This window comes from Cucurbita pepo, chromosome LG02, assembly GCF_002806865.2.
Source record: "Cucurbita pepo subsp. pepo cultivar mu-cu-16 chromosome LG02, ASM280686v2, whole genome shotgun sequence".
NCBI lineage: Eukaryota > Viridiplantae > Streptophyta > Magnoliopsida > Cucurbitales > Cucurbitaceae > Cucurbita > Cucurbita pepo.
The window spans coordinates 10,718,595-10,858,139 of record NC_036639.1 but is presented as its reverse complement, the minus strand read 5'-3'; the positions used below and the strand labels follow the sequence as shown (position 1 = coordinate 10,858,139).

The window sequence follows — 139,545 nt, the reverse complement described above, 5'->3', positions numbered from 1 at the left end:
ATTTATATATATATATATATATGAAAAGAGGTTTTTGGCGATGGTGTTTTGGATCGGTCCCTCGTTTGTCGCCACTTGCCGGCTTGGAAAAAGGAAAAAAAAAAAAAAGGAAAAATCAATTAATATCTCTCCCCATCTTGGCCTAAAATTTTAGTGCATCATTTTTGTATAAACCATAGTGCTTGTGGATTATATCATTTGAAGTCTTTAATTAATCACCCCTTTTGTTAATTAGGTAAATATCATTTTAGAAGCTTTTTACTCCGTTAATATATTGTATTTTATCTACATACAGGTTATCTAATACTACCCTTATTAGATATTGATTCAGATTGTTGGGATTATTTTGGATTCTTATTAGATAAGGATTCGGATTGTTGGAGTCATTTTGAATATGCAACTCAATTTTAGTATATATTTTGAAAAACCCATGAATCCATCGAACTTATGGGTTAGGTTGATCAGGTTCTTCAGGTTATCGAGTCATTTTAACACCTCAACGAGTGTTTTATTTATATAGTATTAACGATTTTCCTCGTAGATTTAGAATTTAAGTTGTTTATAATTGAGAGATTTATGAATGAGGGAGAAGTCCCTTTCTTCCATTTGTTTGTATATATGAACATGGGTGTGAGGCATTAGGTGGTCCTCTCTCTGCCTCTTTCTCCCTCCTTTTATACACAATAAAATTAGATTCGAAAATGAAAGTGAAGCCCACTAAAACCCCCCATGCCCATAGCTTTCTTTCTTTCTTCTTATATTTATATATAATTTTGTGGTAAATGTCGATACAATATATAATCCTCTTTGTAGGGCTTTTAGAGCGTGCACATATCTTTTGATTTTAAAGCGCATGTGACAAACAAGTCTCATAGAATCCATTATGTTCTAATCAAACTTCAAAACCCCATTATTTATATTCATTTTCATACGTGGATCTCCATTAACATCGTTCCAAAACTTTCACTTAAATTATATGGGTAACCTGTATGTTCAAGTTGTGATGATTTTGTATCGGTGAAACTTTGCTCGAATTAAAGTTTTTAGAGTATGATTGTGACAACCCAGTTCTTTATGTGGGTAAATCTTTCGAACTATAAAAATTATTACAAATAATTAACCCGTAAGTTTGAGTTGTTGTGATGATTCAACCCTGTTCTTTATACGGGTAACTCTCTCGAATCATAAGAATTATTACAAATAATTAACCCATAAGTTTGAGTTGTGATGATTTTGTATCCATCTAATTTTGCTCAAATAAAAAAATTTAGAGTATGATTGTGACAACCCAGTTCTTTATATTTTTTTTGGCTTTTCGGTATATTTTCAAGGGGATATTTTTAATTCGAATTCGATTTATATACTTAGATTTTGTAAGATTGGTAGGGCTAATAATTTTTGTTCTAAAAATCTCTCATGGATGCTAAGAAAATGTTATATATTGGTTGGAGCAAAAAGATGTATTGAATTGTCTCATTCTTACTATGAACGTATAGCTGCCTTACCATTATTCCTGAAGGTCAACTAATGAGTTGTAATATATCAAAATAATTTGTGTACCTCTTTGGTTGGATCATTTACAATAAGATCAGCTTTGGCCTATCCATTCGTTTTATCGTTTGATATCTACTCTTATCCACAAATGTAAGTCAGTTGGTTTTATTCAACTTTTAAGAAAACGATGAGTTCATGTCAATCTAAACACGACCCAACTAGTTAAGACATATACACTTGACTAAAAAGTTAAAAGTTCGATTTATTTTTAAAAAAAATGGTTGGGTTTGGACAACGCACTTTGATGGCAGCGGACTTGCGATTGTGCGGCACTCACTTCCCAGCAACAAGTGAGTTAAGCTTATTCGTTCTTGCGTCGCATACGGCCCAGCGAAGCATGCTCGAGCCTTTGTCCCTAGTTCAAGAAAAAAGTTTTAGAAAACAGGGGTCGACAGGTTTCAAAATAGAGTTTTGAAAGCAGAATTTGAGAAATTGAAATTTGTATTATATGGGAATGTAAGCAAAAGGCAACAACAACATTACTGCATATAACTATTGGGTAGGGAGAAGTTGACAACTAGTCATATCCCCTATAATACATTTTGGCATATAACTATTGGGTAGGGAGAAGTTGACAACTAGTCATATCCCCTATAATACATTTTGGGGTATTTTTGTCCCAGCGGGTGTAGACGTGATTCTGGTGAACGGTCATACACCCCCGTATTAACCCGATATGAAATGGTAAAAGCCTATCTAAGATGAAAGCATGAAACCACAGATAACGCGCCTTGGACAAGCATAACCGTGACATCCTCCCCACTCAATTGGTTGACATCTCTGTTAACCAACTCGAACAAGCAAGACTGGGACATCTGTCATGTGGCCATAAGCAACATGCTTTGGACAAGCATGACTGTAACATCCGACTTTTTTTTATGCATCAAAATTAGATTTGGGTTTAGGTCGTTATTATATAATTTTTGGTTAATAGGTTTTAATTAAACCTATTAATAGATGTTAATTATTTAGGGCACAAAATGAAAATTTCCACATTGACTTTAGATAAGTGTGTAACAAAAGGTTAACCTCTTAAGGCTTAATTACCTCTTTTACCCCAAGTGGTTGACAAAATGTTAATTAAACCCTCAAGACTTCAATATCAAAGTCTCATTCTTATTATGACCTTGTCCCTCAAATTTATCTTTCTAAGTTGACTCCTTCCGATAATGACATGTTTTTAGGATAAACTCTAATCCAACTAAATCTTCGGTAGGATAACAAATTATCTTTATGATCCCACACATATATTTATACACACGTCATATTAAATCACAAAGATGTACTCCATTTTAATAGTGTCAACATGAATATAGCTCAACTGATACAAAAATACATCTCCACTCATCAAGGATGAAATCAATTGATTATATCTAACATACCCTGTTTTTTCTAAATTTTTAAAATGAAAATTCTGTATCGAATTTAAGAATACGTTTAAGGTAGCGAAATTCCTTGTCGGGTAAGTTCCGACTTGCACGAAAGGCGTAACGATCTGGGCACTGTCTTGGAGAGGGGCTTGGTGAAATAGACATGTCTGTGAAGATGCGAACTACCTGCACTAAGACAGAAAGACCCTATGATTGGCTTTGGGCCTTTCCTTCACAGCTTAAGTGGAGGGCAAAGAAGGCTCTCTTCTGGGGCCGAGCCATTAGTGAAATACCACTCTAGAAGAGCTAGAATTCTAACTTTGTGTCGGACTGATAAAATATATCAAATTTTAAATAATTATAATTCTTGTACAACAACCAACTCTATGTGTATTATTTTAATAGCTAAAATTAAAAAGTTATTTTAGTGGGGCTTGCATATCAAATATGTATGATTGGTACATTATCTAAAAAATAAAAATAAAAATAAATAAAACTATAGTAACAAACACTAAAATAAGAAAGGTATATCACTGAATTAATGAATTTAAAATTAATCATTTCACTTTAAATAAATATAAATAAATATATAAATATATAAATAAATAAATAAATAAATAAAAAAGACACACTTAAGAAGCAGCCACTCACTAACCCATCACAATCAATCCTTTTCCCAACTTTTTCCACTTTTTTTTTTTTTCTTTTTCCAATTGTCGGCCAAAATATTTTATTTTATTATTATTATTTTTTTTTTGTAATAAATAAATAAAAAATTAATAGTTTAAGTCTTTTAAAATTAAAAATTAAAAATTAAAAATCTCACACTGGACCAGTGGAAATCTAACATTGATCACTTTCCAATGAACCATCCTTTTTTTTGGTTTTTTATTTTTATTTTTTATTTTTTATTTTTTTCTTTTTCAAGTTCCACAAACTCCATTCATCAATCTTCTCATAATTACTTGGAAAGAGGCACGAACCCCAATATCGCGCCCTATTCACCAATTACAAACTCTACACGTGGAAAAGAGTCTCTCTCTCTCTCCATCCCCACGAGTCGGTTCGATGGCTCAACTCTACCTCCACCACCAAAAAGTGTCGAGAGTTTCATTTTCCTCTTCCTTTCTTCCCTATCAAAATAATATTAAAAGATTACCTTATTCGTGACTTTCTCTTTACAAAAGAAAAGGAAAGTATACGCGTATGGTCCCCGAGAATTGAACTTAGCTTTTAGAGTCTCAAAACTAACCTGTCTTTTGTCGTCGGCAGGTTTTGAGAGGTTTCAAATGTGACATTCTCAACACGGTTTCAATTTGATTTCTAAGTAGTTCCTAAAATTTGAAATCAACTACTAAATTAGTTTATAAACCCTAAACCCTAAATTAGTCCAAAAACTCTAAACCCTANTTAAATTAGTCCGTAAACCCTAAATCAGTCCGTAAACCCTAAACTTTAAACTCTAAATTAGTTCGTAAATCCTAAGCCCTAAACCCTAAACTCTACCTCCACTACGAAAGAGCGTCGAGAGATTCATCTTCCTCTTTCTTTTTTCCCTATTAGAATAATACTAAACAGACACGTTATTCTGACCCATTAGACTTCGAAATTCAAATTTTAGAGATAAAACATGGAAAGTAAAGAAAAATAAGTTTTAAAAAAGTAAAATAAAAAAGAAATTGTGTGTTAGGAAAAAATTCATTGCATGCATTATGGTGTGTCCCATATGCGATGGGAAGAGNTAAAACTCTAAATTAGTCCATAAATCTTAAACTCTAAACCCTAAATTAGTCTATAAACTCTAAACTCTAAATTATTTGATAAATTCTAAATCTTAAATTAGTCGGTAAACCCAAAAGCCTAAATTATTCCATAAACTCTAAACCCTAAATTAGTCGGTAAACCATAAACTTTAAATTATTCCATAAACCATAAACTTTAAATTATTCCATCAACTCTAAATCCTAAATTAGTCTGTATACCCTAAATTATTCTGTAAACCCTAAACTCTAAATTAGTCTGTAAACTCTAAACCCTAATTATTCCATAAACTCTAAACCCTAAACCTTAAACTCTAAATTAGTCCCTAAATTAGTCGGTAAACCCTAAACCCTAAATTAGTCTCTAAACCCTCAACCTTAAACTCTAAATTAGCCTGTAAATCCTAAATTCTAAATTCTAAATCCTAAACCCTAAATTAGTCTCTAAACCCTAAATCAGTTTGTAAATCCTAAACTTTAAAACTCTAAATTAGTCCATAAATCTTAAACCCTAAACCCTAAATTAGTCGGTAAACTCTAAACTCTAAATTATTCGATAAATTCTAAATCTTAGATTAGTCTGTAAACCCAAAAGCCTAAATTATTCCATAAACTCTAAACCCTAAATTAGTCGGTAAACCATAAACTTTAAATTATTCCATCAACTCTAAATCCTAAATTAGTCTGTATACCCTAAATTATTCGGTAAACCCTAAACCTTAAACTCTAAATTAGTCTGTAAACCCTAAACCTTAAACTCTAAATTAGTCCCTAAATTAGTCGGTAAACCCTAAACCCTAAATTAGTCTCTAAACCCTCAACCTTAAACTCTAAATTAGCCTGTAAATCCTAAATCCTAAATCCTAAACCCTAAACCCTAAATTAGTCTCTAAACCCTAAACCCTAAATTATTCCATAAACTCTAAACCTTAAATTAGTCCGTAAACCCTAAATCAGTCCGTAAACCCTAAACTTTAAACTCTAAATTAGTTCGTAAATCCTAAGCCCTAAACCCTAAACTCTACCTCCACTACGAAAGAGCGTCGAGAGATTCATCTTCCTCTTTCTTTTTTCCCTATTAGAATAATACTAAACAGACACGTTATTCTGACCCATTAGACTTCGAAATTCAAATTTTAGAGATAAAACATGGAAAGTAAAGAAAAATAAGTTTTAAAAAAGTAAAATAAAAAAGAAATTGTGTGTTAGGAAAAAATTCATTGCATGCATTATGGTGTGTCCCATATGCGATGGGAAGAGTTTATGGTTTTTGGGGAACGCACTTAGAATTGTTTTTGGAATGAGTTGGTTGTTTGGGGCCCATTTACAAATCCCACATTTGTGAAGGGCTTCATTGCAAATATAAATAAATAAATAAATAAATAAATAAAAAAGGATCTTTCTCTCTGTTACCAAACAAAGGTCTTATGATTTTGTTTGGACCAATTTTAATTTGAGAGATCACTTTCATAATCATTTGATGTGTTGTCTAATTCCTATCCCAAACCCTCCGTGGATGCCACCATCTNATTTGATAAATTCTAAATCTTAAATTAGTCGGTAAACCCAAAAGCCTAAATTATTCCATAAACTCTAAACCCTAAATTAGTCGGTAAACCATAAACTTTAAATTATTCCATAAACCATAAACTTTAAATTATTCCATCAACTCTAAATCCTAAATTAGTCTGTATACCCTAAATTATTCGGTAAACCCTAAACCTTAAACTCTAAATTAGTCTGTAAACCCTAAACCTTAAACTCTAAATTAGTCCCTAAATTAGTCGGTAAACCCTAAACCCTAAATTAGTCTCTAAACCCTCAACCTTAAACTCTAAATTAGCCTGTAAATCCTAAATCCTAAATCCTAAACCCTAAACCCTAAATTAGTCTCTAAACCCTAAACCCTAAATTATTCCATAAACTCTAAACCTTAAATTAGTCCGTAAACCCTAAATCAGTCCGTAAACCCTAAACTTTAAACTCTAAATTAGTTCGTAAATCCTAAGCCCTAAACCCTAAACTCTACCTCCACTACGAAAGAGCGTCGAGAGATTCATCTTCCTCTTTCTTTTTTCCCTATTAGAATAATACTAAACAGACACGTTATTCTGACCCATTAGACTTCGAAATTCAAATTTTAGAGATAAAACATGGAAAGTAAAGAAAAATAAGTTTTAAAAAAGTAAAATAAAAAAGAAATTGTGTGTTAGGAAAAAATTCATTGCATGCATTATGGTGTGTCCCATATGCGATGGGAAGAGTTTATGGTTTTTGGGGAACGCACTTAGAATTGTTTTTGGAATGAGTTGGTTGTTTGGGGCCCATTTACAAATCCCACATTTGTGAAGGGCTTCATTGCAAATATAAATAAATAAATAAATAAATAAATAAAAAAGGATCTTTCTCTCTGTTACCAAACAAAGGTCTTATGATTTTGTTTGGACCAATTTTAATTTGAGAGATCACTTTCATAATCATTTGATGTGTTGTCTAATTCCTATCCCAAACCCTCCGTGGATGCCACCATCTCCCCCTTTTATGCTTTTCTTTAATCCCGTTTCCCGATACGAACACTCCAAATCTACTGCTAGCAGATATTCTCCACTTCGACCCGTTACGTATTGTCGTCAGCTTCATGGTTTTAAAACGTGTNCTCTAAATTAGTCTGTAAACTCTAAACCCTAATTATTCCATAAACTCTAAACCCTAAACCTTAAACTCTAAATTAGTCCCTAAATTAGTCGGTAAACCCTAAACCCTAAATTAGTCTCTAAACCCTCAACCTTAAACTCTAAATTAGCCTGTAAATCCTAAATTCTAAATTCTAAATCCTAAACCCTAAATTAGTCTCTAAACCCTAAATCAGTTTGTAAATCCTAAACTTTAAAACTCTAAATTAGTCCATAAATCTTAAACCCTAAACCCTAAATTAGTCGGTAAACTCTAAACTCTAAATTATTCGATAAATTCTAAATCTTAGATTAGTCTGTAAACCCAAAAGCCTAAATTATTCCATAAACTCTAAACCCTAAATTAGTCCGTAAACCCTAAATCAGTCCGTAAACCCTAAACTTTAAACTCTAAATTAGTTCGTAAATCCTAAGCCCTAAACCCTAAACTCTACCTCCACTACGAAAGAGCGTCGAGAGATTCATCTTCCTCTTTCTTTTTTCCCTATTAGAATAATACTAAACAGACACGTTATTCTGACCCATTAGACTTCGAAATTCAAATTTTAGAGATAAAACATGGAAAGTAAAGAAAAATAAGTTTTAAAAAAGTAAAATAAAAAAGAAATTGTGTGTTAGGAAAAAATTCATTGCATGCATTATGGTGTGTCCCATATGCGATGGGAAGAGTTTATGGTTTTTGGGGAACGCACTTAGAATTGTTTTTGGAATGAGTTGGTTGTTTGGGGCCCATTTACAAATCCCACATTTGTGAAGGGCTTCATTGCAAATATAAATAAATAAATAAATAAATAAATAAAAAAGGATCTTTCTCTCTGTTACCAAACAAAGGTCTTATGATTTTGTTTGGACCAATTTTAATTTGAGAGATCACTTTCATAATCATTTGATGTGTTGTCTAATTCCTATCCCAAACCCTCCGTGGATGCCACCATCTCCCCCTTTTATGCTTTTCTTTAATCCCGTTTCCCGATACGAACACTCCAAATCTACTGCTAGCAGATATTCTCCACTTCGACCCGTTACGTATTGTCGTCAGCTTCATGGTTTTAAAACGTGTCTACTAGGGAAAAGTTTCCACAACCTTATAAGAGAATGTTTGCTGAAACCACCACACCTAAATGGTGCGTGAAAGTTCACTGTTTATAATCAAATAAATTACAAGGATATGGAAATAGTCCTATAGGGAAAGATGCTTATGGTAAGGAGGCAAATATCTAGATATTTTCCTATAATAAAATATCAAATATGATAAACTATAATGTTTCGTTCCCACTCCAACTGATGTTGAATCTCACAATAATTGAGGTTACTTACGGAGTATTTCTTAAAATACATGCTCCAGTCATGTACTATTTTTTTATATTTCAAGTATGGGTAAAGCGCCCCTGCACGGATGACGGTTAATGCTGGAATGACCACAAAAGTTAAAATAAGATAGTAGTATGCATTGTTTTCAATTTATGGCTTCGTTTGTAACGTTTTATTTAGATTTCAGCATGTATTGACGTCTCTGATTGAGACAAGAAAATTAGAGGCGTTATAGTTGTCCATATCTTGAACTTCCGTCGAGGTTTGGATCTTCATCCCGACATTTGTTGCATTTTGATCTCTAAACTTTCATATTTGTTCCATTTAGCATCTAAACTTCGTAAATGTCTATTTTAATCTCTAAATTATTTTTAAAAAATAATTCTCTTCTATCAGACTTCGTAATGCTTTAGCCTTCTAACACTGCTTGCAACTACCAGATCAGATGAAGCAGGGGGAATAGTCGGGAATCGGAGCGGGAAGCAGGCATTCAGGCTGTGAGGCAATGAAATTGTTAGCTTTCATTCAGTCAGCTTGGTTCTTGGCTTTGCCATTTCCTCTCTCAAGCACTACTTGAAATGAAAGTTTAATTTTTACCCTTAATTATAACAAATTAATAACATAATTGTGAGTATGCAAAATAATATTAAAATAATTAATGTTTAAAGATTAATTTAAACATTATAAAAATTCGGAGGCTAAAATGGTCATTTTCAAAACTTAAGAACTACAATAGAATGATCCAAAACAAAATAATCTTAAAAAGTTCCAAATTTGAAAAAGAATTTAAATTAATAATTAATTAATTTGACTTTTAAATGGATTATTATATCTAAATACTTTTTTTTTCTGGTTCGATTCTAATAAGATAATTTTTTAAAGAAAAAAAATTATAGAATAATTAAAATTATCTTTGCCACAAATCATGAACTTAAAAATATTTAAAAAAAAATAATAATAATAATATCACATCTAATCTATAAAGAGGCAATATTTGTTAGATATATATTTAGATCCACAGTTCATAATTAATTATTTCAATAATATATTATTCTTATTTTTCAAAAAATAATATATTAATTTCCTTTTCACCTCATTATTATTATTTTTTTTTAACTTAATTTATATCCCAACTAATAATATTATTTTCATACGCGCGCAAATTAATTTAGATTTTAAAAAATATATATATATACACACGTGTAAGAATTAATGTATAATAATTTTTAAATAGAAGACCCGAGTCGCTTAATTTAATTAAAAAATAATAATATAAAGAGTATCCGATACAGACAATAATTGTGGGTCTTTATTAAAAATAAATAAATAATGGGCTAGGTGTCATTTGAGGGAATTAAGGCAAAAAAGAAAAGACCAAAGTTTTTATGTTTTTTTAAGGAACAAAACACTGTGTGTCTGTGGTCCAAAAATATTAAAAATTAAAAAATATAATTATAGAAAAAAAAATATATAATAATAATAATAAAGAAAATATTGAATGGATGATACATAGATTGTGTCTGCCACTTATACTAAGTTAAATGGACAGAAGGCTTAGAATTTTATAAAGTAATTTTGGAAAGCTGCAAATATGGAATAATATTTATTTATTAATATTAATTTTTATTTTTATTTTTATTTATTTATATTTATTTATATATTTATATTTATATGTGGATTGGGAGAAAGGAGGATGGGATAAGGTACCCTTGACATACTTTACAATATCAGAGGCTAAATGCCCTTAAATTTTATCCAAATTATTATTTTTTCACTTTTTTTTTTTTGTTTGTCACGTCGAACTAATCTCGACCATTCAATATTGAACAAAAATCATAGGACTTGTCTTTCATCGAGATCTTTGTCGGGCATTTCATTACTTCTAATTTTTTGTTTTTTTTCGGAACATTATCTATTATATTAAAAATTCAAGGTTATTAGGGTAATATTAAATAATACGTGGTCGACCTCCGAAAGAACTATGTTCAATAAAAAATCTAAATATATGAATAATATTGGATGTTTTTTTTATTGGTAATACTATTAATAAGATATTCTATTTAATGAGTTTGTATAAATATGTAATATCTCTTATAAATCTAGTGATTTAAAAGATTAATATTTTATTTGTTACTCGATTTTAATCTTAAATGGGTTATGAACTTATGATCTAAGGTAAAAGATTTCAAATTTAGATTTAAAATGTAAAAATATTAAAATTTTAATTTTAAAGAAGATATTCAAATTATTCTTTATATAAATAAAATTATTTTTTACATTTATCTATATTTAATTCAATTTACAACTGTTCAAAAATATTTATAATTTTTCTATTTTAAGAATTTATTGAAAACTTTTTATATTCATAAACTTGGTTTGTTTTATGATGGGCTATATTGAACGATCGGCTTTGCTTGCATGAATTGGGCTTCAAGCCCAGTAGCAATAATAAATAATAAATAATGCTCTCACTCAATACCTCTCCCATACTAGGGTGTTCTAACCAACTGAGCTATGAGAGCAAGATGAAAGAAATGACATCAAATAGAAACACGGCAAATGAACAAACACTCAAATCTTGATACCATAGTATAAGTCTTTTCGGTATCATTTTTCATCATTCACGTGGTTCTTAAAAAAATTTATAGAAAGTCATCCAACATAAAATTGTTTCAAACAACTCTAACGAGCTATCAAAAAGAGGTGCACCTTGTTGTTATAGGTATAAATTTTCAATTTTTATAATCCTAGACATCGCTCTCATTTAGATATAATCTCAGTTCATTCATATTCAGTTACTTTATTTGAAGTGTCACAATACTATTTTCGTTTTTTTTTTTTTCATTTTTAATTTAGAATAATGCGAAAAGATATTTCTTTCAAGTTGTTAAATGAGGCGAGAGACCGAGCTTACCTACTTATTTATTGAATAAATATGTAACGGCCCAAGCCCACGGCTAGCAATGGACTTTCCCTCAAGGTTTTTAAAGGTATATTTGGGAGTGAAACTATCTTTGATGAGAAGCACGTTGTTGCTACTCGGTCGTCAGAGCTTGGACGTTGTTCCCCACTGTCCCTTTTTGTTGCCTTGAAGTCGTTGAAGAACAAGGTGGATGAGAACATAAAAGACTGATATCAATTTTCAATCTTTTTCGGTATAGCTCTGCTCCCGAGATCAATAGATAAAAAGGGGAGGGCATGGTATAAAATGGAACTAAATGGATGCTTGCATTAGCGGCCAAGGTGATAGGGGAGAAAGTCGTAGCCACAATTTGGAACATGCATGAAGCAATCGATTTTTCTCGTGAGCGTTAAAAACTTTGAGAGAAAGCTTAAAGAAAACAATATTTATTAGCGGTGGACTCAGACCGTTACAAGTGTTAATACTATATTATAATATTAAAATTTGAATTTAAAAAAAAAAAAAAGTGATGTGGAATATTATATTATATATTTACTTAGGCAAGATATTTTAATTTTTTTTTAATAAAATTTATATTGACAATATCAGCTATATTTTTCTGTACGCGGTGGGCTTCGTCGCCTCATTTCATTGCAGGGTTTTACCAAGATTTTAACAATGTCCGCAGTGACGGCCAGGCTCACAGCTTCCAGTTCTCAGTAACCTCAACAATGGCTTCCGTCTTCTTCCCCATTCCAACCATTCATCGTAGCTTTGAATCCTCAACTCCCATTCCAATCAATCGCTTCTCCCTTTCCCAACCTCGCTCCCTCCTTCCTCTCGATTCCTGCCCCTTCCGTTCCCGCTTTCACTTCTCCCCCACTTCTTCACGTTTCATCCCCCTCGCCTCCACTTCCTCCGATGTCCCTCCAGACGACTCACTCCATTCTTTGGAAGAAGCTCGACTTGCTGTTTCCGAGTATCTTCAACGATTAGGGGTTTCCGAGGAGGAATCCGTGTCCATCGCCTCCAATTCACCTCGGTTCTTGAAGATGCTCGTTGATGGAGTTCGTGAATTGGACGAGACGTCCATGTGGATTTCTTGGAGTAGCGAAGGAGAACGGCCGGTTGGTGATGGCTTTGGGTTTAAGGAAAAGGTGGCGTTGATGGCCAGAGAAAAAGGTGATAATGGAAAGGTTGCTTTCTTGGAGAGCGCTGGTATGAATCTTTCTTCAGCTATGAATGTTGCTCGCTACCTCTCTGGAGAGATGCTTCCATCTCTAATTTACAAGGTAGTAGGACGCTATATTTGTTGTTTAGTAGTATTCTAGAACTAATGCCAGTTTTTCATCAAATAAACGGATTCAAACTGCCTGAGATCTTATTTTACTCGAGTTAGTATCTGATTGATAAGCTCGTGGACGTTGGTTTATTTTTAAATTTTCTCTTTAGGTAAAATATATGAAGGAACTCTTCTTTTCTGGCAGCGGTGATGGAAAATTCATAGGAAAAAGTGCTCGCCGAATGATGACTAACTTATCAATTCCTCCTGATGATGATGTGCAGCAGACTTTATCCTTCTTCGAGAAGGTCTTGTAACATTTTTCAGTTTCCAAGTTGTTAACTTATTTTGGATTTATACATTGTAAGACGTGTTTTTGAATATCATCACAGATTGAAGCCAGGCGTGGAGGCCTAGACATGTTGAGTTCGAATGAAGAATCCTTCCGCCTTTTACTTGAATCATTTCCCCGCATGCTTTTGTTGTCAATACAATCCCATGTGAAACCCATGGTGGAATTTCTTGAAGCCATTGGCATCCCTAAGGAGCGCATGAGAGGCATATTTCTGTCATTTCCACCCATAATTTTCTTCGGTACCGAAGTTCTTAAGTCAAGGATAATGACTTTTGAGAAGGTACTATTGATCAAAAGAAAGAGAAATTTCTTTAATTTTGTTTTGTTAGAGCCTTCTTTCTGTTACTATGGCTTAGAAGGAAGAATAGAATTCAACAACACAGAAAATTAATCCCAACATTTTTTTCGTTCTCTTACGTTTGTGGCACTTGGAATGAATTTTACAATCCTTTTAACTATTACAACATAAGTACTCTTTGTGCCACTGGGAACAGCTTCTTGTAGTCTTCCTTCCCTTCGAATCTTGGCATCCTCCCTTTTTGTAGTTTCATTTTTTTTTTTCATTGAATATAGTTTCTTATCGAAGAAAGAGAGATAACTGAACAGCATGTTGTTATGTTGATATTCTCTCATCACTGATCTTCAATTATCCTGTAGGTTGGCATAGTAGAGATGGAATTTGGTAAACTATTACCTAAATATCCATGGATTACGTCCAATTGCATCCAAGGCAACCTTAAACAAATTGTTTCTTTCTTTGAATTGGAGAAGGTACGCCTTCCGTCTAGTCATTCAATCTTGCTTGTACTAATTAGATTAATTGCATGTTTTAAAATCCTCTCTCAAAAGAATTTGATATACAACTATGCCCGTGAGCGCCATTGGTTAATATTTTGAATTTCATTGCAGCTTCAGCTGATGTGCTAACCATTCTACTTCTCATATGCTTATTTAAGAATTGACTAGTATATCTTTTGCAAGTTGAGTGAAAATAAGTAAAATTGTAAGGAAAAAGCAGAGATTGTAATTGGGCCAAACTGCAACTTTCCTCGGGAAGGCTTCATTTGAGAATCCGTTATTTGGAGACTTTTCTTTGGGAAGGAACTCAAGTGAAAGGTGGATTCCACTGGTAAAAATTGGGCCAACATTTAGTTTCCGATTGAGTTTGGGGTGGTTGGCATTGAAATATAAGGATAAGGAATCATTCTCGTCTTGCAAAACGGCCATGGAAATTTCAGTTTGAGAGAGAGGATTAGTGGAAATTCCACTTCGAGAAAGAAGCTTAATGGAGAAAAGCTACTGTGGCTAAATTTTGAACCACCACCCATGCTTCTTGGTTGGGCACTTCAAACTTCCTATGGTCTCGAACAGGATGGGAGTATTTGTGAGAAATCATAGTTCTCTTTCTGAATGATTTTTGTATTTGTAACGAATCCTTTCAAAGACTTTACCAAGAATATTCTATCTTTTCATTTGGAAAATCTCTTCTATCAAAGAAAGTTGCAATCCCCAGCTCAAAATTTGGGACCTCGATTATTGAAGTACTTTCTTGGACATGTAATCCAAGATGGGCCTCTATCTCTAAGTTGGTCGCCTGTTGCTCCATAAACTCTCTTCCCTTGTACAAATGGATGTATCTGACAATACAAGGGTCTTCTTACGGAAGTTTTTTCTTGAAGAACACTATGAGCAAGGGTGTCTCAAAGAAACGTTTTCAACCTCCTAGTTCAGTTGGCTCTTGATGGTAGCACTCACATTTCTTTGGTCTTCCTCTTCTCTTTGCCTTTGTTGTTTAAGCTATCCCCTCCTATCTTGTCTTCCTTCATTTTTGTGCTGTCCATCCATATCCTTCTTGTTTGCCTTCTATCTCCATCTCCTCTCCCTAGGATTTCATTTTTTTGCCTCCTAGGACTCAACTCCGAGATGAAGTTGTTTGGGAATATGATGAGGTACATTTGCGTGAAAAATCTTAGTGGAATATATGATGTTAGTTGGAACTGGTAGCGCTTGTATGTAATGTTTGATGTTAGTTTGGTCCTGTGTTAGATTTACTGCATATTTTGGGCATTTACCAAGGATTCTTATAGTTCTTCTTTTGGACTTTCACTTTTGGATGTAAATTGTTTGTAGTCTAGGTTTTGGTTGGCCTCTTCTTGCCGTGTAATTGTTTTTTAGTAGGCCTCTTGTTTTCTTTCACTCGGTGAAATCTCAGCCTTCCTGTCACAAAGAATCTATCAACCTTGTTCATTTTGATTCGGTTGGTGAACACCTTCGGTTGTCTTTTGAGGCATTTGTCCTCTGTGCTGAGTCTGCATTGGTGCATTTTTGTAAGAGGACAGTCTAAGACTTGAATCATGTTGTATGGAGCTGTTCTGTCTTTTGGGCTTGTTTGTTTTAGTTATTCAATTGCTTTGGCAAGGAACAAAGTTCGCAGCTCTATGGTAGAGGAAGTTCTTCATAATTTTCCTTTTGTGATAGGGACCAGATTTTATGGTAGGTTTGTAGGCAAAAGGAATAATAGAATTTTAAAGAACTTTTAAGAATTTTGATAGATCGTGAATGTCAAATGTGTTACTCTTGTTTGGAATTTGGCAACAACTTAAATATGTATTTTACATTTTTTTTAATGATTTTTTAATTATTATTATTTAAAATGATGCTTACGCCTCATATTGCTTCAAGGCCTCACCTCATTTTGAGAATATGCCTCAAGGTTCTCTTAAGCCTTTTAATTTAAAACATTGATTTCAGCCCACAACAAGGGCATTCTTTTTTACTTTTTAAGTTATAGTTTACCAGATAGATAGCCCCTGACCGGTACTTGTCTGAAGTTGGGAGACATAACCCGTGTAATCTTATGTTTTCACTTTTTAAAATTTAGAATCTAAAATGGTTGAAACTTGAAACATATTAATTTTACTTTCAAAGTTTCTACTTCTTAAATCAAAATATATAAACTATTTTAAATATGATCCCACAAAAACAGAAATTTACTAGATCAATTTTATTTCATATATTTGCGAACAGTACACATGATGATTTTTTGTTGTTTTTCCCCCCAATTAGCATGGTTTTGTATTAGGCGTCCTTAAGGCTGTTGAAAGTCTGTGTTAATGTAACGAATGTCACCTGTATATATGGGAATTCTTGTTTACGAGATGATATTTCATGACAGGTACCAAATGCAAGCATCACTGATGCAATCAGGAGTTGGCCACTGATTTTAGGAAGCTCCGCTAGTAAATTGGAATTGATGGTGGACAGCTTTGATGAGCTTGGTGTTCGAAGCAAGAAGTTGGGTCAGGTGATTGCCACAAGTCCTCAGTTATTACTCCAGAGACCTCAAGAATTTCTTCAGGTTGGTAACTTCTATTCTTTACGAGTCGTTGTTTCCTGTATTGCAATCAGAGATGATAGATTCATGAATACTTCTATGCTAGTGGCTTTTGTAATTTTTCTTTATTTTTAATTGCTTGGGAGCTTCTGAAATTTATAATTATAATTTGCAAATACAGGTCGTTTCATACTTGGAAGAGATAGGGTTCGATAAAGAAAGTGTTGGCAGGATACTTGCTCGTTGTCCAGAGATATTTGCAACTAGTGTTGAGAAAACACTGAGGAGGAAGCTTGAATTTCTAATCAGTATTGGTGTTTCCAAGACTCATCTACCTCGGGCAATTAGAAAATATCCCGAGCTTCTCGTGTCTGACCCTGACAGAACTTTATTCCCACGGTAATGCTGAGACTTTACTTCTATGTATATATATGTGTATGTGTGTTGATGTGGTTGAATTGGAGTGCATAGCTTCCATGGATGAGGCATCTTATACTAAAGTTAGTTAATTTTATGCAACAAACATGTACACAATGATCAAATTAAAAGATTCTCAAATTAATTTATGAAAACTATATAATTGAAAAGTTAAAATTGTAATTGACGATGATAAATATCAACTTCACCCTCAAATATATTTAGTGTACTTAAAACAGTCACAGGAAAGGAATTGACAATTTGATTAAATGCTACAATCAATAATTAGATCATATATTGTTTTCCTTTTACAAGAAGTAGCAATTATAAAATTCCATCTGGAAATGAGGGGCAAGATAAGAAAGTCATCAACAGAAAGGTGTCACTATATAGTTTGTCTCTAAACATGTATATGCTAAGGGGTAAAAAGGTATATCATTTATGAAAGATTATAAATTGAAGATATAAACTTCCATCTAAATTTACTGTGGTTATAGTTAAAATTGTCATGGATCTTTACACTTCATTATTCTGTTGTATGATGTTCTGGCTTAAATTTTAATAATGATCACAATATTTGCAGTATAAGGTACCTGAGGCAGAGAGGGCTCTCAAAGAGGGATATTGCCTTCATGGTTGGTAGATTCTCTCCTCTACTGGGGTATAGTATAGAGGAAGTATTGAAACCCAAGCTAGATTTCCTTGTAAACGTCATGGAGAAGCCAATAAAGGAAGTGGTTGAGTATCCAAGGTATTTTAGCTATTCATTGGAAAAGAAGATAACTCCAAGGTTCCGGGTGTTAAAGGAGAGGAATATAGAATGCAATCTAAAGGATATGTTGGGTAAAAATGATGAGGAGTTTGCTGTTATGTTTATGGGCGACAAAGGAACGTAATATTATTTAAGTTCTTCACCCACTGAAGTGTAAGAAATTTTGTCTCTAGTCATAAAGTTGTGTAAATAATCTCCTACCTTTTTAGGAAACTATTTGTAGATTATACAGTCAAATGGCCAAGCCAGTTTCAATTTTTGGGTTCTAATAGGGAGGGATCTAGGCTGGATCCATGTGGAACTTATATCGCGTTCGTGTTAATGTTTTCCTTTTCACTACATGCCATGATACCATTTGAAAGTTGAGGATGCGAAAGCTTATTAGCTAGCTCGGAGGTCATCGGTGCGCGCCAGCATACAAACAAAGCAATTCAAGCTTTAGGTATGTTTTAATTCATCACCAACACTATTTCCTCGTTGATTTCGTTTCTAGAACTTATATATATATATGATTTGAGATATCATATTTTCTTTGATGAAGTAAATTTTACAGAATCTATCTAGCCTAGCCCTCGAAAGCTTTATTAGTAGATGGTTAGATTGAGTTACGGCTAGAAAGGCCATGATGCCAGTTCTTTTGAACAAATGGGTACAAATATTTGACCTCTTGCCTTAAGAGGAGGGAGGAGTATATATCAACTATGGTAGCTCAACTTAAATGTTGTGTTATTAATAATTTATTGTTTGTGTTACATGATTCTTTATATATATAATTGCAGCAAGCTTTGGTGAACTACTGGTGAGTGGCATTGTCAGGTTAACGACACGAGAAGAAACAAATCAAGCTTTCGAGTTTTTAACAAGGTAAGTTTTGAGACGGGTCTGATCCATTTGGGTTCACGATTCTCATATTTTTTTCGTATGTCAATTTTGCGTCTAGTAAGTTCATGAGTTCATTAAAGGTCAGTTATGTCGAATAATAGGTCATAGTTTTTATTTTAAGCTTTTATAATTATGAAAATTGATGCATTAAACTTGAATAAGTATTCTTTCAATGGATTTTTGTTGGAAAAATTATTAACAATTACATAGTGTTGGATGATGAAAGATCACATCGGCTAATTAAGGGAATGATCATGAGTTTATAATCAAAGAATACTTTCTCCATTGGTATATAGGGCATTATGAGGAAGCACATAGCAAAGCCATGAGAGTTTTGCTCAAAGTGGACAATATCATACGATTATGGAGAGTCGTGTTCATCTTATGTTAAATGAATTATAAATTATATGCTGGATAAGAAATGGATAGAATAAGAACTAAACCATGGATTATGAGTCTTTTGTACATCTCATAATTATTTTTTCTTAATTTTAAATGGCAATTTAAATAACAATTTATTGAAAAGTTATAATATTAGCTCACATTGTCGTTTTTTACTCTACCTGCTCTAAAAACGACACTGCAAGAATCTGGAAACATTGACCCCAAAACATGGAGCTTTTTTGTTTTGATTTTGTAGTGCACTTTCTTTCTCTCTTCATTAATTAAAGCCTTTCACATTGTAGCCAATTATTGTATCTCGCACTTTATATTTCTTTGCTTCATCATTTTCGTTCTCAGTATTTGTATTGTCTTTTATCAAATCGAACACTTTGAGAAGATTTTGTTCATACGGTTTAACCTTGAGATTAAATCTTTGAAATTGGTAACAACTTCGGAAACGACGGATCTCCACAATGATATGATATTGTCTACTTTGAGCATAATCTCTCATGGCTTTGCTTTGGACTTGAGCTTCGGGCTTGGACTTCTTCAAAAGTCCTCGTACCAATAGAGATATATTCCTTTACTCCCCAAAATGTTACATTTTTAGATTCTCACCCTAATTTTAAACTTAATTTATTCTCACCCTAATTTTAAACTTAATTTTCATTTAGTTTTTAAATTTTAGAATTCTATAATTAATTTTATTAGGGATAAAAACAAGCTCCAATCAATTAATTTAGTTATAACTAAGGTAAAAGAATTAATTAATAGAAAATTAACAAAAATTTCCAAACAAAAAGCATTTGTGTAAATTAAAATTTAAGTACATAAAATCTTAAAAAACAGGGACTAAATGAAAACTAAAATAAATAATCAAACACTGAAAATTTAACTTAATTATATTGATTAAAATATTTTGACCCCAAATAAAAATATAAAAGATGTAAGATATTTTAAAATTTAATATTAATCTCGAAATTCTCTCCAGAAAAGACGAAACTACGTAAGTTAAAGAAAGGGAATTAACTAATTGTCCTTCCAAAACTTCTGTTTTTTTGGGGAAAAAAGAATTAAAATGATGATTTCACGAAGAACGATGGATTTACTATTACTAACCTAGCAGAGAAGTTTAATTTAATGAAATGTATGTAAAAAGTGAAGCAAAAAATCTGTACAAATGGCGGATCCAATGCTTCCTTCCTTATTCAAACATTTAATTCATCGCCATTGGAAGAGGGGAAAATCCTTCCATTCGATCTGTTTCTACTCAACATTCGCTTCAAAGATGCTCCAAGCGACATCAATGGCGGATCAGTCGAAGAACTTGAAGAGGAAGAAGAAGAATGAAACTGACCGTTTTGCTCCTCGTTTCTCTGAATCTCACAATTAGTCCGCTCCTCCGTTACAATCTCTTCTCCGATTTCACTCTCGCCGCTCAACCCGCCAGATTCCACCGCCTCTGCAACTACTGGCGCTCTACAAACAGGACAATTCGCGTGAGAATTCAACCACATATCGATGCATTCAAGGTGAAATCCATGGTTACATATCGGCAACCGCCGTCCGATTTCTCGTTCCTCAAATTCACTGAGGCAAATCACGCACTCCATCACCGTTGCACACTTCTTCTCCTCCGATTCATAAACGAACAGAGGAATCGCAGAGATTACAGACGAGTCAAGACCTTTCGACTGAGCGAAGCCTAAATCGAACGGAATCGATTCGAAACGCGAGAGGCGAGGCGGTCCAAGGACGTAGGAGACAGTGACGGAACTCCGCTGAGCATGACGGTGGCGAGGCCGAGGGAAGAAACAATTGGCGTAGGCATGGAGGAGAAGGACAAAGAGGACGACGAGGAGAAGAGAAATGAGAGCGGCGAGAATGACGTTGCTGTTGTAGGAGAAAATGCTCTGAGTGAAATCAGAGAGTGAAGTGGAATTGAACGCCATTGATGGAGGTGAAAGGAGTAGAAAAGTTGCAGAGGAAGTGTTGCCGTTACCGGCCGAAGAAGAAGAAGCAGAGTTTATGGCGTTGCATTTGAAAACGAACATATATATATATATATATATATATATATATATAAATAAAATTAAAATGTTGAAAAATATTTATATATTTTCGGTGAAATAAAATATTGAAAAATGGGGCCTCCGTTTTTAGGATTAAATTGCGGGTAACGCAACATTTATGTAATGCCAAATTTTCTTAATTTTTAAAAAATTAAAAAATATATCTTTTATTTCAAAATTTATATATCTTTCATCATTCATATCTGATCTCAATTCACTCTACCTCAATTCCCATCAATTCCCATTTCAGATAGAACACGTGCTCGAATCGAACACACATTTTAAAATTAAAGAGATAAAAAAATAAAATAAAAAACTCCAAAAATATAATTTCCCCTAATTTATTTACATTGAAAGGAGAGTAATTTTATAAAGTGGACGCATTAAATGAATACATTTATGAATAGAATCCATATTTTACAATTATTAGATGAATAATTTATTCACTATTGCGTGTACGACTCACCTATCTCTCTCTTTATTTACACTAAGAGAATCCCTAAATTTGATGAATAATTAAATATAAATATAGGGAGAGAGAAGTGGCTGAAATGGAGGGCTCGTGAAGGCGACGGCAACCGGCGGCGGGTGGCGGCGGCGGTGGAAGGGAAAATCCCAAGACCTTATTGGCTTTAAATTTGGGTTTTTATTTATTTATTGTTTATTTATTCCAATATTTGTAATTAATTAATATTAATATTATTATTATTATTATCATCGGGGTGTATATTTAATAATTGAGTTTGACTCTAATTTCAATTAAGGACCTAAATATAATGTCTCAGACATTATATTACCAATAATTTGTTGGTTACTACCAAACAATAATACAATAAAAACACTGTCCTATCACAACCATTTTTCGGTGACATCCAAGCTAAATTAATAAAAATATATCTAAATTTTATATTTAATTTTTAAAATATTTATAAACTTATAAAAGTTTTAATTCTTCGTTTTTTATTTTAAAAGTATTATTTAACTTTTAACTAGGTTTCAAAAATAGCTTTCAATTTAAAAAAGTTTTGTTATACTTTTTAATTAAAAAAAGAAAGAAAAAAAAAATTAAGACGTTTGAAAAGTAGCATTAACACTCTCTAAATTTTATTTTAAAAAATATTCAAAATAGTTGTTATCCGGTTCTATTTACATCCTAATCTTCAAAATTTTTAATATTATATTTATTTTTTTTAATATATTTGAAATGTGATATTAAATGGTATTTTTAAACTTTTAATTTTTTTTTAAAGGTATTAGTTAAACTTTTAAAAACTTAATATTTTTTAAATAGTTTTAAAAGTCAAAAGGGTGTTTTTTAGAAAAAGAAAAAAAATAAAAGTTTCCATCCAAACTAACCGTTAAAGCATTTTTTAATTTTAAGGGTACTTTTAAAACTTAATTTTTTTTTTTAAATCCAATGATAGACGTAGTTCTAATAGCTTTTAAGTTTTGGTTTTCTTTCGTGCTTAGAGCATTCTATAATCTCGTCTCGTTCTTGAATTGTATATCTTCTGTTCTCAATATTCATGAATTTAGTTATTAAGAAAGGTTTAGACGTGTTGGAAAAAAATTGGTATATTAATATACATGATTGTTACTGTATTAGATAAATTATTTGGTGAGACTGTCACAATGTGACTGACAGTTTTTCACCGTTAAATATAATGAAAAAATATCTCAAATTTATATCCTGTGGCTAATAAGAAAATGAAAATTATCGAATCTACATCCAACTGTTATATGAGTCAGTCATGTCATATCACGACCTATACATGTATAAATATATATTGCAAAATTGAAATATTCAATGAAATTCAAAAAAGAAGAAATGAAGTATGAACTACGACTTACAAAGGACTATTTAGTGCACGTTAATAGCTCGGGATTGAGTTTAACATCGTAAATAAAAATAAATAACTAATAACTTTATTATCCATAAACTAAAAGAAAAATTAATAATAAATTGAAGAGAGAATTAAATAATTTTGAAGGTTTAGAAATTAATTATTATTATTATTATTATTGATATTTGCTAATATTGCTTAGTGGACACTAAGGGATTCAATCCAACTCTTAATGGGCCGAGTTCTATTTGCTATTTTCGGCCCAGTTAGATTTAGGGTTTTGTATATAATTACTGCATCGTCGCAAATCGCTGGTTGATTCTCCGGTGTCCAACCTTCTTCCTTCAGCCGTTCGTTTGCATTTGGAGACGAGCCATTATTCACTGAGAGCAGTCGGACTTTTTTCGCCGCGTCGCCATGAGAGCTAAGGTAATTGATTTTAAGATCTATCAATGGATTCAACTTGTTTTGAACTTTTACATATTTTTCGAGATGCTTTATGGGATCTGATGTTTTCTATTTCGTTTTCTGGGCAGTGGAAGAAGAAGAGAATGAGGAGGTTGAAGAGAAAGCGCCGAAAGATGAGGCAGAGATCGAAGTAGTGGCCATTGTCTGAGGGATGGTTTCGACCTAGGGTTTTGGTTACTGTTTAGTTTTCTTTACGTTATCTTTAGTTTTTTATTTTATTGTTTGACCGTTTTGAATTGTTTTTAATTGCTATGTGATCGATACATTTAGTTGTTTTAATCGAGAACTGGATTTCCAGCTTTATAGTTTTTATCAATCGAGTTTTATAAGCTTTCTTGTGTTCTTCTGCGATAATAGGTTTATTATTTAGCTTTTGGCTGCTAGATTAGGATTCTTTGACATATATTATCTGTGTCTATTCTCTTTAAACATGAGCCGTTGCCAAACTTCTGAAGGTGTTTCAATTTGGAATTATTGGTGAATGAATTATGTAGCTGATAAAAAAGTTTCCAGGACTTCTAGATTCGATTACATTCCTTATAGATTCATTATTGCATTGCAATGCATTTTTGATCAAAACTAACCATTTGATTGTTTGGAGGAAGTTTTCCATAGCTCAATAAACCAGAATGTAGGAATTTAGGACGGTAAAAGGATTTAGGATATTTGTCCAAAGCTCAATGAACCAAAATGTAGGAATTTAGGATACCTGGATTCGTGGGGGAGTGGATACCAAAAAGGATCATCTGTTGAATATTTGACTCCTATTTTTGATAGAATCAATTGTTTGGTTCCTTGGGGTCAATTTAATCACTTTCTTTTGATAGCTAAGATTATTTAGGCTGTTATGCTATTTTCCTTAAACTGTGGTAGGAGTAGTAGTTAAGAAAAAAGGTTTGGTCTTCTACCTTTGGCTAGTCTCAGTCCATAGTGATAGGCTCTGCACCTGAGCCTCGTTAGACTTAGCGGAAGTGTAAGGTGCAAGTCAAGAGAATAGAAGAAGAGATTCGGTCTGTCCCTTGGCCTTTCCCATGTATAGTGTTTACTTGAATAAGTTGCAATAAGCATAGGATTGATTGTGTATAGAACTTCCCATTCAATCATTCATATTACATCCCTTTTCTGAATGGGTCTGCTGCAATGTTGATTCTTACAAGTGCTGTTAACTATAACTTATCACCAAAGAACCCTATTTTCTTTGATTAAGCTGCAGCCCAACTTGCTTCATTCCTTCGAAAGCCACTATAGCCTCCGAATCAAAACCTCCTGCATACTGAAAAGATACCGAGTGTTATTGTTGAGTATCATAAAATGTGATTAGATAGTATGTCTTTGTAGCTTACCTGGTGCACCCTGTAAGCAAAGCGAACCCCTTGAAGAAAAAGGTTTTCTGTTTGTGGGGTTTCGTTCAATTGTATCTCTTTTGTTATTCTCCTCATGCATTCCTTCACTAGCCTCAATGAGCTCAGCTTCATCTGCAACCAATTGTGTTTTACAGTTTTTCATTTTTATGTTCTCTAGTCTAGAAGGTGCAACATTGTGTGTGGTTACTTCCACAATGGTATGATATTGTCCACTTTGAGCCTAAGCTTATGATTTTGCTTTTGGTTTTACCCAAAATGCCTATACACCATAGAGCTTCCCTTGAGGCCTATGGAGTCCTCGAGCGACCTACCCTTAATCAAAGCTTGACTCCTATTGAGCATTCGAACAAAGTATACCTTTTGTTCTTTCACTTTGTCACTTTTGATTACACTTTCGAGGCTCACAACTTTTTTGTGTTGGACATTTGAGGATTCTATTGACATGACAAAATGAAGGGCATGCCTCGGATACTTGGTTAGAAACCATGAATCTTCATAATGGTATGATATTGTCTACATTGAGCATAAGTTTTTATGATTTTGCTTTTAGTTTATCTAAAAGGCCTCGTACCAACGAAGATAGTGTTTCTTAGTTATAAACCCATGACCAATCTTTTAGAGACTCCTCTCCTAACCATAATTAAGAGACTCCTCTCCTAACCATAATGTTCTAAATGAACGGAAGTGGTGTTCATGGTTTTTCGTTTAGAGCTAGCTTTGATTAAGAGTTAACCTGGGCTGGCAAGCCAGAGTCCAGCATCCACTGGCAAGGGATTTGAAACTTGTTGTACTTCTTACAGTTGAACTCCCTCGTCCTCTCCACATTGCTCACGCTCTGCTCCAACCTGCACAGTTCCAAGCATTTCTCTAGTTCATCAGTCACTTTCCAACTCTGCTTCACCTTATTAGAAACATGAAATACAACAGATTGTACATGCTCGCCTGTCTTGCAAGGCCTGAGCCCTCTTCAACATTGCATTCGTCTCCTCCTTTGGATTCTCTCTAAACGAACACACTTCAGCTTCCAAGCTCTTCAGATCCTTATAGCTGAATGCCGCCTCCCGCAGTGCGTCTGCCTTCCCCTCCGGCCACCGTGGGAAGTGCTTGAGCACCGCCCTCTCGTCCACGAGCGATCCCAGCTCCCCGTCTAGCCACTTCACGAACCTCTCCACCTCCGCTATGTCTCTTGGCGCTGCCGCCTCCACTTCTCTGATCAGCCGGTTCACAAACTCCCCATGTGTCTCCACCTCCGATTTTATCTGTGCCCATGCTTTCATTCACTTGCCTTTTTCGTCTCTCATCCACAAAACTTTCCATGTTCTTACAATTATATCTCTAATTTAACGATATAAACTTGCTACAAATTAAAATTGGGTACGGGTATTTTTACTTATTAAATACAAACATAGTTATTAGCTATGTGATGTGATTATTTCCTAATTAAAAATTTCAAAGCCAATAAAATAGTACATGATTTTATTATAATTTTTAATTTGATTAATTCTTAATTCTACTTTAAATTAATTAAAATTGGACAAAATTCTAAAAAGCCTATATACGTACCGCTGAGAGATAGGCTGATCGGTTTTCGATTTCACCGATCATGTTTTTGGTGAACGCCACCGCCGGAAATCCTCCGTTTGCGGCCTTATTTTCCTTCTGGGCATCCCTTTTCGTCACTAAACGGTACAGCTCCAACACTTCCGGGACTCGCCGCACTGCCTTTGATCCCCCGAGCAGCTTCGTCGGAAGTGGCGGCGGCGGTGGAGGAGCCGGGGTCGGTGCCGCCGCCGCCATTCTCTGATTCTCTTTCACAACAGCCCAATTACTCTGTTTCTGCGTTCTGGTAGTCTCCCATTTGTCAGTCGCCGGCGGACTCTGCGGTGACGAGTCAGTTCCGGCGACGANTTTCTGCGTTCTGGTAGTCTCCCATTTGTCAGTCGCCGGCGGATTCTGCGGTGACGAGTCAGTTCCGGCGACGGCGACATCCATGGAATTGTGAAATTTCTTCCAAAGAATGGATTTTCTGTCATTATTATGAGCTTTCAGAGACTGAATGTGGGATTTGAATCGAGCCAATTCTTGTTTGAGTTCTTGATTTTCTTTCTCAAGAAAATTCGATTTTTGCAGTGAAATTTCCAATTCCCTTTTCAATGCGTCGATCTCCATGGCCAATTCTTCATCTTCTTCCATTGGCATTCTCCTCTGATTTTGTGCTCTTTCTTAGAAATGGGCTGAAGGAGAAGCCAACCAACCAACAATAATTTGCTTCCCCTTTTGGCTTCATTTATATTTCAATCTCTTCTTCTTGCTTAAAATCAAAGAATGGTATATAATATTTGCTTCATTTCCCAAAGTTCCTGTGACAATTAACATATTCCATTGAATGCCCTTTTCTAAATTATTTTTCACTAACTGAACCGTGGGAAAACGAGGGTGTTTTTGACATTTCACATTCCTTTTCTTTTGTTTTAATTAGGAATTAATGGTTTAAAAAGAAAAAAAAAAAGGAACTCTGTAATTGAAGTTTGAATGCATGGGGCATTGTTGTAGGTGACTAGTTCCCTGCCCTCTCTGGCATGAGAATAATAGTGATGCTTGTCTTTAACAACACATGTTAGGTTAGGTGCAACATTTATAACATTTTTAGCTCAACACCACTACTCAACTTCATACCCTAATCTTTGTACGGTCGAGACTTTTTTGACGAACTAGAACCTTTCTTTTAATTGTATTCATATGACCTAATAATTTGACCGACTCGAACTATTCAATCAAAACCATAACAGTTAGGTTGGGTTAGTTTTTTTTCTTCCGTTTGTAACCGACTCGAACTATCCAAACCATAAGAATATTCAACATTTGTAACCGATGTTAGTGATGTATTATAACCTGTAAATACTTGATATTTTAACTTTATGAGATTTTAGTTATTAATGTAATAGACTTTTTAAAATATATATTTTTCTTAAAAAATAGCAAGTTAGGATGGCGCACACACTCAATGCAAAGAACAGGAGAGAGAAAATGCAAGGAGAATATTGACTAAAAGATTTGTATTGATGACTAAAAGTTAAAAGAAAATACATTTTCCGGCTCTCCCTATTCAGCGTATTATGTATAGCTATACCTATCTAAGTGACTCCATAACCTAACATTTGGACAACCCAACCAAAGATAGAGGATTAAATTGAGTTATAAATTTTATTTAGGTGGTTCAGATCACTAACCCAATCAACTCGAGATTTCGAGTTAATCTAAAAGATTTTTCTAACCTAACTCAACCCGGGTACAGTGCTATTTTTGTCTTAAAAAAGAACAATAAACTTCCTTGTCTTGTCTTCATTACAGTTTCTTTTGGGGACACAAGAGTCAAAAAGAGAATAGACTTTGGTCGGTTGTAGAGGTCATTTCTTAGGTACTTAATGTGGGTATGAAATTGCATTTTTTTCTAGCTTTATTAATTCTTAAGCAAACGAGAAAATTAAGAAAATTAAGAAAATTAAGAGAACAATGTTTGAATGTCATTGTGTGATTGTTGACAGTGAAATTTTAATGTAAAAGAAAATGATTTCGGATAATTACATATCACCAAAAATAATTGAATTCTTTCACCCATAAACTTATATAATTACACAACGTTATGATATGTAACGATTCGGCTTTCCAAAACTCTAGTTTTCAATGATTGTTAATGGTCTCCAAAACTCTAGTTCTCAATGACTCTTAATGGTCGTGACGATCATGACCCTCGTATGCTCTTGCCTTTACTTGAATAACATTTTAAGAAATATAATCTGGTTTGACCCGAAATAGAACGTTCTACGATCGATATATCTCTGAAGGAGGTAGATGTGCGAACATTATTATAGATAGGTTGCATTGCTTTATTGTAGGCCACATGGGTACGAACTAGGCCATTTTTTGGGGTATTGGTTTGATTTCCCCATCAATTAGGGAAAGCTCATAATCATTAAATGTTGAAGGTTATAAAGTATGAATAATCAAACCAAGAAAATTCACAATATTTCTAGGTGGATGGTGGGACATTTAATCCCATTTTCACCGTGTCTCAATAATCTCGATTGTCAAACAGTCATCCATATTCATTCTAGGGATAGACTAAAGGTCTCCCGACACTGAACTTCTTCTTGTTTACCTAATCCTCCCTCATCGTTCTTGCTCATACGTGTCATAGATATGTCCTCACTTAACGCATGCTCTTCTACAAGTGGTTCGAGGATATAAAGATGGAACCCTGTTTTTGCATTAAGACTGAGTAGTAGGGTATCCATGCATGCATGGAACATTTGAAGACAAATAAGAGGCATCACTTATCGTCGAGAATCGATATGTTAGATCATCGTTACGAATACGAGAATTTTAGTTCATCGTTACGAATAGTACAAAAACTTANATGTTAGATCATCGTTACGAATACGAGAATTTTAGTTCATCGTCACGAATAGTACAAAACTTCAAATTTGACTTATGTTCTAAACCCTTATTTCATTAGAGCTTGATCATTAGCTATAGCTTTGTCTACTGAGGATTTGGAGGGCGACTATTGGCAGAACAAACCCTTGAGCCCCACTCAAGCAGCTCCTTGCTCGTATCATCTTTATGAACAATCACTTCAATAAAACACAATGAATCACTCTTGTCTCCTGTCGCCTTCTTGATCGCCTCAATCAGCTCCTCCTCAGTACGCACCTAAAGAAAAAACATGAACAACATAAAATGAATCAAAATGTCTTCTTCACGACAAAAATGCTTCAAATCAGCTCAACCTTTGTCGTCCAACATTTCCCTTCACCGTTGTGGATTGCGTCTACGAGGGCCGTGTAGTTCCAATTCTTGATTACGTTGTACGGTCCGTCGTGGATCTCGACTTCAATTGTGTAACCTCCGTTATTGATTAAGAAGATTATAGTTTTTTGCTCACACCTAATCATCGTTGATATATCCTGTGCTGTTACCTGTGATCGTTTCATTTTAGTTTCTATACTTGTATAGTTTATTGGGAAGATGATGTAGTTATAAAACCTGAAAGCTTCCATCCCCGATGCATGCAATTACACGCTTACTCGGCACAGATTGAGCGTATCCCAATGTCGCGCCAACCGACCATCCGATCGAACCATATTGCATTTGAAATTCATACCTAAATAATCCACATTTTACATGGCCTCTTACACTATACAAGGTTTGAATTAGCCAATTAGGGTTAGTTTACTTACCCACAACCATTTGGGAGCTTGAGTTTCTGGCAGTTGAACCATGAGTCTCCGGTCTCGGAGATCACCGCCGTGTCGGCCGACAGCATCTTTTGAATATGTTGGAACATAATATTGACTCTAAGAGGCTCATTAGGTTTGCATTTTGGCGGCTGGCCATCAGTGACAAAGATCCGGCGGTAATTCTCGTACGCTGTTGTGTTCTTCTTCACTTTCTTTGCAAGTTCTTTAAGAAAATCCTTCATTAAAACACACCCAAATGTCGGGCCGTTAGCGATCTTGACACGGTCGGGCTCAACAATGATTGCTTTCTCCTTCTTCAAAAGAAGGGAGTAACCAACGGAGCTGTAGTCGTTGAAAATGGGGCCGGCGAAGAGATATGCGTCGGCCGATTCGACGATCTCCCCGCAGAAGGCAGTGCTGACAGCTCCCCAGTAAGTTCCGATGAAGTGAGGGTGGTGCTCCGGCACCAGGCCTTTCGCCGATGGCATTACAGCAAGTACATAGCCAGAGGCGTCGGCGAGCTCTACTAACGCGTCGGTGGCCTTCGCCACTCGGAGCTTCGGTCCACCGACCATCACTGGCTTTACTGCCTTGTTGAGGAAGGCTGCCGTGGCCTCGACCGCGGCTTCGAGCCCCATCTTGTTGCTTAACCTGGGAGATATAGAAAATGGAATGGGGTCTCTAGTGAAAGTTGGGTGAGGGATGCCGGGTAAGTTGCAGCTGATACTGATGTAGACAGGCTTGCTTTCAGCTAGGGCTGTAGAAATGGCTTTGTCAATTTGAGCATGAGCTTCTTCCATGTTGTTAATCACAGCCTATAATCATAATCATCGATAACAAATGTCATGAGTTATAAGTAAGGAATATAAAGTTAGAATTAAACAAAATGTTTAGAATTATAAAGTTAGGATCAAACAACTCAAAATCATGAGTTATAAGTAAGGAATATATCTACGTTGGTAATGAGACCTTTTAGGAAGCTCAAACCAAAGTCAGGAGAGCTTACGCCCGGGACAATATCATACCATGGTACCAGGTAGGGCGCCGTGACTCCGAACAAAGAAATTGTGAGCCTAAAAATAACTCGTTTTGAATAAAGGGTGTACTTTATTCAAAGACTAAAGTAGTCGAGTCTTGATTAAGGAGAGACTGTTCGAAGGCTCCATAGGCCTCAAGGGGAGACTTAATAGGTATACTATGTTCAAGTGGAAAATTGTTGGGAGGGAGTCCCTCGAATGTGTAGTCAAAAGTGACTCAATGATATACTTTGTACCTTTGTTCGAGGACTCCAAAGAAAGAGCCAAAGGCTCGTTTAAGGGGAGGCTATGGACAATATCATAACATCAAAATCTACCTGAAAACATGTCACGGTTTGAAAGCATCGGAGTTCTTGACTGAAATCAAACAATCCAATAGTATGATGAAGAATCCTATTAGTTCCAAAATCGTTGGTATTTGGGCCACCAACAATACAAATCACAGGAAGATTCTCACTATAAGCACCAGCAATGGCGTTCAAAACGCTTAGCCCTCCAACGGTGAATGTGACAACACAAGCACCAACACCACGGCTCCTCGCATACCCATCGGCTGCATACCCAGCATTGAGCTCATTGCAACAGCCAATGTTGGTGAGCCCTGGCTCAGCAATGAGATGGTCGAGAAGGGTCAGGTTGAAGTCACCGGGGACGGTGAATACATCGCTGACCCCTATTTGGACCAGGCGGCGTGCAAGGTGGCGGCCCAGGGTGGCATCTGGGGATACTGCGTCGTTGGTGGCAGACTTGCCGGAATCAAGATCTCCGGTGGCGGTGGCGGTGGCCATAACTGGTGTTGATATGGGGGAGAGAAGGATGGATCTATGAGAGGAAAGTGAAGGGGTTTGATATATATAAGGCCATTTTGGAGGGGAATTAGTGGCTATGGTTGCTCCCATAAGACCCTTTCTTTTTTCCATATTTATTGGGAATTGCTTTGGATCAAGTACTTTTTTGCATTTTATTATATATATTTTTTAATATAAAACATCTTAATAAATTTAACAATATTTTATAAATAAAAAAATATAATATAATGTTCCTGCACATAGACTTCTGACTTTCTTTTTCAAAATATATATATGAATGGAGAATATAATTTGTAAGATTACACGTTCGTTGGAGAAGGGAACCAATTCTTTACCCGTGTGTGAAAATGTTTTCCTAAATAGATTCATTTTAAAACCTTGAGAGAAAACTCGAAAGGAAAAGCTGAAAGAAGACAATTTCTACTAGCGATGGACTTGGGCTGTTACAAATGGGTCATATATTGAGCGGTATGTCAGCGAGGACGCTAGGCTCTCGAGAGGGTGGACTGTGAGATCTCACATTGATTGAAGAGGAGGCGCATTTCAAAGGTGTAAAAACCTCTCCCTAGTAGAGTGGATTTTTTACAAATGTGTGAAAACTTCTCCTTACTAGACGCGTTTCAAAACCTTGAGGGGAAGTCCGGAAGGGAAAACCCAAAGAGGACAATTTCCGCTAGTGGTGGGCTAGGGTTGTTACAAATGGTATCAAAGCCAGACATCAAGCGATGTGCCAACGAGGATACTAGGCCCCCAAGAGGGTGGATTGTGAGATCCCACATTGATTGGAGAGAGGAACGAAACATTCTGATAAGGGTGTGAAGTCCGATAGGAAAAACCCAAAGATGACAATATTTGCCAGCGGTGTCAGTTACATCATCTCTGTACACGACCTCGTTTAACCAACAAAGAGAAATCTCTCCTTATTCCCTCCCTCATTTACGCTAGTGGTGGGCTAGGGTTGTTACAAATAGTATAAGAGCTAGCACCAAGCGATGTGCTAACCAGACACTAGGCCCCCAAATGGATGGATTGTGAGATCTCACATTGATTGGAGAGAGGAACGAAACATTCGTATAAGGGTGTGGAAGTACGAAAGAAAAAGCCCAAAGAGAACAATATTTGTTAGCGATGGCTGTTACATAATCTTTATACACGACTTCGTTTAACTAACAAAGAGAAATCTCTCCTTATTCTCTCCCTCATTCCCCGCCCCCGTTCGATATACAAAAGTAGAAAAGAAAGCTACATGTTCATATCAAAACATGAAGAACAATGCCTTGAGATGAGGTTCTAAGCTTATGTTTATTGGTTGAAACTATACATAATAAACCATACCAACCTCCAACAGAGAAGTGTGAGGCACATTCAGTAAAGCCTCAGGCTCTCTACAATTCTGGTTCAAAAAAGCATACACAATATCAATACCCAACTTCTTTAGAATGGAGGACGATTTCTTGGCCTTGACCGAGCAATGCCCGAAAATGTACGTGACTCCCGACTCTTTCGCTCTCATTATCAGCATCGCTTCCTCGCTATGTGTCGTCTTCTCCCGATCGTCGACCGCAGTATCTGTCGCTTTATACTTGTAGGAAGACTGCTCCAATGGTTCATATTCACAAGGTGTCATTGGTTTCCAAAACTGATCTTCTGTGTCTACATATTGCATTAGAGAAAACACCAACCTGTTCTCGAAATCGTAGTTTTCTTGTAACAAATCCCTATAGCCATACCTCACGACGCACCGAAACATGTTGCATTCTTTCGGTCCCACCCTTGTGATGAGCAGTCGATGTTCTTCGTCGATATGGGGAACTTGAACGTACTTTATACAAACAAACACGAGCACTTGATGAAATGCAGGCAACGTGGTTACAAAGTGACCAAAAACAGCAGGAACACCAGAGACCAGATTAGTGTATATGAGGCCTATTCCGGGCACACGCACTATGCCAAGGCTAGGCCCGGAAGAAAGTATCCGATTCATCGACACTTTGTTCTCATCGTCGTATTCGTGTTTCTTCATTGTCCCGTAGTACCATGTATACATCGAACACATAAAGAGTATAGAAAGCACGATGGGTATCCACCCACCTTCGTGAACTTTGCTGATTGATGCCGAGATGTAAAGTAGTTCAATGGACCCGAAAAACATGAAAAACGCTATGGCGCCGATCAACCTCTGCTTCCAAACGATTAGTATCACGAGTGCCATCAAGCAAGTCGAGACGAACATAACAATGGTGACTGCCAGCCCTACAAACACATCAAAACAATCAGATTTCTATGTCATTTGATTGAATGTTTAAGCCCACAGACAATGCTAAATGCTAAGACTTGTGTACCATATGCATGGCCTAACATGTTCGTGTCTCTCAAGCCAATTGTCACAGCTAAACAAAGGCACATTAGCATCCAATTAACTTCTGGAATATAAATTTGCCCACATATCTGGTTTGAAGTGTGCATAGTTTTCACATGGGGGAAGCAATTCAGAGCACAGCACTGGTTTACGAGCGAGAACGTAGCCGAAATCACGGCCTGACTTCCTACAACAGAAGCAAAAGTGGCCACGACGAACACCGGCCAAAACACCGCTTCTACACCGACAAATAATGTGAATGCCATGGTAAGACAAGGACATATCAATATGTATAAACTCGATACTACGAACTTCCTACCGGGTATCGCTTTGTAGAAGCTTCTCTGAATATCTTCATGATGCTTAGAAAGGAATGCAGCCTCACCCAGATAAGCAAGAATCAATGAGGGATATACAAGAAATGTGAAGGCAATCTGTGGTTTAAATGAAGAGTTTACATTAAGCAAGTGACGGGTTTTGCTTATTATATTCGAACAACGCGAATAGAGTTACCTTGATCGAAAGCGTCGAGAAGTGGCCTAAATCAGCAAACATTGCCTCCACACCTATGATAATAGCCCATAAGAGACGATCGAAATCATGAAATTGTATGATTCGAGATGAACAAGTACCTGTTATCGAGAGAACGACTCCGCCTAATGAAATCCAACCTTCAACGCCCGTGCTATGAAGGAACTTCAGCATATAAACGGGAGAGAGAGCATGGTATATACGCGGATTCCACTTGATAATATTATACATTCCGATAACACTAATAGAGACGAGCCATGTCGTGATGATTGGAGCAAACATGAAAGCAACTTTGTGTGTTCCACAATGCTGAAGGGAGAACAATCCAACTAAGACGACGCACGAGATTAAAACAACATAATCTGAAAGTGAGAAACACAAATTTCGGTATGTTTTAATCGTTTCGCTATATTTGGAAACGCGACGATAGAGAGAATGAGACTTACTCTCATGGAGTCCAGTGATCTTATGTTTGACTCCCGAGACTGCTGAAAGAACTGAAAGCACCAGTAATAAGTGTTAGGATGATCTAAGTGTGAGATCCCACATCAGTTGGGGAGGAGAACGAAACACCCTTTATAAGGGTGTGGAAACCTTTCCCTAACAGACACGTTTTAAAAACCTTGAGGGTAAGCCGGAAAGGAAAAGCCCAAAAATGATAATATTTGCTAGCAGTGAGCTTGGGCTGTTACAAATGGTACTAGACACCAGGCAATGTGCCAGCAAGAAGGTTGTTCCCCGAATGGGGTTAGACATGAGGCGGTGTGCCAGTAAGGACGCTAGGCCCCGAAGGGGGTAGATTTGGTAGGGGTCCCACATCAATTAGAGAAAGAAACGAGTGCCAGCATGGACACTGAGCCCTGAAGGAGGGTCATTAGTTGGGGAGGAGAAGGAAACACCCGAAACACCCTTTACAAGGGTGTGGAAACCTTCCCCTAGCATACACATTTTAAAAACTTTGAGGGGGAAGCCCGAAAGGAAAAACTTAAAGAGGACGTTATCTGGTAGCGGTGGGCTTGGGTCGTTACACTAAGCTACAGAGTTGGTGCAATGCAGGGACCTGACCTGATATTGCAGGAGTGAGCACTCCATCACCAATAGCCATGGAGGTTCCGAAGAGCACGAACACCAAAAAACCTTTTCGAAAAGACGGGTGCAGCTGAAAAAAAGATTTTAGAGCAGCACTTGGTCTTGTCTCCAAGCTTTCCTTCATTTCATATGCAGATAACTTTTCATCAGCAGGCTCTTGATTTGGTAGAATGCATAATCTAGCATGCCTGCAGAGAAGAGAGTACAGAGCAAAGGTACCCCCTGCATCACAAGCAATGGTATGAACTAATCAACTTTGCTTTTCTTCCTATCTATCAAGCTATTAAATCGTTTACGATCACAGATTTCCAAGCTCTCGTTAGAAAATAAAACAATCATATCTCCACAATTCTAACAGCCATGCCCACCGCTAGCAGATATTGTCCTCTTTGGACTTTCCCTTTCGGACTTACCCTCAAGGTTTTTAAAACGCGTCTGCTAAAACGCGTCTGCTAGGGAAGATATTGTCCTCTTTAGGGAAGATATTGTCCTCTTTAGGCCCTCTTTAGGTTTTCCCTTTCAGGCTTACCCTTAAGGTTTTTAAAACGCATCTGCTAGGGAGAGGTTCCCACACCCTTATAAGAGGTGTTTCGTTATCCTCCCTAACCGATGTAGGATCTTTCCTTTCGGGCTTACCCTCAAGGTTTTTAAAACGCGTTTGCTAGGGAGAGGTTTCCCTACCCTTATAAGAGGTGTTTCGTTCTCCTCCCCAACCAATGTGAGATCTCACAACAATGGTGTAATATTATCATGTTCGAAGTCTTTAACAATTTGACCATCCTAACAATGTTTATGATATTGGATGAGTCGAGAAACGTTACCTTCACCGTTATCGTCGGCTGACATGACAATGAAAACATATTTGAAGAGAGCAATGAGTGTAAACGTCCAGAAGATGAAGGATAAAACCCCATAAATCTCTTCATCATTCTCATGTAAACTCAATTTCCCAGAGAATGTGGTTTTATAAACATATAGAGGCGACGTGCTGAGGTCGCCGTAAACAACTCCTAAACTTTGGTAAGCCAGCATAAGCACACTTCTGTAGGACTCATTCTTCACATTCTGATGACAAAAACATATTAACACACATTGCTAGCTACAAACATGATCAACAAACATGTTCCAACCTAAAATTTCAAGAACATAAGTTTGATCCTTCCAGAAATCAAGCGTTTATGTCGCCATTAACATATGTCTATAGCAACTCAATGGCAGGAGGGATATCACTCAGGCGATCATAACCAAGAAACAAGGTGGTTTATCATTTAGATCTGATAAAAACACTCAAAGCAATCAAGAATCTAAGAGAAAACCCATCAATCCATCAAGATTCTCAAGCATAAGAACTCATCCCAAATTTCAGTATAACAGAGATTTTCAAGGAATCGACCATATAGAATGAACTGTATATGTCTAAAAATGAATATGTATAAGCATTTTACTCAAACCCAAAAGGAAACCCAGTTCCCAAATAGACTCATAAACAACACGATCATACAAAAACAAGAACCCATATAGATTTCTTCAAGGAATCATTGGTTTGAGGTATGAAAAGGGCAGAAGAATTAAGAATACCTTTGAAGAAATGCCTTCAGTTTCAACATTTTCCTGTGATGGGTTGTTGTTCATGGCTTCAGAGGAAAAGAGAGAGGCAAAAATGGTGAGCAAGGGACAAAGCTACATGACCCAACCAAGTAAGCATAACCTTTGGCAATGGTAACCAAATAATAATAATAAAAGACTATTTTATTACCTAAAATATCAATTTGGCCTTTTTTTTTTCCTTTCTTCTTTTTGAATTTGGCTTTGTTTTGGGAAATATTTATAAAAGCTCAATTTTTTTAAAATAATTATTGGGTTCTTGGTTGTTGGTTTCTTGTTTTGTAATTATGTTGTTTTTTTTTTTTTGAAAATTTGTAGATAACAAAAACAAATAAACCCATAAATGCAAGTTTTGTTTACGGGCTTAATTTTTAAAAAAATTGAAAATTGGAACCTTCAATTCTCAAGAAAATTTTGGTATTTAAGCATTGAATTATGGATTGATTTAGATTTTGTGGTAAATGATTGAAAATAGATCGCGAAAATTGGGAATGTTGTCCATTGTCCTTACCACTAATTTCTTATGGAAGAACAGTGGAGAAATCCCTTTGAATGATTGCTGAAACAGCGAAGACGAACCGATAAGCTTTGAAATTCTCTGATTCTGATCAGAAGAAAGCGATTCGAATAAGGACAATTTGAAACGATGAGTACCCATATCAATTCAATCGAAGTCGCCATAGAAGAGGAAGAAGCAGATGTGAGTCTTTTTCTTTCATTACGCTTCCATGGCCGACGGATAAGAAAGGCAACGCCATTTCTTTCACTATCATTGTCCACCGTACAACAAGATTGACTGCAACAAGTTTTCAATCTGATTGGCAAAGCATTTAATCCAATTGGGTCACTCTCAAATCCGTAACAGATCTCTGAAATTTGTGATGCCGATGGTATACCTAACTCATAATCCTTCTCTGTCGTTACTTTCAAATCTGAGTCTGCGATGCAGTTTACTTTGGGAATTGAAGACGTGGTACGGTGGGAGAAATGGAACAATCAAAGATATGGTTGTTAGAAGGTATGACGATTTCTCATAGTTTTTTAAACTCATTCAATTCGCTGTTTCTGTTTCTGCCCATAAACTGTTTGTGAAAATGCCTGACTGAATAGAATCAAATAGTTTGGCTAAGAGAGTGTTAGAGAGCTGGATATGGCCCATAACCTGTTTGTGAAAATGCCCACTTGAGAAAAAACATCTCTCAATCGTCTAGATTAAGCCTCTGGTTCTGTTTCTGCCCATAACCTGTTTGTGAAAATGCCTGACTGAATGGAATCAAATAGTTTGGCAAAGAGAGTGTTAGAGAGCTGGATATGGTGGTTGAGATTGATAATTGAAGTAAAAACATCCCTCAATCGTCTAGATTAAGCCTCTGGTCCTTTAAACATCTTGAGCTCTTAATCCAGACCTGTAGTTCATCTCTTCTTTCATGTTTTTTCAGTTCTTCTGATTTCACTTTCTGTTTAATCTCCTGCCATTGGAATGTTCTGCAACTATCAAATCATATAAATGGCATCCAATTCTTCCTCTCCATAGATTTGCAGTTGCAAGCTGGTGGTGTTGAGAATTGAGAATTGAGAATTGGATTCGCCTCCACCTCATTGGGGGGTGGCTTGGTTTGATCTATTCCAGATTGTGTGTTGGCTTATTTCTACGTATGTAAATGGTTCTTTGAGATAAGATTGTTCATAACTTTGATTCATTCTGCTAAATAATTGAGATCTCTGAAGCCTTGTTTGGCTTGTTAAGGTCATTATCATCTGGTATGAACTTCTGAAGAACGGTGGAAGCTTGTTTGTTCTTTCATAAAAATGGAAAATGGATGTGATATATGAAGCTTCAGCAATTATGAGTGAAGCTCAAGAACAGGTATGAAGCTTCCTTCAGCAGCCATTCACTTTCTTTTATTTAGTACTCCAAATATTAAAAGATCATATCTAGATAAGGGGAAATTTTAGTCACTATATTCTTATCCTTACTGATTTATTTGCATTATTATTTTCTATATTCTTTATCTTCATATCATATTATTTGGGGCTTTGATGTGACATTTTATTATTTTCATTTCGTCCTATCATTTTAATACCCGCTCAATTATTGTGTATGGTTATAACAATTTTTTTTTTTTTTTTTCAAAGACAGCATCATAGTTTAGTCCTATTCTATTTTTGGCATGAAAAAATTATTTTGGTTGTATCATTGAAACATAATATCTAGTTGTCTCGGACGTGTAATAGCTCAAACTTATCGCTAGTAGATATTGTCCATTTTGGCCCGTTACGTATCGCCGTTAGCCTCACAGTTTTAATACGTGTCTACTAGGTAGAGGTTTTCACACCCTTTAAGGAATGTTTTGTTCCCTTCTCCAACCGATGTGGGATCATACAATTCACTTCCCTTAGGAACCTAGCATTCTTGCTGGCACAACGCATGGTGTCTGGCTATGATACCATTTGTAATAGTCTAAGTCTACCGCTAGTAAATATTGTCTGCTTTGGCCTATATATTGTTGTCAGCCTTACAACTTTAAAACACGTCTACTAGAGAGGGATTTCTATACCCTTACAAGGAATGTTTTGTTGTCTTCTTCAAGCTGTCAGATTTGGGAATGAATTTGAGTTCTTATTAAGTGAATAATGGAAAAGTATTGAAAATTTGATGCTAAGGCAGATTAAAATAAGATGAGTTTAGATAGTTTGATTATTTGTTTCGTCCCAAATTTAGGCAAGGAATTGAAAGGTGTAAATGAGAGTGCATTTATTATGGATGGGTCAATTCAAAAAGTAGTTGATGGGTAGTTCTTCCATGAATTTCACATTATTAGGGTTCATAAGCCTCACCTAATTTAATTTAATTTATTTAAATTTTATTCTTAAGTTTGGATTTTGTTTTTTTTTAATATTTTACTTATGTTTATCTATTTTTAGTTTTTAATAATCATTAATTGATTATAAATTTTAATATACTATTATTTAGTATCTTTATTTTTTTTTTCTTTTCTACCATGATTAGATGTATATTATATATCTATACATGGTTTATACATGGTTTGTGTAAAGTTGTACTTGTGCATAGTATTTCTCTATACACGGTTTGAGTAAGGTTGGTTTGAGTAAGGTTGTGCGGTTGGTTTGAGTAAGGTTGTGCTTGTGCATAGTATTTCTTTATACACGGTTTGGGTCTGAGTAAGGTTGTATAGTATTTCTCTATACACTGTTTGAATAAGGTTGCATAGTATTTCTCTATACACGGTCTGAATAAGGTTGCATAGTATTTCTCTATACACGGTCAATAATGGGCTGGAAACTTGAAGGATTGGGCTGGACTGAGGCTAAAGATCTGGTCTTGTGTCAGGTGGGTGGTTGTTGGATGCGCACTCGTGGGCTTGAGGCTGCTAGAGCTCGTGGGCTTGAGGCTGCTAGAGCTCGTGGGCTTGGTCGGCTAATGGGTTGTGGCGTTTGCTGGAGGTTGGGTCTAGAGTTTGAAGACCTGATCCAACCCGACCTGCAACTTCTTCCTTACCCAAGTATTTGCAGATATGATGTCCTCTTCGTAGACGATCTTCCACAGACAAAGACATGTTTCCACATCACATATATGCCAGAATTTTCATTTATTGAAATAAAATTAGAGAAATACAGACTAAATAAACAAAGAGAAGACAATAAACCTAACTCCAAGCCATAAAAGAGATGTTTAGTTTCAAAATGGATACATAATTACTTCAAAATAACTAATATAGGTAGGGAACAACTACAATGGGAAGTGAGCAAAAACAGAAACAGAAACACACTGCACAACAAAACACCTAAAAACCTTTAAATAAAAATTCCTAAAATTCCACAAGACGAAGACAAAGACAAGACAATCATAATTTTTTCATCATCCCCAAAGGTAAAAATCTCCGGGACTGAGCAAATCATCAAACAAAAATAAATGTGTACATGTCTGTTCCTTGCAGTATGCATCTTCAGCTCAGGCCCTGCGCTGCTGCACACAAACTCCATAGTGTATTATCACCCACCACCCCTCAATCAAACAATTCCTGAACTTTCAAGTTTCACAAACCACAAGACGACACACAACCCCACCCCACCCCGACTTTTGACGACCACAGTGACTAGAAAACTCTCATTTTTTAAGGAAGAAAGAAAAATGGAAAGGGACTCCCAACCAAAAGTTCCATGTAGACGACCTCTCCCACCCCAGAGGAAATCCAATCCAATAACTGACTATTATGCTTAAATGTACCAAGGATGGAAGAGAGGTCAACCTCATCAAAATCTCAAATGTATTCACTACCAAATCAGGCTACTCATCATTCTTCTTCTCTGCATCTGCTTTCTTTTCTGCCTCACCCTTGGGTTCATCCTCTTCCTTGGTTTTGGCAGGTGTGTCTCCAGCTTTATCTTCTTCACCTTTCTTTTCTTCAACACTCAATTTCTCAAGTAATCCAGCTGCTGCTGATGCATCTTTATTTTCATCTTTCTTCTGTTGGGACTCGGCAATTTCTTGGAATGTTTCCTTGAATGTTTTGCAGTCTGAAGCAAAGAGGATACTTGTCAGCAGGGAAAAATATTTATCTTACGATTGAACAAAAATGAAAGGATGAACATTCACAAAACAATGCTCTAGAAATCTTGTTCAATCAAGTATATACACACATAAGTGCAGGAATTGTTACATTTTTAATACCTAGACACACTCCAAAGATGCACCGAACAGTTTGGGAGGAATAAAGGAAATAACAAAAATCAAGAAATGATAAAAATGAATGCCTAAATCAGAAAAAGGGAAAAAAATTGAGTAAACGACCCTAGAAGTTGAGAAAAGAGATAAAAATTAGTTTAAAAAAAAAAATGCAATTGAGAATCTCTACAATCTCAGGCGCCAAGCAAACATGCCTGTCTCCACACTTTATAAGTAGAATGTTTAATAATATGAAATAGAGTAAGAAAATAATTATAAAACTTAAGAAACTAAAACTAAAAGAATTTATCAGCAGAAACAAATTCTTGTTGATTAATAATATAGTGATTACGAAAAACACAAATGAATGAAAGGTTACCTTAAGAGATTTAACTGAGTTAGTCTAGAAAGCACAGGTTAAACAAAAATTGATTTCCTAGTGAACATCAGACCAAGTGATGACAAAGTAGATGCATCAAAAAATTCAAAGGAGTTCTAACACACCACCCCGAAAAGAGAAACGAAAAAGAAAACAACCTTGATTATCATTTATCCAAGGCTCATACCTATTGAGGAAATGATAAATAACCTAATTCCTAGGTAAATTTGACGGACAGACATGCATTGAAGACACAACAACAAAAGATTATAACGAATGGAAAAGGATCATCCCTGCAACAGGAGAGAAAGGGTTTGGAATAATAAATCCAAGGCAATCGAATTAGATGTAAGAAAACTTGTTTTATCATGTAATGAACTTCTTTACTTGGTCTAAAACAGTTAAAGACAATAGAATTATGGACATCCAAATGAAACCAGATTTATAAGTACGTCTTATGCAAGGTAGTCGATCACATCTAAATTTTTTTTCTTTATATGCCCTAAAATAAATTTTCAGTTCATCCGCCCCTTTCCCCACTTCTCCCCTACTTTGCCACCGCCAAAATTTTCTCTATTCGCCAGTAAAACCACTCTCCTTTTCCCCCATTTTTTTAAAATAAAATCTTATTAGGGGAATCTCATTCACCACTTCTTTTTGATGCAGTAAAAAAAAGTAAGTCCTACTGACAAAATTATCCAACGAAAATGATCGAATCTTACTACAGATCATAAATCCTATGAAGCCATTTGGGTGCACAAAAGGAACGACTCTATCGGTGAATAGACTGGTGCTAGTACTTGATCTAATTTAGCAGATATTTACGGAGAAAGAAATGACCAAAATTTCTGGGCTGAAAGAACATCTATGGTCTTTTGATATTACCAACGCTATCATAGATCAAAAGGATCAAAAAAACCCATCAGCCAAGTTCACCCTACAGCCGAATTCCAGGGAAAAAGAATAACGAAGTTGTACTCACTCTCAATTGATGGGAATCTAATACAGAAAAGCTCATTTTTCAATTCGCCATCAGCAAAGTCAGCGGCATGCCACACGCATGATTTCTCATTTCCAGCGTGTTCTTGAACCGTCATTGACGAAATCACTACAAAAGCACAACAATCAAACCATAAACAAAAGAACTCAAGGGTACTCAATTGTACGCAAATAATGAGTGAATAATCAAGAACAAACCAAGATGATTAGCGCAGATCTTAAGCGTCTTAGACTGTCTCATAACAAGGCGAACCTTGCCAGTATTCTTATGTTTCAAAAACTTGACAGTACCAGCACCTCTCTCCTTCCATTGGTTTCCATCCTTATCGAATCGGTACAGTTTTGCCTTCCTAAAATAATCATGAATAATCCGCACAAAAACAAATCACACTCACGACTCAAAGCCTAGATTGAGAAAAACAAGATGCAGAGAAAAAAGTATAGAGAAAATCGTACAGATCGAGAATGGCGTCCTCATCTTCTTCACCGGTGGTGACAGCAACCTCCTCCAACTTGACGATCGGGGCAACTTGAGCTCCAGTGTCTTCATCGTCTCCAGCAGGAGCATCCTCGTCCTCTCGGCGTTCGGGATCTGTGCTCGCCATAAATGAAGGTTTGATGATGCAGAAATGGATCGGAATTTGGAGGAAAGCAATGGAAGAGCAGGAGTGGAAATTAGGGTTTTTATATTGAGGAAATAAAATGAGCGAGAATGAGAATGAAGTTTTATATTGGATGCATTTTTACTTTTTTAAATAAATAAAATATCACAAAAACGTAATTAAAAAATATAATTTCAATTATTAATTCTGTAATAATAATTTCAACTATTTACAATATAATTTCAATGTTGTTGAATTATTAGTAATAAATATTCAAATTATAAAAATAAAGTTTTATATTGGATGCATTTTTACTTTTTAAAATTTTTTTTTTCTTATATTTCTATGAAATTTTTATTTATTAGCCTTCATCTTCACATTTTACCCATCATTGTTATTTAATTAATTTCACAAAAATTAGCTTTGAGCTAACGGTAAACCGAATAAAATGAAATAAAATCTAAAATAATAGTATTTTAATCTCTTTTTTTTAATGCTTTTATGTATACAAAAATAAATATTTTAATATTAAATATTGTACAAATAATCAAATTTATGTGAGAGAAAAATAAAAAATAAAAANTTGTACAAATAATCAAATTTATGTGAGAGAAAAATAAAAAATACAAAATATATATATGTGTGTGTGTATGTATATATATATGTGTGTGTGTGTATGTATATATATATGTGTGTGTGTATATATATATATATATGTATATATGTGTGTGTATGTATATATGTATATATGTGTGTATGTATATATGCATATATATACGTGTATAGATATATCTATATATATGTGTGTGTATAATACAAAATATATATATGTGTGTGTGTGTATAGATATATATATGTGTGTGTATATATATATAAAACAAAATTCAAAGCAAATGTCTATATTACTTTAAGAGTGACCTTTGTAATGAGGATTTGATTGAGTTTGCTCTTAGGAAGTAAACACCATGTTTCCTAAAAATATGAGTATGAAGCTATGTCTCGATGCTAACCTCTTCATCAAAGATAACACATAACATATGTTTTATGACAGTTGAACTATGGTCGCACGAGAAGAACAAAACACAGACATTATTTTTTTAAGAAAGAAAAAAACTTAAATAGTAATAATGCAAATGTAAGTCAGAAGCCCAAAACTTGATATCATTAGATAATTAAGCAAGGGCATCATAACTCAACAAAACCTCTTCCATCTTTTTCTTAGGGTATTGTGTATCTTCTTCTTCTTCTAGTATCTCACACAGGGGAAACAGCCTCCTAATTACTCTTTCTCTGCAGCTTTATCTTCAGCTTTGTCTCCCGCTTTATCTTCACCTTCCTTCTTTTTGTCTTCAACCTTTAATTTTTCAAGTTGATCAGCTGCTGCAGATGCATCTTCATTCTCCTCTTTCTTGGTTTGGGACTCTGCAACTTCTTGGAATGTCTCCATGAAGGTTTTGCAGTCTGATAATACACACAACAATTCAATAAACTATCTTAATGAAGTACTAAAAGGATGAGATAAACATTCTATAAGAGCTCTATCTATGTTGGGCAAGGAACACAAGCATGGTCATGTCAAAGCACTAAGAATTGCCAAGTGCTTCATTTAGTGATGTTGTAAATCAAAGCTGACATCATGCTTGTCCCCATGCTTCACGTCAAATATGAGCCACAAACTAAGATCCAATATCCTTTGTTGTTTCATTGGATGAAGCCATGGCAGAGAAGCTGCTTAAATTAGTACAATGGACTTCATTGCTCACCATCCAAGGACAAGAACAGAGAAGAAAAGAAACGAAAGAAACCTTAATTTTTATCCAGGGTTTCCTATCTTATAGAGTTAGGATGCCTAATTCCTTGATAAATTTGAACTGATATTCATTCAAAACACAATGGAAAGCTTATGATGAACAGTAACTGAGTAATAATATAAACCAGTCATACAAATTAACGCGAGCAACCCAGTAACATTAATTTATCTTAAGTTTATCTAACAAAATTCTAACCATCTTAGCTACCATACCACTGCATGTAAGGAAGACCCCTACCATATCCGATGTACCCAGTATACACCAACAAAAAGCACTGATAATTATGACCTAGGAAATTTCTATCTGTACCATTCATCTCTTCAACCGTTCTATTACGTCTCATTACTAAAAGCCTCTAAAATAAAATTATAACTGAATCCACTTCCTCTTTTTTCTGTCTATTCCCCAATGAAGCCGCACACCTTTTCACCTACTTTTCTATCAAACTTTATTTGTAAACCCTCATTAAGTATAACTGAAATTCTATACTATTCTTCCTCTTTTCAGCCACCAACCTCTGACTCTGCCACTACCACCGCAGCTGATCAAATTTATCTGAATTATATAACTGAAGAAACTATGTAGAATAACAGAGAAGACTTATGGATAAAGAACTTCCCATCTTTTAATAGAAAAAAAAAAACAAATGTTAATGAAAATGGAAAAAAGAAGTCTTAGTTAGAGTCAATAATCAGTAATAATAAGCAGACCAGTAAAAGTTTCATGGATAAGTTACCATTATGAACGTATTAGAACAATAGTGTGGCTTTTAAGAACAAATTCATGTTCTAACCTTTAACAGAATCAAATATTAACATGTACTGCCAGGAGAACATTCATCTTAAAATCTTAAAATCTTAAAACCATATTGTAGCAGCCTAAGCCTAAGCTTAAGCCCAAGCCACCGCTAACAGATATTGTCCTTTTTGGGTTTTCCTTTCGAGCTTCCCCACAAGGTTTTTGAAATGCATCTGCTAGGGAGAGGTTTCCACACCCTTATAAAGAATGTTTCATTCTCCTCTCCAATCGACGTGGAATCTCACAATCCACCCCCCTTCAGGGCCTAGCGTCCACACTAGCACTTGTTCCCCTCTTAAATCGATATGAGATCTCACAATCCACACCCCCCACCCCCCTTGTGACCCAGGATACTCACTGGCACTCGTTCCTCTCTCCAATTGATGTGGGATCTCACACATACCGTGATAGTCCATTGTTCTATAATATCTTATGATGACAAACTGTACAAACCAAAACAGAAACAACTATACTAGTGATACTCAGACAATTTTGAGTTGAATTAAAAAACCAGACACAAGTAGACCGCCCCAACAGAGTACTTCACAGAGAGTGGAGAAAAAGACAAAAAAGTGAAATGATATAAGAATCATCTTTGATACTAATACCGCCCACTACTAAATATCAATATATATATATATCAAAAGTCAACCTACAAACAAGACTTGGAGAAAAAAAAATTTACGGAGTTGAACTCACTCTCAATATATGGGAATCTGATGCAAAACAGCTCATCTTTCAATTCACCATCCGCATAGTCAGGCGCATGCCACACACAAGACTTATCATTACCAGCGTGTTCTTGAACCGACATTGATGGAAGAACTACAATCACGACAAATCAAACGATAAAATACAAGAACTAAATCTAAATCAAGAAAGCAACAAAAAGAACAAGAACTCAAAGGAGTTTGATATACGAGGTAGAGAGTTAAGATCGAACCAAGATGGTTAGCGCAGATCTTGAGGGTCTTAGACTGCCTCATAACAAGACGAACCTTGCCAGTCTCCTTGTGTTTCAAAAACTTAACAGTACCAGCACCTCTCTCCTTCCATTGGTTTCCTTCTTTATCAAATCGGTAGAGTTTGGACTTTCTAAAGCAACAAATACGATTAAACCATAAAATCCAAAACCTAGATTGAGGAGATCAGATAAATAAGTAAATGGCAAATGGCATACAGATCAAGAATAACGTCCTCGTTTTCTTCACCAGTAGTGACGGCTACCGCTTCCAACTTGACGATTGGGGCGACTTGAGCTCCAGTGTCTTCATCCTCTGCGGCCGGAGCGTCCTCATCATCTCTGCGTTCGGTATCGGAACTCGCCATGGGAGAGGGTTTAGGGTTTGATTAAGAACGTAGAAGAACGACGAAAAAACGGATCGGAATTGGGTTGCGGGCGGAGAAACTAGGGCTTATATATGTGGGAGAAGGAAGTGGAAAAATGAGTGAAAATATGAACATCAACCCTTACTTAAAATCTTAAACATTTTTATTTCCAATTATTTTTCACACTAATTTTATTTTTATTTTTACATAATTGATAAAACCANAAAAAAAAAAAAAAAAAAAAAAAAAAAAAAAAAAAAAAAACACCGACTTTATTAAAAACTCGATCCGAGCTACATAAAATTCATGGTAAAAGTTTTTTTTTAATTTTTTTAATTTTGAATAAAAACGATTTTGCACCATCTCATCTAAACAGTGTGGAGCCCGAGTAAACAATACACGTACTAACTTTGAGGTGAACAAAGTTGAGGTCAATCTCACTCGATCAAGATAGCCTAAAAAGAGAACAATGTAGAGCCCGAGTAACCAAAACACATAGGTTGGCCATTACCAAGCCAACCAAGACTAGCTCGTCTCTTTGGACGACATCCTCGAATATATACTGAACTACCGAATTTAGCTCGTCGTTTGTACGATAGTGTTCGTCCATGCATGATCTTCCTACAACAATAACGTTTAACTCTTGATGATTCACTTTGAATAAGGCGAAAAAATTTCGTGTAAATGAGAAATATGAAAGAGATGTTCAGATACTATATATTTATATTATATTGAAATTTTAATTTTTATAAAATAGGGTAAATATTATATTATATTTTTGTTTATCAATTTATTACGATGTTTAAAAACTTTTTATATAAATTATATTAATTAGTGCTCTTAATAATAACTATTAAATTTAATAATGCATTTATCTACAAATAATTTTAATATATTAGGTATATGTCATTACTATATAATAATGACATAGACAACTGATTAATAAATAATAAAACTTTTTAAAATATAAAGACAATAAATTATTTAATAAAATTACCATAATTTTGTGCCCCCGACCAACATTAATTTTGAAACATGTGGTGCTCATAAGGTTTAGACTTTATAGCTACCTAATAAAAAAATTGTGCAATTGTAATTAAAAATATATATAATTTTAATTAATGTTCTTTTTTGGGTCCTCTTAAATTGCATTTATTAAAATTTTTAATTTTTAATTTAATTTAAGTTTAGTGATAATAAAGTGTTTTTTTTTTTTTTTTTTTTAAGAAAAGAAGTAATAAAGTGTAAATACCAAATAACACCAATTTCTTTATTAATATTTTCCAATAATAACATAATATTAATTCAATTGAATATATCAACGAGGTTATCGGTATAATTTCGTAATTATCGCTCAGCCACCGCTGCGAGTTTAATCCACCGCCACCGCCACCGCCACCGCCGCTGCCGCTGCCGCAATTATTACGTGGCCGCTCTGGAGTCTCCAGACCGCCGGGATTTGAAAGGGCGGCTCCCAATTCTTCGTCACTGGGCTTTACGAACTCCGAATATTCTGAACTTGATCCCTCCATTTCCATTTCTACCCCTCTCGAATTCCCATATTCCCAATTTACCCCTACTCCTTCTTCTTCACAGGTTACCGGCGTCGCTGTGAACCTTCTCGCCGACGACCAACCGTCCGATTCCCAGTTCGGCCATTCACTCGTACTTAATTTCCCTATTCTGCACTTGCCGGAGATCTCGCTTTCTCGGTTACCGGCGCTGGAGGTTTCGCCGGAGAAGGGGATTTCTTCATCTTCGTTATCGTCGAAATCGGCGTTGATCCAGTCGAGCACGCACCGGGGGGAATTCTCGATGGCGATTTGCGGCGAGGCTGCCACCGTCGCTAAAAATGGATGCTGCAGCAGCCGATCACAGCTCCACCGTTTTTTAGGATCTCTTACAAGACACTTCCGGAGAAAATCCCGTCCGAGTCCCGACAACCGTGTCGGAAACTCCGGCAAGTCATCGGAAAATCCGATTCGACTCAGCGTATCGGCTCCGAAATCTTCCCATGCCGGTTTTCCGGTGACCATTTCAATGACCGTACACCCAACTGACCAAACGTCCGATTCCGGCCCCTGATATTCCCCTCGAACCACTTCCGGCGCCATCCACAGCGGACTCCCTCGTGGCGCCACCGAACATCGACACGTGTCGCCGTCGCCGTCGCCGTCGCCGATTTCAATTGCAGAGCCGAAGTCGGCCAATTTAACAAAACTTGGATTCAATCCAATCAAAACATTCCGCCCTTTAACATCACAATGAACGATTCCTTTGGAATGAACATAACCCAAAGCCGAAACAATACACCGTGTCCTCGCCCGTAGAACCATCTCATCGCCGGTACCGATTGGATCATCGGCAACAGTGCCACCTGGCAAATACTCCATGTGCAAATTCCGAAGCGACGTCGTCGGCGTCTCATCGGAAACATCATCACCAAGAAACCCCACCACGTACGGCGAATTCAACGATCTAAGAATCCGAATTTCATTCTCTAAACACTCAATCTGCCGCCGGAATCCAACACTCTGTTCGACAGACTTCACCGCAAAAACCCGACCGTCCGAATTTCGAATCCCGACAGTCACAGTTCCAAAGGAGCCCTTTCCGACGACACAATTACTTCTTGTCCAGGAAAGCTTCGTCGTATCCGCCATTGATCAGTGCTGAAAAGGGAAGAAACAGAGGAAAAAACAGAGCAAAAAAGTGAAAGAAAAGGTGAATGCATTGTGAATTTGGGAATTGAACGAGTATTTATAGAGGCGCGTGGATCATTGATTATGGGGGGAATAATAATGTGCAAAAAAAAAAAAGTAATAATAATAATTTAATTTAAATTATTTATGAATTTTGGATATTTGGGAATGTGGATAATTCGAAGAAAAAACGGTTAACATGGCACGAGGCGCACTTTAATTGGGTGGATATGCACCAAGTTTTAATATTTTGTATACTCTTCAAAAGGGTTTCATTTTTTTGGATTTTATCCTTATCCATCCTTCCACCTTTCAATCCTAGCCCTTCAATATCCTTCCATCTTTCAATCTTAGCCCTTCAATTTAATTTAACGGGTTAATGTATATATCATTTATAAAAAGGCAGACATTTTTTAATTATGTTCGAAAGTTTTAAGGTATTATTAAAATTTTAAAATTAAAATTAAAAAAGAAAATTGATAATATCAAGTTATTAAAATAAGAAGATAAATACGTTTTTCAAAAAAAGAAAAAGGAAAAAGTAGATAAATAGAATCAAGGTTGAAAAGTCAACGATAAAACCAAACATTTAACGTTTTTTTCGTGGATAATAACGGAAGGGAATTTAGGGAGTAAGCATGTTTATGTGGGTAGGTGAGAGCCGTTTGATTTGATGACTAAAGTCACGTTGACTTTTACGATTCGGTGGCGTTGTCGGCGTTTTGCATGAAACTGTCGTCAAAGTGCCCACACACGATTATAGCCGCCAAAAGAAAGAAAAAAAGAAAGATAACTGATAAGCGAACGCTAGGGGTAAATACGCCAAAAAGTTGGTGACGTGGCAATAAAATAACATGCCACATCAGCTAAAGAGAGATAGAGGGAGAAGAAGAGGCTGCAAGGAATTGTGGAACGACGTGTGAAGTGGATTCCCACGATTACACGTCTGCTTTACAATTGCCGGTGGAATTCAGTTGACGTGGCCCATCATTTTCCATTACCATAAATAAAATTAAAAAAAAAAAAACATTTACTTATTATTATTTTTTTCTTCATAATTTATTATTATTATTATTATTATTATTTATAAATTTAGTTGTTTTTATATGTCGGTGAGTTCTTTGGAAATCCTTCCAAAGATTTCGTTTATATTCGCTTATAATTTTTTTTTTTTTTTTGCTTCTTTAATTTTTAATATAAATATTAAAAAATATATAATTTTATCGCAAAAATCTTAAAAATTGTTAGAATTATGATATCGAAAGTTGTTTAAATTGCCTTTTTATATCGGTATCTTAAAATACTCCGACATTTAAAGCATTTTTAGTAGTATAGACAGATTTAATACGTCTATTTTTTCTCGAACTCGAGCAACGAATCTACCTAGTCAACTCCTAAAAATATAACCCAACAAAAATCGAACACCCGCCCAACTCAACACGGTCTTTATGATTCATGTTGATTTGGTCAACTTTTTTAGACAGTCAAATTCGTTAAAACACTGAAATTAAGATACCTTAAATGTCTTTAAAATATAATATTTAAAAAATATATTATTTATGGTTTCTTTATAGTGTGTATTATTTTTTTTATTTATAGATACTTTCTATCTCAATTCTATTTGTCAGTGAAAATAAAAAAATATTATTTTATTAAACCTCCTACGAACTAATCCATTGAACCAAAATATAATTTTTAAACCTTTTATTTAAATAAGTGAGCAAATAAGGGAGGGAATCGTGTAAGTAAAAAATGGTTAACTAATTAATCTTACTTAATTAACAAACACGTGGCAGTTATTAATTCTTTTACTAAATATTATCTATACATGCAATTTTTTTCTGAAAAAATAAATAATAAATATTTATCCATTTTCGAAAAAGTTGACTAAATGGATAAATTATTTTGTCATTTATTATAAAAAAACAATATATATTTGGCCAATTAAAATTTTATTGGTGCAAAAAATATTTCCTTATTTTAATTATTTTTCTTCAATTTAATTGGTCATAAATTTTAGAATCATAGAGATTATGTCATGATTCTATTCATGAATTTCATAAAAGTTTAAAACATTATGGATTTTAGCTAATTTATGTCGGAGAATTGTTAATTATTAAAAAAAAAAAAAAAAAAAAAAAGTCAAAACTCAACTTCTTTTTACCTGTAAATCTGTTTGCAGTACACGTTTTTTGACTAGGAACTATGTCGAGCTATACTTTTACTATTAAGGTCAACGTTGTTGGAAAGTAATTCTTTAACTTTTAACAAAAAGCAAAAGATGGATTCTTTTAATCTCGAAACGACAAAATCCAAATTCATATGTATCATAAATTGAAAAATAAACCGTCATTTGACTAGTACTCATAGCATCTAAATGACAAACAGATAAATATACGGTCTTTCATTATTCAACTCAAACTTACTATAAAACGAGGGAATTACATTCTCGATGGAAATAGAATATTAAAAACTATAACCCTAAATTTATGATATATTGACTCGATTTAGTGTCATCTAAGAGATAGCAATCGATATTCATGAACGAGTACCGAAAGCATCATTTCATACATGAACCTGAATCAAAAGGTATTTTTGAACGTTTTTCAACGACCCTTTTAAGGAAAATGTCAGATAGAGTTGAAAATTAGGTCAAATCAAAAGGTATTTTTGAACATGAATCTCGATGGAAATAGTATATTTGAAACTATCAACTGGATTCAGTGTCATCTAAGAGACAACAATCGATATTCACGAACGAGTACCGAAAGCATAATTCCAGACCTGAATCTAAACCAAAAGGTTTTTTTGAACGTTTTCCAATGACCCTTTTAAGGAATAGGTCGGATAGAGTTGAAAATTAGGTCAAATCAAAAGGTACTTTTGAACCTAAATCTCGATGGAAATAGTATATTCGAAACCATAACCCTAAATTTACGATATATCAACTCAATTCAGTGTCATCTAAAGGACAGTAATCGATATTTACGAACGAACCAAAAAGCATAATTTCATACCTAAATTTGAATCAAAAGGTATTTTTGAACGTTTTCCAACGACCCCTTTAAGGAAAATGTCAAATAGAGTTAAAAATTAGGTCAAATCAAAAGGTACTTTTGACCCTGAATCTCGATGAAAACAGTATATTCGAAACAATAATCCTAAATTTACAATACATCAACTGAATTCAGTATCATTTAAGAGACAACAATCGTTATTCACAAACGAGTACCGAAAGCATAATTCCAGACCTGAATCTAAGCTAAAAGGTATTATTAAACGTTTTCCAACGACCCTTTTAAAGAAAAGGTCGAATCGAGTTGAAAATGAGGTGAATTAGAGGAAACATTGAATGAATAGAAAAGAACAAATGAATTTTTTTTTATGGAAATGGAAAAACGTTTTAGGGTTTGGAATTTAAAGAAAAAGGAAAGAAAAAGAAAAGGGTTTGCCAAATGGCCTAAATGCACTAAAAAAGATTGGATTTTTAATTAAAATTAGGGCAAAATTGTGAAGCCAAGCAATTGGGATTTTAGGATAACTCACAACAATTTTACACGCCACACAAATGGAAGGAAGATGAAGAAAGGGGAATGAATTTGTCCACGTAATTAATTAATTATTTATTTATTTATTTATTTTTGGATAAAGACGAATCCTTTTTCTTTTTCTTTTTTTTTTTCTTTTTTTCCCCTCCAAGTTTCAAATTCTTATTCATAAATGCGCAAAAAATGTGATGCTTTTTTATGATAGTGATAGCCTTCCACGTGGCATCTTTTCGTCTCGTTGTCAATCCGAGACGAAATTGTTAACTATTATCTACATAAATTTCACGTGGATCAGGTTAAGACAAGTTAACTGGTCGAGAGGTAAGACGAATCGATAACGAAATTTTGTGGTTTAATATATTCAAACTGGCTTGAATATATATAGGTGAAACTAGATGGTATCATATTTAGGGTTGTGCATCGATCGAGTTGAAACAATCTTTTAGACCAACCCGAAATTTTGAGTTAGTTGAGTTGGTGACTCGAGTAATCTAGTAGAACTTTCAACCTAACCCATCTCTCTATTTTCAAGTTTGGTTGTCAGATTGTTATTTAAAAAAAAAAAAATCAACTTATCCACCGTACATGTTACGTTAATAATTAAAATCTCGTAAAATTCAAATATCAAACATTTATAAGTCACAAGCATCATTGATGTCGGTTACAAACGTTAATATTCTTAATTTTTTTTAAGCTGGGTTGGGCTGTAACCCTGTTTTTAGGTAGTTAGGTTGACTCGACCAAAAAAATGTTAACCTATTAACCGAACCAAATTTTTCAGTTTTTCAAAAATTTAACCAAACCGAAAAAAATCTAACCTAACTGAGTAATTTAGATTGGTCGGGATATTAGGTCATATGAACACTCATAATCACAGTATTATAAAATACATAAAAGGCGGGAGAAAAGTGCGGAAGAAACAAAACTTTCTAGAATATCAAAACTCGAACCGCTTATGTTTTGGTCGAGAATATATGATGTCATAATTAATTAATTTAGTTAGGTTAAATATTATTAGTGATATGAATTTAGACAATATTCCTCAAGTTTAAAGGAATTTGAATGTTTTTAAATTTTGGATAACCAAAAAATAAATTAGAGTAAAGAAAATTTGAATAGTGGGGCCCACTTGAGAGCGTTTAATTTCATTATCAACAGCGTGGGCAATATTATTTAAATTTTAATAATAAATGGCAAAACAATTNGCAATAATTTGAAAGCGAAATTACGAAAAAAAAAAAAAAAAAAAAGTTCAGACACATTCATGTGATACTCGAGTAAACGAAGGCTACATAAATGAACCGAGACTACATCCGAATAAGAGCGATCATGAAGATAGAATAACTAAGAAAGATTTAAAAGAATTTAAAGTTATTATCTATATCAATAAGCTGACACTGTATTTTCAGTCGCTCAATCTTTATTAGGTGTCTCTTGAAAATTCTTTTAAGATGCATGTGAATAAGGACAAAACATGCTGGAATAACTCGTGTTAGTTAACCATGTTGCAGATAAATGTCACCGCTATTTGGTACAGTTTTTTAAAGTGCTTATTGGAAGGACCAGAAAATAAAATTGAACTCCCAGCATTATAATTAACGGGTTAAATCTAAGTAACCATTTAGACTCGTAACACTTTATGTTGTTCTGTATCTTTGTCGCATCAATTGACTGTCCAATATTTAAACTTTAAAAATAATATTGTAATTTAAAAAAAAATTAAAAGTATTATATATATATAATTTAGGTTTTTAATATAATTAATAATCACTATTCACTAGGCATTTTTTAATTAAAAAAAAAAGGAAAAGAAAGGAATAACATCATTACTAAAACATAGGAATGTTGAAAGATGCTTTTTTTAAATTCATAATTATATCACCCAATAATGTTACAACATCAATTGCAACCAACCCTTGTTCATAATTGTTCATGAAATTTTCAATTTAAAAAAAAAAAATCCATAATATTTATTAAACGTATAAATTATTGGATTTCGATAAAGGATACGAACCACGAGCAATTTTTATTAAAACAGTTTGTAGTAATCATAAGCTATATCATCCATCGTTATCTCTCAAATGAAACAATTCAAACACGTCTAAAGTCATAGCTTTTAAGAAAAATTTCATTCTGTTGTCTAAAAAAAAAATCTTTTCCCTTTTTCCTTCTCTTGAATATAATATCGAGATTTTGACTGTGATAATATAATGAGTACGATGAAAAATCTTTTGGGTATTTTATAAATTCAATCTCCGACTCTTCTACTTTAAAAAATGAGCGAGATTAACTTGTTTAGTTCTCACTTTACGTCATTTTCCAAGCTCATTGCTAGTAAATATTATTCATTTTGGTCTGTTATGTATCGCTGTGAGTTTCACGATTTTAAAATGTGTCTAGTAAGAAGAGTTTTTCACACCCTTACGAAGATGTTCAGGGAAAAGCTTTCAAAACAAATAATGGTGGCATAAAGTAAAAGAATATTGTAATTATTAATAAATTTGAAAAAAAAAAAAAAAAAAACAGGAAAAGGTTGGATGTCGGATAAGGCGGGCTGATGTCGTGTAATATAGAGACAAGAGATTTAAGAGACAGCCGACAAGTCGAGGTGCATGACAAACACGCGCTCTCTCAAATAGAGTTGTTTCTTGGAGTTTTGTCTTGAAACACATCAACAACCACCTAGGGTTTTGCTTTTATTTTTCTTTTCCTAATGGAAATGTGACATGTTTGAAATATTTTATGTGAAGAATCTCTTGTTATAAGGAATCAAATTAGCTAATTAAAGATACGTCACGTATTTTATATACCTAACACGATTCGTAATATCTTCGGTTCTATTTTTATGTATTTTTTTCAATTCATTATGGTCTCGATCCATTTGTACAGCTAGATCTCGTACCTGTCTAAATTTAGTATTACATGACTGTACCTGTTTTNGTTTTTTTTTTTTTTTTTTGGACATGATAACGAGAGTTATAAGCACGTTCAATATGATGAATGCTTAGTTAAATTATTGTATTGTATTGTATTCACATTTCAATTGGACGTGCACGTACTAAAAAAACTCTAATCCTTAAAACCCGTCTTTTCTCTTTCTTTGACATACCGAAAGAGAACGTTTCATATAAGAAAAAGAAATCTCAAATTAGTACACTAAATAACGTTCGAAAAGATAGCTTAATCAAACTATATGAACTAAAATAAAACATAGATCTGAACCTTCGTATCGACTTTCTCTTAAAGTCTCAACTACGTCTGCGCTGTCACAAGAATATAACGATCGAATAGCTATCACTCGCTCAGCTACTTCGTGTATTATGAAAGTCGTATTGCCGGAAAGAAGGGGGCATGTTGCAAGAGCGGAGGTGTGCTCAAAGGGCAGTGGCAGTTGTTTGGTTCTACGTCGCTATACACTTAATTACAAAGACAGAGAAAATCTTCTTTCTGTATACGACAAAAATCAAAGAGGTAAGTGCAGTGCACTTATTATGCTGATTCTGTCTTGTGTCTTTAACTTATCATAATCAAGTTTGCACGGATATAAATCTACGTCAATCCCAACTATATCAAAGCTTTTACCTAAATAACTTTAATCAGTATCGACTCACGTTTTTCTTTTGCTAGGCCCATAGCTAAAAAACCAGTTGTGGGTGGCTCAACAGTTTTCAGAATGCCGTTGTCATGATGTTGATTTGATTTATGCGACTACAGCATCCGTGTAGCTCCGAGTACGTGCATTGGAGCTCTTTGCTCGACGTCCCGGGTCGCTTGTAGACCGCCGTTCGTATCAAAATCTCATGCAAAATTCATAATTAAATTGAAGAGAGAGAGAGGAGCGTGGGAGAGAGGAAGAAGGTGTGGTAGGCAACAAAGGAGACCAAACAAGAAATGTTAGGTCAAATCCATGTCTTAAAATTAGCATCTTAACATCATGCAATAATATTCCATATGCTGCAAATTCAATTCAAGTTGAGCTATGAGCTATGAGCTCTGGTTTTGGCCGACAATACAACTTTTAACCTAGGACCCATGTTGTTTTGTTCATGTTTGGTTTTATTTGCATTGACCTAATAATTAATCTCCATCTCGTCTATATTTTCTCTTAATTATTCGTCTAAAAAGCTACCACATGATCGGTATTCACATTAAAGTATTTGTTAAAAAATGGACAAATTTGTTAAAAGTTCTATTAACGTTGTTATGATGTAGCTTTCCGTCGTTTAATTTGGTCAATTCTGCTTTTAAACGTTAAGAAGGTATGATTCATTTTTTCTTTTATTACATTTAGTGTAATTTCGTACGTCTGAATGCTTTTTGCACTCTTTCGATCACCGTGTGTTCTTTGTTTAACCCACCTGTGATTTCCATATTTCAGATTTTCGATTATCGAGCGATTCAATCCATTTTTTATTTTTTCTTTATTTGTAACTTCATATTGATAATTTGAAACGATTTAATTCGTTCTTGAGAGTTGTAGATGTTTGTTCCAACATTCTAGATGTAATTTTCTTATAATTTTTAGGCAATTACAAATAATAATGAACGCATTCAAACTTTAAGGTTTGTTCAATTTATCGAAACTTGAGACGTCTCAAAACTCTGATTTCTGTCTCGATTCTTAGCCAAGTTTTTACACGGAATATGTGAGGTTTCGCACCTAAGGCAACATTTCGAAATCTCAAATTTTAACCCTCATGAACACTCTCGGATCTAGGAAAAAACCAAATTTCAAAAAATCCATAGAACTTACCTTCGTTCTTCCTCGGTTCTTGGTGAAGTCGAACCGTCCGAATATCCTAACCTCTTCTCCTTAATCCTGTGAGCATTTCTTATGGACAAACCTTCATCAAAATTACCATTTTGCTCCTTCGTTGACTTTGACCCAACTTTTTCTAATTTTTTTAGCATTTTTTGTTTTATTTCTCTAGGTCTTTGGAGGTATCCCGAACATTTTTCAATTCTATACCTCCGAGAAGTTCAACCTCTAAGGCACTAAATAAAATATCGGAAGTACTAAAGGAAAGTTAGGAAATTTGACTAACCTATCGAGCTCGGACATTACACTAGCCCAAACCAGTTCATGCAACCTAGCCTAATACCATACTCATGCTTATTCACTAGGTTCGGTTTGTTCACCAATCCAGTTCGACCTTTTCGGATCAATTTTCTCGGGCCTATGGTCAAGTCAAGTCAATAGGTCAAGGTCAAAGTTTCATGACTCTCCTCAAGTCCCTACCTATACTTCCCATTTAGAGTAGGGTTGATATGTTTGAAGTGATACCACTTTTATATAGAAGTGGTGCGTACCCAATAAGGCCCGAAAATTATTAAAATGGTTTGAACCCTAACGGGTCCTATGCGAATGAAACATACATAAAAGGGCGGGCTAGGCTCGATTCTAAGACTATGGTTTTAAGTCCGACTAGGAAGAAATTCCATTAATGCAAGGTTCATTAACGCATAGTTGGAAGATCGNAAAATTATTAAAATGGTTTGAACCCTAACGGGTCCTATGCGAAAGGGCGGGCTAGGCTCGACTCCAAGACTATGGTTTTAAGTCCGACTAGGAAGAAATTCCATTAATGCAAGGTTCATTAACGCATAGTTGGAAGATCCGAAGATCAAAATATAATATATGATACAACTAAGTGAAGGGAAGAAGAGGAACTCCTAAAGCTTTTTCGACCGACAACCCGATGTACAAACACGAACATAGTAAAATAAGAATCTTAGCTGCTACCCGTAACGAGAATGGACACGAACAATAATGAAAAATGAGAACAAGATTCGTTCGAGATCGAGATCACTTGAACCTCTATAGTTTATTAAATAGAAAAGAATTTGATGAATTACACTAAGAAAATTAGATTGGATTATGGGTTAGTCTAAACACCTCCTAAATCAAATGAAGTTAGGCAATTGAATAAGAACTACACTAATATCATCCACTGAGCCTCTTGAAAGTGATAGCTCCACGAGCTTTTTACAGGCCTCCAATGGCGTTGCCTTCTCAATCCCCACACATGATGGGCGCACGATGTCCACTGCTTCTTGATTGCTCACCTGAAAATGAACCAAACCCAATTCAATACAATGAAGAATTTGCAATCAAACAGGCTCCACACCACTTTCGATCGATCGACCGACGCTTACCGTTTCCCATAACCCGTCGGAGGCCAAGATCAAGAACTCGTGTCGAGCTTCGATCCGTATCGACGTTGTCTCTGGCTCGGCTATCACCCATTGTTTCAAGTGAGCATCTCCAATTCCTCTTGTTACAGCTAGAGATCCTTGGACTCTCCAAACGCCATTGCAGAGATCAACGTATCCACCCTGAAGAACACAATGAACAAACAGATTCAATTTTCATATTCATATTTGATTAAGGAATGAATCATTATGATCATGATGTTTTTCCTGTTCTTACCCTTGACTCGATTCGCTGCCTTTCGTCTTCTCGAGACGGGCGGTGGTCGGAGGTGATGGCTTCTGCGATGCCCTCGCTGCTAAGAACGGCACGGCAGTCACCGGCGTTGGAGATTATAAGGTTGCCTTTCTTGATCAGGGCTGTTACACAACATGACCCACCGCGTTGATCTTCCTTGAGGAAATCAGAATCTGTGGTGAGGTAGCCATGTTTAATGGCTTGTTCATAGTCAGTCATTCTTTCAAGTTCGTTCATTATGTTCTTCTTTAAGTTATTTGCTGCAAATTCTGCCGCCTTTGAACCGCCATGTCCATCAAATACACCAAAAAATGCCTGTGGAAATCAAGAACAATTACAGAAAATTAAGTCCAATTTGCTCATTTGTTAACGTTCCTTCTAATTTCTGATGCAAAAACTCAAACCCAGAAGCTAAAATTGAGATTTTTGATGCAAAAACTCAACCCCAGAAGCTAAAATTGAAATTTTTTATGAAAAAACTCAAACCCAGAAGCTAAAATTGAAATTTTTGATGCAAAATCTCAAACCCAGAAGCTAAAATTGAAATTTTTTATGAAAAAACTCAAACCCCAGAAGCTAAAATTGAAAATTTTGATGAAAAAACTCAACCCCAGAAGCTAAAATCGAAATTTCTTAAACAATTTACCTCTTTAGAATCACCACAAAGATCAACAGCGGCTGAATACCGATCTTCCATGGAGATTCTCCGCCTCCCTCTCTTGCAATAAACAGAATACCCATCTCTCTCGGCCTCCATCACGTCCCTGAACGACGACGACGGCGACGCCAGAGCTCCAAAGCTCAACGGCGTCAACGGAATATCCAACCTCGCTGGTCTCTTCCTCTTCGTGATCGAGTTGGACGACGTTGGAGACGAAGAAGAAGAAGTGGAAGCCATAGGCGCCACGGCGGAAAGCCCAGAAGGGGGCTTTGGAAACCTAATCCAAAAAGGGGAAGAAGGGGAAGACGGCGAAGACGAGCAAGACGACGAAGGCTGAGACGACTTCAAATGAGCCAACGTCAGTGTTAGAGCTTCCGGCGCCGGAGAAATAATCGCCGCCTTGTTGCAGAACATCGAGGACGAAGGGGAAAACCCCGGCGAATTCGAAACGGCGACGGAGACGGACATATTCCGATCTTCTAGAGAAAACCCAGATTCAAAAACACGAAAAATCGAAGACCCAGATGTGAATTTTGTTTCTGTTCTTGAAATTGAGATGAAATTTGAAGGATTTGGATATGGAAAAAATGGGAAGAAAAAAACAGGGGAATATAAAGGGGGAACGGCTCGCGCGTGTCGTGTTTTTTTGATTCCGTGTTAATAGCGGGGTAGGCCAGTTGGATTTGGATTTATTCTTAACGTATTTTGACTAATATTCGTTTTCATTTTATGTGAAATACCTAATTTGCCCTTTCTTTGCAACTCGAGTCCATACATACTCGTTCGAGAAATCTTCTAGACCAACTAAAAAACTTTGAACGGGTTGAGTTGGTCGGATTATTTTATTTATCTACAATACATGTAACATTAAAAAAATAAAATCTTGTAGAGCTCGAGTATCAAACATTCACAAGTCATAACACATCACTAACATCGATCACAAACATCAAATATTTTTAGTTGTTATATATTTTAAAATTTATATATAAAAAAATTATTCTCTTATTTTTCTTAATTATGAACAANATATTTTAAAATTTATATATAAAAAAATTATTCTCTTATTTTTTTTAATTATGAACATAATTGAAGTCAAGGAGTCAAGATTTAGGGGTAAAAAAGGAATTAGACTTAGAAAGGGGAGGGGTAAAAAGGTAATTTAAGAAAAAAGGAAGTCAAAAGTTATAAACAGAGAGTTATTTTTCAAAAGTGGAATTTAATGATTCTTTTGACTGAAATAAAGAAAATAGGAAGTGTGAGTGAACGCAGCAAATGACAGCTGTCCCTTCGTGGGTCCCGCAGATTAAGGACAGTTCTGCGAAGTTACCGTTATAAGGACTCAATGAGGAAGGGGTATTTCTGTAATTTCAAGTGTGTTTTTTTTTTCCTTCTTGAGGCGACCGTTGAACATGACGTCATGAATCTCAACGTCTCTATCACATGCAACGCAGCGTTTAATGCTTATCTTCTTCTCTCCGTGTTGAGATAAAGGAAATTGAGACCATATTTGCAATACAGCTAATGTTTGGTTCGTAAATACAGCTAATGTCTTGTTCCTAAAAGTTAAGATTTGTCAGAGATTTTCGAATCTATGTCTAATAAATCTCTAAACGTTTAATTTACTTTAATTTATAAATCCGTAAATATTTCAGCTCGAGGGTGTTTGACAGGGACACAGCAACGAAACATGCACGATGGGTAGAGTCAAGTGTCTTTGAGTGTGCAACATGAGCCTCGTTGAGTACAGAATGTTGCAACGTTGACTCCTAACTTGGGTTGGCTTGAGAACGGTGGGGTCTAGGTGCTTTCGGGCGTGCAACATGAACCTTGTTGAGTATGGGACGTTGTGGCGTTGCTTCCCAGCCTTGGGCAAGTCGTATGGTAGAGAACTTAAGGACGTATTGAAAAGGATAAGTAAAGTACAACGAACGTAAAACTATTTTGCAATGGTGCCCCTACATTACGAATAATCTATATTGCTCCACGAATTACATCAAAGGAGAGGGAAGAGAATAAATTTGAGTATGATTGAAGAATAATAAGATTGATGATCTAAAAGAACAAAGCAGTGTAAAATAATTGGTTCCAAGTATCAGGTAACCCAGGAAGGCACCAATGGCTACAATCAGCTGATCTACCAGGGTTAGCCCTTTGCTCAGGGCTCAAATCACCACTGTAAATGGAAGGGTGCCCATCTTTTCTTAGCTCAGATAGCATTGTTATGTCCAACAAGTACACTGGATTCCTCATGTCATTTAGCACTTCATCCACAACCCTCATTTGAATTGGGTACCCACCCGGGTACGTCATCCCCCCCATCGGTGTCGTTTCGCCATAGCAATTCTTTGTTGTTGTCATTGTCGACGTTGTCCCGGTGTTCCATTCGGATGGACTGTTCGAATAATCACAACCATGAACAAGTTTAGTTGCATATAACATTTTAACCGTTCATTCAAACCAATGCTATGAACAAATAGAAAAGTATCAGTCTAAGTGGTATTGCAAAGAGGGAAAGGGAATTGACTATGTCAAAAGAAGAAAGAATCTTGATATCATTAGTTAGGCATTAATGACAACAATGAATGGAACGATCCAAGCCCACAACCAGCCGATGTTGTCGTATTTGGAGAGGTTTTTACACCCTTATAAAGACTGCTTTGTTCTCCTCCCTACTGATGTGGGATCTCATAATCCACCCTCTTTGGGGCCAGCGTCCTCGCAGACACTCGTTCCATTCTCCAATCGATATGGGACCCCCCAAATCTACCCCCTTCGAGACCCAGTGTCCTTGTTGGGACACCGCCTCGTGTCCACCCCTTTTCGGGACTCAGCCTTCTCATTGACACATCACCCAGTATCTGACCCTCGTAGTCTACTACATATATTATTCTATTACACCAGTTATTACAGTGCCAATACATCCTGCCAGAGGACCATGGAAGTTGGTTGGGCCTACATCACAGGCCGATCTACGGGATCTAAAAACCTAGCGCTTTGATACCATTTGATTAAATAAAATAAGAGCTAAACCTAAGATGACTTATGTTACAAATTCAGGGAATAAGACATAATGTTGGAAAGATGCTTTAATTTCATATCATTTTCAATTCAGGAAATTAAGACAACCAAACAGGTGGGACCAGGAAGCTTCAAAGAAGCATCCTTATTTACAATTTATATTTCCCTTTTAAATGTCTTGAAAATATCTTACAATAAATATATATATTCGTTTATATATATAATTCTCAAAATTGGTCTGTCCCACCGACACCTTTGGATTATGTTAAAGTTGTGAAAGATATTTTCCTCCTTGGGGTAAAATCGTCTTTTCTTTTTTTCTTTAATTTCATTTTCGTCCTTCCGCTTTTAAAACGTCTATTTAATTAGACATTTTAAAAGTTCGTGGACCAAGATGGAATAAAATTAAAAATTCAATGACCAAAATAGACACTTCGAAAGTTGAGGGGTTAAAATTGGATAAACTTGAAAGTTCAGAGACTAAAATATAATTATATTTTTAATTCAGAACGTCAAACTATATATCACTTAGTTGGTTGAATTATGCTTTAAGTTATAATTTCTATGATTTATTTATTATTATTATTAGACACTTTTTAAAATTCAAGAACCAAATAGATAGAAATGTAAAAAAGTTTAGAGGCTAAACTTGTAATTTTTTCGACTAGTAAAACTAAAAGGGCTAAAATGGTAATTATCTACCGTGAGATCTAAAGGGATAACCAGAAGAACCAAATAGATACAAATGTAAAAGTTTAGAGACTAAATTTGTAATTTATTCAATTTGTAAAACTAAAAGGGCTAAAATGGTAATTATCTATGGTGAGATATGAAGGGATAACCAAAGTTTAATGCCTGAACTCGTAATTTATTCAACTGGTAAAACTAACAGGGCTAAAATGGTAATTATCAACCGTGAGATTTGAAGGGGTAACCAAAGTTTAGGGACTGAACTTGTAGTTTATTCGACTCATAAAACTAAAGGGCTAAAATGGTAATTATCTACAGTGAGGTCTAAAGGGATAACCAAGATTTAGAGACTAAACTTGTAATTTACTCGACTCATAAAACTAAAAGGGCTAAAATGGTAATCATCTACGGTGAGATTTGAAGAGATAACCAAAGTTTAGGGACTGAACTTATAATTTATTCGACTCGTAAAATTAAAAGGGCTAAAATGGTAATTATCAACGGTGAGATCTGAAGGAATAACTAAAGTTTAGAGACTGAACTTGTAATTTACTCGACTAGTAAAACTAATAGGGCTAAAATGGTAATTATCAACGATGAAGTCTGAAGGGATAACTAAAGTTTAGAGATTGAACTCGTAATTTATTTGACTCGTAAAACTAAAAGGGCTAAAATGGTAATTATCTACTGTGAGATCTAAACGGATAACCGAGAAGAGGCTAAGCGAGCATGGGAACAAATTTTTTGTAGGTCTCCAAGCCAACATTCAATAATGGAGGAAAACAATAAAGACAGAGAGAAAAAAAGAGACTTACTTGTAATGAGTGGGAGAGATAGCTTGGAAGAAGACCCTTGTTGTAGTAACATCAATGTTCTTATCAACCCAATCAGCCCATGTTCTTAGACCCTTCTCCATTGCAGCCAACCGATCCATGTCTTGGTAATATGATCCTCCAGATTCCATATAATCCCACCTGAAACAAACACAATCAACACCGTTCATCACATCAAGATCAGATCATATCATATCAATCAAGGTTTCAAGTTCAATATCAAACCCTTGCAGAGAGCCTGTGTGGCTCCACCAATGGCCAGTGTTGAAGGATATCACATCAGCTCCTTTCCAAGCATTGCCATTCATTGATATCTCCTCTAGCTTCAGGATTCTCTTCCCATTTTCTATTTCTATGTCCACCAGATAAGTCGCTTTGTAATAGTTCAAATTTAACCCATATTCCTGGAAAAGTGGCTTCAATCTATCAACCAAGCTCAACCGAGCTGAAATGATATCAATTATCGTCTTAAAGGTTGATAGTTTATGGTTCATTTTCAAAAACAGCAACGGATTTGGAGTTCTAATACTAAAATGTCAATACCAAACAGATATTAAGACTTGGTATCACTACAGCAAGAGATTTCATCCAAATCGAGCGGAAATGATATCAATTATCGTCTTAAAGTTGATAGTTCATAGTTCATTCCCAAAAAGAGAAAGAGATTTGGAGTTCTAATCCTAAAATGTCAAAACCCAACAGAGATTAAGGCTTGGTATCACTAAAGCAAGAGATTTCATCCAAATCGAGCGGAAATGATATCAATTATGTCTTAAAGTTGATAGTTTATGGTTCATTCCAAAAAAGAGAGAGATTTGGAGTTCTAATCCTAAAATTTCAAAACCCAACAGAGATTAACGCTTGGTATCACTAGAGCAAGAGATTCCATCCAAACCGAGTGGAAATGATATCAATTATCGTCTTAAAGGTCGATAGTTTATGGTTCATTCCCAAAAACAGCACGGAATTTGGAGTTCTAATCCTAAAATGTCAATACCCAACAGAGATTAAGATTCGGTATCACTAGAGAAAGAGATTCCATCCAAATTGAGCAGAAATGATATCAATAATGTCTTAAAGTTGATAGTTTATTGTTCATTCCCAAAAACAGCCAGAGATTCAGAGTTCTAATCCTATAATATCAAAACCCAACAGAGATTAAGACTTGATATCACTAAGATCTATGAGTTTAGCTGTTTTTTGTGGTTATTTGAGCAATGTTTAAATGAAATCTTAAGGTTAAGAATGTTTACTCACCAGGAATGTGAAGGTTGAAAGTGGTTCTCCTCTAACCATTTGAGTGGGCGTTTGTGGAGCAGATGCTAATATCAAGCAAATCAATGACTCCCATTGGTTTCTCCCCAATGAATCACCAACAAACATCACAGTTCTTCCTCTCATTCTCGTCAAAAACTCAGCCCCATCGAACCTTTAATCAAAACGCTACAGCAGGATCCATCAAAATGTGAATGACAAACAAAAAAACAACAAACAAAACCAAACTGGGTTTTCGATTTCAGACCTTGGGAGCTCGCAATCGAGCGGCTGCCATCGGTACTTGAGGTAGTTTGAATCGGGTCGGCCGTAAGCTTGGCAGTTGAACTCGGCATCAATGAAGGGACAGTTTGAAAATTGGTAAAGTGGGTACGAGTCATCTCGGACCCAAGTGCCGGAGAACAGAGCACAGCTAGTCTGGTTGGCTTGGAGCACCGGCCGCCGATTGTGGTGGTCATTGTTGCGGTAGTGGTGCTTCAAACTGAGTATCAAAGCTGAAGAAGCTAACTGGGAATGAAGCAAAAAGAGGCATAATGATGCTAAACAAGGCCAAAACCCCATTAGAGATGCTTGAGAAACGAGCAGAGAAGGGTTTTGTTGGCAAATCTTGTAAAAGGAAGAGGGAAATCGCAAATGGGGAAATGGGTGGGATTGTATTAGGCCATTGAAGACAGAGACAAAGGGTTAATGGGAGCCAGTTGGGTAATGGCGCAGAGGGCGATGGGGGCCAAAAAGGCTTTGGGATTTCAATGGGCAAGCTTGTTGTTACGCTGTGGAATTGGGGATTGCTTGCGTGGGGTTTGATTCAAATTGGCTTTTGGTTAAAAGGGAAGGAAACAAGCAATTGAAAGGCACATGTTCTTTTCTTTGCTTTGCTAAACACCCTCCTAAGTGTCGTGTTCAAGTTCTCTAACATTTTGATTCTTAACGTTTTAATTCCGTGTCTAATAGGTCGACTAATGTATTTAAAATCGTGAAAAAAATTAAATGATAAGATCTGTATTTGCTATCTAATACATATCCACCCATCACGCGACCTATTATAGTTTCGCTGTATGCTCATTTTGAGACGGTAATCCACAAATTAAATGGTTTCGCTGTATGGTTTCGAATGATCTATCCATGACCATAATGAAATTTGGGTGAAACTAAGTGGAGGTTCGAACCTACCGATGTTGAATAATCAGTGGATGAGTTTGTGGTTAGGGGAAAAATACCACTCGAACCCAGAGCTAGCTGGTTTTCCCCGAAATGGGTTGAGGCGCAACAGTTGACTGGACATCTAGGAGTAAAGCACTGTTTCGGTGTGGGCCGCGAGAGCGGTACCAAATTGAAGCAAACTCTAAATACTGGATATGACCTCAAAATAACAGAAGTCAAGGTCATCTAGTGAGACGATGGGGGATAAGCTTCATCGTCGAGAGGGAATCAGCCCGAATCACCAACTAAGGCCCCTAAATGACCGCTCAATGATAAATGAGGTAGGAGTGGAGAGGTGACTCGACAAAATAGAATAATATAGTCAAAAATAAAATTTAAATCTACCGTAGAGAATAATTTCTCCTTTTATACCTTTTTTTTTTCTCTTCCAACTTTTTAGAACACTAACTTTTTATAATTTTTTTTTTTTTAATAAAAGAAGTAATAGTAGAAAGTTTTTTTCTTTGTAGAAAAGTTAAATAAAGAATCAGGTTCGTTTAGATTTTAAAATTTTAATTAAAGAAAAATGGTTAATATTCATTATTAGTCGTTAAATTATTACTTATTACATTGGCAAAAATGTAAGAAATTAATGGTTAAAACCTAATTTGGTCATTTTATGTAGTTTAATTTGTTAATAATTTAACATTTATTATTATTATTATTATTATTATTTAATATATATTATTAAAGTTATGTTCATTATTTTATGTTTTTTTAAATTATTTTAATTAATAAAACATCGATTACTATATTTAATGTCAATCATTCAATATATATTTTTTTTCTTTAAATACATTATGAGTTATTTTGTAACAGCCCACGCTCAACCGTGAGTAGATATGGTTATTTCTGGGCTTTCCCTTAGAGGTTTTAAAACGCGTCCATTGGAGAGAGGTTTTCACACTTTTATTCCCATTTCAAATTAATGTGGGATCTCTAGCGTACTAGCTAGCACACCACTTGGTGTCTGGCTCTGAACTTTAAAGAATACGTTTTAAAATATTGAAAGAAAGCCTAGAAGAAAAAACCCAGAAAGGATAATAGCGGCTAGCGGTGAGCTTAAGTTGTTACACCTATCGTGGGAGATATTCAGGAGCTAGAGGGACGTTAGCAATGGCCCTACATGTAGGAGTCTCAAAGATCTTACCCCGACCGATCGTTACCGTTAGTCCTTAATCCCGATCCGCTCGATGGNAAAAAAAAAAAAAAAAAAAAAAAAAAAAAAAAAAAAAGTGAGCCGTTTTGGAGGAAGAAAACAAGTGGGTTTGGGTCCAGCCCATCGCTCATCCTCTAAGGCCCATATCCCTTTCAGCCCAACAATTTTGCCCTAAATGGTATTTGTTCTTCTTCTTTCCCGGACCTTCCCGGACCTTCCCGCCCATTCCATCTCACACCAACCAGCAGTTCCGTTTGCGCCCTTCTCTTTCGGTAATATACCTCTGCGTCACTGTCGCGGCCGTTTTTCTTCTGCTTCCGCTGCCGCAGCCTCCATCGTAGCGGATTTGAGTTGTTGTTCTACTCTCTTGTCGGTTCTGGTACTATCTCGATCGATCTCCATCTTTCTTTCTTCATTGAATTGTACATTTCTTTCGCCTCTACTGAATTATTCAGCATCTCCTTCCTCTTGATTTATCCGACAATCAGTTGAAGAATCTCTCTTATTATCCAGTTCTCATTTAATCGCTAGCTTGTCGGGGTTATTTTGATTGACCAGACAACCTCAATCATAATTATAATTATCCATTTGTAGATTGTNGACAATCTTTAGTCCCCTTCAAACCTTCCACTTTTTAAACTATATCTATGTTTACCCGAATAATTTCTAAATCCTTTAAAACCAAGCACGGGAAATAAGAGTCATCTATATGCTTTGTACTTCATGTGCTTGGTTTTAAAGGATTTAGAAATTATTCGGGTTAACATAGATATTGTTTAAAAAGTGGAAGGTTTGAAGGGGACTAAAGATTGTCCCTTTTAGCCACTGTTATATATAATATGGATATGGATTGAGAGGTGTTGAGTCGAAACTTTAAGCTAATCACATAATTGTAGTAGGTCCTCCCTATCTCTCTCTTGCTACAAAACTATGGGTGGCATTGAAGGAGAAGAATAAATGGGGAGGGGATGTGGAATGGTGCTTGGGTTGAGTTGATTTTTTGGTGTTTCAAATTTGAAATTTAGTATTTGATTCTATGTTTATAGGGTTAAGGGTCGGGGGTAGACAAAGAAAGAAGGAGAGGGAGAAGAATGAATGGAAAGATGAGAGAGTTAGTAACTTTTGTTCCTAGGTTATCTAAAATAATATACAAGCACTAAGAGATAGAATAATGTCTAACCTAAGCATCTAACTTGCTGAGTTATCGCTGATCTGAGTACAACTCAATTGGTTAAGACATATACTTTTGATCAAGGGGTTAGTGGTTCGAACCCCTCAACACCCTTGAATGTTGTTTGAATCCCTCCACCTGAGTTACCTTTCCTTATTCCTAATAGAACGATGTTGTTCGGGATCATTAATTTTTTTCCCAAGATTCAAGGGTTAGAATTTCACTTTTAAACTTGGAAAAATTGAATAACTTCTCAAATCTCTGGCTTTTATTTTTTTATGAATCAAACGGTGGAGGAATCTTTCAGCCAGAGTTAATTTTGTTAGATTCACACATTTAGACAATTAGCTAGTAGTTGAAGGCATGACCACCTTCTCCTGGTAGTTCCTATTTTAGCTCTCATTTGTTGTTCTTAATGTTTATTTAAAAGGCATTTGTTTGTCATTGCTATTATTCGTGCTTTAACATTGCAATATCAGCACCTGTTTTGGATCTTCGGCCTCCACTTTTCTCTTTGTATTTGTTGTTTTGGAACAAAGGTATTAGAGATTGCCACAATTTGTTTCAATCCAGCAAGATAGAGTCCTTGTCCTAGGATGTGACATATTTGAGGACGAGATCCTTGAACCTGTGAGTGGGTATTATCAAAACTCTATTTTGGTATAAGTGTGGTGAGCTTCTTGTGGAAAAATGTATGAACTTTGTAAATTTGAGCACTTTCCTTTAGATGGGTGGTGGAGTATGAGATCCCACGTTGGTTGGGGAGGAGAACGAAACATTCTTTAAAAGGGTGTGGAAACCTCTTCCTAGTACACGTGTTTTAAAACCTTGTGGGAGAGTCTGGAAGGGAAAACCCATAGAGGACAATATTTGCTAGTGGTGGGTATGGGCGGTTACAAATGGTATCAGAGCCAGACATCGGGTGATGTGCCAGCGAGAAGGTTGAGCTCCGAAGAGGGGTGGACACGAGGCAGTGTGCGAGCAAAGACGTTGGGTCTCGAAGGGGGGTGGACTCGAGGCCGTGTGCGAGCAAAGACGCTGGGTTCCGATGGGGGGTGGATTGGGGGTCCCACATCAATTGGAGAAGGGAACGAGTGTCAGCAAGGACGCTGGCCCCGAAGGGGGGTGAGTTGTGAGATCCCACATCGGTTGGGGAGGAGAACGAAACATTTTTTATAAGGGTGTGGAGACCTCTCCCTAACAAACGCATTTTAAAACCGTGAGGGGAGGTTTGGAAGGGAAAGTCCAAAGAGGACAATATCTGCTAGCGGTAAGCTTGGGTTGTTACATGGTCATAAAGGCAAAGTACTAATATGGTTGTGTTCAATGGAACTTATGAATGTAGGCACAATCGAAGTGCGGTGGAAATTGGAGGAGGTAGGAGATCAAATTTTACTTTATAAAACTAATTGGAAGGATTGAAAGACATCTAGACGGTGGAGTTAGCATGTACAGATGCCTCAGCTCGAGACTAACACTAAACAGATGCCTCATGAATGGACATGGAGAACACAATGAGCGCTAAAAATATTAACAACTGGAGAATGTGGCCAGTGCTTTAACTAGTAGCTATATTTATGTAGACCTATCAATTTGACTCTTGTGGTTAGAGCATTAATTAAAATCCTTGAAGGCTCAAACAACCAGATTCATATTATTTCTCATTGTTAGCTAGTAGTGAAATTCATTAGCTACATTCTCTAGTTTTTATTTTTGTGCTTCGATTATGGTTTCCATGTATCTTAATTGGGATTTGTTTATCTTTTTGCATTGTGCAACATGCATTTTAAATGTTAAGGGATAGAAGGTTCGCCCGTAATTTTATCACGTTTCGAGTTAAATTATTCACTTGGTACTAAGAACTCCAACTTCAGTGTGAATATATACCATGATGCAGATTTGTTGGTTTTTTGGAGCAGTAGCTTTATATGAAGAGTGAAATTTAAAGTTTGATTCTAGTATCCAGTTGTGCAGATATTCATCTTATTTAGATCAGTCATTTGGATCTGTTATTTGCTTTAGTTGGATACAGTGGGACCATAATGATTTCTTACTCATTGTGAATTGATAGAGATAAAGGCTTATTACCCGTGGCAAGAGGCTCAATGTGATTCTATGTCATATTTACTAACATTCTCTAATTGCTAATCGTCCATCTGTTTTGTGTGGCTTAATTCGTGTACCTAACTGTTTATTTTTATGATAAGATCTCCCTTTAGTGTTTATGCTAAAACCTCAAGTTTGATAACACATCTGCAGGTTAGAAACTTTATCGGACTGGAGAGCTTGTTGCAGTTACAAAAAGCATGGCCAAGCATCATCCCGATTTGATTATGTGCAGAAAGCAGCCAGGAATTGCCATTGGCCGACTCTGTGAGAAGTGTGATGGGAAGTGTGTAATCTGTGATTCTTATGTCCGTCCCTGTACGCTTGTTCGTGTTTGTGATGAATGCAATTACGGGTCTTTCCAAGGCCGTTGTGTTATCTGTGGAGGAGTAGGAATCTCAGATGCCTACTACTGCAAAGAGTGTACACAGCAGGAGAAAGATAGAGATGGATGTCCAAAGATCGTTAACTTAGGGAGTGCAAAAACAGACTTATTCTATGAACGTAAGAAATACGGGTTCAAGAAACGTTAAAGTTAAAAAAAAAAGGATGGATCTTACTGTAATCTGACCGATTTCGGATTTCTAATCACAAACTCTCTTAGACATGTATGTATATGCTGATGAGAACAGTCGTTTGATCAAGGCCAGGGCCGGTGCCATTCACTAGCATCAAAAACTATATTGATTGTACTGCTTGTATTGTTGTGTTTATATTGATGGATAGGAACTTTGCTCAACCAAATTAATGGAGAAGAAATTGTTGAAGAGGCTGTTGCAAACAGAAAAAAAGGTATGAATATTCCTTCCATCGTGATATATTGAAACTTCATGTGCATTTTTCTTAGTTTGTGCCTTGGTTGGTCTAGAAGGAAATGCGATTGAGATTTGAATGTCAATCTTCTGTTTTACTAGAGTAATGATGCAAGGGAGGAGGTCCCTCCACCCTTCAAATAAGGGAAGAGAAGTTAAATGCTCAAAGTCAACCAAAATACAGTGAATTTTGGGATCCATAGTTGATGGGATGGACAGGTTTGGTTTGAGATTTGTAGGTGCTCATATGCCTGTTGGTAGTGGAATTTCTTTGAATGTTTTCATGCTCCATGTTCGTTTCCTTTTCATCACTTCACTTCTCTTTTGACTGAAAGAGAGGGCATTTGTTCTTTCCATTAATGGCCATCGAATGTTTTCACAATTCATAAGAGATTGTGACATCAGTATCAAATATTGTGTTACAATCGCACTTTTTTTGGCAGCGGATTTGGCGATTGTTCGGCACTCACTCTCTGCATTGAGAGTGAGCCAAGCCAACTTAGGATCGCGTTGCCTACGGTCGAGCAACGTATGTTCAAGCCTTTGGTCTCGTTTTGAGAAGAAGGTTTTAGAAAATAGGGAAGATATTTTGAAAGGGTGTTTGAAAGCAAGATTGAGAGAGAGATTAAAAACAATGTTATAGGACTGTAAGTTAACATATAAGTTAGGTATTATATAAAATAAATGTTGATCGAGAAAAGGTTTTGGAATATCTTAAAGATATTCGTTTGATGCCTACAAAGAGTTGAACAAGAGAAGTTCAAATTGTATTCATTTCATTATTTGATTGAAGTGCCATTAGTGCAAGTCAACTGAAGAGAAGGTAGCAAATTAGAGAGCTAAATCATGGCATGGCTTGAAAGTTGAAACCTGGTTTTTGTGTAAGCATATTGGTTGCACTATTTGGAACCTCTTCTATAGCTATCATCTTTCTTTTGACTTTGGAACAGAAATACCCTCTTTCATTCAATTGCTTGAACCCATAACTCATCTATGCTTTGGAAGTGTTAGAAGGCTCATAGAAAGCAGGGTTCTTTAATGTAATTTATGAGCTTCTTTAGTAATTTAATGTTTAATTTACTTGAACTTTTGAGGTTCGTGATAGTTTGATTATATCTACTTCAAGAATTACAGAAGTGAAGAATGGAACCATCGACTTTTAAGATGTTAAATTGTCTTATTCATTTAACTATATCTGGATCGACTTATTCTCGACCAAACCATTTTAGGTAGATAATTTCTAGGGTTTCTTTGCGCCAAAATTCTTGTATGGTTCATTGAAAGAGGTGAATTTAACCTGAGCTACTAACTTAGTCTTATAGAACTCATATAATACGATAATTTTCTTTTTTAGTTCAAACGATGATGAAATNTTTTTTTTTTTTTTTTTTTTTTTTTTTTTTTTTTTTTAGTATATTTTTAATGTTTTCATCGATACACATTCTTAGTATTTTTAGTTAAAAGTACCATTGTGATTACAACATGAGTGTATGATTAGGTTTAAGCATTATCTTTATCCCACATGATTCTAATAAATTTCTTAAATCAAAGCCATTAAACAAGGCTTTCTATAGTTAACTAAGATATAGGGCAAACACACTTCAGAACTCCATAATTACACTAGAACGATATTTTATAACTCTATACATCATTTTAGCTACAAAATTGAATTACTGCGTTTTATCGAAGAAGCTCGTACTTCTTTATTGAAGTAAGTATAAACATTCCAGTTCAAAATTTCTTAAGAATAATCTTAGTAAAGTCCGATACTTTGTATATCAAAACAAGAAAAGATCTGTCAAAGTAGAGTCAGTTGTAGTGATCCTATAACAGTGAAAAAAATACGTCGATGCACTGCTCTTAATCTACGTCGATGCACTGCTCTTAATCCAACCACAAAGATAGTTCGACTCGTTATGAAACACGAACGAGCAAAATCTTTTCCCATCAAGAACTTTATTTAAAATAGTAAACAAAAGAAAACCCATTTCTTTCCATACCCAAAACTCATAGTGGAGAGCCATTTTGGGGTCTCTCTCTCTATAAATATGGAGTGTTGTGAGTTTTCTTCTCCATATCATAAGGTGAGAGAATCAGGAAAAGACATAAAGATAAATTAATGGCTTCTCGATCTTCCCTTTACTTCTCTCTCCTCTTTTTCCTTCTCTCTACTGCCGCCATTGTTGCACCTTCTGAAGCTCGCAACATACCTGCAAATCCAATTGCAAGAACAGAAAGTAAGAACAAAACCCTCTTCTTCTTCATCACCATTTTTGTTCGTTATGAATTTTCTAAGTGTTCAAAAAATACTTTTGAATGTAATAGCGAAATTTAGATTTTCGATAGTTTGAATGAATTTTATGATTGGAAATGTTACAGGACATGATGAGATGATTGGATTACGAGACTATGGTGATGCTCGTGCCAATCATCGACACGAACCCCACCATCCTCTTGGTGTCGAAGGTAAGATTATAGTACTCGTAAATTATTATTTGAGAGTTGGGATGATATTTAACTCGTAATTTACTCTATTGTATATGAGAGTTAAAAACAGACAACCACATTAAATAATTTTCGATAATATATTATTAGGTGCTTCGTGTTTTTAGTTGGATTTATGTGTAGCTTAGAACGTAAGTATAAGATTTAGAATTTACTATGATTATATATTTTATGTCAGTTGAATTATGTTTACGATAAATTGACTTATTTATTGATTAATAATGATTTTATTTATTTTTGATAACTATAAATTTATCCTAAAATTCATAAATTTTTTATTTATTTGAACTAAATTCAACTCACGTAAATTTATAATTGAACTCAAATCAGTACAAATTGGATTGGGTTGATCAAATTTTCGGGCTTTTATGTGTGATCCCACATTGATTGGAGAGGGAAAAGAAACATTTCTTATCACGATGTAGAAACTTCTCCCTATTAGACGCATTTTAAAACCATAAGACAAACGACGATGGGTAATGAACCAAAGTGGACAATATCTACTAATGGTGGGTTTGAGCCGTTACAAATGATATCGATATCAGATCCAGACACCAAATGGTGTGCCATTAATGATGTTGGGTCCCCAATGGAGTGAATTGTGAGATCCCACATAAACATGAAGACAATATCTACCCGCGTGGACTTTGACAATTACATTAGATCTTCCTATTCCAATAGTTTACTCGATTCAATTTGTATGAATGATTATGTTCGTAGGTACTCGTAGTTGTTGTTCTTATTATTGTTTGTTAATTTTGGTAGGATATAAGAAGGAGTTGGATGATTAATGAGAAGCGAATGGCAAGCAAATCATTGGTAAAATGATGGTGGCAACTACTCGATGAGATTAGTACAACAATAAAAACATTATGATATCTCTTTGCATCCATGCACTTTATCTATGTATCAAACTTAAAAAAGGACATTGTTACTATTAAGGTTTCTATTATACTCGTTATGTCCAAAACATATCGAGATCTAATGTAACTACATATTTAGCGGCGTTTGAGGTAAGTATGACTATTGTTTGGTCACTTTTAACTTATTTTTTAACCAAAGTTGACTTAATTGATACTGTAAGATGAATTGAATCGTATATTATGCCATAAGTCAATGTCATGGGTAAAAAGCAAATCGAGGAATAATTAGTAATTCTGGGCAACCAAGTGGCTTTACTATTGACTTGGTTCAATGACTTGTTTGCCGTATGAATGACGTGTGTTCTGTGATGCCTAGACGAGAGTCTTGTGATTGGTTGACGGGTACTATATTATGTTATGCTACGATATTTGTTATATACTATGATATGATATGGTATGAAATTATGTTGTGCTATCGATATTGTATGATGTATGAACTTCCATATGCTACGCCATGTAAATTATGTTAATTTATCTGCTCTATGTCTATGAGACATTAGAAAGACAGATATATTAATCGTGAAACATATGATAAGTATTACATACGTATGTCTCATAGGAGCGCTATGTTAGGAAAAGAATAAGGTATTATAATTATATGTCATGTTTTGATGCTCTGAGACCTCATGTATTTTGTATGTCAAGTGTATCGGGATACTTTCGTTATGATTAGTACGGAGACGTACACTAGAATATTATGTACACCGTGATATTATGCTTGCTTCTTTCCCTCTGTGGCTTCCAATAAGGTGAATATACGCTAGCTCGACAGTTAAACCCAGAGGGTATGGTGTATGAGCCTGCTTGGTGGGTCCATGTGTGCGTGCTGAGCCGTGTATAAAGAAGTACTACACATTCAATTATGTTCGAACTGGAAAGTAGAGACCAATGTCATGATGTTCGAAGGTCCCATCATGATTGCATGTGTTTGCCTTTCGTAACCGAGGGCTACTTACTAATTATTTTTTAAATATTCAAGCAACGTGCTACTTTTTTTTTCAAGTAAAGGTAATGCAACCATGTTCGAATGAGGTATATTCTTAATATCGACAATTTTCCATATTCAATAAACATCGATCTAGCTCAAAATATCCATGTCAGAACATACTTCTACGAAGGACGAATACACACAATAGTTCATCAAAAAATTGACGTAGGAGTCTATGTTCATCGAAAAAAATAACGGAAGCAAAAACCAAAAGAATCTATGTCAGCACGATACCTGACGTAGGAGTTTTTACATTCTTCGTGCTACTGCTACCCTCCAGTCTTGAGGAATTTTTCAATGTCTGTCGACAAAAAGGTTCCAATGGGCTAACCTTACTCTATTTCATAATTTTGAGAGAATGTTAAGCAGCATAGGGCCGTAAACAAACACCCAATCCTATCACCTATGATGTGAAGCCTGTCACCTATGATACGAAGACAAACTAGTAAAAGAAAAAGAATCTTTACAGTATATTCTAAAAAATATGATTAACACGTAAAAACACTAAGGACCGAAAAGGTTTTTGCAGCCCATAATAAATTCAACAAGCAAACTTTATTTGTGGACGGGTTGGAAGATGAGAATTTAAAAGAGTAATAATAACATAAAGAAAATCAAGCCGACCGAATAAGAAAACATATGATTTTGGTGGTCTTGTGTCTTGACGGAATGTTGGAAGGACAATCACTTCAATGAGAGATAGCGCACTTACACTTACCGTTGCACTACGGTTATAGGTTGCATCGATAAGCAAGATTCTTACTTCAACAAATAATACGACACAATGCATTCCTTCAAGCTCTTGTCCACTTACATCAACTTAAGTAGGCGACGATGCATTTAAAATTTCAAATAATGTTATCACAATATAGGAAAATTTGGAGACATCTTCGTTAGCATATTTATGTAGCACATGCACATATTTAATTCAGAAGGATGTAATTGTGCTAGTTTTATATAAAAAGCACGGTGGATTTTTTTAATAATCTCCGAACGAGAATAGAGCCTTGTTGGTTTGAAGTGAGCTGGATGACTATATTTACGGGAGCAAACTCTAAGCTAATATAAAGCACGTAGATACAAATTATAACTTAGAATGAAAGATAATTATAANGTTCTTATTATTGTTTGTTAATTTTGGTAGGATATAAGAAGGAGTTGGATGATTAATGAGAAGCGAATGGCAAGCAAATCATTGGTAAAATGATGGTGGCAACTACTCGATGAGATTAGTACAACAATAAAAACATTATGATATCTCTTTGCATCCATGCACTTTATCTATGTATCAAACTTAAAAAAGGACATTGTTACTATTAAGGTTTCTATTATACTCGTTATGTCCAAAACATATCGAGATCTAATGTAACTACATATTTAGCGGCGTTTGAGGTAAGTATGACTATTGTTTGGTCACTTTTAACTTATTTTTTAACCAAAGTTGACTTAATTGATACTGTAAGATGAATTGAATCGTATATTATGCCATAAGTCAATGTCATGGGTAAAAAGCAAATCGAGGAATAATTAGTAATTCTGGGCAACCAAGTGGCTTTACTATTGACTTGGTTCAATGACTTGTTTGCCGTATGAATGACGTGTGTTCTGTGATGCCTAGACGAGAGTCTTGTGATTGGTTGACGGGTACTATATTATGTTATGCTACGATATTTGTTATATACTATGATATGATATGGTATGAAATTATGTTGTGCTATCGATATTGTATGATGTATGAACTTCCATATGCTACGCCATGTAAATTATGTTAATTTATCTGCTCTATGTCTATGAGACATTAGAAAGACAGATATATTAATCGTGAAACATATGATAAGTATTACATACGTATGTCTCATAGGAGCGCTATGTTAGGAAAAGAATAAGGTATTATAATTATATGTCATGTTTTGATGCTCTGAGACCTCATGTATTTTGTATGTCAAGTGTATCGGGATACTTTCGTTATGATTAGTACGGAGACGTACACTAGAATATTATGTACACCGTGATATTATGCTTGCTTCTTTCCCTCTGTGGCTTCCAATAAGGTGAATATACGCTAGCTCGACAGTTAAACCCAGAGGGTATGGTGTATGAGCCTGCTTGGTGGGTCCATGTGTGCGTGCTGAGCCGTGTATAAAGAAGTACTACACATTCAATTATGTTCGAACTGGAAAGTAGAGACCAATGTCATGATGTTCGAAGGTCCCATCATGATTGCATGTGTTTGCCTTTCGTAACCGAGGGCTACTTACTAATTATTTTTTAAATATTCAAGCAACGTGCTACTTTTTTTTTCAAGTAAAGGTAATGCAACCATGTTCGAATGAGGTATATTCTTAATATCGACAATTTTCCATATTCAATAAACATCGATCTAGCTCAAAATATCCATGTCAGAACATACTTCTACGAAGGACGAATACACACAATAGTTCATCAAAAAATTGACGTAGGAGTCTATGTTCATCGAAAAAAATAACGGAAGCAAAAACCAAAAGAATCTATGTCAGCACGATACCTGACGTAGGAGTTTTTACATTCTTCGTGCTACTGCTACCCTCCAGTCTTGAGGAATTTTTCAATGTCTGTCGACAAAAAGGTTCCAATGGGCTAACCTTACTCTATTTCATAATTTTGAGAGAATGTTAAGCAGCATAGGGCCGTAAACAAACACCCAATCCTATCACCTATGATGTGAAGCCTGTCACCTATGATACGAAGACAAACTAGTAAAAGAAAAAGAATCTTTACAGTATATTCTAAAAAATATGATTAACACGTAAAAACACTAAGGACCGAAAAGGTTTTTGCAGCCCATAATAAATTCAACAAGCAAACTTTATTTGTGGACGGGTTGGAAGATGAGAATTTAAAAGAGTAATAATAACATAAAGAAAATCAAGCCGACCGAATAAGAAAACATATGATTTTGGTGGTCTTGTGTCTTGACGGAATGTTGGAAGGACAATCACTTCAATGAGAGATAGCGCACTTACACTTACCGTTGCACTACGGTTATAGGTTGCATCGATAAGCAAGATTCTTACTTCAACAAATAATACGACACAATGCATTCCTTCAAGCTCTTGTCCACTTACATCAACTTAAGTAGGCGACGATGCATTTAAAATTTCAAATAATGTTATCACAATATAGGAAAATTTGGAGACATCTTCGTTAGCATATTTATGTAGCACATGCACATATTTAATTCAGAAGGATGTAATTGTGCTAGTTTTATATAAAAAGCACGGTGGATTTTTTTAATAATCTCCGAACGAGAATAGAGCCTTGTTGGTTTGAAGTGAGCTGGATGACTATATTTACGGGAGCAAACTCTAAGCTAATATAAAGCACGTAGATACAAATTATAACTTAGAATGAAAGATAATTATAATTAGCTTTACCAACTATATGAGAACCGATGATTAGTGAAGCAATCTGGGATTGTGAGGATGACAACTTACTGATTCTTTCGTATATACTTCGCTAACTCCCTTGATATTGCATAAAGTTGCCCCGTGGCATGTCGAAAGTACTTGTTTCCTTCTCCACCAAATATCCAATGCTACTTTACTTTCGTGGCAAAGAAAAATCAAATATTACAGATTTCGACAATTAGCGTTAACTACAAACATAGAAGTAATTCTTACTTCTGTGAGAGGAAGTGTCCAGACTTCATGCAACCAATATAAACTCGAGGCTTTGTTCGATGTGCAGCTAAAGTTGATCCGAGAGGAGCTACAATAAATCATAAAGCAACGCATAATCAAAGCTCCTAAAATAACAACATTTTGTTCCAAAAGCTTATCTTCTATCTGGATCAACCAGATGAAACCAAAGATTCAATCGATCTCTATAGAGAAAAAATAATTTCAACATATACCTAAGTTGACAATGACATCGCTCTTGACTCTAATATAAAAATCTCTATTGGTAAGCTCCCAAAGAAGTCTAAAATTAGGGGTGTACATTCAACCCGACAACTAGGACCAACTCAACCCGAGCCATAAGGGTTGGGTTGGGTTGGATTAACATTTCGGGTAAGGTTGGATTCATTTTTCTAAACCCGAAGTGAATTGATTAGGTTTCGGGTTCATGGGGCAAAACCTTCAAGTTGACCCGAGCCAGATAAAAATATATAAAATATATTAAGAATCTTTCTATATTAATTGGTTTGCCAATGCCTCACGCGCCTGACAAATTCGTGTTTCTTTTTAATTATTTTATTCAAATTATTTTATATTATTTTATTATTTTTAATTTGTGTGTGGACTATTAATACATTTTATTCTATTTTTAAATAAACACATTTTATATTTTTAAATATATTGTTTATGATATAAATAAACTAACAAACAATTATTTAATTATTTAATTTATGTATATGGTTTATGATAGGTTTATTAATTATAATTTATTACACATTTAAATATATTACAATTCATATATTTTTTAATTTTATTTTTCTAATAGTTTATGATTCTTTATCCATTATAAGTAAACCTACTCAATTAAAATATTTTTATAGTATTTTTTTATTTTTGTTATATGTGATATCTTTAAACTAATAATTTTTATTGTTTATTTAATTTTATGATGTATCTTTATATTTTTTTTACTCTAACTAATTCTAAAAAAATATCGATATTTAACTGTCTTTAATTTCATGACAATGTTTAACTATGTTAATACGTTAACATTTTGGCTGGTTGTTTTTTATTGATTTTTTTTTTTTAATTATATCTCTCCTATAGCGAGTTCGTGTAGTGTTTACCGCTCATGTCCAAGATAGGAATCAAGATTCAGAATCTGTATTCGACACTTGATGACCCCGACATTCTCCTACGACATAGTCACACTACCTACTTGTTGCATATTAAAAGTGATGACTATCTCCGCAGACTAACACGAGTCCTTTTAGTGTGTTTTATCCTCACCCACATGCACCAAGTATGAAAAATTCCTAAGAAGGAAGCACGTTTAACTATGAAGTNAAAAAAAAAAAAAAAAAAAAAAAAGTATACCTTGTTGGGACAGGTAGTTTCTATTTTTTTAAAGCATTTCTTAGTAATCCTATCTTAAAGATCGTTCTTATTCAGATGTAGTCTCGGTTCATTCATATACCACTTCTTTACTCGAGTATGATAAAGAATTCTATCGTTAAACTATAGCAAAGGAAACAATCACAAATTTTATCTTTATCAAATAGGAAGCGTCGACAAATTTTATTTATATTCATAACTATCACGTAAATGGTTAATATGCTTAAACATTCAAACAACCTCCTATAATTGCAAAAGGTATTAACTTGGCCAGATTTCAAGATGTTCTTTTTTTTGCCTTTTTTGCCTTTAAAATCATCATTCCCTTCCATCTATTTTCGTTCGACCTTTCATTCCATTCACACGTTTAACCGAATAAAATTTTCATTTCTTATAAATAGATCTCGCTTCACATTTCATTATCAATTGTAAGAAATACAAAGAACCAACATGGAGTTCAAAGCTCGTCTCTGCCTCGTTTTCTTACTCTCGTTCGCTCTTGTCAGCTCATCTCGAATCATGTCTGATTCAGGTACATAACCCGCTGTCAACTTATATAGTCTAAATTATGTAGCTCATGCACTTCATCCCGTTTATATAGACACAATCTAATATGTGAATCAAACATTTGACTATAATCATTGAAGTTTCAGGAATACAAGACAATATGATTGTGATAAATGACTATCCTGATGCTGGTCCTAATCCTAGTCATAGTCCAATAATACCGTCGGCGCTGCTACCACCACCACAATTTGAACCTGTTGAAGTTTCAGGAATACAAGGTAATAGGATTGTGATAAACGACTATCCCGATACCGGTCCTAATCCTAGTCATAGTCCAATAATACCGTCGGCGCTGCTACCACCACCACAATTTGAACCTGTTGAAGTTTCAGGAATACAAGGTAATAGGATTGTGATAAACGACTATCCTGATGCCGGTCCTAATCCTAGTCATAGTCCAATAATACCGTCGGCGCTGCTACCACCACCACAATTTGAAGATTTTAACGTTGTCACGAAGCCCTAAACAAATCTGTTTGTTGAAATGGAACATGTTGCTAGCAACATGAGCAAGAAAGCTTAAATAAATAACTACTTTATGTGTCGAAGTACTATTGATACTAAAACCGATATATTGTGTATACACATCACTTCATTTATGATGAAATAAAGATTGAAATTAGTATGGCAATATATGAAAATATCGAACACTGAAATCTCTCTCTATTTCGTACACTTTTCTTAATCATTTCTTTTCTTTTGCCATACTTATATCGTTTGATTTGTAGATATGTTTCGTAACCTGAAACATTTTTTCCCATTAGACCTCGTATTGGTTAATTTTAATAAGGATCTGGACCTCGGAAATAGAAGTATTGTTCATACTCACGTAGTATTTGAAAATTTCTCATCTTAGGCTACTTAAGATGAGAAATTTGCCATTAATTCTTTGCCGTGTGCTTCGGCTGTTACACATTAGATTTGTATGAATGATTTCTGTTTGCATCAAAAGTTCGTAACTCTGAAAAAGAAATTTTCTATGAAAGTTTTTATAAAAATTATGGTTATACAAAAGAAATTGTGTACGGAATTTGAGTATTTTCCATATTCCTGAGAGAGAAGGTACCATAAACTCGAGAGCATTTCAAATCTCCTTTCCGGAAACTCGTAAGTGATCATTGAGTGGTGCATGGGGGTGGAAACAGCTCGGGGTTCCATGTAGACAAGACAAGGTGACGACCCGATAGTAGTACCCAATTGACCACTCGAGGACTAAGACAAGACAAATACCATGATGCGATTGAGGAGGACGGTACATCATCTAACACACCACAAAGATGTGCATAAAAGTTAAGCCGAGGCAATCATATCGACATGAGTGTCAGAGATAGACTTGTTGAAGGGACGGGTAGAAAAATTAGAGTTTTGAAGGAAGATTGAACATGCAGTTCTCTAGAGTCAAGTTGAACCATAAAAGCTCCACGACATCACACCGTTCTTCAAGCATGATCCGTCCTAGCGATTCTGTCATTTCTTACTTTCTTTTTTTTTACCCTCCTAGAGATTTTGTCATTTCCACAAACTAACACGAGTTATTCAAGAATGCTTCGTCCTCGCTCACATGCACCTAAGGATGGAAAATTTAAGTAAAACACGCTTAACCATGAATCTTCTATGATTGAGCCACCGAAAAAGAAAGTATACGTTGTTGGTATAGATAGTAACTTTCAATTCTTTTAAACAATTTTTAGTCCTCCTATCCCTAGCATTGCTCTCATTCGAATGTGATATCAGTTCATTCATGTATCCTCCTTACTTTTATTGCATACGAGGTATAATATCGATATCTTCCAAACATCGACAGATCTTTTATATTCATAATAATCATTACAAATAAGCAATATATATAAACTAAATTAGGTAATAATTTTTTAATATTGGTTAAATGATTAAAATATAATACATATGCATTAAAAGTTGAACGTTCAAACAACCTCCTATAATTAGCAAAATGGTATATTAACTACGCCAGTTCAAAACGTTCTTTTTTGCCTTTAAATCAGAGTTACTTTCCTTTCATTCCATTGGTCAGTTTCAACGGAACAAAATTTTCATTTCTATATATATATATATAAACACACACTCACACTTCACATTTCATCAAGAAATACAAAGAAACACGATGGAGTTCAAAGGTTGTCTTTGTCTTGTCTTTTTGCTTTCGTTCGTTCTCGTTAACTCAGCTCGAATTATGTCTGATTCAGGTACATAACACGTTATCAATTCAAATAGTCTAAATGTGCATAGTTCATGCATTTCATTCTTTTCGTGGAAACTACATCTAATATGTGCGTTGAAGTTTCAGGAAAACAAGCAACTGAGATTGTGATAAACGACTATTCTGATCCCGGTAAAAATCCTACTCTTAGTCCAGTGGTGCCCAAGCAATTTCCTCCACCACCACCGGATTTTAAAGCTTCTGTGATGAACGACTATTCTGATCCCGGTAAAAATCCTACTCTTAGTCCAGTGGTGCCCAAGCAATTTCCTCCACCACCACCGGATTTTAAAGCTTTTGTGATGAACGACTATTCTGATCCCGGTAAAAATCCTACTCTTAGTCCAGTGGTGCCGAAGCAATTTCCTCCACCACCACCGGATTTTAAAGCTTTTGTGATGAACGACTATTCTGATCCCGGTAAAAATCCTACTCTTAGTCCAGTGGTGCCGAAGCAATTTCCTCCACCACCACCGGATTTTAAAGCTTTTGTGATGAACGACTATTCTGATCCCGGTAAAAATCCTACTCTTAGTCCAGTGGTGCCGAAGCAATTTCCTCCACCACCACCAGATTTTAAAGCTTCTGTGATGAACGACTATTCTGATCCCGGTAAAAATCCTACTCTTAGTCCAGTGGTGCCCAAGCAATTTCCTCCACCACCACCTGATTTTAAAGCTTTCGTTGTTGCCAATAACCACATTAGCACGGAGCCCTAAACAAATCCGTTTGTCGAAGTGGAACATGTCAGCAAGAAAACTCGAATAAAGAACTACTTCTATGTCGAAGTAATATTAGTACTAAAAACATTATATTGTTGGTATACATATTTCGTTTCAGTTGAGAATGACAATAATATTATCAAATTTATGAAATGAATATTGAAATTCATATGGTAATGTATGAAAATATCGAACACTAAAATCTCTCTTTATTTGGTACACTTTTCTTAATCATTTCTTTTCTTTTGCCGTAATTTCGTCGTTTGATTTGTAGATACGTTTCGGAACCTTAAATATTTCTTTCCATTGGACCTAGTATTGGTTAATTTTAATAAGGATGTTGTAATAGCTATANATATTTCTTTCCATTGGACCTAGTATTGGTTAATTTTAATAAGAATGTTGTAATAGCTATAAAAATAATAATAATAATAATAATAATAATAATTATTATTATTATTATAAAAAAATATAAGTAAAAATAATAATTCATAAATAAATAACTGAGATTACTTAAAATAAAATAAAATAAAATTTACTCACCCCTCCCCACTAACCTCTCGTTCCAACTCCATCCTCTCTCCTCAACGAGGACACAATATCCTAATTAGTCCACAAATAAACAGAAAAATGTCAGATTTGTGAAAAATAAAATGGTTTTCAACTGAAGTAATATGATACCTATTTAAAAGAGATTTTGGTCTGTAAATCCTATCTCATATTTTTTTTCTTTATATTTTATAGTTATCAAAAATTAAGAATAGGTTAACAAAATTGGCCAATAATAAATGCAGAATGAAAATAAATGCAGAGGAAGAGTAATAATTACAGAGATGAGAAAGGAAGATTGAAAATCATTACAGAGATGCGAAATGAAGATTGAGAAAAGATTTTGTTAACATAATTTAAAAATAAAACTGTAAATATCAGAGGGCAAGAAACTCCATTAAATTATGTCTAGTAACAATATATTCACTAGAATAGAAAACAAGATATTTAGCGAAAATAGCATTATATATATACATACAACATTTCAATACTTTTAACAATTGACCAATATAAATTAAAAATAATAATTTTATAGAGTTCAAACTTGAAACTAATGTCATGGGCTCACATAGGTTGACTTGGATTTTAAATGACAAAATCAAACTTTGATTAAAAATATATTGGCGACACCAGCCTAAGCTAATCAGGTAAGTGGTCTTACTATCGACATGGTTATATTTGATGTTGAGATGTGCCTCGTGGTTATGTACGTGTCATATATATTGATATGTGTGAATTGTTTATGAATCGATATGCTTATGATATGTTATGTATATGTTATAATATGTGAATTGTATGATAATAACTATAGTACGATGTGTTCAATGATATGTTTGAGATAGGATACGAGAAGGATGCATAAAATGAAATGTAACGATAGGAGTAAGATACGTTCATGAAAAGTTAAAGTTAGGTTACATACTGAAATACTATGGAGATGAGAGATTGATAAAAGAATACGGTTAGGTTAGGAGTAGAAAGAAATAGATTTGTGATAGATTGATAGAACGATAGCATTAGGATACGTTTCTGTGATGATATGACTAAAGTACGTTCATGCAACGATTTGACTGTGATAGGTATAAGAACGTTAAGGCTATGATAAGTTAGGGAACGACATGGCCACGAAGTGTTTACGACGTGATATGATTATGGTACGACATGTGAATGACGGATATATATATGCTGTCATATGATATGAAATATGTTATGGTACGAGATATGTGATAAGTTGACATGCTTATGATATGATACATTGTGATGTAATATGTTATGGTAGAATATGTATATGATGAAATGTTATGTTAAAAGCATAAAACGTTATGTTATGTCTCTTAAATTTGTGTATACAGCATGATATGAATGACATGAAATATAACCCCGTTAGAATTATGTATGATATGAGAACTGAAAAATGAGAAACGATATGATATGAATGATGAACGATATTTGAAACGATTTGAAAAACGTTATGATATGTACAGAATGCTAACGGGGTTGTATTAAATGATAATGAAAACGAAAAAATGTTGGGACCTCATGCATTATGTATGCTCATGCACGGGGGATAGCCCTATTCCATCACGAGGGTACGGACGCGTACATCCATTAGGCAGGTGAAGTATCGTTATGTTTTACATAATGCTGCCGTGACGGTTACTAATTCTAATGGGTGTCCGGCCAAAGTTGAGCTATTAAAGAAGGCTCGCCCGACAAGAAAAGGAGTCCAGCGATGTACGAATTGACTGGTGAGCTCATACTCGTATGTATGGGATGTGTGTAGAGTATATGTTACACATCCAATCTGCACAATTAGAATAGTGTCGTAGGAAAAATAGACGGATATGATAGGTCCGGTCACTGCATTCGCATGTTCTTGCATTTAACCCCCAATGGTGGAGTCACTTATTGAGTATTTCTTAAAATACTCAAGCTACATGCTACCTCTATTTCAGGTTAAGGCAAGACATTCTTGTACGGCTGACGACGATATCGCAACTCGAGACCATGGCACATGCATAGGGTAGTCGTATTATTTTCTTAGACTTAGACTAGAATAAGATGTTTTTTATTTAAACGTTTATTTATTTTATTAAGTCTTTTATTGTGTCATTTTTAAAAGTGTTTTCAAATGGGCAAGTCCATGGCAGTATTTTAAACTGAAGTATTATGTTTTATGAAGTTGTATTATTTGCAGGTTATGTTTTATGAAAGTTTAAATGAATTATTTCCGCATTCGATATTTATGATATGGAGACAGTAGCGACCTTAAATTAAGTAGAAAATTTCGGGTCGTTACGACATGGAAAATATAAGTATTGTTCATACTCCATATTTGAAAGTTTCTCATTTTAGGCTAATTAAGATGAGAACTTTACCTTTAATTTTCGGTGTGGGCTTGAGTTGTTACACATTAGATCTTTTGAACGCCCTTATTTTAATATATTTTTTTTTATAAATTGTGACCTTCACATGTAGATAAGACAAGGTGACAACAAGGTAGTTGCGCCCAACCTACCACGCGAGGACTAAGACAAGACGAGTGTCATGATGCGATTGAGGAGGATTGTACATCATCTAACACACCACAAATATGTGCATGAAAGCTAAGCCGAGGCAACCATGTAGACATGAGTGTTAGAGATAGACTTGTTGAAGGGATGGGTAGGGCCATGGGCCTTAACCTCAAAAGCCAGAGTTTCAAAGGAAATTTGGGCATGCAGTTCTGGATTCAAGTCTATCCATATGAAATATAAAAGCTCGCCAAATTTAATGTCAATTGGCAATCACATGAACGCTCCACGATACCCCGTAGGACTGTTTGCCAAAATAATGTCTACATTGCCAGATTGAATTAGAGGGAGACATGATGTCAACTTTCCACCCTTAGGCCTTCATGTCACAATGAGGGCAACGTTAGTGTTGGCCAACACAGGCATACCAACATTGCGCCCATGCCCATGTGTCGAAGGTTGGATCATGCACTCACTATCCCGTACGAAATCCATAAATGATATGACATGGACACAAGAGGGTCCAATTCCTCGATAGAACTTGAATGGATGGATGTTCGAGATGTCCTGGTATTATGGTTGGGTCGTAGAAGACTGAACATGCTCACACAGACAGTGTGTGTAGCCGAACAAGCTGTGCTCGATTGGCAAAGACAAACTTTACACGCGTCGGCTCCTTTTTGGCTCTGATTCAGCTTGGGTTGAATTTTTTACCCTCCCAAAGATTTTGTTATTTTCACATACCAGCCCAAGTTCTTTTAGCATGCTCCGTCCTCATTGACATGCACACAAGGATTGAAAGTTTCTAAAAGGTCACCCAATATAGGATTACTCCAAGCAAAACACGTCTAACCATGAAGTTTCTACCATTTTGTCACCGAGAAGGAGGTGCACTTTGTTGGTATAAGTAATGACTTTCAATTATTTTAAACAATTCTTAGTCATCCTATCTTCATAATTGCTCTGATTCAGCATCGGTATCTTCATAATTCATTCCACCTAAGTAATATATTAAAAAAAAAAAAGTAATAATTTTTTATATTGCTTAAATGATTAAAACATTAAAAGTTAAACGTTGAAACAACCTCCCATAATTAGCAAATAATAATAATAATAATAATAAAAATAAAGAACATTTTGAAGTGGCGAAGTTAATGTACCATTTTGCCTTTAAATCATTAACTTCGCCACTTCAAAACGTTCTTTTTTTCCTTTAAATCATCGTTACTTTCCTTTCATTCCATTCGTCAATTTCAACGTAATAAAATTTTCATTTCTATATATATATATATATATATTATATATATATACTCACATTTCATCGAGAAATACAAAGAAACGAGATGGAGTTTAAAGCTCGTCTTTGTCTTGTCTTCTTGCTCTCGTTTGCTTTCGTTAGCTCAGCTCGGATCATGTCCGATTCAGGTACATAACTCGCTATCAATTCAAATAGTCTAAATGTACATCGCTCATGCACTTCATCCCTTTTATGCAAACTAAATCTAATATGTGCATTGAAGTTTCAGGAAAACAAGTAACTGAGATTGTGATAAACGACTATTCTGATCCCGGTAAAAATCCTACTCTTAGTCCAGTGGTGCCAAAGCAATTTCCTCCACCACCACCTGATTTTAAAGCTTTCGTTGTTGCCAATAACCACATTAGCACGGAGCCCTAAACAAATCCGTTTGTCGAAGTGGAACATGTTAGTAAGAAAACTTGAATAAAGAACTACTTCTATGTCGAAGTAATATTAGTACTAAAAACATTATATTGTTGGTATACATATTTCATTTCGGTTGAGAATGGAAATAATATTATCAAATTTATGAAATGAAGATTGAAATTCATATGGTAATGTATGAAAATATCGAACACTGAAATCTTGAGGATTGTTGGGAGGAAGTCCCACGTTCGTTAATTTAGGGAATGTTCATGAGTTTATAAATAAAAAATACATCTCCACTGATACACGAGGCATTTTCGGAAGCCAAGAGAACAAAGTCACGAGAGTTTATACTCAAAGTGGACAAGAAATTGTTCCTCCAAGTTAATAATAAGGCTCGTTTCGTATATTTTAAAATTAACAATAAATTCGAGTTAATTCGGTTCATCTCAATCTAGTTTTAGAAACCCATCAAGTAACTCAATTAGAGATGTCCATTGAACCCGCAAAATCGGGGTCCTGTAAGGACCTACTTCACATCCCTGTCCAACCTCGTGGACATCTTAAAACTTAATTCAAACGTATTATCGGGAATAATTGGATTCTAAACTTAAAAAGCAACCTTATAATTGGACTCGGCTCGGTTAGTAGTGGTCGTCTCGTGTCCCAAATAATTGGATTTTAATTATATTTAATAACATGAGAACAGACAGAAAAATAATAATAATAATAAAAGCAGCCATGCTACCAAATAATTTCTCATGTTAAATATTTAATTAAAAAATCACGTGACTATATCTCGAGAAAAGGCAGCCCCACGTGAAGAAGCAGTCAAACTTATACAATTAATTAATAATTTGGAGCAATTACCCAATAATATGCTTTAATAAAAGGAATAAAAAATTCAGATTAAAAAAAAAACTTTTATTATTATTAAAAAACTATATATATGAAAATTATAATTATATTTAATTTCAGTTGAATTCACAAAAATTAATAGACACGACACATCAATATTTTGCGTAAAAAATAATATAATTCTTATTTGATTACGTAAAGATAGTAATAAAATAAATTAATGAAAAAAATCTTTAATTATGAAGATAAATTATGACCTCTAATGGGCTCAGCCTCCTCGCTGGTACATCGCCGGTGTTTTGCTCTGATATCATTTGTAACGGTTCAAGCCCACCGCTAATAAATATTGTCTTCTTTAGGCTTTTCTTTTCGAGGGGTAGAAAGAAGTTTCCACAGATTTATAAAAAAATGTTTCGTTTTCCTCTCGAACCGAGGTGGGATCTCATAGTCAAGTAATTAAAGAGTGGTGGGAGACTATTCTATTCTCGAGGGACTCTACAAGAAATTTTTTCTTTCACGTAACTATGCCTGCTATTAGTCTTATCAAATCGCCTCTTTCTCGGAAGGACCATTTTCATCCATGGTCCTTGCGAATGTGATCATGACTAAACTTTTGGGGTCGGCTATGGTCGGTGGGACCCTTCTAGATATATATATTTTTCTTTAAAAAAACATAGGCACATGATACACATTTGAGGGAAATTAGTTGTCTATTCCATAAGTCTTTACAATTATTTATAAAATAATGATTTCAAATCTATCATGATCCACTAATCCTGCCATCTAATTTAATTTATTCTTTATTTTAATCAAAGTTTTAGACCAAATTTATATATATTAACGCTCGTGTGGCACGTCAACTTGTGTACCGTGTTTTTAATTTTAATTTAATGGGCTCACCATAGATAACCGTTCACTTAAAATAACTAATTGATTAAGATTAGCTCCACAACGCTGCAACGATTATTAGTGCTCTTGACAGTCTTGACGAAGTTGTTCTCCAGTTTACACAATTCTGATATCTCGAGTTTGGATCAGTCAAGAGCATGGAGTCTCACCCTCTGACCGTTTCTTACGATTTCATAGCACGGGATTTCTAGAGGCGTTTCACTCTAGGTCGTAGAGTAGCCATTTTAACTCACATGCTCTAATCTTAGGTCTTTTCTACTGCTAATCCTCTACGGGGAGAATCACACCGTAGCTAATGTAGAATCATTCATGCAAGCCAGCGTATACATGCTCAACGGGGTGATGACTTCTATCAAGCACTCGGAAGGCAAATACATAAAATCTTATCCTCCAATCCACCATAATAGTGTACAAGTAGTATAAAACGATACAAATAATCATGCAATCATCNTATTCCATAAGTCTTTACAATTATTTATAAAATAATGATTTCAAATCTATCATGATCCACTAATCCTGCCATCTAATTTAATTTATTCTTTATTTTAATCAAAGTTTTAGACCAAATTTATATATATTAACGCTCGTGTAGCACGTCAGCTTGTGTACCGTGTTTTTAATTTTAATTTAATGGGCTCACCACAAATAACCGTTCACTTAAAATAATTAATTGATTATGATTAGCTCCACAACGCTGCAACGATTATTACTGGCCTATAAAGTACCTTTATTTCTTCTAAGATCGTCTAGGTTTCTAGAGTGGTTTGACAGTCTTGACGAAGTTCTTCTCCAGTTTACACAATTCTGATATCTCGAGTTTGGATCAGTCAAGAGCATGGAGTCTCACCCTCTGGCCGTTTCTTACGATTCCATAGCAGGCGATTTCTAGAGGCGTTTCACTCTAGGTCGTAGAGTAGCCATTCTAACTCACATGCTCTAATTTTAGGTCTTTTCTATTGCTAATCCTCTACGGGGAGAATCACACCGTAGCTAATGTAGAATCATTCATGCAAGCCAGCGTATACATGCTCAACGGGGCGATGACTTCTATCAAGCACTCGGAGCGCAAATACATAAAATCTTATCCTCCAATCCTCCATAATAGTGTACAAGTAGTATAAAACGATACAAATAATCATGCAATCATCCAATATTCTTAGGTACAGGTCATAACGATCTACATGCAAATCCAAGCGATCCCTACGAGCATTATTTCCTAGAAGTCCATGTGGTTGCTTGCTAGTATGTTACGTGTCTTCCTGAGTACGATTTCTAGCCAATGAGGTGTCCAAAAAAATATGAATTTTCTCTGAAGAGACCTAATTCGCATTAAAATAAGGTTAGTATAGAAATCATGACGAAAAACTTACAAACGGACGTCGAATGGCCAAAAAATAGGGGCTTCAGACACCTCTAACATGCGCACAACCCCGAGCGGGTAAATAAATTCATAATATAAGGGAAAAAAAAACGAAAACTATCTACAAATTCATTTCTTGTTTGGATTACTTTTATTAGAAAACTAAAAATTATAGGAAAAATCAAAGAATGATCATATACTACTGGATATGATACATCTGCATGTTTGTATCTATGCATCGACACGTTACTAAATCGTGTACGCTTATATTTGATACGAAACGATTCATCAATAGACTCACGTCATGACCCATAATTTAGTGCTAAGAGAATAACGAAAACATTGTCTTTATCTCGGTTTTATTTTAAATGTGTGAATTATTATTATTTGACATATCTTCATCAACTCAATTTCTATCAACGTGACAATTTGTAGTTAAAACAGGCCATTGTTAAATTTTCTAATGAGTTTTATTTTTATTTTTTTGAAAAAAATAATTTTTAGTATATTTTTCATTTCGTCCCTACGTCTTAAAATGTTATATTTTTACCTTAACTAATTTAAATATTACCTAATTTTTTTAAATAATTGTAATAATGATTCAAAATTAGTGATGATTAATAAATAGAAATTTAATATGATGGATATTCATGTAACCTGAGAATCCGACCAATCCGAAACAACCCAACCCAATCCAACGGTTAGATTTTCTTTTGTTGGGTTGAATTTTTGGAAGATAAAAAATTATGTTCAGTTCATGGGTTGACATATTTTTTGTCAAGTCAACCGAACCAACCCGATCAACAAAAAAAAAATAGAGTTACAACTCAACCCTACTCTACTTTTAAAGCTCTTACGAACATTAAAAATTAAAGGTATTATTTTATTTATTTTGAAAAGTCATAGTTGAACGTCAACTACGCTATATTCAGCTAGAAACAAATTTAATAATAATAATAATAATAATAATTCCAACCTAAAAAAGGTGTTGAGTCATATCAATAATTTAATCTAACTTCTATAATATTTTCCTTTAATAATTATTTAAATTTGTATTTCAATTTAATAAATTAAATTCATAACGGATAACTTATCATATAACTGTATACTAATTTTAATAATATTTTTTTAAAAAAATTAATAGTTTTTATATATATAAATATTTTTTAAATAATTAATCTCTAAATTTTTAATAGGGTAAATTTATTTTTATTTAAATATGTTTGATTGCGTCATATGTTTGCATGCATATTTTTAGGGTTTAGGGTTCTAATAAATAATAAAATTATTATTGCTTCCAATAATGTCTTTAATGCGTCAATAATAATATTAACGTTTAAAACTTGCTCCATCACATTTCTAACTCTCACGTTTTTATTATTTTAATTTCTTTTTTCTTATACCTTATCTTTTATTATAACAATTTTTAATCCATCTAAAAATATAAAATTATTAATCGATTATATGTAAATTCATATTAATTTAAATATAACTCAATTCTAATTCACCATTAACGTTTCAAACATTTTATTTTAAAAAAAAAAATTAATAATACTCTTAAACTTTAAAAAATAATCTAAAAAATTCAACTTAGTAAATTTTTAAAAAAAATACCTATAAAATTTTAAAACTAACAATAACATATTTACCTTTTTTAAAAAAAATTCAAAAAAAATATTATCGATATTTTATTGATTATCTACTAACGTTTTAATGTTATCTTAAAAAGTTTATGAATATTTTTCAAATTCGATACTAATTATGGTAATAAAGAAATTAAGGGTATTTTGAAATATTTTTTAAACATTTTTTAAAAAAATAACCACAAAAGTATTTTTTAATTATTTTTAGATTTTTTTAAAAGTTTAATTTTTTTTTTTTTTTTAAGTTTAATATATTTTTAAGGTAAATTGGAAAGTTCTTCCTTTAACCAACTTAAAATGAATTGCTATGGGCCCGCACGTGTGGACCTTAAATGCCACGTCATTTTTTGTGCATTGAAATTTGTGAATTTAATATATATATATATATATATATATATATTTTTTTTTTTTTTGAATAAAATGTGTGTAATTTTTATTGGTGAAATTGACATGAACGTGTAAGCCTTCATCAAAATGAAAGCGTCAATTTTGATGTGCATTCACATTTTTTTTTTATTTTTTTAAAAAATATATTAATATGAATGGTCGGTGTGAATTTGACGAGAACAACCATACAAAAATTTATCAGTTACTAAATTATAAATTCAAATATTCTTAATCTTCATAATAATTTTAAGACGTGACTTTATTATAGTCTGGATTCAGTGATCTAAATGGATCGAATTCTCGAATCATATATACACACAGCCGTATATAATCATATAATTTAGGTTAAGTAGTGTGAGTTAGTTGAATTATAGGGTCGAGCCGTATAGAAATTTAATTTTAAAATATATAATAAATNTTTCTTATACCTTATCTTTTATTATAACAATTTTTAATCCATCGAAAAATATAATATTATTGATCGATTATATCTAAATTCATATTAATTTAAATATAACTCAATTCTAATTCATCATGAAAACGTAAGACTCAGACATTTTATTTAAATTTTTTTTTAATAATACTCTTAAACTTTAAAAAATAATCTAAAAAATTCAACATTTTAAAATTTTTAAAAAAATACCTATAAAATTTTAAAATTAACCATAACATATTTACCATTTTTAAAAAAATTCAAAAAAAATATTATCGATATTTTATTGATTATCTACTAACGTTTTAATGTTACCTTAAAAAGTTCATGAATATTTTTTAAATTCGATACTAATTATGGTAATAAAGAAATTAAGGGTATCTTGAAATATTTTTTAAACATTTTTTAAAAAATAACCAGAAAAGTATTTTTTAATTATTTTTAGATTTTTTTAAAAGTTTAATTTTTTTTTTAAGTTTAATATATTTTTAAGGTAAATTGGAAAGTTCTTCCTTTAACCAACCTAAAATGAATTGATATGGGTCCGCACGTGTGGACCTTCCACAAAAAGAAAATGCCACGTCATTTTTTGTGCATTGAAATTTGTGAATTTAATATATATATATATATATTTTGAATAAAATGTGTGTAATTTTTATTGGTGAAATTGACATGAACGTGTAAGCCTTCATCAAAATCAAAGCGTCAATTTTGATGTGCATTCACATTTTTTTTTTAATTTTATAAAAAAATCTATTAATATGAATGGTCGGTGTTAATTTGACGAGAACAACCATACAAAAATTTATCAGTTAAATTATAAATTCAAATATTCTTAATCTTCATAATAATTTTAAGATGTGACTTTATTATAGTATGGATTCAGTAATTTAAATGGATCGAATTCTCGAATCATATACACACTGTGACCGTAATCTTTATGATTTATGTTAAGTAGTGTGAGTTCGTTGAATTCTGGAGCCAAATTTAATTTTAAAATATATAATAAACAAATTAGATTGTGACGTTTAAAATTTAAACACACTAATCTAAACTAAACTAAGCATTTTTGTTGGGGCCCGTTTCCCCGATCTTCCGTGAGAGAGAAGAGACCAATTCCCATTCCTTTTTAATCACTTCCTTCCTTCAATCTTCATTTGCCCTTCTCTCCTTTCCTTTCCCTAACAACCCCTGTTTTTCTCCGGCAACCCCATTATGGCCATTCCCTTGCCGGCCTCCCGCCCCGGCAACGACACCGTTCACGCCAACGGCACGGCGGCGCCACANTCTTGAAATATTTTTTAAACATTTTTTAAAAAATAACCAGAAAAGTATTTTTTAATTATTTTTAGATTTTTTTAAAAGTTTAATTTTTTTTTTAAGTTTAATATATTTTTAAGGTAAATTGGAAAGTTCTTCCTTTAACCAACCTAAAATGAATTGATATGGGTCCGCACGTGTGGACCTTCCACAAAAAGAAAATGCCACGTCATTTTTTGTGCATTGAAATTTGTGAATTTAATATATATATATATATATTTTGAATAAAATGTGTGTAATTTTTATTGGTGAAATTGACATGAACGTGTAAGCCTTCATCAAAATCAAAGCGTCAATTTTGATGTGCATTCACATTTTTTTTTTAATTTTATAAAAAAATCTATTAATATGAATGGTCGGTGTTAATTTGACGAGAACAACCATACAAAAATTTATCAGTTAAATTATAAATTCAAATATTCTTAATCTTCATAATAATTTTAAGATGTGACTTTATTATAGTATGGATTCAGTAATTTAAATGGATCGAATTCTCGAATCATATACACACTGTGACCGTAATCTTTATGATTTATGTTAAGTAGTGTGAGTTCGTTGAATTCTGGAGCCAAATTTAATTTTAAAATATATAATAAACAAATTAGATTGTGACGTTTAAAATTTAAACACACTAATCTAAACTAAACTAAGCATTTTTGTTGGGGCCCGTTTCCCCGATCTTCCGTGAGAGAGAAGAGACCAATTCCCATTCCTTTTTAATCACTTCCTTCCTTCAATCTTCATTTGCCCTTCTCTCCTTTCCTTTCCCTAACAACCCCTGTTTTTCTCCGGCAACCCCATTATGGCCATTCCCTTGCCGGCCTCCCGCCCCGGCAACGACACCGTTCACACCAACGGCACGGCGGCGCCACCCCCTTTTGACCCTTCTGCTCCTCCCCCTTTTCGTATTTCCGAGATCCGTGCTGCCATTCCTCCTCATTGCTGGGTTAAGAACCCTTGGCGCTCTCTCCTTTATGTTCTTCGTGATTTCATCATTATCTCTGCATTGGTTGCCGCCGCCGCCTACTTTGATTCCTGGCTCGTCTGGCCCATTTACTGGATCGCTCAGGGCACCATGTTTTGGGCCATTTTCGTCCTCGGCCATGACTGGTTTCTCTTCGATCTTGTCTTCTTCTACTGTTTTATTTTTGGGTTATTTTCTCTGTTTCTGATGTCTCTGGTTTTGTTGCTCCATAGCGGCCATGGGAGCTTCTCCAACAGTACTGCGCTTAATAGCTTCATGGGTCTTATTCTTCATTCCGCCATTTTGGTTCCTTATCATGGATGGTACTTTTCTTCCTCTCAAANTCCTTCCTTCAATCTTCATTTGCCCTTCTCTCCTTTCCTTTCCATAACAACCCCTGTTTTTCTCCGGCAACCCCATTATGGCCATTCCCTTGCCGGCCTCCCGCCCCGGCAACGACACCGTTCACACCAACGGCACGGCGGCGCCACCCCCTTTTGACCCTTCTGCTCCTCCCCCTTTTCGTATTTCCGAGATCCGTGCTGCCATTCCTCCTCATTGCTGGGTTAAGAACCCTTGGCGCTCTCTCCTTTATGTTCTTCGTGATTTCGTCATTATCTCTGCATTGGTTGCCGCCGCCGCCTACTTTGATTCCTGGCTCGTCTGGCCCATTTACTGGATCGCTCAGGGCACCATGTTTTGGGCCATTTTCGTCCTCGGCCATGACTGGTTTCTCTTCGATCTTGTCTTCTTCTACTGTTTTATTTTTGGGTTATTTTCTCTGTTTCTGATGTCTCTGGTTTTGTTGCTCCATAGCGGCCATGGGAGCTTCTCCAACAGTACTGCGCTTAATAGCTTCATGGGTCTTATTCTTCATTCCGCCATTTTGGTTCCTTATCATGGATGGTACTTTTCTTCCTCTCAAAATCCCCAGATCGTTCTTGCTCTGTTTTTCCGACATTCAAACCAGACAGTCTCTGNAAATCCCCAGATCGTTCTTGCTCTGTTTTTCCGACATTCAAACAAGACAGTCTCTGTTTTTCTCTGTNATCATGGATGGTACTTTTCTTCCTCTCAAAATCCCCAGATCGTTCTTGCTCTGTTTTTCCGACATTCAAACCAGACAGTCTCTGTTTTTTTTGTGTTTTTTGTGGGTGTTTGAAACTAAATCGATTCGATTTCTTTACACAGGAGAATAAGCCACAGAACCCACCATCAAAACCATGGAAATGTCGAGAAAGACGAATCCTGGGTTCCAGTACGTTCCTCGGATTTGTCGAATCCTCTGTTTCCCCTGTTCTTTCTTTCTGAAGCTTTCCCACCCATTTCAATGGCGTTTTTTCCTCTGTTTTTCTCAGTTANAAGCTTTCCCACCCATTTCAATGGCGTTTTTTCCTCTGTTTTTTCTCAGTTGACGAAGAAGACATACAAGCAGCTGGAGAGAAGAACACGAATCCTCAGATTCAGTTTACCTTTCCCCATTTTCGCATACCCATTTTACCTGGTAATGCTCTCATATCCATTTTTCCATTCGATTCGATCTTCAAAACTGGATCGAATGTTCATAATTTTTGTTTTTCAGATGTGGAGAAGCCCAGGAAAAGAGGGATCTCATTTCAATCCATACAGCGATATCTTCGCTCCAAATGAACGAAAAGACATAGTGATTTCAACCTCATGTTGGACATTAATGGCTGTTCTTCTCGTCTATTTGTCCTTCGTTTTTGGTCCAACCCAAATCTTCAAACTCTATGGCGTCCCTTACTGGGTAATAACCTCTCATTTTCTTTCACCTTTTTTAGCAGAAATTAAGGAACACGCCTCCATTGAAATCGTTGGTCCATTTTCTCTGTTTTTTCACATTAAAAAATTCCATTTCTGTCGTTTCTCTCACATGGAACAACTCATTAAATCCATTAAATAACAAATAAAGTTCAGAACTTTTTAATTTTTCCTTTATGGGTTTTTGTTTTTGGATCTGAATTTCAATTGGGTATCATTATTTTTATTCCTTTTTGAAGATTTTCGTGATATGGCTAGACGTGGTGACGTACCTTCACCACCATGGCTATGAACAGAAGCTGCCATGGTACAGAGGAGAGGCAAGTAAAAAAAGGTGTCTTTTTTATTTCCTTATTTTCCTCGAGAATGGATATTTTATTAATTTAATTATCAACGGACAGGAATGGAGTTATTTACGTGGCGGATTGACAACCGTTGATCGAGATTACGGATTGATCAACAACATCCATCATGATATTGGAACTCATGTTATCCACCATTTGTTCCCTCAGATTCCTCATTATCACCTTGTTGAAGCGGTACGTCTTTATCATCTTAACCGTTCAGCTATGTTTAACGTTTCGTTTGAGATCATCGTATGTCTACATCGGCACGATAAATATTGAACTCGATGCAACTTTAAATTGACGACATTTGCTCGATACTCGAAATGGCATGATTTGTAACNGCATGATTTATAAATGATGTTGACGTAAAGAAACGTGTCGTGTTGTTGCAGACAAAGGCAGCTAAGGGAGTGCTTGGGAAGTACTATAGAGAGCCAAAGAAATCAGGGCCAATTCCGTTGCATTTGGTGAAGAATTTGGTGAACAGCTTTAGACAAGACCACTACGTGAGTGATGAGGGCAACGTTGTGTTTTACCAGACAGATCCTTATCTTTACAGTTACTGNTTTTTTTTTTTTTTTTTTTTTTTTTTTTTTTTTTTTTTTTTTTTTTTTTTTTTTTTTGTCTTTTCAAAGCTTAGAATTGTTCTTCTTGTTGCCTTTAGTTTGCACTTGTATTATCCTTTTTGATTCCTTCAATTGAAAACAAAAAATAAAACAAGTTGAGTTCCGTTCTCTCGATTTATTCTTCTTTCTAGATATTGTGTTATGTGCTCGTTGTAATTGATGGACATTGAGCTCTGTATGCGTTGTAATTGATGGACATTGAGCTCTGTATGCGTTGTAATTGATGGACATTGAGCTCTGTATGCACGATATAGTATGTTAGCTCCACTTCATTGATTGTGGGTTCTCCCTACAGAACATGTTTATTTGCACAAATCTACACTAAAGTTAGACCAGAGAGTTTGAGTTAGGTTGGATAGAAACGATGACCTAGGACAAGACGCTTCCAGTAGGCTGTGACAAGACGCTTCCAGTAAAGACGCTTCCAGTAGGCTGTGACAAGACGCTTCCAGTAAAGACGCTTCCAATAGGCTGTGACAAGACGCTTCCAGTAGGCTGTGACAAGACGCTTCCAGTAGGCTGTGACAAGACGCGACAAAACGCTTCCAGTGGACTGTGACAAGACGCGACAAAACGCTTCCAGTGGACTGTGACAAGACGCGACAAAACGCTTCCAGTGGACTGTGACAAAACGCTTGTTGTAGACTGAGCATATTAGGATCATGGTCAAAACGCTTGTTGTAGACTGAGCATATTAGGATCATGGTCAAAACGCTTGTTGTAGACTGAGCATATTAGGATCATGGTCAGCGATTAGAGGGTCAGCTCCACCCAATTGATTGTGGGTTCTCCCTAAAAAACAACGATGACCTAGGACAAGATGCTTCTAGTAAACTGAGCATATTAGGATCATGGACAACGATCAAGGTCAGCTCCACCTAATTGATTGTGGGTTCTCCCTATAGAACAACAATGACCTAGGACAAGATGCTTCCAGTAGACTGAACATATTAGGATCATGGGCAGCGATCAGAAGGGTCAGCTCCACCTAATTGATTGTGGGTTTTCCCTATAGAACATGTTTATTTGCACAAATCTACACTAGAGTTAGCTCCACCTAATTGATTGTGGGTTCTCTCTATAGAACATGTTCCAATAGACTGAGCATATTAGGATCATGTGTAGCGATTAAAGGGTCTAGGTCTTAGTGCTTCCAGACTAGGAAAGACTCGAGGTAAAGGGTCTAGATCTTAGTGCTTCCAGACTAAGAAAGACTCGAGGAGTCAGATTAGAGTACCCTGAAGCCTAAAGTCCGTGTAAGTCACCTAATTGCCCTAAGTATCTTTTTAGCTTTGATTGGGTTGAATAATTATAGTAAGGAAACAAACTAAATATATTTATGAGGTTGATTCCAAAGAAGTATGAGAGATTTTGTGGATTTCAAATGTTTTTTGGGATTTTGTAATGTAATGTAGTGATATGGTCTGATTTTGATGTGGTTGGGAGGGGACCATACTCCCATGGGAGAAAGGCTCTGTAATCAATCCCTTCTTTTGTAGGTCATGTGTCCCACAAAGATCGGGGAAGAGAATCTCGACCTTACTATTTGCTATCTTTTAAATGTTTTAATTTGTGGCGGTAGCTACATCTATGAGGTTGCATATCGGACGATGGTTCGCTTCCCAATGATGGTCCAGCATACGCTCACATTGCTGCTGAAAAATCAGCCGAATGAAAGGAGCACGTATCATATCATGGTGTACGCGTCCATACAAACACATATTGAGAAAGTATCACATTCAACATGCATGAAAACCCGTAATTTCAAATCATTGTACATGGTTATGATGCACATATTTCCTTTCGTTTCACGACATAAAGTTTTTACCGAACATGCATATATATCCACATGGCAAATCTTTCATTATTATCATACATGACTCATCAGTATCTCATTAGACGTAACATGAACATGATATCATTACATATATAGATTGACATTCCAGAAGTACATGCATCATATAATATTCATAAACATAACATAATATATAACATCAGAAAATCAGATATAGATGGATGAACTGAGTCGGAAGGTATTCCAACGGTAAGTCAACTTATTTTGTTGGTCAAAGCCGAGTCCCATAACATCATATCCATAACATCATTATAAAAATTAATTCACCTAATCCTTTACATTGACCAAACATTAGCTATACTAACCTTAAATGCCCCAGATTACGTCAAAATGGCTCCAGAACAATCAGAATTTGAACCGAATAAGCCGTTCAAGCTAAGGAGGAGTCGTCGAGCCGAGCAGATTCAATGTTGGAGAGATGCACGTGGGTCACATTCTAGGTCGGGTCTCGGGTCTCGGGTCAGTGAGTTGAGAGATTTATGGGAGTGGGAAACAATAATTAAAAAAAAAAAACAAAATTTATAGCTTTAACCATTTTATTACAACCATTAAAAATGTATATTTCAATAATAGTAATAATTTGGTTTATTTGAACAGAATTATAAAAATAGTATATTGTGTAAAATAAGGAACAAGACATGATTAAAAAAATTCATGAAAAACATTTGTTTTATTAAAATATAAAAGAAAATGGAATTTTTTTAGAAAATAATTTAATTTATTCATTAATATTTAAAAATAATGTGATATTTATATAATTAAATTAAATAGTAATAATAAAAAAAAAATTAAAATTTAAAATATAGAAAAAAATAATTTAAAATTTAAAATATATAATAATATAAAATATTCAATAAATGATTGGACGGTCAAGATGGATGGAGAACAAAATGAGTGGTTGATTAGTGGAGATGGGGACACATTGTGGGGTCCACTACTCACTAGTCCTTTCACTTTCATATTTAAAGTTGTTGCTTTTTTCCTTTTTTTTTTTTTTTTTACATAAAAATAAAAAAAAATAAAAATAAAAAACTCTTTTCATATTTATTATTATTAATCGAGTCATAGTAAGTAACATCTTTTCATTTTCCAACCCGATCTGATCCATTCGTTTGTCAAGTTGTTTACCTAATCAAACATTTCTAGAACACTTCTAATAGAGGCAGATATAAATCGATAATTAGAGGTGTTAAGCTTTTTATCATCCTAGCGTTGAGATATTTTTTTACAGGACCTCCCCTACTGTATCGTCACTGCAGTAGAGTTTAACCACCAAGTTCGGGATGGATTGGTGAGGTTCCTCTACGCTTAGGACACTAGAAGATCAAACCATGAACGAAGAAAGGCATGAGAGAAAAGCATATTGGCTAGTGATTGTGAGGGTCGCGGACCGACTATAAAACCCTGTTCAATAAGTGGAACGCATTAGCTGTCCCCTATCCGGTTGGGCAATAAGGATCGGAGAAGGGCAATCACTCATTCTTAAAACCAACATTCTTAAGACCAAAGAGGTGGGCGGGAAAGGGGGAAAAGCTCTCTGTTCCTGGTTCTCCTATAGCTGGATTCTCCGGAACCACAAGACTCCTTAGTTAGAATGGGATTCCAACCCAGTACTCGGAGAACATAAGTGGGTTTCATGGAATATTTTCAATTTTGTGACGATTATATCCTTCACTTTCTTCCTCGTACTTTTAGTTAAGTTGTAATTAAATAAACTATAGATTTGAAATTTAGATCTCAAATTAGAACATATATTTTTTTTTATTTAAAGTTTGAAGATTTTATCTCCCAGACCGATACACTTTATTTGTTCGATTTTTATTATAATGAATCTGCATATCATAGTCGGACTAAAAGTTTACATTTTTAGTACAACCTAAATATTTAGGTAGCTTAGTCTATCGACGAAGTGAAGATGTCGATTTCAAGAACATGCTATGGAGTCCTCAATACAACACATTGCATACCGTACAATCATTATACAGAACTCGAATTGAATTTATAAACTTAATTTTCGCAAAAAACAACGTTTGAGATACTTTTTCTTTGATCGAATCTAACAAAAGTACATAACACTAATAACCTAATCTTCTTTCCTCTTTATTTCTTTATCTTCAATGCCAAATGAGAGCCATCGAGTTCTATACAAAAAAGCCCAAAACACCAAATCTCGAGTCTAGCCCACCTACCACAATCAGCTCAGACAACCCAACGGGACATTAAACTTTCAATTTTATGTCTAATAAATTCGTAAATTTAAAACATTAACGAACAACACAAAAAGTTTAAAAACTTATTGAACTCATTCTAAGCTAAGATTTTACGGATCGAAAAGACTACAACAGTACTTTATATACATCAAAGTCCATACCCTTTACCCTAAAATTCAAATTTCTAAACAGAACATACAAACATGGAGAGAGCAGAACAGAGCAGAGATGAACAGAACAAAAATCTTGTTCTTACCAGAACTGGTCGGTTTGGATTAACTGTATAATCTTCTGGTCCAACCTTGCCTGTGGAGTGGTTGCTGTTTGTTTGTCACCATTTTCAGCTGCCAAACACAAGAGAAACAGGAGAGAGAAAGAAAGAGAGAGAACTTTGAGTCAGAACACACACAGCCACATAACAAGTCAAGCTTTGCCTGTTCATATTCATTACTCCATTCCCAATCCCCAAAAAAAGAACTCAGATTTCAGCAATATAGAATGATGATATGTGTTAATGAGAACCCTTTGTTTACTTTAGGCTCTTATGGATGAATGATTACAAACCTAACCATGAACGAAGAAAGGCATGAGAGAAAAGCATATTGGCTAGTGATTGTGAGGGTCGCGGACCGACTATAAAACCCTGTTCAATAAGTGGAACGCATTAGCTGTCCCCTATCCGGTTGGGCAATAAGGATCGGAGAAGGGCAATCACTCATTCTTAAAACCAACATTCTTAAGACCAAAGAGGTGGGCGGGAAAGGGGGAAAAGCTCTCTGTTCCTGGTTCTCCTATAGCTGGATTCTCCGGAACCACAAGACTCCTTAGTTAGAATGGGATTCCAACCCAGTACTCGGAGAACATAAGTGGGTTTCATGGAATATTTTCAATTTTGTGACGATTATATCCTTCACTTTCTTCCTCGTACTTTTAGTTAAGTTGTAATTAAATAAACTATAGATTTGAAATTTAGATCTCAAATTAGAACATATATTTTTTTTTATTTAAAGTTTGAAGATTTTATCTCCCAGACCGATACACTTTATTTGTTCGATTTTTATTATAATGAATCTGCATATCATAGTCGGACTAAAAGTTTACATTTTTAGTACAACCTAAATATTTAGGTAGCTTAGTCTATCGACGAAGTGAAGATGTCGATTTCAAGAACATGCTATGGAGTCCTCAATACAACACATTGCATACCGTACAATCATTATACAGAACTCGAATTGAATTTATAAACTTAATTTTCGCAAAAAACAACGTTTGAGATACTTTTTCTTTGATCGAATCTAACAAAAGTACATAACACTAATAACCTAATCTTCTTTCCTCTTTATTTCTTTATCTTCAATGCCAAATGAGAGCCATCGAGTTCTATACAAAAAAGCCCAAAACACCAAATCTCGAGTCTAGCCCACCTACCACAATCAGCTCAGACAACCCAACGGGACATTAAACTTTCAATTTTATGTCTAATAAATTCGTAAATTTAAAACATTAACGAACAACACAAAAAGTTTAAAAACTTATTGAACTCATTCTAAGCTAAGATTTTACGGATCGAAAAGACTACAACAGTACTTTATATACATCAAAGTCCATACCCTTTACCCTAAAATTCAAATTTCTAAACAGAACATACAAACATGGAGAGAGCAGAACAGAGCAGAGATGAACAGAACAAAAATCTTGTTCTTACCAGAACTGGTCGGTTTGGATTAACTGTATAATCTTCTGGTCCAACCTTGCCTGTGGAGTGGTTGCTGTTTGTTTGTCACCATTTTCAGCTGCCAAACACAAGAGAAACAGGAGAGAGAAAGAAAGAGAGAGAACTTTGAGTCAGAACACACACAGCCACATAACAAGTCAAGCTTTGCCTGTTCATATTCATTACTCCATTCCCAATCCCCAAAAAAAGAACTCAGATTTCAGCAATATAGAATGATGATATGTGTTAATGAGAACCCTTTGTTTACTTTAGGCTCTTATGGATGAATGATTACAAACCGAGTTGGAGGCACTTTTGAGCTCTTCGAGATGGAAGGAGAGTTAAGAATATAGACGTTGTTGAGCTCTTCGAGATGTCTATATTCTTCTTCACTTCCATGGAAACATACAAACTTAAATGGGTCCTATCTGTTTAGGAAAAGCTAGCTATCATTGATTACACAATGAGTTTGATGCTCTTCTTACTCTAATGGGTCCCCTTAATCCCTTTTACATGCTTATGGTAGTTGAGTTCTTCGAGATGTCTGGACTCTTTTGTGAGATCCCACGTTGATTGGAGAGAGGAACGAGTGTCACAGTGAGGACGCTGAAGCCCAAAGAGTGGTGGACTGTAAGATCCTACATTGGCTGAGGAGGAGGAGAACGAAACATTCTTTATAAGTGTGTGGAAACCTCTCTCTAGCAAACATGTTTTGAAAACCTTGAGTGGAAGCCCGAAAGTGAAAACCCAAAGAAGATAATATCTGCTAGTGGTATGCTTGGGCAGAGTCTGACACTGAGCGGTGTACCAGGGAGGACACTGGTCCTCAAAGGAAGGTGGATTGTGAGATCCCATATCAGTTGGGGAGAGGAACGAGTGCTAACGAGGACGCTGGAGTCCAAAGAGGGGTGGATTGTGAGATTCCACATTGGTTGAGGAGGAGAACAAAGCATGCTTTCTAAGGGCATGGAAACTTCTCCATAGCAGATGTGTTTTAAAAACCTTGAGGGGAAGCACAAAGAGAACAATATCTGTTAGCGGTGGGGTTGGACTGTTACAAATGGTATCAAAGTCAGACACTAGACAGTATGCCAAGGAGGACGCTGGGTCTCGAAGGGGGGTGGATTATGAGTTCCCACATGGATACGAGAGAGGAACAGGTGTCAACGAGGACACTAGACCCCAAAAGGGAGGTGGATTATAAGATCCTACATCAATTGAGGAGGAGAACAAAACCTTAAGGGAAAGCCCGAAAAGAAAAGGTTAAAGAGAACAGTATCTACTAGCAGTGAGCCGTTACGTAAACGGGCTCATATTCGAAATCAACAGTAGCTGTAAGGCTAAATGCAATGAGATATGGTTGTTTAAAGGTTTTGAAGTGAAGTGGGGAAGCAAGAAAACTGAAGGAATTGACCCCTCAAAAGTGGAAGCAGACATAATCCTGGCCCAGCCACCATAAATAAACTAGAACAGCCAACTTATTCAAACACAAACCCCGCCACTTTATCATTCTCTTTCTCACTTTCCATCATATGCATTCAAATTTTCTTCTTTGCTTTGTTTTCTGTGATTGCTTGCTTTACCACCAAAAAAAAGAAGAACACATACACATAACCCTTCTTACTTTTGAGTGTTTTTTAACTCAATTTCATATCATACTAACCTCAAAACTCAGCATGAAGTTGTTGTTGCCTTCTCCTTCTTGCTCTTCCACTTCTTCCTTCTCCACTTCCAACTTTGATCCTCATGTCTGCAACCCCAGAGCTGCAGCAGCTACCCCCAGCTGCCTTTCGGGAATTCTCCGCCGAATTCTCTGCTCCGGTAGCCTCCCGACGCACCCGTCCGATCAGACTACAGAAGAAACCAGCTCATTAAAGTCTGAGGACAATGTTAAGAACGTGGGTGTCATCAAACACACAAATGGTGGGCTTGAGGCCAAGCCCACCGCTGGAATTGTGGCCAGGCTGATGGGTTTGGATACCATGCCAGATATGAAGCAGAATTGTAATTCAATGGCAAGAACTCAATCCATGAACTCTGTGGAGCATTTCTACAAACACCTTGAAGGTAGACATAAAGGGGTTAGATCAACACAGTCGTTTCGAGAGATACCCACCTTTCTCGAGCTTGAAAATGAAGATTACTTCATCCTAAGCTTCGAAGGAGACAGCAAAAATGAAGAACTCAAAGCGAAAGCAAGAAGGCATGGAGAAGAAAAATGTAAAAACAGGGGAAGCAACAAAACAGAGCATTCTTACGTGAGAAAGACGAAGAAGAAGATATTCAATCCAGAAGAAGCCAATGAGTTCGTCCTAATCGATTTGAAACAAAAGAAGAAATCAAGAAAAAGAGTCTCAAGAAATAAACCAACCTCCAGAATTTCAACCAAGGATCGCCATGGCAGAAGATCAACAAGGAAGGTAGAATCAGAGCAGAGCTCCGACGAATTAAGCCCAGTATCAGTTCTTGATAGCAGTGAATTCCTCCGAGATTCTGAAGAAGCAGCCCCATTATCAGGTTTTATTTCGCTTTCTTCAACAAACCCTAATTCAGATTCTTCAATTTGGTTCCTTAAATCGCACTCTTTCAGGAGACGCCGCTTCGAAATCCCCCGTAAACAGTCGAAGGAAATTATCACCGGAGCTCGAAATCTCTCAGCGACCGTCTCGCAACGACGATGATTTGATAATCAAAGAAGGAAACCCCGCGAAGACGAAGGCGATTGAAGAAGAGATTTGTAAAATAACAGAGATGGAATTGGGGAAATCGAATTGGAATTACAGGAAATTTTGTGAAGAACATGAAGAACTTGGAGTTGAGAGTATAATTGAAGGCTTTGATTCGTTCATTCTTGAAGGATTGATAGAGGAATTTGCAGAACAAATGTATGATTCGATCTTCATCTGAAGATCAACTACTAACATGTAAATTTTCGAATTATAGTTTACTAAGTTCACCAAAAATTGAACCGGAAAAACAAAATCCTGTTCTACATTCTGATTTCAAATTGTATTTACAATTTGAATTTGAATTCGCCGTACGAACAAAGAATCTTTCCTTTGAATTTTTAGTTCAAAAGTACACAAATTTCTGAAAGATTAAATGCTAAAACTCGGATTATACAAATATAATAATTTACATTACAAAAAAAAAATGTAGTTCAATTCAAATTGATCGTAGCAGGTAGAACAACACCAGCTGCTTGTTCTTCAACTACACCATCTTGTTTACAAACAAGTTTGATTACAGAACCAGACCCCATTTGGTACTTCTGTTCTGCTTCCACAAAGCTTCTATGAAGAACAAGCTCCACCCATTCTTCCATGGCTCCTTTCTTCTCTGATACCCACTTCGCTGCAAGAATTTGGACGACTATTTCGTACTCGATCTCCAATACGACCTTGTTTCCAAACACCCTTTCGAACTGCAACCGTATTTCCTTCACTAGCTTCTCCGCTGCTTCGTCGAAATCATATGGTTTGAACACGACCTTCTCGTCTACTTGTTCAAGGAATTCGTCTAGCCATGTCTCCGAGCCTTCTGATATTGAGTCGCTATCACAATCACTGTAGTTGGGTTCTTCTTCTTCCTCTTCCTCGACCTCTTCCACTGGGAGATTCAAGTCTAGGAAGGATTTCGACGAGGATGCCTTCTTCTGCATCTTTGAGTTCGTTTCCCTATTTGTGGATTCATGTAATTTTCTCTTTTTCAAGAGGTTCGAGCCTCCATGGGCGGATGTAATTCTAACGTTCGTGTCGTTGTGTTCATTGACATCACTCGAAAAACCTCCTATTAGTAATTGCATTTGACAGTTCTTGGCTGTAAGTATTCTCTCCTCGGAAAATTCAGTCTGTACATCGAACGTTTTGTCGATGTTTTGTTCCTCGATGTTGTCACGAAAATTGTGTTATTTATGGTAATTTGTCTCCCGTGTGAATCTGGAAACTTACCGGTCGTGATTGCCTGGGACAAGCAACTCTTGGCCCGAACGTCGGCCTTGTCGACATTCTCAAGGAGGACGACCGAAGAGGGTTTCTTCCTCAACTCCCCAGCAACATAATCCACAACGGTTTGTCCACGAAACCGCTCGTCGTAACCATCTAATCCTCCACAGTCAAAGAGTGAGTTCGGTCGGCGATCATGGTCCTGTGAACCGAAATCGACTGTGATAAGGTTTTCTCTTCTTCCGAACATCAACTCAGCAAGAGCTATCGAAATTTTACGCTTTCCTATCATGTCGGGACCAAGGAATGTTAGCCAAATATCTTGCCTTGAACTCGAGCAATGCCGCCTTCCGCTACCACTCCGACAACGAAGAATGGTTTCGATAATAGAACTTATGGCCTTTCCTTGCCAGCTAACTTTTTCAATCAGCGCATTCCAGAGTGGCTTGAACTCTCTCATATCAACTGGTCGTCGTCCAGCGTTCAGATCAGAGCAACCGGGCGATTGGCCCGGGTTATCGTTGCTTAGCCTACACTCTGTCCGACTCCCTAATTCTGAAACTTTTCCCTTGTTCTCACCAGCTGATGCATATAACGACCCGAGACCCAGATCAGTGGTAACCGAGAAGACGGGTGAGGGTAATAGTTTATCAGAGTGAGGATGCCGTTCTGGAACAACAGTTCTCGGTTGGAAACTATCGGTGTGAGTGTCGGAAATCTCCGATATCAGCCTGCCTTGCTTGTTATGCAAGTCTCTAGATAACCTCGGATTTGTACTTACAGATCTTCCTCCGGTTACAGATGACGGTTCTTCACCACTTCTATCGTGATCTAAAGCAACTCGAGTCGACTCAAGAACCATCCCATGCCTAGTATGTGAAATGTCGAGTTTCGGGAACCGTTGCGTTTGATGAAGACGGCAGATATCGTTCCACTTCTTTTGCAGTCCAATTAGCTTATCACTCAATGTACTTGTGTCGTCACTGGTCTGCGCTGGATCAAGTTCATAAGAATGTAATTACTCGGGAGTGAATCGACGACACGAAAAGTTGAAGAAATTTACTACGAAAGAGTAACACACCTTACACACATCAAATTCCTTAGTTTTTGCATCCGGTTCAGTCGTTGGTATATGTAAGGAACTTTCAGTGTGTCGACCGGGGAGAGTAGTCGATCCTGGCTTCCATATAGCAGCAACTTCCTGCTCGTATTTTTCGGTGCATTGATGACAGCGAGTGAACTGATTCAAACTGCTTGACCGACTTGGGAAACTCGATTGCGAAGGGAAAAATCCACCGAATGGGACGAACGATCCCATTAAACTGCAAATTACAAGCATGAACGGTGAGATCTATCATATACATGATTCGACTCGAATATCAACTTGTAAAATGTTTGTCCCTAACTTACATATAACTTAGTACACATCTCGAAGTTGTCATTAATGACTAAACTTATTGTTTTTCAAATCCTCAAGCACTAAAATGAACGTTTTAAAAGTTAAAAGACAAAAATGTTGTATGAGATCCCACGTCGGTTTGAGATGGGAACAAAACATTCCTTATAAGGGTGTGGAAACCTCTCCCTAGTAGACACATTTCAAAATCGTGAGGATGACGGCGATACGCAATATCTACTAGCAGTGGGCTTGAGCTGTTACAAATGGTATCAGAGTCAGGTTCCGGACGGTGTATCAGTGAGGACGTTGAGACTTCGAGGGGAGTGGACTGTGAGATCCCACATCGGTTGGAAAGGGGAACGAAACATTCCTTATAAGGGTATGGAAACCTCTCCCTAGTAGACACATTTTAAAACCACAAGGTTGACGACGAGGAACAAAACATTCCTTATAAGGGTGTGGAAACCTCTCTCTATTAGACACATTTTAAAACCATGAGGTTAACGGGAAACATTCCTTAAAAGGGTGTGGAAACCTCTCCCTAGTGGACACATTTTAAAACCGTGAGGTTGACGGCGGGGAACGTAACATTCCTTAAAAGGGTGTGGAAACCTCTCTCTAGTAAACACATTTTAAAACCGTGAGGTTGACGGCGGGGAACGAAACATTCCTTATAAGGGTGTGGAAACCTCTCCCTAGTAGGCACATTTTAAAACCATGAGATTGACAGCGGGGAACGAAACATTCCTTCTAAGGGTGTTGAAATCCCTCCCTAGTAGACACGTTTTAAAACCGTGAGGTTGACAGCAAACAATATTTGATAGCGGCAGGCTTGAGTATATCCGAAAGTTAAAGGACTAAACGGATATTTTGAAAGGTTAGGGAGCAAAATAGAACAAAAGGGTGAAAAAGTTGAGGAACCCAATAGAAAACTACACGTAATATAAAGTACAACTTTATTTTATAAACTTTAAAACATCCCTTCTTCAATAAAATAATACCTGCATGTTCTTCAAAAGAACAAGAAACAAAAAACAAAACATGAAGAAACCAGATCTAACAACATTATAATAACCCCTTCNTAGCTTGTATGATCATTGTATCCACCTGAAATTAGTATAGAAAGTGAATTACGACAATTTGTTGGGAAAAGATGAACAAACAACCAAAACACAAAATGACCCTTCATCGCTATCATCATCTTCTTCATTGATAGCAGATTATAAAAAGCTCAGATTTCAATGATATCCAAGCAGCTAAAGTAATATTAAAAAACAACCCATTTGAGCTAAGAGTAGCAGCTATAAAAAGCTCAAGAAACTCACCTGGATTTACCTCCAAACACATCCACCATGGACTTAGAAGTTATGGGAAGAACATGAACATCCCAATCCTTTTCAATGGCTGGAAACCGAACCCGAAACTTCTCGTGCAGCTCGTAAGTTCCCACAGCTCCAATCAACCAAACTCTCCCATTGTGAAGTTTCAACAAAGATGTAAGTTGAGATACCACAAAACTCATGCCATTGCTATCATCATCTTCTTCTAAGCTACTCAATTCCCCATAATTCACTACCAAACCAGGCCCTGAACATTGCTGAACCATCTCAGAAACCTCCTCAAATTTCAATTTGACACTCTCTTTGCTTCCATTTCCACTCACAAATTCAGAAATCTCCTTCTCAATGCAAACTACCCTTAATCCAGAAAGTTCCCCTGGAAGAACATCAGATTTACAGCTATGAACACAATCAGTGAAGCTCCGGAGAGCTTCAACGGCGTAGACACCAATCAATAATGGATTCCTCTGTTTTTTCCTCACTAAAACCTCACCGATTCTTCTGGAATTGGCATCGTTATCACTATTTCCATGGCTGCTAGTGAAAGGGAAGGGGAAATTCCGGTGACCCACATCGGAATCCGGGAGATTACAGAGGAAAATCGGAGGGAAACGACCGGAACGGGAGAATCGGGAAGGATGGTGAGAGAGAGGTGGATGCATTATCGCTAATTTAATGTCGCAGCTTCGAAACCCAGCTTCACCAAAAACCCTACTCACAATCGGATCATCAAGAATCGACAAAATAAAATACTTAAGTTCTACCTTTAAAATCGAAGGGGTTTGTTGCTGATTATGAATCTGATAGAGATGGAAGCTATCTGGGTGTCGCCGTTGATTAGCTTGGGATCGTTTGATGGCGGCCATGAGGGAATTCGAAATCGGTGGCTCATCGGAGGGTTTAGAGGAAGGAAGCCGATCGAGAGACACGCCGACGGACAAATCGAGTGCTCGGAACTGGAGGCGTGGAGGGTACGCGCAGCTATGGGAGCGAGAGCAGGCATCGCGAAGAGCAGAGGAAGGTAAAGACAACAAAGCGGAGACAGCATGAAGAGAGGTAGTTTGAGCGTGGCAGCGGCGGCGAGCAACGGAAACAGCATCATCTAAAGCCCTGGCCGCCTCCTCCGTCAAGCATTGCCTTGCAGCGCTCACCGGCGTCGGCATCGCCGGGCAGCATACGAAAAACCCCTTTAAAATAAACAGAGTAGAATTGAAAGTCCTGTACGGCGGCGGAAGAAAGAAACAGAGAGAGGAAAAACAGAGGTGGGAATCTGGTTATTGGGTGATTGAGGTCGATGGAGAAGCGCCGGACGGCAGCGGCGGCGGATGCGACGGTGAATGGGTGGACGGCGGAGAGAAGTGAGCATAGATTGTTGGGGTTGTAAGCAAGAAAAGATGGGATTTAGACACAAAATTTGAGAGATTTTTTGGTTTTTGTTTGTTGATAATAATAATTTAGAGATCTTTGGATTTAGATGCCGTATCCACTTAACCAAATGGACCAACTATTCAACTGTGGTGCTTGGAAATTGAGGGGTCCCTTTTTTTCTTTTTCTTTTTTCTTTTTTTTTTTTTTTAAATTTATTTATTATTTATTCCATTATGAAGTGAGAGAAAATTGCCTCTATTTCTTTTCTTTTTTTTTTTCTTTTTTTTTTTTATAAAATATTTATTCAAATTTGTTAATAATAAATGGGTCGATCAATTATCAAGTTATAATAGATTTCTTATGATTGAAGCTCACGCTCTTTTTCTTAGCTTTTTTGTATTTGGTGATTACTGAATTTTGATTTTGGAGTTTCATGGACTTTAGAAGCGACGTACACTCTAAAAAGGTTAGATGATTTGAGTTTGATTATCAAAAATTGCTCGTTTATATTATATTTGAACTAACTCGATCAGGGGTGAATGCTAAACAAGCTATAAACATATCGATTAAATTGTGTGGTGTACTATATCTAAAAAAGTCAACCTTTTGACTAGAGTACGATGTCAAAGAAGATGGGTCGTAGTCACATATAAAGTAAAATATTAAGTCAAACTAAGAGAATTTTGTATTAACAAAGTAAAAAATTTATTACCAAACAAGGAAAAATATTTTTAAAGTGAAAAATAATACTTATAAATGGTTGGGTTTTTTTAACTAAAAATTTATGAAACTATATAATTTAATTTTAACATTTAAACGGGGATTAAATTTTTTATTTTTTTTTAAATAATATGAATAAATTTTATAGTTTACTATAAAATTATATATTAAAATAGTCGGATAGTCACCCACAGACGATTCGTCAAGGTTGGTTTAAAATTCAATTAGAGTTTTTTTTTTTTTTTACAAACGTGCAAATATGCATATTTGACACGCAGAAACTCGTCTTGAACACAGCGTAAAATCTTCATTTAAACAAAAAATAAGGAAATGAGTAGAGAGAGATTTCTTTTTCTTATGAGCTAAACGGGGTCCGGGATAGGATTACATTTCCTGTCCTCGACTCCAACTTTGTTCCCGACATATCTCTATATATATATATTTATTTATTTATTTATTTATTTATTTATTTGAAAGTTAAAATTTGAGGTAAACAAAAAGATAAAAAAAGAGAGTTAAAAATTTAAAAGTAAAATAAAAAAATAATAACAAAGCAAAGAGATACGCAATCTAGAAGTCACAATCAATCAAAGAAGCCCCCACGGAGAGAGAACAGATGCTGTGGCAGTGGCAGTGGCAGCCTCCAATTGGACAATCACATCACTCAGATATTTGATCACACGGTTCATATGCTGCCACGTAGCACGTAATACTACTAACAAATGTACCTGATTATACCCTTACAAAGTCGACAGAGACAAAAGCTAACCAAGCAAGTGGCAGCAGGCATCCCTAGCTCTAAATAAATCAATAATTAATTAATTAATTAATTTTCTTTTTTATTTTAATTTTTTTTGGGTTTGGAAAATTAATAAGTAATGAGAGAGAAAAAGTGTTTGATTTGACATTGCTTTGGTGTATTTTGCAGCCTCCATCTATGAATTATATATTCTTTTTTTAAATATTAAAAAAAAAAAGCGCGTGTACGACACGATCCAACCAAGGCGCGTGGGAAGACAGTGCTTTTAACGAACTATTTAAGAGAGAGAAAGAGAAAAAAAATGGAAAGACCGTAAGACTTCACTTTCTAGAAAAAGGAAAACCCCGAAGTCTTTTTTTTATTTTTATTTTTAATTTATTAAATAGAAAAAGTTAGGAATTGTTTGTTTACATTAAAATAATAATAATATTAATAATAAATAATTATTCAAACCCATCTAAAAATTCAATTATTGAAAAAAAATATATATATATATTACCTCAATTTTTTACCTTAGCTGTAACTGTCTGTCTTTTTAACGGTTTTTTTTTAAAACTTATTTATTTCACTTCAACCCGTACTCTCGAGCACTCTAGTATATTCTACTTGTTCATTTTGTGTTGATTTGGGGTTCGATTGGGTCGTCGGGAGAATCGACCTCTTAAGTTAAAGTTTTTTCTTGAACGTTTCCATCGTGATAACTATAATAACAGTTGCAACCATAAACGTACTAGCAGTTAAGACGGAAGGGACAAAGTACTCATTTGAGACGTTACTCTAAACAAAAGACGGAGGCCCCTACTAGAAACTAATCATTAAAATGAAGAAAAACAGGTAGACTCGTGAGACTAAACGACGCATTCAAAACCTAGAGTCCATACTTAGAAAGTGGTTGGAAAAGTGCGAGTAGGTTGGTGGAGTTAGAGCCCACCATGTGTTTTTTCCCTATTTAACAAACAAAAGTATTCATTTCTTAGGCCAATAAATTACTACAAGAGTTTCTCCTTTTGGTCACACAGTCGATTTACAAAACTTTAAAATATAAAAATAAAAAATTTAAATCGAAATATTTATTAAGATAAAGCTTTCGATAATTTAAAAACAAACAAATCAATAAATATAAAATTTAATTTTTCAAAATAAAACTTACAAAAAAAAAAGTTATTCCTCACTTTCGTTGAAAATTAAAAAGCGAACGATTTAATTAATCACAACACTTTATGTTATTTAATAATAATAAGAATAGACAAATGTTATCAACAAAATATCGATAAGCATAATAAATAGAAGATTGAAAGTTGACGTGGCACGTCGTGTCAATTCTTATTTCAAACATCGAAAATATTATTATTATTATTATTATTTTTTGTCTCTAAAAAGGGAATCTTTTAAGATATAAAAAAGATTTACCTTCTTTGTATATATAAAAAATAATAATAATAAAGAATATATTTCTTTTAAAAGGAATCCCTTCACACCTACACAAACTCCCATCAATGGCTAAACCATTTTATTCTAAGGTGATAGGCATATTTACTCATAATTTCGTCCTTCCGACCGACCCCTAACCTTAAATCGGGAATTTTAGAGCCCGTTTTGAAAATTATGTCTATTTTTTCGTTATTTTTAATTTTCACCGTTCAAAAGAAAAGGTAGATGTCAAAAGAAGTAAGCTCATAAGTACAAAAACTAAATAGATACCGACCTTAACGATTCTAAACAAATAAACAAACTCGTTAACATATATATTCTTAATAAAAAAATTAAAAGTCTAAATTTGTTCGTTGAACTAAAAATTTTGATCGAAAAATCATAATTAAAGAAGAAATTCGAACATGGTTATTATTATTATTTTTAAAAAATCCCACTTTTTATTTGAAAGCTTAGAACTTTATGGAGATAAGATTAGGGCTTTTGAATTGATGTGACACCATTTTCAATGTGACACAAAATTAAATTAAATTAAATTAAAAAGACAAATTCATTTCATTGAAATTCCTTTGAAAAAAAGATGCTTAATGTACATATCCCTTTTTCTTTTTTTATATTTTCTAAATTATAAAAGAAAAAATGGTTTGCTAAACGACAAACTACAAATAATGATTTATTTCCACCATTTTTCTCTAAAATATTTTATTCTATTAATTATATTAGTAAATAATAATAATAATCTTGATATATTATGATGAAGACTTAGTTACATTGATTATTTATTTAATATTTGTCTAATATATTTAATCGTGATAATAACTTCCAACCAATAATTTTAAAATGGTTCCTAATTAATATTTGATTTATTAAACTATATTTAAGCGGCCTTTGTATTTATTCAAAAGTCAAAACAAATTTTCACATATTTTATCTATTTATTAGATTTGACTTGGTCTTTTCTAGGATTTTAATTTTTTTAATTTTAGTTTTAAAAAACTAAATTTATAAATACTACCTCTAATTTTTTATTATTTAACTAAAAAAATGTAATTTTTGTTTTTTTTTTCTTTAAATATTGGGCTAATAATTTTTTTTTTAAAAAAATAAGTAAATGAAACTATTTTTTTTAATAGATTGGGCTATTGGGCTTAGCCAGATTTAAAAGCCCAAATTAATAACTCTAATTGGGCTTAAAATGACAAAATGTGATAAGGATTTATAACCGATTTAAATTATCGACTAAAAGGTTCCAGGTTCGAATCTCCACCCACGTTAAACATTAATCTTGTATTTCAAAACAACCAAGACATCATCGGTTAAAACTGCAGAAATTTAGTGCAATGGATTCAAAAGGTCAAATTAGTCAAACCTCTCTTTACATCCTCTTCTTACTCGCTCGGAAACCTGTGTTCGAGAGGTTGATGTGTCGGTCCCTTGTGTTTCCCTACATCACATTGCTCCTATATGAGAACAGTATTATTTAACAATCACAAGACTCACCTACCAGGTTTTGCACACGGAGAGAAAAGAGTCAAGTCGACCCCGAATAATGATTGCATCACGACTCTTGCCATAAAAATGGTTGGATGTGCGGCATTACCAACTATGAGAAATCCACCGATCGGGAAAGTCATGTGATCAAGTAGTTGTGAGACGTGTGTATAGAATTTGTGTATATAATAATGTATGTATGACAAGAAATGAGGAGAGCAAGAGGTTGATAGCTATTTGTCGTCAAGGCATCACATTCACATGGAGTGTTGCATCAAAGAAAGAGGTGAAATAGATTCTTTAAAACACTCTTCAATTTCATATAACTTCTTTAAGTTGTTAACTCTTGTCTCTTTTCTCCATCGGCCCTACAAATGTGAAGGAAAAAACAAACACAACAGAACAATTGGTATTCTTCTGCCTACCTGAAATCGAAACCAAGAGCTTCGTCACATGTTCGAACATTAGCTTGAGTAAAAAATAGAACACAAGGGATTTTACTTAATCTTCTCCAAATTACTATCTTATTGATATGAACGGAGACATTAATCATACGAGATAAACTTCAAGGAAGATGTGAAGAAAATATTGTTCATTATCACAATGTTGGAATTCATGCCACAGTAAAGAAGAATCAAGCTACATTTATTATTGGATGGTTACAAATTTTTTGTGGACGAGTTATGGTGTTTCGTTCATGTATTTTAAGGCTTTTATTTACATTAAAATTAGATTTACATAGGGGCTAATTATGATCCTAAAATATGAAAGTTACAATTTTTGAAATGCCTCGTGGATGGTCGACTACTCTAATTTTGAGGCTATATAAAGTTATGTATATTGTCTTTATAAATAGATTTGAAAAAGGCAGTAAAAAGAACATTTGTGCCTTCTTTTAGCTAATTGCTAAGTTTCTTTGCAATTTAGTTCAGAATCATTCAAGTTCGACATGATCGACATTTCTTCTAGAGTGATTCGAATCTCAAACAAGTTTTTTTGCATTGGGATATTTGATTAGTAAGGTAATCTGAATTTAACTTTTCTTTGGAGTGGTTCATTTATCATTAGGGCTGAGTTTCTTTGTAATTCTATGTAGTTTAGGTTGCATGTTCAGAACCATTTAAGATCGGTCTTACTTGTGGAGTGATTCGAATCTCAAACAAGAGTTCTTGCCTTGAGATATTCGATCAACAAGATAATCCAAATTTTACTTTCACTCACAGTTATTTCTTATCATTAGGGCTAAGTTTATTTGGAATTCTATATGTTTTTTTTTTTTTTTAAGTTTTTCCCATGCTCGGTCGAGCTGTCTGAGGTTGATGATGCATCCGGTAAGCTCTTTCGGTATTCATCTCCAGAGCCTAGTCAGATGCTTCAATCCTTCGCAGTGGAAGAATCAGGGGAGACAGGGTCATTTAACGACGGTGAAATGAGGATCACTTCGAAACTTGTTGAGAATTGACGTTTTAAGGTCTAAAAGCTCTCCAACGTGTTGCAGGTACTTCGACCGTGAGAGGGTCTTTTGGCCACCGTGTGAAGCTTAGCTTGCTTTAGCAGCCACGGGATCGATTGTTCTCACACTCCTCAAAAGAAAGTTTCGCCCACTACGACGACATTCTTTTCTTTCATTATTTAGCTGCCCCATTTCGGCATCAATTGCAGAAAGCTTGTTTGTAGCATCTATAGCCATGTTTAGAATCATTCAAGTTTGACATGATTGATCTTTCTTGTCTAGTGATTCAAATCTCAAACAAGTGTCTTTATCTTAAGATATTCGATCAACGAGGTAATCCAAATCTTATAACAAAAATTCCTTTGTCACTTATAATAATGGAGAGTTGGGAACTTGAGATCAATTCTAGACATCTTAACAAAGGTATACACTATATGAACTATGAACAAGGTCCAACAGCTCCCCATTAAAACATATTTAAAGCATCTCAAACATAAGCTAACACTATTACAACCAAGAACAAACAGAAGAATTTATTTCATAAAACCTATTCAAGTTTCCCATATGCTTCATCTCTAAATATGCTCTATCATATCATCCAAACTCATACTATGTTAATCATAGTAACATAAACAAGCAGCAGCAGCAGCTCCAATAACAAAGAAAAATTCATATAACTAAAGATGATCACCAAAAAACCTCACAACCCTATCTTCAGGACTGGTTACATTCAAAATTCTCAGCCAAACAAATCCTTCCAATTTCAAGAACAAGGCAACAGAGATTTCCCTAACTTAATCTAACCAATAATGCTATATATTCAAAGCTACTTCAGAGATATATGAATACGTGTGCGTGTGAACAGAAACCAAATGGATTATTGGGGGATATAACAATCGATAGCATACCAATAAGGAGAACGAAAACAGAGTCCCTTAGAATCCTCCACAGCAAGAGAGATTTCCCTAACTCGCTTCATCTTTCCTACCTCGATCAATGCCGCCATTTCTGCAAAATCAATCCATCAAATTACTCACGAAACAAACCCTAAACCATTTCGAACAGAAAATAAGATCGATTGAATTGAAGGAAACGGAGACTCACTCACTTGTACGAAACTCGCTTCATTGCGGGTCGCCATTCCAGCGAGAAAAACCAGAAAAGTGAGAGAGAAGCCGGCGCCATTTCTAGATACGATTCAACTAGAAAGAAACTGGGGAGGAGGTTTATTATTATTATTATTATTATTATTATTTATTATATTATTTTGGTTAAATTATAAATTTAATTATTGTAATTTTTTAAAAATTAAAACTTAGATGAAAGTCACGGCTAATTAAGGAATGANAAAAAAAAAAAAAAAAAAAAACTATCTCCATTGGTACGAGTCTCTCTTGGGAAGCCGAAAGCAAAGACATGAGAGCTTATGCTCAAAGTGGACAATACCATACCATTGTGGAGAGTCGTGTGTCATCTAACATGGTATCAAAGTCATAACCTAAACTTAACCACGTCAATAGAATCCTCAAATGTCGAACAAAGGACTCCAAAAGAAAAAGGAGTCGAGGCTTCTCAAAGGCATAGTAATGACTAAGACTCCAAAAGAAAAAGAAGTCGAACCTTGATCAAGGGGAGGCGTACTTTGTTCAAGGGGAGGTATTGGATGAAAATCTCATATCGGCTAATTTAGAAAATGATCATGAGTTTATAATCAGCCTTCAAAGGAGTCGTGTTCATCTAACAATTATTATTATTATTATAATAGTTAAATTATAAATATAATTCTTATAATTTTTTTTAAAAAAAATAAAACTTAGTTATTAAAATTTTAAATATCATTGGAAAATAGAAAAAAAATTGCATTTAAAATTGTTTAATATGGTGAAATTAGATAAGTATATTTTAAATAAATACTAATAATGATTAGTAAATAAATAAAGTAAACCCTAAGTTATAGGAAATAATATTTAAAATTTGGTTGCATTAATCCCAATAAAAATGGCTTATTAAAGAAGTAAACCTCTATTAGTACTAATAAAGCCAAAAACCCATCCCAAGCTGAGCTGGATCTAATGTGCCATTATATCCTTTTTCTACTTTAATTTCAACCACTAATACTTTTAAACATTTAATTAATAAAAATAAAAAATAATTAAAATATGAAATATTCTCTTCCGTCCATATCAAACCTGTGATGGATTTGCTTTGGGCTTTCCCAAAAAGACATTCATTTCAATGGAAAGAGTATTCATTTATTATAAACTCATGATCATTTTCAAAATTAGCCGATGTGGGACTTTCCTCCAACACCTCCCCTCGAACAAAGTACGCCTCCCCTTAATCGTGGCTCGACTCATTTTCTTTGGAGTCTTCGTCATTTCTGACTATGCCTTCGAGGAGTCTTGACTCTGTTTTCTTATAGAGTCATTTGTTCGACATTTGAGGATTCTATTGACATGACTAAACCACTTTTTTTTAGACTTCAAACATATTTTAAACTTTTTTTAAAAGTTAAAAAAAATACTTTCACTAGTGGCAGCGAATTTTCAAAAAATAACTTTCATATATTGACAGTAATTTTTTGTTGTAAAGGTAAAGAGTGTTAATACTATTTTTAAAAATTAAAAATTATTAATATTTTTTATATCACGATTAATGATGGATTATTTTGGGGATTTATTTTCAAAATAAAATTTAATTTTTATGTTGTGAGATAAAATTCATCCCTTATTAAATATATTAATTGCAACAATAATTTAAGGAAAAATTTAAAATTATACCGTTACTTGGAATGGAAGGTTAAAATGGATGAAATTGAAACCTAAAATTGGTCCACCCATTAAATATTTCCCCAAAATTTATATACATTTATTTTTCATTCATGACACTTTACTTATTTTTGACGAATTATTACATGTGAATTTCAAAATTAGACTTTAATTTTAAATATTGTGTTTACTAACTAAATATTAACTATTAATTTATTTATCAACACCTTTTGTATCATAAATTTTATTTATATTTTCAAATTACTCATCATCCTCATTTTTTTATATTTTATTTCATTCTCTTCTCCAATTGACGTTGAATCTTATGGTGTTTGGCTCTCTAATTGATGAGGGATTTCATAATCCGCCCTTTTTAGGACCCAGTATCCTCGAGGTGTTTGACCCTAATACCATTTGTAACGGCCTAAGTCCACTGCTACACAGATATTGTCTACTTTGACCCATTAACCCATTACGTATTGTCAGAGAGAAGTCTGCCCCTTTTTAGGACCCAGTATCCTGGCGGTATTTGACCGTCTACTTTGACCCGTTATGTATCGTCAGGGAGAAGTCCGTCCCTTTTTAGGACCCAACATCCTCGCGGTGTTTTGACCCTAATATCATTTGTAACAGTTAAGTCCACTGCTAACAGATATTGTCTACTTTGACCCGTCCACTGCTAACAGATATTGTGTACTTTGACTGGTTAGAGGTTCAAAATATAAAAAATATTGGTTTTAAATTTTTAAAAAATTACTACATGTAAAATGTTTTTTTTATATGGATTTAAAGACCAAATCAACATATTTTTTTTAAAAAAAATACAATGATAGGAAAACGGAAAAAGAAAAGAATATTAGGATATTTTATAATATTATTAACAAATTGAAAAATATAAAAAAATAAAAAAATAAAAAAATTCAACTCTGAAGCTGTGAGACATTTGCTCACCCTGTTTTTTTTTTATATAGACAATGCCCGTGATTTAACACAGCCTCCCACCCTGAAGAATCTTGGTTTTGTTCTCCTCCTCTTCTTCTTCTTCTTCTTCTTCCTGGTTCTTGAATTGTTCGTTCAAATTTCAATATAATTCATCTTCCATTGTTCTTCAATGAAGGGGAAGGAGGAGCGTGATAATTCTATCAATCTGCAGAGGCAGCAGCTTCCCAAATGACACCTGAATTCGCTTTTCTCGCCGCCGTCTTGATATCTTTGCAGCTGCAGCTGCATTTCGCCGACGCTTTTGGCTCTGCCTCCACCGTTTCTGTCGCCTATGGCACCGCTACTGTCTGCGGCATTACCGCCGGTAAGCAAGGCCAGAGAATTCAATGCTATAGAGGACAGCAAGTGATCTCCGTTCTACCCCATGTCTCCTTTGAAGCAATCTCTGGCGGGCAGAGATTCTTCTGTGGTCTTCGTACTGGTGGGTTCAGCCTCCATTGCTGGGAGACCGATGCTGGTTTCCAACCTAAACGTGTTTACCACAGCACCGCCTTCCCCTTGACTGATCTGGCCGTTGGTGATGCTCACGTTTGTGCAAGAGAAGTCATCTCCGGCAGAGCAAGATGCTGGAGGGGAACAGAGAGAGATGGGTCTTTGTTTCCTTCGCCTGATGCAGCATTGCAGTTTCATACAGTCACCTCTGGAAGTGGGTTTTCATGTGGGATTTTGAAGAAAAACAGAACCATTTTGTGTTGGGGGAGCAATGGAATTGGATCAAAGATTCAATCTCAGTTTGGGAATCTGTCTATGGTGAGCTTAGTCGCCGGAGAGTCTCATGTTTGTGGGTTGACTGCATCCAGCGGAGTCCTAATCTGCAAGGGAAACAACAACGCCGGCCAATTAGAGGTTCCTATCAAATCAGCTCATGAGTATATAGATCTTGCATTGGGGGCTAGCTTCACTTGTGCTATAAGGCAAAAAAATGGGGCGGTTTCTTGCTGGGGTGGAGGAGCAGAGGAGCTCAACATTCAAAACAATATCAATTTCAACGATTCATTTGAGCTAATCACAGCAGGATCAGACATGTTATGTGGGTTGAAGACAAGCAATTTGATAATAATGTGCTGGTCCAAGGCAAACAAGAACTCACCAGTTGTTCTTCCATTGGGGATGATAATCCCTGGCCCGTGTGTTCAAGATCCTTGCAGCTCCTGTGGCATCTATCCAAATTCAGCATTTCTCTGTGATGGGTCTGGAAATATTTGCAAATCATGCCAGAGAGAGCTCCCAATTGCTGTACCGTTGCCAAAGAAGCCAGAATCTCAATCAATCCCAGGTTCTTCTTCACCTACAAGAGCCAGAAACAGGCTCACCCTGGCGTTTCTCATAGTTGGCGCAGTTGGGGTTTTGGCTGGAGCTTGCACCATTTTGTTCTGCATATCAAATTGCTTAGCTCTTTGTTCTTCTAGCAACACAGCAGATAATCTAGAGCTGAAAACAATCCCACAAGCGCTAATGGAAAATTACTCCGGTCGGTCATTCTCTTTGATGGAACTAGCTGCTGCAACAAGCAACTTCTCATCTGAAAACAAGATAGGTGGAGGGAGTTTTGGAGTTGTTTACAAAGGGGAACTCTCAGATGGGACTGAAGTAGCCATCAAAAGAGGAGAAAACAACGAGAAAACAGAAGACCCACAAGAGAAACAAGACGCATTTACTTCAGAATTAGCAACGCTATTGCGGCTTAATCACAAACACCTTGTGGGCATGGTGGGTTACTGCCAAGAAAACGATGAGAGGATTCTAGTTTATGAATTCATGCCAAATGGTTCACTCCATGATCATTTACACAACAGAGATCATACAAATGAAGACGGATTGTTACTAAATACATGGAAAATGAGGATCAAAATCGCATTAGACGCAGCCAGAGGAATCGAGTACCTTCACAATTACGCAGTCCCACCAATAATCCACCGAGACATCAAATCCTCAAACATACTATTAGACGGAAACTTCACAGCAAGAGTCTCGGATTTCGGATTCTCTTTGATGCCACAGCCGGATATTTCAACGGAAACCACCGTCGGGGGTACAATCGGGTACATCGATCCAGAGTACTACGTGTCAAGGATTTCGACGTCAAAAAGCGACGTGTACGGGCTAGGAATTGTACTGCTGGAGCTTTTGACGGGAAAGAAAGCGGTATTCAGAGACAGCGGAAGCAGAAGTCCAGTGACATTGGTGGAATTTGCAGTGGCGCGAATTGGGGGCGGCGAGCTGTGGGATGTGGTGGACAAGACGGTTAGGACACCGGAGATGAAGGAAGTGGAAGCGGTAGAGATAGTGGCGTATACGGCCATGCATTGTGTGAGCTTGGAGGGTGAAGAGAGACCGAATATTACCGACATTGTTGGGAATTTGGAGAAAGCTTTTGCTCTCTGTAATGGCGATCTCTGTGAAAATCTCTAACACCCTTCTTCTTCATTTTTTTTTTTTTTTTAAGATTTTTTTACCTAAATATTTTAAATTTAATATATTAATTAATTATAACGTGATTAAATTTATGTTGGATGATGAAAGTCCCACGTCAACTAATTTAGAGAATGATCCTGAGTTTATAATCAACCTTATGCACAAACTTAAAGCAAAGTCATGAGAGTTTATGCTCAAAGCGGACAATATCACACCATTGTGAATAGTAGTGTTCGTCTAATATGTTATATTATATTTATTATTAATAGTCGCTATCAATAAAAGCGGTTTCAACCCGTTAGTTAACATAGCGTTTTCAAAAACATTAAAATAAATAATATATATTATAGACTGTAATGCAATGCATTATCAAGGACTAAAAGCTTTGGCTGGCAATTGCTATTTGCCAGAAATTATTTTTAATTATTTTTTATTTTCCTTGTTGAAATATATAATTAATTAATTAATTAAAAAAAATAATAGTTTTATTCCATTTTCCTTTAATTATTATTTATTATTTATATATTTTTAACTATTTATTCGTGTTATTCAAATTCGAATCTCATGAGGCGCTTCACGTGTTTGTATCTCTCTCCCCTCTTACTGTATAATGGAACTGCGCGGATTCCTGATCGGAGCTCTTTCACCGGCAGACATGTCTGGCCGGCGAAGTCGTCTTTTCCAGAGGTATCGCGATCACGAACTATAACGCTTAGCAAAGCCAGTTCAGGAGTGCTTATTGAGAAACTGAACTTCGCGTTCCAAACAGGTACCCACTGGTCTTCGATCGTGGTTGTTCTTTCCGATGTTGTATCATCTCGGACTCCGACGATTCCAATCTAAAATCAGTAAGAAAATTCCTGTTATAGATGTATTGCTACTACAATCGCTTATCTGCCATTTCTTGAAGTTCTTACCTGTACGTATAAGTCTGGAGGCGAATAGAAATCGAAATGTGAGAGACCGAATTCCGAATTCCAGCCTTCTCCCATGTATACCTTTATCTGTAACCATGGCAATGGAATCATGAATTTGTTAAACATTAGACAATGTGTTTCTTTGTGCAAGTAAACTGACCTTTAAACGTTTGATCATAGTCGAAGATGATGATCTGGAATTAGAAGGCTTATGATCTAGGTTATTCAACAAGAAATCGGGTTTTTTAATATAGCCACAACCGCCATTGCCTCTGAACATTCCTTACATGATCCACAAGTATTTCCCGTATCCCTTCAACGCATACAAATCATTAGTGGATACTAAAATTCTTTTTTCTATGAACAACTTTCTTTCCTTTATCTTTCTTTCTCATTTTTGTTTGTTATTTTCTTCTCTTGGTTAAAATGTTGCTTTGTTTGTTGCGGGATTTCGCAGCCAGAATATGGATATCTGGACCGCATTATATATATACACACATATATATTCTCCAATCCTAAGTTTTATGGCATCTGGCATGGGTCAGCAGTTTAAATTTTGTTCATATGTATAGCATAGCGACGAAAATATAGAAGAGGAGTGTGAACGCTAACCTGCATATTAAAGGCAACCATTTGAGCCCCGTGAGTCCAGCCAAGCATAGGATTGTAATTAGATGAGTCTAATCTTAAGCCTTTTGGGTACACTCTCAGCAAATTCCTTTGTGTAACCTAAGACAAAATTTTATTGAATATCTCTTAAAAACATAGAAATACTAGTTATCCGTTTGTGATGTTGGATATGGTTATTCAGAGAAAAAAGAATTTGTCTTAGTATTTCATTCTCAACAAGGTGAAATTAGAGTCAAACATGCTTGTTATCTAAAATTAAAAGCTACTGTATGATTAAAAAGTGCTATCAAATGGATATAATGTATATGCATTCATTTCCTCTGTGAATAAGTATGCAGAGTTTGATCCATGGACTCCAAATTCACTCTACTAAATGTTGGGAAAATGAAAAAGTACAATAGTTATACCTGATAATATCACGCCCATAGTCTTTTGTAGCCTTTTCAAGTGCTTGTTCACTCAGACTAAGTCTTGAAACACTTTCTGTATCATTAAGGAAAGCCTGGAGATTTAATCCAGGTTTCTTCTTCTTTGCATGAATGGCAATCAATTTCCTGTATTCTGGAACAGCAACGTCCTCATCTTTATCCTCCTCCAGGTCATCCTGCAAGTCAGAATGTGAAATGGAAATGAAAACTAGCTCACTTTCTGTGTCAAGAATTCTACACCTGTTCAGAAGAGGAGGTCCTTATCAAAGTGTGAATCTTTCAGGTATGTCTAAATGTTCTGGATTTTATTACATCATTACAAGTTTGTTGTTTTCATGAAAAATAATGAAAAGAAAAGATAAAATATAATGCGCACCTCATCCACATCTTCTTGTGGCCTTACACTGTCCCAAATGTCATCATGGGCAGTGTCTCTTTGCTTATCCGTTGATGGCTTTTCCTTTGTGCTCTCACCCTTTTTGTGCTCTGGTGGTTTGGTAGAAATCAGAACCCTTTTCTTTAGTGACTCTGGGGATGGGAGTTCATTCAAGTCTTCAAATTCAGGAACGTAAAGCATATCCTCAAATGTTTCATTAACCATCTACACATAATTACATAGGTAAAGAAGAATTAATGGCAAGTAAAAAAACGGAAGTGTAATATCTTATGATAAGTGTTTTAGTTTTATAGAAAGTTGTTTTAAAAACTATGGTTTTAGTTTCATAATTTGATTAGGATATTAAGAGCTTCTTAAAATTACAATAGAATGCACTATGATTTCTAGAATTGCGTGGAAAATATAAAAATGCTAACAAACGAGTCTAAAAAAACTAAAAAAATCTATAAATGTTGAAATTTGAATAAAATTTAAAAGTATTACTCTTGGAATATGTAAAATGAAACAAAGAAATTATTAGTATCTGAAAATTTTCCAAAAGAATTAAACTATGAAACAGAGATGTTATCATAGAGAGGATCTAACTTAACAAGACTGTAAGTTGAGTTCTATTGCTCACCTTGCCCACTTCTTTTCGAAGTTCTGGGGTGAGATGGTCTTCAAAAGTTATCACTACAGCATACTCAGAAGCAGTAAAGGCATGATCTTTAATTGCCCGCAGGCATTTGATGAGTAACACAGGAGCTGTGGGTGTCCTACAGCTCCATGGATGTTCAATTAGTTAATGCAGAAGCTTCTTAAAACACACACAAAAGTATATCTAGAGTGTATCGGGAGCTCTCATATAGTGTAAGCACTTTTGGAAAAATCATTAGTGTATATATATATATTTTTAATTAAAACCAAAAAGATACTGAAACGTGAATGTATGAAATGACTCGTCGTAGGATGATCACAAAAATGAACTTTTTTTTTTATAGTGTGCAATCTTTAGGTCATACCCTCCATGACGAACCTCAATGCCATTATTCTTTAATCTAGGCCACAAGTCCAACTCAATTGCTCTTACTCCTCTTTTTAGAGCCCTTATGATAGGAGTCACACTGCTTTTACTACACAGTTGATTCCCTGTTAAGTAGGAATTGTGCCCTGTAAATAGGTAGTAGTGAGACAATGGGGCTCCCATATCCTGATAAACCTGCGCCCAGTTCCCAACTATTAATCAATAATATCATGGCTTATTTTGCAAATTTATTTTAGAACTTTCAGTGAAAATTGAAGGAAAGTACTATTGGTAGAAGTGGAAGTTATACTTCTTTTGTTAACTTACATCTTTGTCCTTAAACATTCAGACTTGTTTTAGCTCTCCTGCTAAAAAAATATTTTATTTTGATCCTTAAACTTCCGTGATTATTAAATTGTTTATATTGGATTTAAGAAAAAACTTGATACATCTTTTTCAAAATATTAGTTTAGGTGATGCCAGATAAGATTTCTAATAAACACATTATAGATAGACTTAATGACAAGGATTTAAATTAACTTTTAGTACTATGCCATAATATAGTCGATATGCAAGTAGGAAATCAGATTTGGATCTTTTTTTGAAAAAGAAAATTATAGTGATCTGTACTCCAAAATTGTGAAGAATATGATACAATAGTAAGAACCAGAGTTTAAATACTTTAGTGTATTATAAAACTTGTAAAGTTTAATATTATTATTCATATTAAACTCACTGTTCATAAACATATAATTTTGGAATGAAGAAGAAAAACTTTGTTCTAGAAAAATAGATTGTAATGTCTATGACAAAACAGAATATCAAAATACATTTTATGGATGGTGTGACATTGCATATATTGTAGATTGGCTTGAAAAGTAAAGAGAAGAAAGAGAGATAACCCCTTGGCAGGGCGAGAAAGCAAGATTAAGGTCTCCAAGAAGATATCGGAAGAAATCTTCGAGTTAAAGGCCTCTTCTCTGAAAGATGTTGAGGTGCTTGAGAGTGTTGAAGATGTCCTCAGCTTTTGTCTCAGATTTTTCTCCTTGAACCTCTTCCAAAAACGTCTGCAATTGATCAATGTTCATTGTGCCATGTTTTGAGTATTTATTGAACATCATCTTCACATCTTCTGGTGCTTCTGCTGCATTTGTCCTGAATCTTCTACTGAAAAAGAAGCAGACCCTGAAACTGTGCTTACTCATTCTTTACAATGATACAGAGCAGACACACGAAACCTGCACTTTGTGTGTGGTGTTTTCTTTTTTTTATCCTTTGTCCTACTTGGATCTGTGGAAGAATGAGTGAAAAAGAGGGGGAGGGGGAGTTTCCATTTCAATCCCTAAAGAATGACGTCCAGCCGAAGTTGGAATCTGTGTCCATGGCAAGATGTTCTTTTCTTAGAGAGCAAATGTGGTGGAACTGGCAAGAAGTTGCTTGTGATTCCAAATTTGACCAGCCTAGTTTGCATTGCAGGAATAGGCTGTTACTAGAATTTAGGATGTCTGATAGAGCCATCTAAACCCTAAAGAGTCTGCTTCTTTACAGCAAACTGTTACCTCAGCTATTCAGTATAGTGATTCAATCAACTGCATCCATTAGGAAGACAAGGTATCAATAAAATACACGGTTTTGTTCATGGATCCATTTATTCTCCTGTCTCTGTTTTTCTTTACAGAATTAATCACTCTCCTTGAACAGAGAGAATCTGCTTTATAATAGTACGGTGGCATCAAAGCAGGAAAAGAGAAAAAGGAAAGAGAGAAAAGTGGCGACCCCATATTCGATGCCTTTTCTCTACCCTATGAAAAATGTAAGAATCCAACTCTTTCTAGTCAAAGAACAACAATAATCTCCACTATAGACAACAGTTGACAGGAAAAATTCACTCCACTGAGATTTTGCCCCAAAGGATAAGAAATTATATTCAGGAAAACTCAAAACGCAATAGAAGCTTTACAGAACTGTACTTTGATCCTTTACGGTCAAAAAGAGGAACAGCATGGATGCCTGCCTTCACTTCAGGAACAGGCAGACAGTTTTGTCCTCCAAAAACATCCTTATCTGAAATGTTATAACTATACACTTCGATTCGAAGTAAAGCCAGTTCAGGAATGGTCAAAGGATATGTAAACTCTTCGTTCCAAACTGGGCTCCAAGTCTCCTCTTTGATCTCTGTTCTCTTTATTATCGCATCATCTGGAGCTCCTGCGATTCCAATCTGCATAAGGCTAACATGGTCAATATGCAGTCGGTGCAGGTAACAATATTGCTTGAACTATGGACTTGGGTTAACTAGATTTCCATTCATTTGAAACTTACCCGTGCATAGAAGTCAGGAGGGGAGTACAGATGAAAGTGGGTGCTTTCAAAATCCAAATTCCAGCCAACACCCATGTAGACTTTCACCTGTCATTGGCAATATAATGTTTTAGAGAGCAAGTCCAGCCGGACTTGATACATGATCTAGTTTGGCAAAATGCCTACCTTCAAAGTTTTTTTAACTGGCAATTTTGCATTAGGATCAAACACCTTGCCATGGGGATCAACTGTCAGTAGAAAATCAGGTTTTTTCACATAGCCACAACCTCCGTTCGACCGAAACATCCCGTACATTAAACTGAGAGACTTTCCGTATCCCTGTGATGGTCAAATTAAATTTATTTTTTTAGAAGAACAAGGACAGTGATGTTATTTGATCCTAGAGAAAATGAAAATACCTGCATATTGAAAGCAACCATCTGAGCCCCGTGTAACCAAGCACTCATTGGGTTGTAGTTGGAAGAGTTTACTCGAGTTCCCTTTGGATATATCCTTAACATGTTCTTCTGGGTGAATCTGAAAGCAAGAACAGAGCAAGATTGGTGTCAGTTTGGGAAATGAATTACTTTAAACTTCTCTTAATTTCTTTCTGGAGTAAACTGACGACATGTATGTTACTATTACCTAATGACATCCATTCCATGAGATTTAGTTGCCTTTTTTAGTGCCTTTTCACTCAAGCTAAGGCGTCTAGCTTTATCAGCTCCAACTTTTAGAGCTTCCTTCAATCCCCCCTTTGGTTTGCCAGCATGAATGGCAATTAGGCGTTTGTATTCGGATACACCTGTAGCGTAAGATTCGTAATCACTGTCGTCACTCTCGCTGGATTCACTCTCACTCTGCAACCCAATAGAGAGTTGTATACTTCATCAAGATACTGGAAACCAGAAAATGACTAGAAAAACACAGCTAAAATGTGGTAAATTTCAACGGAAAGCAGACCGTATCGACCCCATCTTCATCATCCGTTTCATCTTCACTGGAAGAATTCTCCCCTTTCACATTTTTGGATCTGAGATATTCTTTAGGGGGTTTTGTTGAAATGATGATCCGATACTTCAATTCTTCTGGAGAAGGAAATTCTTGTAGATATTCTGCTTCAGGAAAGAACAGCATGTCTCCAAATGTTTCCTTGATGTTCTGCAAACAAAAACAAGCATCTCCCTCCCATAAATCTTTAAAGTATGAACAAAACTACTCTTTCTGTAAACAATTTGAGAGGGGAAAAAGATACCTCGGCTGCTTTAGCTTGAAGATCAGGAGTTAGGTGGTCTTCTAGAGTAATTATGACAGGATATGGAGATGCTATGAAAGCATTCTCTTTAATAGATTTCAGACATCTAACGAATTCCACAGGTGTTGTCAAGGTCCTAAAGAAAAGATTATTACACATTCAACTTCAGATAAACTACATTCTTCCTATATTTCAGTCAAAACCAACAATTCCATTTCATAGTTCTTAGTTCTCTCACCTTCCATGAAGAACATCTATGTCATCTTCTTCAGAGTTTGGCCACAAATCAAGCTCCACGACTCTCACACCACTTTTCAGTGCATTTATGATCGGAACATCACTGGAATCACTGCTCAATTGATTCCCAGTTAAGTATGTATTGTGACTAGTATAAATGTAATAATGGGACAGTGGAGCTCTCATATCCTGATGAACCTGTAAATGATGAAACACTTGTATATCTAAGAATCTGGGGTTAGGTTGAGGCACGACCCAGAAACCAAAATTTCCAAATTTCAAGGAAACAGGAGAAATAAGAGAAATTGATATCTCACCTGATCTGAAACTGGGGGATTGAGATCCATAGAGAAGAGATAGTAATAGAAATCATCAAGATTGAGACTGTGTTTTGTGAGCTTGGAGATCACATGATGCCGCCGCTGCAGCACTTGCTCAACAATCCGTTGAGCATCGGCCATTGACGCTGTCTGATCTCCTTGAAACTCCACAAGAAACGAGTGGAACTGCTCGACGGTCATGTTGGCAGCGGCGGCGTTGGCGTATTTGAGAAACGCCTCCTTGACGTCCGACGGTGGCTCGTCTGTGGACATCTTAAACCTTCTGATGAAACAGAGACAAACCCTGTAATTTCCCATAGAGAGAGAGAGAGAGAGAGAGAGAGAGAGAGAGAGAGAGAGAGAGAGAGAGAAACAAAAAATGGGCAATGGGTTGATTTCAATTGCTTTGAATTATGGTTATATACAGGCAGAAGGGAAGGATTTTGGTCTTCATTTTTCAAAACACCACAGCCACCAGGTAAGGCAAGGCAGCCATTGGGTTTGAAATGAAAAGAGTCCGAGTTTAGACTCTTTCTTTTATGTCATTGACGCTCTGTTTCTTTTCCTTTTCCTTTCAATATATGCAGGCTTCTTCTAAAAGCAACGATTGGGGTGCTTTCTCTTGCCATGCTGAGATCAGGTTATACTGTTCCCCACTCATACTCAAAAGTATATGCATGCCTTCTTGGTAGTTTCATTGTTTGGATGGTTTAAACTTCAATTATTAAAGGTTATTTGGGAATGATGTGAGATACCTTTTAAACTTGCTAAAGTGATGGGCTTACTACTCACAAGTTGAAATGACTTGAAATGACTTGAAAGTGAAAGCTTAGAGATCATAAAAGTTCTTCCTTTTACTTTTTATTTTATTTTATTCCCAGAATTTTTCAAAATTTATTCTTTAAGCTGAATTTTATATTCGTTTAATTTTGGTTATCAAAATTTTAAAATTTATATTTTAGTCTTCAAACTTTTGAATTACAATTACATCAGTTTCCTTCTCTATCGTTTTGTGAATTGACTTCAAATTTATGTAGTTAGTATTAGTGTGTCTATTCGAGTCGTAATGTTCATTGTGGTGGGCAATTTGGTAGGTGTATTTGTCGGTGTAACTAGAATAATTAATTTTAGTTGAATTACAAGTTTTGCCCAAAATTTTTCTTATAAGCTAAGTCTATTTAGTTCTTTATATTAAAAAGTGTTAAAATAAGTTTAAAATTTTAATTTTGTGTTTACTTGAGTTATTGAATTCTTAGTTTGGTATCTAACACATCGTTCATCTACTCAACATTTTTTAAAATCATAAATCTATTCAACACAAAATTAAAAATTTGATGTAAGCATAAAATTTAATTATATATCTAATAAATTAATTTAATTTTTTTTTGTAAAAAAGAAATTGAAAATTGAAAGAATAAACATTTTTAAAGATGAGAAAGAACTTGAATATTTTAATTCTTCAAAAGCAAAACTATTTTTTATTAAAAAAAAAAGGTTTTATTGCTAAAATAAAATTTATAGCCAACAAAGTTTCCATTGCAAAATTTAATAATTAAAAAAAGTATGGAAATGTTTTTGTATTTGATGGTAATAAAATTTAATAAGTGATACAAATGACGATAATAATACAAAAGAAGCCTCCCAAGAAGGGTCCAATGGTCAAAATATTATAGCACACTAGGAACCTTCTGGGTCCATTTGAACCTTAATGATTAAGCTATTTATTTAAAAAAAATAAAATAATAAATAAATAAATAAAATAAAATCCACGCTCTTCACATTCTTAACCTAAAAAAGGCAGCATTTTATTTGAAAATGATAATATGGTTTTTTTAGTATTTTTCTATGAGAATTTAAACATTTTATTGTAAAAAAAAAATATTAATATTTAACTACACAATTTTTAGAATATCACTAATCTATTAAATATAAAATTTAAAAATGATACACATCTAAGAGTTTAAACTACGAAACTAGTAAAATTTCATGATTTTTAACGATATGTTTCAATATTTATTATCGTTGAACAAAAAAAACATACTAAAACTCCTTCGTTCTAATGCTCTTAATAGAACTCTTAATAATCAAAACGTGTGATTATAATATTGAAGAAATTAATGTGAGGAATTCATTCTCCAAAAGAATAAATCAATTTGAGCTTCCAACCAAGCTAAAAAGGGAAAGGAAAAGTGGGAAACCAAATTAAAATATTATAAATACTTTGGAAAAATGGAAAGAATAAAAATAATTATAAAACTAAAAGTGACCTCAAAACAAGATGCCTTCTCTTCTTTATTATAAAGAATACTATATATTTTTATTTTTATTTTAATCTTTTCATCTTTCATGTGTCACATTTTTAATCAAAATTCTTATTGTCTTTCTTACTAATGTTTAAAATTTATTAATGAAATTTGATCAATAATACCGGTTGATTGTTGACCTTGTTGACCAAACGATTCGACTATGCATCTGTTGGATTCGACTATGCATCTATTGAACGACGCTTACGTTGTATCCAATCACTAGACCACTTCTTACTTTGTGAAAATGGAGCTCCCCAAGGCTTCAACCAGCATTCCTCCTCTGTCGATTCGCGATGTCTCGTGGCTGTGGTGCACAAAGAACGTAACAATGTTGCAAAGACGAACTTTAACACACCAACTAATTTGATGGTGGCACCAATGATCAAAGAATCTGAGTAAGAACAACAAACACAAGAAATTAGAGATTTAAAAAAAAAATAGAGAGAGTATCTTTCAATATTAGATATAATTTAAAGATTTATGATTTATTGAACACATAATTAAAAGAATCTTAGAAATTTATTTAAAACTTTCCTAAATTTATAATTTAATATTTTATTTTAATCTACCTACTTCAGCACAAATGTACAAATTATTTTAGCATATAAAATTTCTAAAAGTAATTATTTTGGTATTTTTTAAGATGTATTTTTTTTATATAAAAAATAAAAATAATGAACATAGAATATTTCTTTTTTAAAAAATAATTATAAATATAGCAATTAACATCTTATCACATTACCCATATCTTAAATGGTAGCAATATTACTGTTTATTTTAATTTTTTTTTTTAATCTTTTTCATTAATCATCATATTTATTATTTATTTATATTCCTTTTGATTAGTCATCAAATTTATGATTTGGGTTTAGCTACAACTTTCAACAAAGCTCCAAGATTAAGGGAACTACAAAGTTGTTTGGTTTGTGAGATTGAGATTAGGAAAATTTCAGCAGCTTCCTACTTTCTCCTCGTTATTATAGTTTTAAGTTAGCCCATTCACTTGCTCCACTGCTCTGTGAGAAGCTGGCAGATTCAATTGGCATTCTGATCTGACCGTTCCGAGAGATTTGTGGAACTGTTCGTGTCCTTCTGGCATCCGATGGATCAACTCGTTCTCTCCCGGAGACAACGAGTCGATGAACTGCAGCTTTNATGATGTGAGATACCTTTTAAACTTGCTAAAGTGATGGGCTTACTACTCACAAGTTGAAATGACTTGAAATGACTTGAAAGTGAAAGCTTAGAGATCATAAAAGTTCTTCCTTTTACTTTTTATTTTATTTTATTCCCAGAATTTTTCAAAATTTATTCTTTAAGCTGAATTTTATATTCGTTTAATTTTGGTTATCAAAATTTTAAAATTTATATTTTAGTCTTCAAACTTTTGAATTACAATTACATCAGTTTCCTTCTCTATCGTTTTGTGAATTGACTTCAAATTTATGTAGTTAGTATTAGTGTGTCTATTCGAGTCGTAATGTTCATTGTGGTGGGCAATTTGGTAGGTGTATTTGTCGGTGTAACTAGAATAATTAATTTTAGTTGAATTACAAGTTTTGCCCAAAATTTTTCTTATAAGCTAAGTCTATTTAGTTCTTTATATTAAAAAGTGTTAAAATAAGTTTAAAATTTTAATTTTGTGTTTACTTGAGTTATTGAATTCTTAGTTTGGTATCTAACACATCGTTCATCTACTCAACATTTTTTAAAATCATAAATCTATTCAACACAAAATTAAAAATTTGATGTAAGCATAAAATTTAATTATATATCTAATAAATTAATTTAATTTTTTTTTGTAAAAAAGAAATTGAAAATTGAAAGAATAAACATTTTTAAAGATGAGAAAGAACTTGAATATTTTAATTCTTCAAAAGCAAAACTA

General features: G+C 35.1%; 19 protein-coding genes, 4 long non-coding RNA genes and 1 pseudogene across 35 annotated transcripts in view; 11 read left to right on the top strand and 13 right to left on the bottom strand.

The window, feature by feature from the left end:
* The first annotated feature begins 12,221 nt into the window (after positions 1–12,221).
* On the top strand, positions 12,222–18,055 carry LOC111786987 (transcription termination factor MTERF2, chloroplastic-like). The gene is made up of 7 exons (XM_023667170.1): positions 12,222–12,882; positions 13,043–13,180; positions 13,265–13,507; positions 13,885–13,998; positions 16,403–16,585; positions 16,743–16,960; positions 17,562–18,055. The coding sequence occupies exons 1-7, from the start codon at positions 12,322–12,324 to the stop codon at positions 17,872–17,874; spliced, it is 1,770 nt and encodes a 589-aa protein (XP_023522938.1). The 5' UTR covers positions 12,222–12,321; the 3' UTR covers positions 17,875–18,055.
* A 2,152-nt stretch (positions 18,056–20,207) lies between these two features.
* Positions 20,208–21,044, bottom strand: LOC111787439 (RING-H2 finger protein ATL63-like). The gene has a single exon (XM_023667398.1). It carries the CDS (start codon positions 20,966–20,968, stop codon positions 20,225–20,227), a length of 744 nt encoding a protein of 247 aa, XP_023523166.1. The 5' UTR covers positions 20,969–21,044; the 3' UTR covers positions 20,208–20,224.
* Positions 21,045–23,228: 2,184 nt separating this feature from the next.
* LOC111787462 lies at positions 23,229–23,729 on the top strand. Its single transcript, XR_002813983.1, has 2 exons — positions 23,229–23,361; positions 23,469–23,729. It is a non-coding gene; the product is annotated as an uncharacterized LOC111787462 (long non-coding RNA).
* Positions 23,730–24,459: 730 nt separating this feature from the next.
* Positions 24,460–27,038, bottom strand: LOC111787220 (protein CHUP1, chloroplastic). 2 transcript variants are annotated; one of them, XM_023667304.1, is made up of 6 exons: positions 26,735–27,038; positions 26,328–26,659; positions 25,707–26,023; positions 25,498–25,609; positions 24,744–24,875; positions 24,460–24,673 (listed from the first exon to the last, which is right to left on the bottom strand). In XM_023667304.1, the coding sequence occupies exons 1-6, from the start codon at positions 26,961–26,963 to the stop codon at positions 24,590–24,592; spliced, it is 1,206 nt and encodes a 401-aa protein (XP_023523072.1). In that variant the 5' UTR covers positions 26,964–27,038; the 3' UTR covers positions 24,460–24,589. The 2 variants fall into 2 exon arrangements, with proteins under 2 accessions (XP_023523072.1, XP_023523080.1); XM_023667312.1 differs by having other exon boundaries at positions 26,328–26,670; positions 26,746–27,038.
* Positions 27,039–29,205: 2,167 nt separating this feature from the next.
* LOC111788461 (pyruvate decarboxylase 2-like) lies at positions 29,206–31,829 on the bottom strand. Its single transcript, XM_023668794.1, has 5 exons — positions 31,359–31,829; positions 30,005–30,819; positions 29,811–29,928; positions 29,555–29,743; positions 29,206–29,477 (listed from the first exon to the last, which is right to left on the bottom strand). The coding sequence occupies exons 1-5, from the start codon at positions 31,827–31,829 to the stop codon at positions 29,307–29,309; spliced, it is 1,764 nt and encodes a 587-aa protein (XP_023524562.1). The 3' UTR covers positions 29,206–29,306.
* A 1,246-nt stretch (positions 31,830–33,075) lies between these two features.
* On the bottom strand, positions 33,076–38,938 carry LOC111786871 (potassium transporter 1). 8 transcript variants are annotated; one of them, XM_023667090.1, is made up of 11 exons: positions 38,089–38,937; positions 37,946–37,993; positions 37,408–37,463; positions 36,651–36,894; positions 35,806–36,051; positions 35,187–35,237; positions 34,842–35,102; positions 34,723–34,775; positions 34,529–34,643; positions 34,193–34,447; positions 33,076–34,103 (listed from the first exon to the last, which is right to left on the bottom strand). In XM_023667090.1, exons 3-11 carry the CDS (start codon positions 37,459–37,461, stop codon positions 33,166–33,168), a joined length of 2,217 nt encoding a protein of 738 aa, XP_023522858.1. In that variant the 5' UTR covers positions 37,462–37,463; positions 37,946–37,993; positions 38,089–38,937; the 3' UTR covers positions 33,076–33,165. The 8 variants fall into 8 exon arrangements, with proteins under 8 accessions (XP_023522858.1, XP_023522863.1, XP_023522846.1 ...); XM_023667095.1 differs by having other exon boundaries at positions 34,842–35,069; positions 37,946–38,938; XM_023667078.1 differs by having other exon boundaries at positions 37,946–38,937.
* Positions 38,324–41,241, top strand: LOC111787463. Its single transcript, XR_002813984.1, has 3 exons — positions 38,324–38,452; positions 39,182–39,301; positions 40,787–41,241. It is a non-coding gene; the product is annotated as an uncharacterized LOC111787463 (long non-coding RNA).
* Positions 41,226–44,220, bottom strand: LOC111787445 (ran-binding protein 1 homolog a-like). Its single transcript, XM_023667408.1, has 4 exons — positions 43,956–44,220; positions 43,698–43,849; positions 43,483–43,608; positions 41,226–41,973 (listed from the first exon to the last, which is right to left on the bottom strand). The coding sequence occupies exons 1-4, from the start codon at positions 44,102–44,104 to the stop codon at positions 41,744–41,746; spliced, it is 657 nt and encodes a 218-aa protein (XP_023523176.1). The 5' UTR covers positions 44,105–44,220; the 3' UTR covers positions 41,226–41,743.
* Positions 44,221–45,069: 849 nt separating this feature from the next.
* On the bottom strand, positions 45,070–48,187 carry LOC111787447 (ran-binding protein 1 homolog a-like). The gene is made up of 4 exons (XM_023667410.1): positions 47,891–48,187; positions 47,654–47,805; positions 47,410–47,535; positions 45,070–45,562 (listed from the first exon to the last, which is right to left on the bottom strand). The coding sequence occupies exons 1-4, from the start codon at positions 48,037–48,039 to the stop codon at positions 45,381–45,383; spliced, it is 609 nt and encodes a 202-aa protein (XP_023523178.1). The 5' UTR covers positions 48,040–48,187; the 3' UTR covers positions 45,070–45,380.
* A 1,039-nt stretch (positions 48,188–49,226) lies between these two features.
* Positions 49,227–50,756, bottom strand: LOC111788460 (mitogen-activated protein kinase kinase kinase 18-like). The gene has a single exon (XM_023668793.1). The coding sequence runs from the start codon at positions 50,700–50,702 to the stop codon at positions 49,227–49,229; it is 1,476 nt and encodes a 491-aa protein (XP_023524561.1). The 5' UTR covers positions 50,703–50,756.
* A 9,322-nt stretch (positions 50,757–60,078) lies between these two features.
* Positions 60,079–62,026, bottom strand: LOC111786199 (probable protein phosphatase 2C 25). The gene is made up of 4 exons (XM_023666541.1): positions 61,384–62,026; positions 60,720–61,052; positions 60,446–60,625; positions 60,079–60,355 (listed from the first exon to the last, which is right to left on the bottom strand). The coding sequence occupies exons 1-4, from the start codon at positions 61,864–61,866 to the stop codon at positions 60,194–60,196; spliced, it is 1,158 nt and encodes a 385-aa protein (XP_023522309.1). The 5' UTR covers positions 61,867–62,026; the 3' UTR covers positions 60,079–60,193.
* A 1,309-nt stretch (positions 62,027–63,335) lies between these two features.
* Positions 63,336–68,017, bottom strand: LOC111785613 (protein PMR5-like). Its single transcript, XM_023665991.1, has 5 exons — positions 67,462–68,017; positions 67,197–67,368; positions 66,165–66,343; positions 65,922–66,080; positions 63,336–63,790 (listed from the first exon to the last, which is right to left on the bottom strand). Exons 1-5 carry the CDS (start codon positions 67,773–67,775, stop codon positions 63,451–63,453), a joined length of 1,164 nt encoding a protein of 387 aa, XP_023521759.1. The 5' UTR covers positions 67,776–68,017; the 3' UTR covers positions 63,336–63,450.
* Positions 68,018–69,761: 1,744 nt separating this feature from the next.
* LOC111789422 (PHD finger-like domain-containing protein 5B) lies at positions 69,762–74,074 on the top strand. The gene is made up of 3 exons (XM_023670190.1): positions 69,762–69,952; positions 73,004–73,642; positions 73,765–74,074. Exon 2 carries the CDS (start codon positions 73,051–73,053, stop codon positions 73,381–73,383), a length of 333 nt encoding a protein of 110 aa, XP_023525958.1. The 5' UTR covers positions 69,762–69,952; positions 73,004–73,050; the 3' UTR covers positions 73,384–73,642; positions 73,765–74,074.
* A 9,482-nt stretch (positions 74,075–83,556) lies between these two features.
* LOC111789123 lies at positions 83,557–84,329 on the top strand. Of its 2 annotated transcripts, none has more exons than XM_023669771.1 (2): positions 83,557–83,661; positions 83,783–84,329. In XM_023669771.1, the coding sequence occupies exons 1-2, from the start codon at positions 83,580–83,582 to the stop codon at positions 84,160–84,162; spliced, it is 462 nt and encodes a 153-aa protein (XP_023525539.1). In that variant the 5' UTR covers positions 83,557–83,579; the 3' UTR covers positions 84,163–84,329. The 2 variants fall into 2 exon arrangements, with proteins under 2 accessions (XP_023525539.1, XP_023525538.1); XM_023669770.1 differs by having other exon boundaries at positions 83,777–84,329.
* A 1,483-nt stretch (positions 84,330–85,812) lies between these two features.
* On the top strand, positions 85,813–86,714 carry LOC111789242 (extensin-like). 2 transcript variants are annotated; one of them, XM_023669955.1, is made up of 2 exons: positions 85,813–85,900; positions 86,002–86,714. In XM_023669955.1, exons 1-2 carry the CDS (start codon positions 85,819–85,821, stop codon positions 86,631–86,633), a joined length of 714 nt encoding a protein of 237 aa, XP_023525723.1. In that variant the 5' UTR covers positions 85,813–85,818; the 3' UTR covers positions 86,634–86,714. The 2 variants fall into 2 exon arrangements, with proteins under 2 accessions (XP_023525723.1, XP_023525722.1); XM_023669954.1 differs by having other exon boundaries at positions 85,996–86,714.
* An 11,411-nt stretch (positions 86,715–98,125) lies between these two features.
* LOC111787876 (omega-3 fatty acid desaturase, endoplasmic reticulum-like) lies at positions 98,126–102,107 on the top strand. 3 transcript variants are annotated; one of them, XM_023667966.1, is made up of 9 exons: positions 98,126–98,240; positions 99,148–99,384; positions 99,472–99,561; positions 100,430–100,496; positions 100,650–100,742; positions 100,821–101,006; positions 101,260–101,340; positions 101,422–101,559; positions 101,760–102,107. In XM_023667966.1, exons 1-9 carry the CDS (start codon positions 98,170–98,172, stop codon positions 102,054–102,056), a joined length of 1,260 nt encoding a protein of 419 aa, XP_023523734.1. In that variant the 5' UTR covers positions 98,126–98,169; the 3' UTR covers positions 102,057–102,107. The 3 variants fall into 3 exon arrangements, with proteins under 3 accessions (XP_023523734.1, XP_023523733.1, XP_023523732.1); XM_023667965.1 differs by lacking the exon at positions 98,126–98,240 and having other exon boundaries at positions 99,033–99,384; XM_023667964.1 differs by lacking the exons at positions 98,126–98,240; positions 99,148–99,384; positions 99,472–99,561 and adding exons at positions 99,602–99,967; positions 100,055–100,144.
* A 7,329-nt stretch (positions 102,108–109,436) lies between these two features.
* On the top strand, positions 109,437–110,842 carry LOC111787877. The gene is made up of 2 exons (XM_023667967.1): positions 109,437–110,289; positions 110,363–110,842. Exons 1-2 carry the CDS (start codon positions 109,449–109,451, stop codon positions 110,677–110,679), a joined length of 1,158 nt encoding a protein of 385 aa, XP_023523735.1. The 5' UTR covers positions 109,437–109,448; the 3' UTR covers positions 110,680–110,842.
* LOC111787875 (protein SMAX1-LIKE 6-like) lies at positions 110,811–115,929 on the bottom strand. The gene is given in 4 exon segments (XM_023667963.1): positions 110,811–111,646; positions 111,649–112,704; positions 112,798–113,038; positions 114,441–115,929. Coding segments are annotated over 4 exon segments (3,189 nt in total). The 5' UTR covers positions 115,619–115,929; the 3' UTR covers positions 110,811–110,932.
* Positions 115,930–125,376: 9,447 nt separating this feature from the next.
* On the top strand, positions 125,377–127,897 carry LOC111787536 (putative serine/threonine-protein kinase-like protein CCR3). Its single transcript, XM_023667529.1, has one exon. It carries the CDS (start codon positions 125,617–125,619, stop codon positions 127,858–127,860), a length of 2,244 nt encoding a protein of 747 aa, XP_023523297.1. The 5' UTR covers positions 125,377–125,616; the 3' UTR covers positions 127,861–127,897.
* A 511-nt stretch (positions 127,898–128,408) lies between these two features.
* Positions 128,409–132,476, bottom strand: LOC111787515 (annotated as a pseudogene).
* LOC111787518 lies at positions 128,469–132,997 on the top strand. The gene is made up of 4 exons (XR_002814000.1): positions 128,469–128,550; positions 128,633–128,711; positions 130,009–130,121; positions 132,104–132,997. It is a non-coding gene; the product is annotated as an uncharacterized LOC111787518 (long non-coding RNA).
* Positions 132,998–135,945, bottom strand: LOC111787514 (phosphoinositide phospholipase C 4-like). Its single transcript, XM_023667499.1, has 9 exons — positions 135,349–135,945; positions 135,033–135,229; positions 134,795–134,930; positions 134,503–134,700; positions 134,185–134,399; positions 133,959–134,076; positions 133,726–133,878; positions 133,561–133,647; positions 132,998–133,459 (listed from the first exon to the last, which is right to left on the bottom strand). The coding sequence occupies exons 1-9, from the start codon at positions 135,667–135,669 to the stop codon at positions 133,166–133,168; spliced, it is 1,719 nt and encodes a 572-aa protein (XP_023523267.1). The 5' UTR covers positions 135,670–135,945; the 3' UTR covers positions 132,998–133,165.
* On the top strand, positions 135,738–136,247 carry LOC111787520. Its single transcript, XR_002814001.1, has 2 exons — positions 135,738–135,829; positions 135,939–136,247. It is a non-coding gene; the product is annotated as an uncharacterized LOC111787520 (long non-coding RNA).
* Positions 136,248–138,481: 2,234 nt separating this feature from the next.
* The window catches only part of LOC111787516 (inositol 3-kinase-like), a 5,963-nt gene continuing 4,899 nt past the window's right edge, over positions 138,482–139,545 (bottom strand). Inside the window, exon 3 of the mRNA XM_023667501.1 lies at positions 138,482–138,746. Within this exon, the coding sequence (XP_023523269.1) occupies positions 138,643–138,746 (104 nt within the window). The 3' untranslated portion in view covers positions 138,482–138,642. The remainder of the gene's footprint in view (positions 138,747–139,545) is intronic.

Bases quoted from the DNA above. Each gene is read 5' to 3' on its own strand.
- LOC111786987 (XM_023667170.1), top strand. From the start codon at position 12,322: ATGGCTTCCGTCTTCTTCCCCATTCCAACCATTCATCGTAGCTTTGAA. The intron at 13,999-16,402 runs GTACGCCTTCCG...ATTTCATGACAG, and splicing joins CTTTCTTTGAATTGGAGAAG to GTACCAAATGCAAGCATCAC. The intron at 16,961-17,561 runs GTAATGCTGAGA...CAATATTTGCAG, and splicing joins GACAGAACTTTATTCCCACG to TATAAGGTACCTGAGGCAGA.
- LOC111787439 (XM_023667398.1), bottom strand. From the start codon at position 20,968: ATGGCGTTCAATTCCACTTCACTCTCTGATTTCACTCAGAGCATTTTC.
- LOC111787220 (XM_023667304.1), bottom strand. From the start codon at position 26,963: ATGCCAATGGAAGAAGATGAAGAATTGGCCATGGAGATCGACGCATTG. The intron at 26,660-26,734 runs CTGACTCGTCAC...TCGTCGCCGGAA, and splicing joins GGATGTCGCCGTCGCCGGAA to CTGACTCGTCACCGCAGAGT. The intron at 24,674-24,743 runs GTAAGCTACAAA...GTATCTTTTCAG, and splicing joins TTGCTTACAGGGTGCACCAG to TATGCAGGAGGTTTTGATTC.
- LOC111788461 (XM_023668794.1), bottom strand. From the start codon at position 31,829: ATGGCCACCGCCACCGCCACCGGAGATCTTGATTCCGGCAAGTCTGCC. The intron at 29,744-29,810 runs GTTTTATAACTA...AAACGATCACAG, and splicing joins TCGGGGATGGAAGCTTTCAG to GTAACAGCACAGGATATATC. The intron at 29,478-29,554 runs GTTGAGCTGATT...TTTTTTCTTTAG, and splicing joins GGAAATGTTGGACGACAAAG to GTGCGTACTGAGGAGGAGCT.
- LOC111786871 (XM_023667078.1), bottom strand. From the start codon at position 37,461: ATGAACAACAACCCATCACAGGAAAATGTTGAAACTGAAGGCATTTCT. The intron at 35,103-35,186 runs GTAAGTCTCATT...TCTCACTTTCAG, and splicing joins GATCACTGGACTCCATGAGA to ATTATGTTGTTTTAATCTCG. The intron at 34,644-34,722 runs GTAACTCTATTC...TTTAAACCACAG, and splicing joins TCTCGACGCTTTCGATCAAG to ATTGCCTTCACATTTCTTGT.
- LOC111787445 (XM_023667408.1), bottom strand. From the start codon at position 44,104: ATGGCGAGCACAGATCCCGAACGCCGAGAGGACGAGGATGCTCCTGCT. The intron at 43,850-43,955 runs GTACGATTTTCT...TGATTATTTTAG, and splicing joins GAGGACGCCATTCTCGATCT to GAAGGCAAAACTGTACCGAT. The intron at 41,974-43,482 runs GTGAGTACAACT...TCTTTGCTTCAG, and splicing joins TAGATTCCCATCAATTGAGA to ACTGCAAAACATTCAAGGAA.
- LOC111787447 (XM_023667410.1), bottom strand. From the start codon at position 48,039: ATGGCGAGTTCCGATACCGAACGCAGAGATGATGAGGACGCTCCGGCC. The intron at 47,536-47,653 runs GTTCGATCTTAA...TCGTGATTGTAG, and splicing joins GATCTGCGCTAACCATCTTG to TTCTTCCATCAATGTCGGTT. The intron at 45,563-47,409 runs GTGAGTTCAACT...GTGTATTATCAG, and splicing joins CAGATTCCCATATATTGAGA to ACTGCAAAACCTTCATGGAG.
- LOC111788460 (XM_023668793.1), bottom strand. From the start codon at position 50,702: ATGGCGGATACGACGAAGCTTTCCTGGACAAGAAGTAATTGTGTCGTC.
- LOC111786199 (XM_023666541.1), bottom strand. From the start codon at position 61,866: ATGTCCGTCTCCGTCGCCGTTTCGAATTCGCCGGGGTTTTCCCCTTCG. The intron at 61,053-61,383 runs GTAAATTGTTTA...TGATTTCCACAG, and splicing joins TTTGTGGTGATTCTAAAGAG to GCATTTTTTGGTGTATTTGA. The intron at 60,356-60,445 runs GTAAGCGTCGGT...GTTCATTTTCAG, and splicing joins CCGACGGGTTATGGGAAACG to GTGAGCAATCAAGAAGCAGT.
- LOC111785613 (XM_023665991.1), bottom strand. From the start codon at position 67,775: ATGGGGTTTTGGCCTTGTTTAGCATCATTATGCCTCTTTTTGCTTCAT. The intron at 67,369-67,461 runs GTCTGAAATCGA...TTTTGATTAAAG, and splicing joins CTCGATTGCGAGCTCCCAAG to GTTCGATGGGGCTGAGTTTT. The intron at 63,791-65,921 runs GTAAGTCTCTTT...TTATTCGAACAG, and splicing joins ATCTCTCCCACTCATTACAA to TCCATCCGAATGGAACACCG.
- LOC111789422 (XM_023670190.1), top strand. From the start codon at position 73,051: ATGGCCAAGCATCATCCCGATTTGATTATGTGCAGAAAGCAGCCAGGA.
- LOC111789123 (XM_023669770.1), top strand. From the start codon at position 83,580: ATGGAGTTCAAAGCTCGTCTCTGCCTCGTTTTCTTACTCTCGTTCGCT. The intron at 83,662-83,776 runs GTACATAACCCG...TAATCATTGAAG, and splicing joins TCGAATCATGTCTGATTCAG to TTTCAGGAATACAAGACAAT.
- LOC111789242 (XM_023669954.1), top strand. From the start codon at position 85,819: ATGGAGTTCAAAGGTTGTCTTTGTCTTGTCTTTTTGCTTTCGTTCGTT. The intron at 85,901-85,995 runs GTACATAACACG...TGTGCGTTGAAG, and splicing joins TCGAATTATGTCTGATTCAG to TTTCAGGAAAACAAGCAACT.
- LOC111787877 (XM_023667967.1), top strand. From the start codon at position 109,449: ATGAAGTTGTTGTTGCCTTCTCCTTCTTGCTCTTCCACTTCTTCCTTC. The intron at 110,290-110,362 runs GTTTTATTTCGC...GCACTCTTTCAG, and splicing joins AGAAGCAGCCCCATTATCAG to GAGACGCCGCTTCGAAATCC.
- LOC111787536 (XM_023667529.1), top strand. From the start codon at position 125,617: ATGACACCTGAATTCGCTTTTCTCGCCGCCGTCTTGATATCTTTGCAG.
- LOC111787514 (XM_023667499.1), bottom strand. From the start codon at position 135,669: ATGGGAAATTACAGGGTTTGTCTCTGTTTCATCAGAAGGTTTAAGATG. The intron at 135,230-135,348 runs GTGAGATATCAA...CATCATTTACAG, and splicing joins ATCCCCCAGTTTCAGATCAG to GTTCATCAGGATATGAGAGC. The intron at 134,931-135,032 runs GTGAGAGAACTA...TCTTTTCTTTAG, and splicing joins ATAGATGTTCTTCATGGAAG to GACCTTGACAACACCTGTGG.